The sequence below is a fragment of the Pan paniscus genome, chromosome 9, assembly GCF_029289425.2.
Source record: "Pan paniscus chromosome 9, NHGRI_mPanPan1-v2.0_pri, whole genome shotgun sequence".
Classification (NCBI taxonomy): Eukaryota; Metazoa; Chordata; class Mammalia; order Primates; family Hominidae; genus Pan; species Pan paniscus.
This window is the reverse complement of record NC_073258.2, coordinates 77228354-77357934: the sequence shown is the minus strand read 5'-3', so window position 1 is coordinate 77357934 and position 129581 is coordinate 77228354. Positions and strand designations below refer to the sequence as shown.

The window sequence follows — 129581 nt, the reverse complement described above, 5'->3', positions numbered from 1 at the left end:
AAATTGTTGGGTCAACTTTTCTCCTAAAGTTAAATATTCATGTGTTCAACTTTAGGAGAAAATGCCAGGCCATTTTCAAATGTTAGATATAATATTTGATACTGTGAGAATTAGAATAAGAGTGTAAAAGTGGAAGCATGGAGATCAGTCTTTGGGATGCTTCCACTGCACTCTGCTCTTTGTCCAAGAGACTTGGCCAAATTCCCTCTTTTTTAGAAGCCTCACCTCCTCCCACACCAGGCACAATCAGTTTTCCTCCTGTAGGTTCCCAAGGCACCTGTTTCATGCCATACTTTAGGTAACTATCAGACTGTATTGAGATAATAATTCCTTCTAGCAGGTAGGAAGCTTCTAGAAGGCATAGGCCAAGATTCTTTGTATTCTCCATGCCCAGGACCTAGATGAGCACAATAAATATTTCAGTAAATGAACGTTCTTCCTCAAATCTATACCCCCACTTTCCCAGTATCAGATAATGAACGAAATTTATTCTTTCTTTAATAATATAGAATATAATTGCTTGTTTCCATGGTAGTTGCCAATGCCAAAGCTCCTTGAAGGAAGGAACTACACCCCTTTTTTATTATATCCAGCCTTTAATATAGTGCTTGGCAAATTGTAGATTCTTGAAAAGTGTATTGAATATGTTTAATAAATTGAAACTTGCAGCATTTTAAGAGTGTTTATTCACAGCCTGGGCAACATAGTGAGACTCCATCTCTACAAAAACATTTTTTAAAAATTAGCCAGGTGTGGTGGCATGTATCCATAGTCCTAGCTACTTGGGACTGAGGCAGGAGGATTGCTTCAGCTAAGGAATTTGAGGTTACAGTGAGCCATGATCATGCCACTGCACTCCAGCCTAGGTGAAAAAGTGAAACCCTGTCTCAAAGAAAAAAAAAAAGTGTTTATTCTGAATGTCAGTTACCATGGTCCAATGCTGGAGATAAAATGTAGAAGATTTAGCTACTTATAAATATGCCATGATGACCGTAGAACATATCCATGCATGTGGCTTAAAAAACAAAAATAAAACAATTCTTGGATATCAAAGGGTGAGATTTCATTTATATTATATAAAGTTCAAAAGCAGTTGAAAATAATCTATAGTGATAGAGTTCTGAATAGTAAATACCTTTAGGGAGCGACCTATAGAACATGTGGGAGCCTACTAGGATGCTATCAATCTTCTATATTTTGATCTGAGTAGGGGCTATATGTATAGATATTGCATATGTAAAAGTTTATTAGGCTGTACGTAAATGATTTATGTGCTTTATATAGATTGTATCTCAATAAAAGTAAAAAGCACTATAATGGTGGATTCGTGGCATTATACATTTGTCATAACCCATAGAATGGACAACACCAAGAGTGAACCCTGGTGTAAATGATGGGCTTTCAGTGACTGATGCTATGTCAGTGTAAGTTTATTGATTGTAGCAAGCACACCGCTTTGGTGCAGGATGTTGATAGTGAGGGAGGTTGTGCATGTATGGGGATGGGATATACACAATATCCTCAATTTTGCTATTAACTTAAAATTTCTCTAAAAAATAAAGTTGATTAATTTTTTAAAAAGTGAAAATTAAAACAGGGCAGGCATGGTGGCTCATGTCTGTAATCCCAGCAGTTTGGGAGGCTGAGGCAGGAGGATCACCTGAGCCCAGGAATCCGAGACCAGCTTGGGCAACATGACAAAACCCTGTCTCTACTATATATATATATATATATATATATATATATATATATATATATATATATACACACACACACACACATACATACATATATATATATATATGTATATATATAAAATTATCCAAGTTTGATGGCATGCACCCATGGTCCCAGCTACTTAGGAAGCTGAAGCAGAAGGATCACTTGAGCCCAGGAGGTGGAGGCTGAAATGAGACATCCTTGTTTATGCCACTGCACTCCAGCCTCAAAAAAAAAAAAAAGAGAGAGAAAAGAAAACAAAAAGCCCACCTATACCAATTAGGCTTTGTTTTTCTTTTGGTGACAAACATGAACAAATGAATGAAATGGCTTAAGAAACAATGGATTAGTTGGACATGGTGATGCGCACCTCTAGTCCTAGATACTCAGGAGGCTACAGCAGGAGGATGGCTTGAGCCCAGGAATTTGAGCTTACAGTGAGCTATGTTGTGTTTGGATGACAGAGTGAGACCCTGTCTCTTAAAAAAAAAAAAAAAAAAAAAAAAAGAATGTTTGTTGTTCACTAACTGAAAAGTTCTGGGTTCTGGGGTAGTTTTGGCTTCAGGCATTACTGATCTAGGGATTCAAACAGAGCCAGTCTTAGTATCTCCTCATCTCTGAGCTCTGCTATCTGTGTTCGCTTCATACTCAGGTTCCATCTGTTGGTTCCCAGCAGCCCCAGGTTTACATCATCCACCCTGCTTACAGCCTCAGCAGAAAAGAGCACCTGCCATCTCATGAACAGTCTTACCAAAATCTCCTTGCTCTGTTGCTATGGGCTCTATCTGGGTCACATGCCCATCCCTGAACTGTAGACAGGGGCATGTAATGCCCTGATTTGCCAGGTCTGAACCACATGTTACTCTGGGGAGAGAGGAAGCGATGTGGGTAAAGTCAGTTATTCCCGAAAAACATGGAGTGAGTGCGAAGGCGGGCTTGGTTTCCCTCAGGAAAATTGGGGTACTGCTGTCAGAGGAAGGTGAAAGAATGCTGCAGAGCAAAATCACAGTCGCTCACTGAAATACACCATGGAAATGTGTAATAAGAGTCACTCAAATGTTCATACCCTTCTATGGGGCTCAAAATACACTACCCCAAAATATGGCATCTTGGCATATTGAATATTTAAGCTAAAGGAGTTTGAGAAAATGACTGATGCAGGAAGATCTCTCTGACCTCCTCCCGCCCTTCTCCCCGAAGCAGGTCTTAGGAACCTCTTAGCACTTGTGAGAGGTGCTATCCCTAACATCCTTTTCTCCAAGATAGAGGGGCACCAAGAAGAATCTGAGCAAACAGGCCTTGCTAAGTTTCCCCCAGCTTATTAACCTTAGCTTATACCCACTTTGTCCTATCATATTTTTCCACAACTTTCCACTCTTCATCAAACCTCGCATGTAAGTGCTTAGGTTTAGCAATTTATTTGGGTCTTTATTTCCTTATGATGGTTCCTATATCACGTAAAATTTACATTAAATAGATTTGAATGCTTTTCTTTTGTTAATCTGTCTTTTGTTACCAGGACTTCAGAACTTAGAAGGGTAGAAGGAAAAGATGTTTTTCCTCTGCTGTACCTTTGATATAGGATTCCTATTTGTGGGAATAATCCAAAAGATGGAAAGAATTATATTTACAGGGATTTGAATTTCAATGCTATCAAAAACTTGAAGACAACCTAATTATCTTGCAATAGAAGAGTATTTACCTATCCCAAGCATCTACTCACTATGGAGTCATTTTAAATGAACGTTACAAATAATTGACATCAAGAAAAATGCTTATAATAAGTGGAAAAGCATATGCATGTGAATATAAAAACAAAATGGAAGAGGCCGGGTGCAGTGGCTCACACCTGTAATCCCAACACTTTGGGAGGCCGAGGCGGGTGATCACGAGGTCAGGAGTTCGAGACCAGCCTGACCAACATGGTGAAACCCTGTCTCTACTAAAAATACAAAAATTAGGTGGGCGTGGTGGCATGTGCCTGTAATCCCAGCTACTCAGGAGGCTGAGGCAGAAGAATCGCTTGAACTGGGGAGGCAGAGGTTACAGTGAGCCGAGATCATGCCACTGCACTCCAGCCTTGGCAACAGAGCAAGACTCTGTCTCAAAAAAAAAAAAAAAAAAAAAAAGGAAGAAAACATGTCCAAACATTAACATATTAGGGTAGTGGAGCTATGGATGATTCTTTTTTCTTTTCTCTATTTCCAACTTTCCTTTTAGGTATTTATATTATCATTATAATGTCATAATATATTTTGTAAAACTCTATCTTATTAAGAATATTTCATTCCCCTAAATATGGAGTAGAGCCAAAATAAAGAAACTGTGACATCAGTCAACTAATGATTCTGGCTAAGGATATAGAACTTCAGAGCTAGAAAAAACCTCAGAGATATTCCACTTTAACTGCCCCATCTTATATAAGAGAAGTCTGAGACCTAGAAAGGTGAAGCAATTTGTTCTAAGTCATACAGGAACCAGGAAGCAGGTCTCCTGATTTTCAGGCTAATATTTTCTTCCACTGATTGAGGCAGTCAATTAAGTTTTAGAATTTTGTGAGACTGCTTTCCTGAAAACGCATCCTGAAGTTCAAGTTGATATCCATTCTTTCATTACTAATTCAGATTAAACCAGCTATTATTGCTTTTGTTAGGAAAGTGATGTTTTACAAATAATATTTAAAACTAATATCATGGCCATTTAGGTCCTTCTCCTTCACATCCTTGCACATCTTTCTTTATAAGCAATTTACTGAATAAATGCAGAAGTCCAGATCTGGCTAAATTAAGTGAACCAATGTAAAGTCTCTTCACTTTTCAGCTTCCTCATTTATTCAAAGAATGAGCACCAGGCCCCATTCCATGCCAGGCCCTGGAGATATGAAGATGAATAAGGAACAAACTTTAGGCCAGGCAAGGTGGCTCACACCTGTAATCCCAACACTTTGGCTGACTGAGACAGGAGGATTCCTTGAGCTCAAGGGTTCCAAGACCAGCCTGGGCAACATAGTGAGACCCTGTCTCTACAAAAAAATCAAAAATCGAGGCTGGGCGCAGTGGCTCACACCTGTAATCCCAGCACTTTGGGAGGCCAAGGCGGGTGGATCACCTGAGGTCAGGAGTTTGAGACCAGCCTGGCCAACATGGTGAAACCCCATCTAATAATAAAAAAAATTAGCTGGGCATGGGGCCATGTGCCTGTAGTCCCAGCTGCTCGGGAGGCTGAGGCAGGAGAATCACTGGAACCTGGGAAGTGGAGGTTGCAATGAGCTGAGATCATGCCACTGCACTCCAGCCTGGGCAACAAAGCGAGACTCCATCTCAAAAAATATACATATGTATCAAAAATTATCTGGGCATGGTGGTACACACATGCAGTCCTAGCTACTCAGGAGGCTGAGGCAGGTGGATCACTTGAGCCTGGAAGGTCAAGGGTGCAGTGAGCTGTGATTGTACCACTGCACTCCAGCCTGGGTGCCAGAGCAAGACCCTGTCTCTAAAAAAGACTAAAAAGGTACAACCTTTATTCTTCTGGAGCTCGTAGTTGAGTGGGGAAGATGGCATGGGAAGATAGACATACAGATAGCTGTATACATTATAGAAGAAGGTAATAACACAGGATGTTCCTAAAGGTACTGTGCTATGAGAGTAGGGGAAGAAAAAAAAGAAGGATTCTTTCCATCACAGAAGGCTTCATAGCAGAGGTGGCATTTGGGCTAGACCTCATAAAGTGAACAGCATTTCACCAGGCAGAGTAGTGAGGAGACAGTATCAAAGATAGCAAGGCAGAGAAACTAGGAAAAGCAAAGGCAGGCATGAAGACATAAAAAAAAGTACTCATAGAATGGCAACCTCGAAAAGCAAGATGAGGGATGTTAGACTCTTAGTGGTCCTCAACTGGGAGTACTTGTCAGAATAACTTGCAGAGCTCTATTAAATTTTGGAAGATTGTGACGTACATCCTTGAATAAAAACCTTAGATGGCTACTGAGATCTTGTCTATGCCCTAAAACTTTTTGCATCTATGTTTACCATAGTACCACCAGACTTAGTAACACAAGTTATTACCATTTAATCCATATTGGAACCCAAGTGGCAAAAACACTGCCTGTACTCTGGATGGTGAATTGACACTGATGAATGGCTTGATCATTAGAAAACCAAAGGGGATTGCAAATGAAAATAGAAATAAAGACATAGTCTCACACACTGAGTTTTCCCCAGTTCATTTTTGGGAAAAAAAAGCCCCTTTTTTAAATGTTCACCCAAGTGCTAAGATGCCTCGGGTGAGGAGCTGATGATAATCAGTAATTATCCAAGGTGAAATTCAAGATACTTTATAAAGATGGAAATAATAACCCTGTCAGAAATGGAAATCAGCTATCATGGGGTAGGGGGCTATAAATCCAAGCATAATATCCAACTTGTCTTCACCTCAGAGAGTTTCCAGCTGTTGATGGTGTTCTGCTGTGATTTGCCAGAGATGAAGTGCATTTTTAAAACTCTGCTCCAGCCAGCTAAATGGAAAGGCTTGGAGCCATACTCTCTTTCAAGAAGTGTTGAGCACTGGTGAAGTCTGCAGAGAAATGGTAGAAGGTGTCCACTTTCTTGTCAGTTCCAATTAAGATCTTTTCTTTGCAACCCCAGAGTTGAGCAGTATTTTCTAAGTGAGCTAATGGAAGATCACGTTAGGTCTTTGTCGAGTTGAAAGGACACTTGTTGAGTTGCTATGGGCTTTAAACTTACCGCTGCAAGGCCAGTAGTTCAAATTCAAGCCTTGCTGAAGGCAGAGGTAATAAAGGAACACACGCTTATGGAGAGCCCAGGGAGTATATGTGTCAAGAAATAATTATGGGAAGGAAATGGTCCAAATAATGCTTGAATGAGTATTTGCATGCACACACACACACACACACACACACACACACACACACATTCTGTGCTGAAACATACAAGGCAATCAGTAGTAATGGCAGTTATCTCACCAGATCATAATTAGATTGGAGACTCCTTGGGAGCAAGGACTGAGGCTTTTTGAGCTCTGAATCCCCTAGCAGTGTTGAATTGATGATTGGCCTGCTGAATTTGAGAAGACAGTGGTATGGGCATGTGGCAATGTCTTCCCGCAGTCCCACTAGATTGCCTACAGTGCCTCAAACAGGCCTTGCACCTTCACACCCTGCCCTGTGGCTGTACCCCTCTGATTACTCCTCTGCCTAGAATGCCATCCCTTCTTGCACCTCTGTGCCTTTCAAAATCTGTCAAAATCCTTTTTGCTCTTCATAATCCATCTCACTGTCTTTTGAAAATAATTCTCCAAGCACAAGGGGGAGCAGAGAATGTTCTTGGAAGTCAGAGAAATCTAGATTTGAATCCCAATTCTACCTCTTTGAAGCTCTTAAACAAATTACCTCTTTGTGCCTCAGTTTCTTCCAGGTGGGTTATGGGGAAAATTTATTTATTTATTTATTTATTTATTTATTTATTTATTTAGGAGATGGGGTTCTGCTGTATTGCCCCGGCTGGTCTCAAGTGCCTGAGCTCAAGCAATCCGCCCACCTCGGCCTCCCAAAGGGCTGGGATTACAGATGTCAGTCACTGCACCTGGCCGGTTTTAGGGAAGATTTAATGTGATAAAATATGTAAACTACCTGGCTCAGTGACTGGCACAGGATAGATTATCAATGCATGATTGTTAGGCTTATTCATCTTCCTCTGTGAAATCTCAGTGCTTAATAACTGTTAATTTCCTCTGCCTATACATCCTTTAACATCCCTCTTAGGTTCCTTCACCTACTCCACCACCCCCTTATCAGCTATTGCCCTCTTCTCTGTTCCATAATGCCTTGTTTATGCCTCTTTTCTAGCACTATATGCTGACTTGTGCTGTAACTCATTGTGTTACCCTCCCCCATAAGCTGAAAACACCTCAAGGCACTATCTCCAACAACTAGCAGAGGGACTAGTTTAGGAGAGACATTCCGTAAATGGTTTTCTAATTGAAATGTAACATCTAATCCAGCTTTCCAGAAGATAAAGTGAGCATGTAACATGTCTTCTCCCAGCAAGTGCTGAATGGTCTAAGTAGCAAAGAGAAAATTTCCCTGCAATTAAGTGTTTCAGAGTTGATTGCTGTCCATTCAGCCCAAGTAAGCAGAGCCTCAATTTCCAGATGTTTTTGTTTCTCCCACTTCCAGCCTAGCCAGGCCAGAGAAGCATTCCCATAAGTGTAACCCAATATGTGCTTTTTGATGATCTGATTAGAGTGTAAAATATTTTCTTTGGAGTAAATGCACAAGAGTGAGGTTTTTCTCTGCTTTTGCAAGGGACAGAAGGTGAGGGAGTGAGAAAAATCGAAGCCAGAGGAAAATCTATCATACTCCAAGAGATGAAGAGCACATAAAGCCAACACAACAGATATTGTCCTGGGTCAAATCTTCAAAGCCTGGGCCATAAATGACTATACACTCTTGAACTGACCATAGGAAAAGAAACAGAAGCAAAAGCAAAACAAAAGTTTCCTAGAAGCTGTTCTTTGCAGTGATATCTGTACCATTAAAGAACCTAAAGCAACCTAAACATCAATCCAACTGAACAAACATTTTCTGAACTACTAAATGCAGGGTACTGGAGTTATGGGTATGTTGGTGAAGCTGGACTTCTAACCTTAGTCCATTGTTCTATCTATTTGATTACCTTCTTTCTTGTTTTCTTTCTTTTTCTTTCTCCCTTTCCTTTCCTTTTCTCTCTTTCTTTCCTTTTTCTCTCCTTTCTTTCTTTCTTTCCTTTCTTTCTTTCTTCCTTCCTTCCCTCCTTCCTCCCCTTCCTTCCCTTCCCTTCTCTTCCCTTCCTTTCCCTTCCCTTCCCCTCTCTCCCTCCCTCCCTCCCTCCATCCCTCCCTTCCTTCCTTCCTTCCTTCTTTCCTTTTCTTTCTTTCTTTCTTGACAGGGTCTTGCTCTGTCACCCAGTCTAGAGTGCAGTGGTACCATCTCAGCTCACTGCAACCTTCACCTCCTAGGCCAAGCAATCCTCCCACCTTAGCGTCCCCAGTAACAGGATTACAGGTGCACACCACCACGCCTGGCTAATTTTTGTATTTTTTGTAGAGGCAGGATTTCATCATGTTGCCCAGGCTGGTCTCGAACTTCTGTATTCAAGCGATCCGCCCACCTCGACCTCCCAAAGTGTTGGGATTACAGGTGTGGGCCACCACATCCAGGCTTCAATTACTTGTGAACTCAGTGTTCACCTAAGAAAACAGAACTACTATGAATTAATGCATAAGGAATTTATTATAGGAATTCAAACTAATAGAGTTGTGGGTGCAGCTGGGGAAGTGCCACTAGGAACTTGGAGGGAGGCAGGGATCGATGGAGTCACTGAAGAAGTCAATCCTAGCAGCCAAGCACACTCAGAGGTTGTAAAGGGGCTGCAGAGGAGGAGCTGATGGAGACGTCTACAGAAGGCTGTGGGTCCACTGCAACTGTCTGGTGCTAGGTTTGGAGCTACTGTTAGTCAACAGGGTCAGCAGTCAGGAAGAGCTGGATACGGAGTGGAGAAGAGTGAACCTGCTGGTGCCTCCTCGCCTATTGCTGTAACAAACCCCCATGATCTTCAGAGAGCGATGGCTGCCAATTCACTTCTGCCTCCAGATCTCAAGCAACTATCACTCTTTTTTTTTTTTAGACGGAGTCTTGCTCTGTTGCCCAGGCTGGAGTGCAATGGCATGATCTTGGCTCACTGCAACCTCCGCCTCCCGGGTTCAAGCAATTCTTCCGCCTCAGCCTCCCAAGTAGCTGGGATTATAGGCACGTGTCATCACATCTGGCTAATTTTTGTATTTTTACTAGAGACGGGGTTTCACCATGTTGGCCAGGCTGGTCTTGAACTCCTGACCTTGTGATCCCGCCCACCTCGGCCTCCTAAAGTGCTGGGATTACAGGCATGAGCCACCACGCCTGGCTGCAACTGTCACTCTTAACCGACTTTAACCTAGAACCATACAGTTGCAGTTTAATCAAGCTGACACACATAAATTTTCTCCATAACCATAAAGTGATTTCTGTCTTCTCCCAGTTTCCTACAGTGGAAAAAAAATTGGACTTAGAAGTCTAACAGTGCTGGGCTCTAATTCTGGGTCTGCACCTCTGCAGCTGTCTGACCTCAGGGAAATGACCATTTCTGTGCCTTAATGAATCTGGAGCCCTTCCTCTGTGCTATCATAGTCCCCATGTGCTGCTTTCTGTTGTGTATATATTTCATTTTATTCTCATTATCTATTTATGTGTCCATTTCCTCCATTAGACCTTAAGCTCAAGCACATGGGTCATATCTGATTCCTCTCTATATTTATGATGCCTAACAATGTCTGGCACAGAGTAGACGCCCAGTAGATGTTTGCTGAGAAAATTAGTCCTTGAAACAGAGAAGCTCATCAGACTATCAAGCTGGTAGTAGAACCCAGTACTAACATATTAAGGCAGTGAGACCCATCTCTGTGTCTGTCACACTCTCGGCACCCTGCAAAATCAGGCCCCAGACACCCTCACCTCATCCACAGCTTATATCTTAAACCATTCACCACATTTCACTTTCGAACCTGTTTTAATTATCCTGATTCCTGAATCCTGAGCTTGACCTCTGTTTATGACCTGCTATCACCTCTTAGACCATCAAATGTTCAGGCTTCTGGCTATCTTATTTGAATTTTCATTTTTCCCATCTGATTAAATACTTTCTCTTTCTTGGCATATTTCTTACCCCATACCCTAGGTTCTCAGGTCAGAGACTATGAAAGTCCCTGCCCTCGGGGAGTACTCAAACTGGTGAACAACAGACAAGGCGACCAGCAATTCCAGGATGGTGTGGTAAGAGATCTGGTTGAAATAAGTTTAGGGTACTATGGAAGTATAGAAAGAATGAAGAGCACCTAAACTTAGAAAGAGAAGGGTAATTGTCAAAAGGAAGTGTGAATTGATCTGAGTAATGAGAAACTGCATAGGGGATTCCCAGGCAGAGAAAGGGAGAATATGCATTGTAGACAGAGACCAGCAATGCAGAGGTATGAAGACAGGAGAGATCAGGGTGTGGCACCGCAGGTGGGTTGGTGTGGTGAGAAGAGTGTGAACGTGCCGTTGAGAAGTGGGGGGAAATGAACAAATGTCAGGTGGTGGATGGCTTGAGTTCCAAGCTAATGAACTTAGACCTGACACTGTAGGACAGAGGTGGTAAATTATCAGGATTTGGCCCAGAGATGTGCTTTGTTTGCCCCACATAATTTTTTTACATTTGCTTTGCCAGTGTTTTAAAACTGGGAGGTTTTACATAAAATTCTGGATTTCCAGCTTCTGTGGAAAAATCAGGTGATCTGGCCACACTAGGCTGTCATTCGTTGCTTGTCCTTCTTAAGTGCCGTATGTGTTTTGTAACTCGCTAGTCTCCACCGCACCTCTTTGTCCTCATACCCCTGCACTCTTGTTTTTCTTTAGGGGGAGAAACATTTCTCACTACCAGTATCTCTGTGAAAAGTAAAGAGTTGAAGGTTAGAGCCAGGCATTTCAGAAAATGGGGAACAGCATGTTTCTTTGTGGAAATAAAGAAACAAAGTATATCCATTAAAACACTGCAACTTTCTCTTAAACCAGTTCTCTTCACTTGTTTATGTTACCTACAGGATTTACTATATAAAGAATAATAACTTCACCGGGCCACCTTACTTTCATAAAACTTGTGATGCTCACAGACTGTCAAGCAGGAATGTGCTGGGTGTTCTAGTCTTAAAGAAGGTGTAAGAGACATGTACGTCTCTGGCCAGAGATTGTCAGAGGCAAACACTGATTCTCAGAGCCTCAAATAAGTGATGAATCAAGTAGAAAGAAATTGGGAGGGCACAAAAAAGAGCTTGTTGGGGGCCACAGGCAGCTAATGCAGCCAGTGACAGCAGAGAGGAAATGCAGCATAACCTCCAACTCCAGGATCTAGAGCCTAAAGGCCAGAGCCACTCCCTGTAATCATGCAGAACTGGCCCAGCTTCTCAGTAAGAGGGTTGCTGGGTCCTTCAGACTCGCCCCTGCTTCCCTCTGCCCCACCCTCACATCCTGGGACTGCACCGCACTTCCACTAATCTGAACCCTCCTGCCCTCTCAGAGTCTCGAACTGCTGCTTCTGAGCTCCATGTAGCTGGTGAAAGGAGGCTGCCTTGGGCTCTGTGGGGGCCTCCTGTCTTCATTGATGATTCTCTGCAGCTCAGCTCCTCTCCCCATGTAACTGATCCCAGTCCTCTGGTTCTGTCAGTGCCTCTGCTGTGTACATTATGACATGTGTGAGCTCCCAGCTAGGTGGGAACCCTGAGTGAGGTGTGAGCTTCCTCCCAAGCCACTGAAGTTGGCTTTCTGCAGTAAGCCAGACACTTGGGCGCTGCTGGTCTTAGAAACAGTGCTTTCACTACATGGTCAGGGAGAAGGGATCCCCTAAGTCTTCAAATTGATCTCTCTGCTCCTCCATCTTTTCCCACCTCAATTCTGCTTGTACCCGTGGAATTACTATACATTAGAACATAATGCTAAATATGTCATGCTTCTGATCAAAAGCCTTGGGCAGCTCCTCATTTCCTACCAAATTCAAACCAAATTATCTGCCCTGGCATGTTGGACCTGTCCCAGGCTGACCCCAAAATGCTATTTTCTAGGCTTATCTCCCACTATAAATAACAAATGCTGCCAGGCACGGTGGCTCATGCCTGTAATCCCAGTATTTTGGGAGGTCGAGGCAGGTGGACCACCTGAGGTCAGGAGTTCAAGACCAGCCTGGTCAACATGGTGAAACCCCATCTCTACTAAAAATACAAAAATCAGCTGGGTGTGGTGGCGCGGGCCTGTAATCCCAGCTACTCGGGAGGCTGAGGCAGGAGAATCACTTGAACCCAAGAGGCGGAAGTTGCAGTGAGCCGAGATTGCGCCACTGCATTCCAACCTGGGCAACAGAGTGAGGCTCCGTCTAAACAAACAACAACAACAACAACAAAATGCTCCAGCCAAAATTTCATTTGGCCTTCTCCGCAAGCAAGAAGGTTTCTTGCCTTGGTTCCTTTCTTCCTTCATGCCCATTTCCAGCTGTCCAAAGCCTATCCATTCTACAAACTTCATCTCGAGCCACCTCTCAAAACTCCTAATGGTTCTAGTCACATGTCACTCTTGCTTGAGGTACCTGCCATACATTGTTCTCCTTGTTTAACCCTGGGTATAGTCTATTTCTTTTTTTAATTATGGCCACACACCTTAGCCTTTTTGCAAGGCTGAGCTTAGACAAAAGGGGTTATGTATTTGCCTGTGTCACCATGCTTGGACAGGGCCTGGTGAATGCAAGATGCTCAGAAATATTTCCTTGAATTGTGTTCATTCTTCCTGCCATATTTTTTGGTGGATTAAAAAAAAAATCTGCCTTCCTGGTACCTCTCATGTAATCCTCAACTCTTCACAAAGGAATGGCTCTTAACTGTCATTTTGTCCAGTCTTGCATTTGATGATAGGCAGCTCTTCCTGACATCCCTGCCAAGGAAGGATGCCAAGTAATTTCCCCCTAGAGCAGATAAGACCCATCCAGGTGAGACTAAATACCTGGGCAAGACAGAAAGTTCACACACAAAGGCATCAGAGTTAGTCTAATTGTGTCTCACTGGGGGCCAGGCTGTCCCTTTTTTTTTTTTTTTTTTTTTTTTGAGACAAAGACTGGCTCTGTCACCCAGGCTGGAGTGCAATGGCACCATCTCGGTTCACTGCAACCTCTGCCTCCTGGATTCAAGCGATCCTCCTGCCTCAGCCTTCCAAGTAGCTGGGATTACAGGTGCCCGCCACCATGCCTGGCTAACTTTTGTATTTTTAGTAGAGACAGAGTTTCGCCATGTTTACCAGGCTGGTCTTGAACTCCTGGCCTCAAGTGATCCACCCACCTTGGCCTCCCGAAGTGCTGGGATTACAGGCATAAGCCACCGTGCCTAGCCCAGGCTATCCTTTTTGCCAGATGTTCTCAAGCCACAGTAGTAAGAAAGGCCCAGTCCACTGGTAACAGGGAACCAAGACCAAGCCAACTCAGGCGTCCTTTGCAATCATCCTCCCCTGCATTGTGTAGCTAGCCTACCTCATCCCCATGGGGAGTGAAGGGACGGGAGGAGACATCATATTTTAAGTACCATACATCATAGATTCAAGTTTCTTGGAATTTCATCCCATAAATTAGGAGGCAATAAAACATGAAGGAAAGAGCATGGCCTTTGGAGCCAGCCAGAACAGGTTTAATTTTCATTGTTTTGCTTAGTATGATGTGGTTAAGAACTCTGGAATTAAGCAGAACCAGGTTCAAGTGCTATTATGCCATTTCTTATCTCTATGACTTTGGGAAAATTACCCACCTTCTCTGAGCCTTCATTTTCTAATATGTAAAATAGGGATAATAACACTATCCTCATGGATTTTTGGTGAAAATTAAATGAGAAAATACATGTGTGTCAGCTACGATGTCTTTAGCTCCAAAACTCGAAACCAAAACTCGAAATGGCTGAAACATGGCAGAATACACAAGGAAAATGTATCATCTCATATAACAGGAAGTCTAGAAGTAAGGAAGTTTCAGGATTGGTTAATTCATCAAAAACTCTTCTTTTCATCTTAATGCTTTTCCAACCTTGGTATATAGACTTTCCTAGGCTGGCTTCCCTCATGGTCATAAGATGGGTGCCACAGTTCCCAACATTATATCCAGATACTACAATATACAAAGCAGAAAAGCGTCATCTCTTTCTTTTGTGTCTTTCTAAAAATAAGAAAACCTTTCCCAGAAACATCTCACTGATACTCTCCCCCACATCTTTGGCCAGAGCTGGGTAATAAGCCTGCCTTTAATCCAATTGCTGACAAAGGGGGAATGGGATCACTATGATTGGCTTGGCCAGTTATACTGGAGATAGAGCCTCTTTTCCTGCTGGATGGATTGCTGGGTAAAATTAGAATTCTGTTAGCAGCGAAGGGGCAGGATGGCTACTGGGTAGGCAAGCAACACAGTCTGTTACAGCATGGAATCTGGCACATGGTAAGCATTTAAGCATTTAACTCTTGTTATTAACTCTTACTAGCTGTATGAACTTATTCAAGTCACAAATCTCATAGATCCCCAATTTCCTAATCTGAAAATAGGAGTAGGATTATCAGCTTTGTTGGATAGTTATAAAGTTAAACAAGATGACATGTGTAAAGTCGTTGGAGCTTAGTAAACGATAGCTACTTATAGTTGTATGTAATTACTGCTAGAGTACTTGGGCAGCAGGCCGACATCTCCAGCAAAGATTCCTGGAGTTGGCACGAGCCTGAAAAGCTCAAAAGCATGAGAACTAGAAACTGTTCATACTCAATTTTCTATAATTGTGATTCTGTGTGTTAATTTGCCAGACCTTAATCCAGTTGCCCATGCCCAATAGTTCTCCCTTCATGTAAGGAGATCCCGTAAGAAAATGATTTCTGCTAGGTGGTCCCCTGCCCTTGCCCCTAGAGGGCACTAAAGGCAATCCTGCCTCTCCTACTGTATTTGATGGCCCAACACCAACATCAATCAATCCAAGATCCCTCTTCTTGGGCTTTGAGTCCTCAACTCAGGATGGGAGCTTGATTCTCCACAGCACCCTGGGCTATAGCTGTGTCAGACCCTGATTCCCATCCCAGCTCTGCCACTTATGAGCAGTGTGACCTTAGGCAAAGGACTTAACCTCTGTTTGTTTGTTTGTTTGTTTGACAGAGTCTTGCTCTGTTGCCCAGGCTGGAGTGCAGTGGCCCAATCTCGGTGCACTGCAACCTCCACCTCCCAGGTTCAAGCGATTCTCCCACCTCGGCTTCCCGGGTAGCTGGGATTACAAGCATGCACCACAATGCCCGGCTAATTTTTGTATTTTTAGTAGAGACTGGGTTTCGCCATGTTGGCCAGGCTTCTCTTGTATTCCTGACCCCAAGTGATTCTCCCACCTCGGCCTCCTAAAGTGCTAGGATTACAGGGGTGAGCCGTCATACCCCGCCGCTTTACCTCTCTTTGAATATCATCTGCCAGACCTGTAAAATGAGGCTCAGCCTCATGTTTTGCTACCTTTCCCTCAAACTCAGTCCTCTGGTCACTTGGAATGACCTGATGTTCCTGAACAGACCACAATATCTTCCCCTCCAAGCCTTTATAGGTTACTTTCCCTTCCAGAATCAATGCCAACCCCATTTCATCCTCACCAATCAGGATGGGGTTCAGGAAAGCATTTCCTCTTTCTCCACCTCCTGCCCACAGCTCAAATGATCCTAAAGCACCTTGGACTTACTTCTTTTGTTCTTTTAACAGTTTATCAGTATTGTTTTTAAATTTTTTTATTGATACATAATAGATGTATATATTTTGGGGGTACATGTGATAATTTAATACATTCATATAATTTGTAAAGATTGAATCAGTATAATTGGGATATCTGTCACATTAAATATTTGTCTTTTCTTTATGCTACAAATATTCAAATTATTTTCTTCTGTTTTGAAATATATAATACATTATTGTAATGTATTACATATTTATCTAACACTAGGTTTTATTTCTTCCATCAAACTGCGTATTTGTACCCATTAATCAAGCTCTCTTTATCTCCCTTCCCTCCTACTCTTCCTGTCCTCTGGTAACCACCAATCTGCTCTCTATCTTCATGAGATCCAGTTTTTAAGCTCCCACATATGATATTTGTCTTTCTGTGCTTGGCTTATTTCACTTAACATAATGACCTCCAGTTCCTTACATTTTGCTGCAAATGACAGGATTTGATTCTTTTGTACGGCTGAATAATATTCCATTGTGTATACGTACCACACATTCTTCATCCATTCATCTGTTAATGGACACTTAAATAGATTCTGTATTTTGACTACTGTGAATAGTGTTGCAATAAACATAGGAATGCAGGTACCTCTTTGATATATTGGTTTCTTTTCTTTTGGATAAATACCCAGTCCTGGAATTGCTGGAGCATATGGTGGTTCTATTTTTAGTTTTTTGAGGAAGCTCCATAAAGTTTTCCATAGTGGCTGTACTAATTTATATTTTCACCAACAGTGTATAAGGGTTACCCTTTGTCCACATTCTTTCCAACATCCATTATTCTCTGTCTTTTTGATAAAGACCTTTTTTTTTTTTTTTTTTTTTGAGACAAGAATCTCACTCTGTCGCCCATGCTAGAGTGCAGTGGCACAATCATGGTTCACTGAAGCCTCGACTTCCCAGGCTCAAGCAATCCTCCTATCTCAGAGTCCTGAGTAGCTGGGACTATAGGCATCTGCCACCATGCCCTGATAAGTTTTTGTGTGTATTTTGTAGAGACGGAGTTTCACAATGTTGCCCATGCTGGTCTCAAACTTCTGAGCTCAAGTGATCCACCTGCCTTGGCTTCCCAGAGTTCTCGGACTATAGGCAGGAGACACCACACCTGGCCTATAAAAGCCATTTTAACTGGGATACCTTGCATGTATTGCTATAATTGCATTGCTGTCCCAGGATGGGAACTTTTACTTGTCTTTCTTAACCACTAAGTTGTGAGACCACAAATTAAGAGGAAGGTCCCTGGACTTACTAATTGCTTTATCCTCAGAAAAATATAGAGTGTTGAAATGTCATCACTGCAAAGAAGTGTTGTCAGTGAAGGGGAGCTCCAGTTCCAGTGAAGTTCTATGGGTGTTGCCTGGAGCCCCAGTAGCACCATGGAATCATGCACCTCTCATCCGTGGAATCTCAACTACAACAAATAGCAAGATGATTTCCTTCCTTGGGAGCCTATCCTAGCAAGTGGAGCATTTCAATAAACAAATAATAAGTGTGGAACAAATGGAAGAGGGAAATGTGGGACCCCAAGAGGAGGATTGAAATGAGACTTGGCAAGAGGCTGTGAATACATCCAAAGCTGATAGATTTATTATTGAGAAGTTTGTTTTTCCTCATGGATCTTCCCTGCCTCCAGTATAATAGCACACAGGGCGGGACATAAAGCCAAAGTGATTTGGAGGAAGCAGGACACCTAAATTCATTTGACTTGGAAAGAGCTTTAAATTTTTACATTCTGTCTTCAAACGTAGAGTTTCCCAATGGTCTTAGGGGGATGCGTGTGCATTTATGCACATGTGCATCCTAGATTTTTGTTTCTTTCTCACAACATGCACACACATACATGCACACGCACTTTGATAGGCAGAGATTGATTTTTTAAAAAAGATCACATTCCCATTCTTCTCCAATAAATTAGATAGAAAAGAGGCCCTTAAATTTCTTTTTTTATTTTTTCTGGAGTGCAGGAGGATTTAGGCATTCCAGATTCTCATATTTCTCCAAGGTGAACCAAATGTTTCCATTCCATATTTCAGGATCCCATTTCTTCCCATTTAACGCTCTGACTTTCCTGTAAGAAACCTGGGGCACCTGTGATTTCTACGAACATTGTAATTCTGCACCCACAGGATTAAAATTTGGGTCTGACTTTCAATTATCTTAGTCCCATAGCTATAATAGGTTATATATTAATATAATTAACATTAATATATAAATATAGTTTTGTATACTAGTTATAAATACATATATATTTTAAAGCTACAATGGAAGCTCTTTGGTTTTCTGAACATGCCTAACTGAGAGTTTAGAATCCTGAGCTTGAATTTTTTTTTTAAATAAGAACTTCAGCACCGTCAGAAGCAACTAATCCATCTTAAAATCCTTGGTCACAACTCTCGCCTTAGTAGCGCATTTCAGCAGCCATTTGGTCTTCCAAAGACTTGCCTTTGAAGGCATTTCATCCCAGTTATTCACAAGATGCTAGTTTAAGTAACTTTTGCTATTGCATGCCATGGACTACGGTGGACAGTTTTGGGAGATGCAGTTCGCCGACCTCCAAATGTCTTTGTATATTCTTGTTTGTCCCAAACTGCAAGGACTAACCATTTTCTGACCCTGAATCGTTTATATAATTAGTCACAAAAGCAGTTAGGTAGGTAGGGGTAGGTCAAGGTGACCACAACGTCCAGCAATTCACTCTCCAGGGGAAGGGGACTGGCTTGTTAACTGCTTGCTATAAAAGGTTCTGCCCTTAGCCCAGGGTTCCTTGGTGACATCACAGGCCCAAGGCACGCATAGCTGCCATCTGGGCCATTGTATTGACTCGTGGGATTTGAGGGCAAGGAAACTTGCTCTACCATGCTCTTGGCCCTTTTGTTTGCTATGCTGTCTTTTTCTGATCCACTGGGTCTTGCCTACTTTCAGCACCCATAGAGTTGTGGCAAGTCAATTTGGAGTCCTGTTACTCCTTGCCATCTTCCATGAGGTTGGAACTCTTCCCTGACACAGTATCCCATTTTCCACTGGCAATGAAGTCATCGTTGAATTCAGGCCCACTCAGGTCATATTACAATCCCAGATTCGTATCATGGAGGGTCAGTTTCCCATGACCGCTTTCATGTCAAGTATTATATCAGCAGTGTCCTGTCAGGAAAACACATCATTCTAGATCTGTGCTGTCCAACACAGTAGCCATTAACCACATGTGGCTATTAACATTTAAGTATTAAAATTAAACAAAGTTATATAGTATTAATTATATATCTTGAACAGGGTTCTGGGGCCCCTGGCTATATGCCAGGTACTGTCTTTTTAGTAGCTGAATCTGATGGATCCTGGGAAGTTCCAGGGAATTCTAAGAGGCAGGGAGAGGGGGTGGGTGGGATGGCTAGTACAGTGGCAACAGGGTACCCAGGGAGCTTGAGGGTGGCTACTATTTACTAGCCAGTATAGAAATATTTCAACACTTTAATAACCAATACAGTCGAACGTACCTAATGCAGTCCTGTTGGCCGGGGTTATGACTATGTAAATGTTATTCATAGTTAAGCCATGTAGGGGTCTGTGAGTATATTTCCATTCTTGTTAAGATTTCAGGTTCTCCTATGTTAATAATTGCCTTTTTGTTTTCTTTCGCTTAGTTTCTGTATCTCTATCACTAAGTCTTCTCTCAAACTCTTTGAAAGAACAGTATGATGACCAAATCTGTCAGATCCAGCTATATGCCAGGCACTGTGATGGCTTAACTATGGCTATCCATCAGATCCAGCTACTAAAAAGACAGTACCTGACATATAGCCAGGGGCCCCGAACCCTGTTCAACAAGCCAGCATTTGTTCAGATCACTCAGTTTCTGTGCCAGTCAGCAGCCTCCAGTCCCTCCTGGGCACTGCCTTTGGCTCCCCCAAAAGGCTGACCTGAACCTTGCTTGCTATAGCTACCTGGCCCAGGGAGCCCTGCATGAGAACCATCCTGAGACTGGTGCCACCTGGCTGCCAGCCAATAGCCAGCCAGCCCCATCTCCCGCATATCAGCCCCTGTCCCTGAGTGCTCCACCTGCCCCCAGGAGGCTCAAACCTCACCAGGAGAGATAGCAGCCCCAGAAAAGATGTTGATATCTCAGAAGATAAATATTTTTTAATGGCTTCTCTGGTCATAATGTGTAAATACTGCAAAATGATTAACCAAAAATTGTTAAATAATTGTAGATACAATTATATTAGAGAACGGAGGAGAGAAGCGCTATTAGAGAAATATTCCATTGTTCAAAGTCAGTAGATAATGTCTGAAACTTGGTGTTTCAGGAATACCCTTAAAAGAAAAAAAAAAGGACTAGGTCTGTAATAAAACTAATAAACAAAATTAAAAAAAAATTTAAAAAGATAATCCCTGAACTTAAAATCAAGAAACTGCAGTATAGGTATCTTATTTGGCAAATGGAAGTAAATACCAAAAGAAATAGCTGAAAGTGGCTAGTTGTCTCTGAGGAGTAAGGCTTGGGGTAGGCGGGATTAGGGCAGGAATCTACTGTTTCTTATAATAAGCCTTGGAGACTATTTTGGCTTTTGAACCATGTACATATTACTCTTTTTTTTTTTGTGGGGACCATTGCAGGAATCCTGATGAGAGGTGATAGCTCTGGCAATGACCATGAGGCAAAGATAAGTGGATCTAAGAATATTTAGGACATGAGTTGGGAAAACCTGGTGAGATTGCCTGGTGCAAAGAGTGAGAGAGGAGAAGAGAAGAGAGAATCACGAAAGCTGGGGCCTGTAGCTGAGGTTAGGGGATGGCTGACTCTTGGTGAACACTTGGATGCCAAGGGTTCCTCCAGGTACCACTTATAACAAAAGTGACGAACTCTGCTTGGGGGGATTGGAACTGGTTCACAGAGAGAGGGGTGTTTGAACTGGGTCTTGAAGAGAGTATAGAAGTTCCCAGTTCCACAAAGGTTGAGCTCTAAGGTGAGAGGGTATCTTAAAGGAAGAATATTCTCGGGCAAGGGTGGTGAAGACTAATAGGAAGTACAAAGGCACAAAAGTATGGGAGCATCATTTTGGGGACAAACAATGAATTGTCCCATAGAGTGAGAAGTTCAGGAGCCATGTTAAGAGAAGACAATGGTAGAAATAAAGCAGAGACAGAAGTTTGTGACCAGGGCCCAGCAGCCTCCAATGTAGCCCAAGTGGTTCCCTCCCTCAAATTGGTGGCAGCATAACAGGTGCAAATCCGAAAAGCAATTTGGAAATACACATCAGAAACCTTGAAAATGTTTCTATCCTCTATCTCAGTGATCCTACTCCTGGGGATTGTTTCTGAGAAAATACAATTTTTAAAGCATAGGGTGAGCAGCACACACTGGTATTTTTTTTTTTTTTTGCATCATTATTGGAAATAGTGAAAAATTGGACAAAAACAAAAGTTTCCTCAGAGGAAAATACTTAAGTAAAAGATAGCAAATTCACCCAGTGAATAATAAATATGCAGACTGGTATGCCTGTCATAATTTAGGTGGGCTCACCCAGGGGGCCTGCTGGGTCCAGGGGAGGGGAGGTGGCCAAATGTGGGCAAGAGAGGAAAAAGCAGAGTGGTTTCTAGGTCAGCCCCTCAAGGGTTGGGAAGGAGAGCTGCTCTTTATTGAGCATTCCCCTTTTGGTATCTCACTTAATTCTCACTGTGATCCCATTAGTATCATAAGATGGTACTAATGCCATCCCCATCTTATAGATGAGGACCTGTGGCTCAAAGAGATGGAATGATCTGCCCAGGGCCATCTAGCTTCGAAGTAGAGGAGCTGAGATTCCAACCCAAGTCAACATGAGGGCAGAGCAGTCGATGCTTTTCCTCTGCCACATGATGCCAGTTGTCAATGGCGATCATGTTATCTGCGGAAAGTCCCTTTACATGACCCCTGGCATATTTCTTCAGTCTTGGGAGAACAATGCCAAGCCAGTGTGGACACGAGAGGCTGGCAATAAGTAGCCTTGTATGATACAAGGCTAAGCAATAAAAACAGAATACGTAGTTGTATCAGTAATAAAAGCGGCCAAAAAATTATGCTCATGGACAACAGCAGGAAAGGGCAAGGAGAAATGGAAACAGATGACATGTGAGTGGATGCTCTCTTTCCTCTTTCTCTTCTTGAAGTTTCCGTTCTTAACACTGTATTATTTGCACAATAAAAAAAATTCACAATGAAAGATAGAAAGACTGAGAAAATACAAGTCCCTGGGGTGGCCCATGGCCATGCCTTGAGTCCAGCTGCAGCTCTAGGCTTTCCAAAGCCATTCTGACAGCAGCACTCATAAAGAAGAAGCTAGCTTCTTTTGGATGAAGTGGGGAAGGAGAAAAATGTAGCCTGTGACCCATGCCAAGAGGCTTAAGTTAAGTTCCTTGCCATCGCGCTACAGGGTTGGTGTCATTGCCACATGTGATCAAGCTCTTACCCTGGCTGGGGAGGTATGGCTGTGACCTGGCCTTCCCAGCTCAAGAATTTTTGCATCTAATGGTATTGTTGATCCCTGTTCATTTGTTTTTGCTTCTGCTGGCTGGGGCTTGGGTTTGGCTTTGCTGGAGGAAGGGCCAGTGTGGGATTTTCTCTGACTGAGGGAGACAGGCCAAGGTGACCTCAGCCAGCAAAGAGAACAGTGAAACAGCAACATTTATGCCTGAGTTTCAGAGTTGGGGTGCAGTGATTTTTCTTTGATTCATGCTCACTCCCAATACCTTACTTGATTTTATTCTATCCTTTAGATCACCATTCCTTTCCAGATTTCATATATTTGCCTATGCTGGTCTCTCTGTCTGGAATGCCCTGCCTCGTTCTTCCTGACAGAGCTAAGCCCTGCCCATCCTTCAGTACCACTTCGTTGATGAACCTTTTTCCAGTCTCCTTTTGGGGAATGAATCACTCCATCCTCTGGCTCCCAAAACACTTGATTTGTATCTTTACTATGGCAATTGCATTTGTCTGCAGTACATTATAGTTATTTAGGCCCAGCTCTGTTTCTCCTACTAAATGGTGAGCTTCTCAAGGTGGCCAAGAAACATGTCTTATCCAACTCCGATCCCTCACACAATGTCTGGCATGTGGTAAGTGCTCAATCAATGTATGGAATGACATTAATTTACAACGGTTGAGTTCTTCCTCTTTCTATGCATGGGCTCTCTGGGAAAGCTGTTGAGATTTTAGGCAGATGACCAATTGGTTTTTAGGTCCATTTGAAAGAGGCAGGAAGAGGAAGAGAGTTAAAGCTATCTGTGGATCCATATTCCAGAGATTTCAGCCAGTGCTCCTTAGGGGGATGAAAGCTGGAATAATAACTAACACGTGCAGAGGCTCTTACTTACACTTTCACACCCATTAACTCAGTTGAGTCACAGAAGGGCTCATGGAAGTAGGCTGGCTGGGCAGTATATGGCCTATTCCAGTGTTACAGCTGAGGAAACCAAGGCTCAGAAAAATGAAGTGATTTGCAAGATTACATCAACTCAAAGTAGGGCTGGGACTCAAACACAGATCTGTTGACTCCAAATTCCATGCTCTTGGAATTGCTGAGGTGACAAGGGCACAAGCAACCCTTCCCCTTGATAAAGGTTTGCAGAAGGAAGAAAGGAAGCCTATGGTTAACCCTTGATGAAGTATACTTGCACCAGGCCCCAGTTGTTACCCTCATACATATTTACCTCTCATCTAGGGCAGAGACCATGCTTTCTCCATCATTTCTCTCTCCAAAGTTCAGGTCTTTGGCAAGCCTCACGCTTTTGCTGGGTCTTGATTTTCAGGTCTAAAATGAGGAGGCTGAGCTAGAAGTTTAAATTGGGTCACATTCACACTGGCGCCCAACACAGAGCCTGGCCCACAGTTTCCATCACCCTCTCCATGGATGACTCCCAGCTCCAACGCTAGAGGCCTCCAGGACTCCAGCTGACATGATGCAGTGTGTACCCTGCACGTTGCAGCCTCTTCTCAGGCTGGCTGTGGAAACTGAGCCTCCTCCAGACAGCAGGGCTGCTCCGCTCACGCGGATCAAGTCCGGAGCCTCATTAGTCATGTCAGATGACATAGTTAACACTTGGGGCCAGTACAGCCAGTTCATCAAAAGCTCCTATGTGCCTGGCTCCATCACCGCAGCTGAGGAACTACTGTATGTGGAGCAGGCAGTACATCAGAGGAGCAGCGCCAGAGTGCTTCCAAATTGGTTTTGATTAATTGCATAGACATGTCTTTAATTGGTGCCAGTGTAGCAGCCAGAGAACTTATGGGAAAGCAGGATGTTATGCTTTCATTCCCTGAAGTCCCATAAAGCAATGAAAGATGAGGAACAGAATCACTGCTCGTTGAAAATTCATCGACCATGCAGACCTAGAAAACACAAATAAGTATCTGAATTGAAACCTAACCTCATTTTCCCAACTCATTGGAAGCCATGCATGTTCCCCTCTGCCCTGCCTGCCTGCCGAGATGTGCAGCTGAGCAAAAGGTGTGATTTCTAAGAAACAAGTGCTTTAGCACAGAGACAGCATCCTCAGCTCTCTCCAGGCCCTCCTGGAATTGACACCTGGAGGTATTTGGGAAGGCGCCTCCCCTCAGAAACGCCTCTCTCCAGCCCATCACCATCCTATGAACTGTTATCAGAGACTGATTCACTTTGGGTGAAGCATTCATTCACACATTCATTCTTTCTTTTCTACCTCTTGGAGATTTAAGACATATGTATTGACTGTGTACTAAATACAAAGCACTGTTCTGGTGTCATAAGGAATAGAGTAGAATGAAGTAAAAAACAAAACAAAACAGACCCTTTTCCCAGGAAAAGATTATATAGGAGAAAAGAGAGGACAGATGAACTAATGCATCATGAGTCACATCACATAGAAGAGGAACCATTGGGATTTGACATCAAGAGGACTTGGGTTCAAATCTTAGTTCTGTTTCTTCTTACTGAGCCACCTCAGATAATCACTTTAATTCTCTAAGTTTCTCCGTCTTTGGGAGGCTGGAGTGCAGTGGTGTAATCACAGCTTACTGCAGCCTCCATTTCCTGGGCTCAAGTGATCCTCCCATCTCAGCCTCCCAACTAGCTAGGGCTACAGGTGTGCACTACCATACCCAGTTTTTCTTATGTTTTTGTAGAGATGGGGTCTTACTCTGTTGCCCAGGCTGGTCTTGAACTCCTGGGTTCAAGTGATCCTCCTGCCTCAGCCTCCCAAAGTGCTGGAATTACAGGCATGAGCCACTGAGTCTGGCCTGAGTTTTAATTATAGAATAAAATAGTGATACTTACTGGACATGTTGACTGTGAGACTTATAAGAATGAGCAGGGTGGAAAGTACCCAGCACAGGGCCTGGCACTGATCAATAAATTGTTTTCAATTCCAAATAAGCATCACTAGTGAGGCTCTGATAGGGTGCTGGGTGACAGTTCAGTATTCCAGGAACAAACCATTACTGATCACAGACTCTGTGCCAGGTTCTATCCTGAACATTAGGGATTTAGTTAGGAAGCTCAGTCCTGCCCTTGAATGAGACTGAGGTCCACTAGGGAGTCACAATGATTTAATGTGGTAAGAATGGCAAAGTGTCACAGGTGTGCTCACAGAAGTCTACTCAGGGGCGGTGAGGAGGAAAGGAGATAGTGGTCACTTCTACCTGAGAAATCAGGATAGATTTTCCTAAAGAGGCAATGCTTGAACTACATCCTGACACATAAGAATATTTTCATTTACAGATAAAGAAGAAAGCATTTTCCATGCACAAGGCCACAGTTTCCTTCCTTTTGTTCCTAGAGCAAACAGGAGTTACCCCCATAGGATCTTGGAACTAGCTGTTCTCTTTGTATAGAAAGTTCTTCCCCTAAATTTTCCAAAGCTGGCTCCTTCTTGACATTTATAACCCAATATTTTATTTTTTCATTTGTTTATTTTATATCTCTCCTACTAGAATGACAGGTCCATGAGAGCCTGAGATCCTGGCTGTATTTTCCTCCACTCTGTTACAACATCTAGAACATTACCTGGCATATAATAGGCATTTGGTGTACATTCGTTGCATAAATAAATAAATAAACAACAGGAGGCACAGGAGGGCATACTGCAATTGAGGACCTATTCTAAGCACAGTGCCTGGCATGCAGCGGACACTGAATTTTCTTTCGTAAAATTAAATAATGGGAAATGCCTGAAGCATAGGCCAGAGGAACTGAAGTGGAAGGTAATAGAAGAGATGGCCTCTGAGCTGCACCCGGGAAGAATGACAATGTGATAGAGATGCTAGGAAGGGGATTGGGAGGATTAAATCACAGAACTTTTAAGTCCCTTCCAATCTTGAGCTTCTAAGAATTTCTCCCGTACAAATCATCTCTTGTCACCCTTCCTGATCCCCTCACTCACACCCCTCCTTTCCACTCCACCCTGTCTGGAGGCTGTAAGGACATCTGACACACCATTTCCTGCCAATGTAAATCATAGACTGCTGTGTGATGCTCGTTCGCAGGTTTTACCATCCCCCAGATGGAGATGGCCCCAAATCTCAGGGTGGAGGCCTCAAGCAAAGCCAGCCTTACCACAGGGTGGCAAATAAGGGGGAACTGTTTACCCACCAGCACCTTCCTGGCCCTGCTCCCAGATAATTTTATTTCCTCTGGTCCTGGATCTGCTCCTTAGTTGGATGCACCTCAGTTCACTTGCTGGAGCACTGATGTGTGACTGTTTAACTGCTGCTGCTTCCTGTCCCAGGGATCCTGGGCTTCAGGGAGCATGGGAAAGAGACAAGAAAGAGAGCTTTATATGAGGTAAGCCTTGACAGTAATCATAAAAGTCAAAGACTAACTTACACTTAGATAGTGCTTCACAGTTTACAAAGCCCTAGAGGACCCCTATTCATCCTTCAAGGCCCGAACAAATGTTACCTCTTTTCACTAACCTTCACCTCTCCCAGGCAGAGCTAATCCTTTCCTCCACACTTGATAAAACCTCCATGATAGCCCTTACTGCCTTGTAATAAACGTATCTGTGTACGTGTCTCATTTCCTCCACTAAACCATCAGAACCCTGGGGGCAGATCTCTTTTCTCCCAGTAAAACACATTTCTTTCTTTCTTAACAAGTAATTTTAATGTTCATTATACATATTTTCTAACTACAAAAGTAATATTTATAGTTATAATAAAAAATTATATATGTAAAAGCATAATGAAGCAAGTTTAAAATCACTTATAATTTCATCACCCAGATCAAACCACTGGTAATGTTTTTGATCTATCTTGAGGGGTTTTTTTTAGCATACAGAAAGTAAAAATGGGACTATATAATGCATGTGGTTTTATAGTCTGTTTTATCACCTATCTTATTGTGAACATCTTCAAACATCATTGACAGTTCTTTAAAAACATCATCTTAAATACCTGCATTATTTCACTTAATGAGTATGCTGTAATTTTCTTAACAATTTCTCCATTGTGGGACATTTGGGTTATTTCCTTCTTTTTACTATTTTTACAAATAAGTCTGCAATGAATAGCTGTTACATAAATCTTTGTCTGCATCTCTGACTGTTTTCCTAAGAAAGATTCCTAAGAAATCGTCCTAGAAGATTCCTAGGTCAACTGGCTTAAATTCTTTTTTTTTTTTTTTTTTTTGAGAGGGAGTCTTGCTCTGCCACCCAGGCTGGAGTGCAGTGGTGCGATCTCAGCTCACTGCAACCTCCACCTCCCGGGTTCAAGCGATGCTCCTGCCTCAGCCTCCCAAGTAGCTGGGATTACAGGCGTGCACCACCACACCCAGCTAATTTTTGTATTTTTAGTAGAGACAGGGTTTCACCATGTTGACCAGGCTGGTCTCGAGCTCCTGACTTGTGATCTGCCCACCTCGGCCTCCCAAAGTATTGGGATTACAGGCGTGAACCACTGCAACCGGCGTGGTTTAAACTCTTTAAAGCTTCGTGATGCTCATTGTGAAATTGCTCTGAGAAAACAATATCAATTTATAATTTCACCAATGCAACATGTCTCACCTGACCAACATTATAAGCCCATTTGTATCTTTACCAAGTCCAGCATCCTTTTCACAATGTCTCACAAGTTAAGTAATTTTTCTTAAACACAGCAGAAATTATACAACCAAACTTAGAGTTATCCTCTTCCAAGATGTCAACCTGAGAGGGCATATTTATTTATTTATTTATTTATTTATTTTATTTTATTTATTTTTTGAGACAGAGTCTCACTCTGTAGCCCAGGCTGGAGTGCAGTGGTGTGACCTTGGCTCACTGCAAGCTCCGCCTCCCAGGTTCTCGCCATTCTCCTGCCTCAGCCTCCCAAATAGCTGGGACTACAGGCGCCCGCCACCACGCCCAGCTAATTTTTTGTATTTTTGGTAGAGACGGGGTTTCACTGTGTTAGCCAGGTTGGTCTCGATCTCCTGACTTCGTGATCCACCCGCCCTGGCCTCCTAAAGTGCTGGGATTACAGGCGTGAGCCACCACGCCTGGCCCGGCATATTTATTTAAACAGTGCTTCCACTGCTTTAAACATTTCTTTTTTATTTGAAAATTGGCTGCAAAGCAGACAACACATTCTTTTGCATCTAAACTGCAATATATTCTGTTTTCAGGGAATGATTTTTGATTTTTGGCAATAGTCAAAAGTCACTTGAAATTCATGAGATGAGAAGCTGCAGCTGGGTTTGGGGTCAGAAATGAGGTGCAATATTACAGTAATGAGATTGAGGTATTTTGCAACTTGTAAAGAGTCCCAGAGGAGTTCTGGGCAGTAGTGGCATCATCAGAATAAAGGCTGAACCTTCTAGCCTGACCATTCCAAAGTGGCTGCACTCAGGCGGAGGTATGACTCTAGCACACAGTTATTGAACCTCCTCTCATGACTTCATCGTTACTCTGTGGATAGCCCCAGGGACAGGTGTCAACTTATTTCAGAACTGAGCTCCAGGCCAGGTGCAGTGGCTCACACCTATAGTCCCGGCATTTGGGGAGGCCTAGGTGGGCGGATTGCTTGAGCCCAGGAGTTTGAGACCAGAGTGGGCAACAGGGTGAAACCCTGACTCTACAAAAAATGCAAAAATTAGCTGGGCATGGTGATACATGCCTGTAGTCCCAGCTACTCAGGAGGCTGAGGTGGGAGGATCACTTGAGCCCAGGAGATAGAGGCTACAGTGAGCTGCGATTGAACCACTGCACTGTAGCCTCGGTGACATAGGGAGAGCCTGTCTCAAAAAAAAGTAAAAAAGAACTGATCTCCAGGCCAGGCATGGTGGCTAATGCCTGTAATTCTAGCACTTTGGGAGGCTGAAGGGGGAGGATCACTGGAGCCCAGGAGTTCAAGACCAGCCTGGGCAACATAGTGAGACCCTGTCTCTACCAAAAAAAAATTCTTTTAATTAATTAGCCATGCATGGTAGCACGCACCTGTTGTCCTAGCTACTTGGAAGGCTGAGGCAGGAGGATCACTTGAGCCATGGAGTTGGAGGCTGCAGTGAGCTACAATCAACTGTGCTCCAGCCTGGACAACAGTACTGATCTGATCTCCTTCCCTCTTCTTTCTTCATCAAGCCCACTTGGACCTGATGTGACTCCAAGACAAGACTTTAGAGGGGCAGTTGAAGGGGAGGGCGGAACATAGCATGGCAATGGAAAGAGCCCTCAGACTTCAGTCAGAAAGAAATGAGTCTGATGTGTGGCTCTACCTGTGCCTTTTGCCAGCTGTGTGTTAGGTCCCATTAGTAAAGGAGGATGCTACTTCCAAGGACTGTTCGGGAAAATGGAGAATATACATATAACCACACGCAGACACACAAACACACACAGGCACGCCAAATAGCTAATGCTTATTGAGTACCGACTCCATGCCAAATACATACTGTGCTTTCTATGCACATGGCAGACCCTGTTGACTGGCTACCCAAAAGCCATTTGCTCCTTGTTACCTACCACTGCAGCTCCCTTGGGCCAATGAGATTTAGTAGAACTCTGCTGGGAGTTACTGGGAGAGCTTTTGCTTTCCTGATGAAACAGGACTGCTGAGTCTGAACTGTCCGCACCTCCCAAACCCTGCCTGCCTTGAACTTGGAGGTGAGGGCAGGGTGTCACAGCCATCTTGTAACCAAGATGGAAAGACCAAAGGAGCACCTTTGGAATTCTTATTATGCCAGAAAATAACTACCTATTTAAGTCACTGTTAGTTATCATTACTTACAGCTAAAAATATTCCAATATACATGCATAAAAAGTGTCCACACATAAACAATGCTCAATAAAGGGTAGCTATTTACACTCATTAAAGTCCCCAACCTATAGAGACTTGAAATGCCTTCTTTTTCTTCAGTTAGACTCAGTCACCCCCATTGATCCCCTGCACCTTTGCAGGGCACCTACTCAGGACCAGGCTTTGTGCAAGATGCACAGGGCAAGAGGCGCCCCCAGTCTAAGGAAGGAAGTGAAAAGCCTGAGAGTATGCCAGTCTCTGCTGAGACATTGCCCAAACCCAGCAGGACTCAACAGGTAAGTCCTGCCATGGCCTGGGCTTCCTCCTTCTACCTGATGTGCAGGACGCTTGGTATTCCCCTTCACTGCCCACCTCCTGCCTGAGCTTGGAGATGCTTCTGGGTGGTGGAGGAAATGCTTATTGACTTCCACATCTTTCCAGCCAAATGCTCCTACGGGGGGGTCCCAGGCTCAAGAGAGCCCGGCTTCACCTGCTTGCCGTCTACTCCCATAGGAAACAGGAGGAATCTTTTTCAGAATATTTGCTCCAGCAAAAATTGTCCATCAAGGCTAACAATGGAGAGAAGGCAGAGATACTGAGCCACCTTTTAGAAGCCTGGATGTCCTGTATGGGATTTTATAGAGAAGCAGATTGAACACAAAACCTATTTCCGCACTGAAAGTTCTATGGCTTTGGCAGTTTAGACAACCTTTCTGAGCTTCAGTTTTCTTATTTATAAAATGGAGATGGCTGGTCCAAAGGTAGTGAGTTATCTCAATCAATTGTTCACAGTCAGTCACAGATTGAACTCCTCGTTCTATTCCTTCCCTCTTTCTCACTACTGAACTTAACTAGTCTAAAATAAATAAGTAAATAAATAAACAAAATGGAGATGTGACAGCCAATTTTATATGTTCACTTGACTGGATCATGGGGTACTGAGATAGATGGGAAAACATTATTTCTGGGTGTGTCTGTGGGGATGTTTCCAGAAGAGATTAGCATTTGAATTGGTAGACCGAGTAATGAAGAGGCACCCCTCCCTAATGTGCATGGACATCATCCAATTCATTGAGGACCTGAATAGAACAAAAAGATAGAAGGGCAAATTTGTTCTCGCTTCTTGAGCTGTGACATCCATCTTCTCCTGCCCTTGTACATCAGCACTCCTCGCTCTTCGGCCTGTGGACTCGGACTGGAATTTACACCATTGAACTCCTGGTTTTGGCTTGGCATGGTGGCTCATGCTGATAATCCCAGAGCTTTGGGAGGCCAAGGTGGGAGGATCCCTTGAGACAAGGAGTTCGAGACCAGCCTGGGCAACATAGTGAGGTTCCGTCTCTACAAAAAATAAAAATAAAAAATTATTTGGGCATGGTGGCACATGCTTGTAGTTCCACCTACTCAGGAGGCTGAGGCGGGAGGACTGCTTGAGCCCAGGAATGCAAGCCTGCAGTGAGCTAAAATCGTGCCACTATACTCCAGCGTGGGTGCCAGAACAATATCCTGTTTCTAAACAAACAAACAACAAAACCCACTAAACTCTAGTTCTCAGGTCTTCATCTTCGGGCTTGGACTAGAATGACACCATTGGCTTTCCTGGGCTCCAGCTTGCAAATGGCAGTTCTTAGGACTTCTCAGCCTCCATAATCACAATAAATTATATGAAAGAATAAATCTATTTACATATATCTCCTATTGGTCCTGTTTCTCTGGAGAACCTTGACTAATACAGGAGATAATGTCTACCTCCAAGGCCGGGAGTGGTGGCTCACGCCTGTAATCCCAGCACTTTGGGAGGCTGAGGCAGGTGGATCATGAGGTCAGGAGTTCCAGACCAGCTTGTCCAACATGGTGAAACCCTGTCTCTACTAAAAATACAAAAATCAGCCGCGTGTGGTGGCGTGCACCTGTAATCCCAGCTACTCAGGAGGCTGAGGCAGGAGAATCGCTTGAACCCGGGAGGTAGAGGTTGCAATGAGCCGAGATTGCACCACTGCACTCCAGCCTGGGTGACAGAGTAAGACTCTGTCTCAAAAATAAATAAATAAATAAACAAACAAATTAATAAATGTCTACCTCCAGCCTAGGCAGCATGACAAAATTCTATCTCTACAAAAAAATACAAAAATTAGTCGGGTGTGGTGGTGTGTGCCTGTAGTCCCAACTACTGGGGAGGTTCTGAGGCTGGAGGATCAGTTGAGCCTGGGTGATTGCACCACTGCACTCCAGCCTGGGCGACAGAGCGAGACTCCGTCTCAAAAAAAAAAAAAAAAAAAAAAAAAAAAAGAAAAATAAGTGTCTACTTGACAGAATTATTGTTCCTCATCTGGCAACTTCCAGAAACATGATCAGCTACACTAATGAAGATGGGTCTCACATCACACTCCTTGCTACAGACACATGGAGGTGCTGGATGAATTATAATGCAAATCTTTTTTTTTTTTTTTTTTTGAGACAGAGTCTCACTCTGTCATCCAGGGTGGAGTGCAGGGGCACAATCAGGACTCACTGCAACCTCTGCCTCCTGGGTTCAAATGATTCTCCTGGCTCAGCCTCCTGAGTAGCTAGGATTACAGGCATGCACCACCACACCCAGCTAATTTTTGTATTTTTAGTGGAGACAGGGCTTCACCATGTTGTCCAGGCTGGTCTCAAACTCCTAACCACACGTGATCCACCCACCTCAGCCTCCCAAAGTGCTGGGATTACAGGCATTAGCCACCATGCCCAGCCTAAAAATGTTATTTTTTATCGCTGAATTTGAAAAATATAAAGAGAAATTTCTAGACATCAGAAATGAAAAGGGAGCTCAAAGGCAGGACAGGGTACAGCCAGTGCCTAGGCAACACACAGGGACCTCAGACTTAGATATAGATCCTGAGGGCTGTGGGCTAGGGTTTCACTGCACACTAAGGAGTAGGAGATAGGGCTTAAGTTTCTGCCAGGTAAGCAAGTTGGAACTGAGATAAAGCCCTGAGATTGGAAGCTGGGCTTCTTCCATGAAAAGGAGACTGGAAAAGCTGTACCCTGGCATTAGAGAAGTTGCAAGAAAGATTGATCTTTGAAGAGGCTGTGGGTGGGGTAATAAATAGCATTCACAAGAAATAGAAACCCCAGTCTCTGCCACATGCAAGATGGGGAGTTTGAATTTACTTTACCTTTAGATGCAGGCACCCATTGAGATAAATTCTTTCTTTTCTTTTCTTTCTTTCTTTTTTTTTTTTTTTTTTTTGAGACAGAGTTTCGCTCTTGTCACCCAGGCTGGAGTGCAATGGTGCAATCTCAGCTCACTGCAACCTCCACCTCCCAGGTTCAAGTGGTTCTCCTGCCTCAGCCTCATGAGCAGCTGGGATTACAGGCATGCGCCACCATGCCTGGCTAATTTTTATATTTTTAGTAGAGACGAGGTTTCACCATTTGGCCAGGCTGGTCTCAAACTCCTGACCTCAGGTGATCCGCCCACCTCAGACTCCCAAAGTGCTGGGATTACAGGCGTGAGCCACCATGCCCGGCAAGATAAATTAACACAAAAATTGGTCCAGATCATTAAAATTCACAGGTTAGGCTGGAGCAAGACCCATTAAAACTCTTAGGTTTAGGCTGAAGCAAATCAAAATACCTCGATAGGGATGCTTGACAAATTTATTAGAAAAAAAAAATATCCTGAGGAAAATACTCTCAGAAAGTAACAAATCACATGAGGAAAAAAAAGATCAAAATAGAGAGTCAACAAACAAAACAAACTAGAGATATGAAGGGTAAAAATGGAACCACCTGAAAGAGACTATGAAGTAAGGATGATTAAAATAGAGAGATAAGAAAGTGTAGAAGCCTGGTCAGGCGCAGTGGCTCATGCCTGTAATTATAGCACTTTGGGAGGCTGAGGTGGGCAGATTGCTTGAGCCCAGGAGTTCAAGAGCAGCTTGGGCAACATAGTGAAACCCTGTCTCAAAAAAGAGAAAAAATATATATATATATATAAAAATAGAAGCCATAATAAAGGAACAGAATAGTATGGAGGAGAAAGAGTTGGGAAATTTGAAAAAGAACCATATAGAACTTCCAGAAATAACATAGTTACTAAAATTAAAGACTCAACGATGAGTTAACCTACATATTCGAGCTAGCTGAAGAGGGAATCTGAAGAAACATTTTGAGGACATGCCCCAAATGGAGTAAAGAGAGATAAAGAGAGAAAACCCGAACAAGAATTTAAGAGAAATGAAGAATAAAAAGAGAGAGCCAAACAGATGTCTCATAGGAGCTCCAGAAAGATTTAACAGAGGGGCCGGGCGCAGTGGCTTATGCCTGTAATCCCAGCACTTTGGGAGGCTGAGGTGGGCGGATCACCTGAGGTCAGGAGTTCGAGACCAGTCTGGCCAAATGGTGAAACTCCGGCTCTACTAAAAATACAAAAATTAGCCAGGCGTGGTGGTGTGAGCCTGTAATCCCAGCTACTCGGGAAGCTGAGGCAAGAGAATCGCTCGAACCCAGGAGGCAGAGGTTGCAGTGAACTGAGATTGTGCCATTGCACTCCAGCCTGGGCCACAAAAGTGAGACTCCATCTCAAAAAAACAAACAAACAAAAAAAGGGCCAGGCAGAGTGACTCACACCTGTAATCCCAGCACTTTGGGAGGCTGAGGCAGGTGGATTACCTGAGGTCAGGAGTTCAGGACCAGCCTGGCCAACATGGTGAAACCCTGTCTCTACTAAAAAATACAAAAATTAGCTGGGTGTGGTGGCAGGCGCCCATAATCCCAGCTACTTGGGAGGCTGAGACAGGAGAATTGCTTGAACCTGGGAGGCGGAGGTGGCAGTGAGTAGAGATCGTGCCAATGCACTCCAGCCTGGGTGACAAGAGGGAACCTCCATCTCGAAAAAGAAAAAAAAAAAAAAAAAGAAAGATTTAACATAGGGAATGGTGGAAAATCATTATTTAAAATATTTTGGGGTTCTTTAGAGAAACAGGAAACAGAAGCAACAAGATCCATGTGTGTGTGTGTGTGTGTGTGTGTACAGAGAGAGAGAGATTTATTATAAGGAATTGGCTCATGCAATTACAGAGGCAATTACGGAGGCTGAGAAGTTCCAAGATCTGTACCTGGCAAGCTGTAGACCCAGGAGAGCCAACAGTGACTTTCCAGCCTGAGTCCAGAGGTCTGAGGAAAAGGAGAGCCAGTGGTGTAAGTTCCAGTTCAAAATCCTGCAATCTTGAGACCCAAAAAAAGAGCTGATGTTTCAGTTTGAGTCTGGAGGCAGGAAAAGACTGATGTCCCAGCAGCCAGGCAGGAGGAGTTTCCTCTTACTTGCGGGAGAGTCAGCCTTTTTGTTCCATCCAAGCCTTCAACAACTGAATGAGGCCTGCTCGCATTATTAGAAAGGGCAGTCTGCTTTACTCAGTCTATTGATTCAAATGTTAACGCATCCAGAAACACCCTCCCAGACACACCCAGAATAATTGTGTGACCAAACATGTGGGCACCCCGTGGTCCAGTCAAATTGACAAATAAAATTAACCATCATGAATTATTGATAATTTCCCAAAACTGGAGAAACATACGAAGACAGTAAATAAACAGTTCAGGCATGGTGGCTCACGCCTGTAATCCCAGCACTTTGGGAGGCCGAGGTGGGTGGATCATTTGAGGTCAGGAGTTGGAGATCAGCCTGGCCAACATGGTGAAACCCCATCTCTACTAAAAATACAAAAATTAGCCAGGCATTGGGTGGTGCACGCCTGTAATCCCAGTTACTCGGGAGGCTGAGGCAGAAGAATCGCTTGAACCTGGGAGGTAGAGGTTGCAGTGAGCTGAGATCGTGCCACTGCACTACAGCCTGGGCAACAGAGTGAGACCGTGTCTCAAGTAAATAAAATAAAATAAAATAAAATAAAATAAAATAAAATACAATTACATGACTAGTCGCATACTGATTAAACTGCAAAACCACAAGGCAAATATAAAAGTCTGCAGTGAAAAGGGACAGATTATCAAAAGGAATGTTAACTACAATGAAATCAGCTTTCTCATCAGCAACAATGAGAACCAGGAGACAGTAGGATAATATCTTCAAAGTGTGCACAAAAAATAAATCTCAAACCAGAATCCTATACACAAATTAGTAAGCGACAGCCAAACTTTCAGACATTTTCTGATGAACAAAGACAGTTAGTTTACCTCACAGAAACCTGCTGAAAGTATTTTAACACATTAATAGATATACTTCTATAAGAAAATTGAATTCAGGCTGGGCATGGTGGCTCACACCTATAATCCTAGCACTTCAGGAGGCTGAGGTGGGAGGATCGCTTGAGGCCAGGTGTTGAAGACCAACCTGGCCAACATAGCAAGACCAACTCCATAAAAAAACAATTGTTTTTTAAAGAAAATTGAGGCCAGGCACAGTGGCTCACACCTGTAATCCCAGCACTTTGGGAGGCCGTGGCAGGCGGATCACCTGAGCTCAGGAGTTCGAGATCACCCTGGGCAACATGGTAAAACCCCATCTCTACTAAAAATACAAAAAATTAGCTGGGCGTGGTGGCGTGCACCTGTAGTCCCAGATACTCAGGAGGCTGAGGCATGAGAATCACTTAAGCCCTGGAGGCAGAGGTTGCAGTGAGCTGAGATTGCGCCACTGCACTCTAGCTTGGCAGCTTGGGCTATAAAGTGAGACTGTCTCAAAAGAAGAAAAAAAAAGAAAATTGAATCCAGAAAGAAGTAACATGTAAGGTGTGGGATACAAGTGAGGCACTGAAGCTAGCTCTGATCAGCCCAGATAGCAGACTGCTAAAACTTCCAGGAATTTTGAGAATTGGTTGTTACACATAGTCATTTTCTTTCTTTCTTTTTTTTTTTTTTTTTTGAGACAGAGTCTCAGTCTATTACCCAGGCTAGAGTGCAGTGGTGCCATCTTGGCTCACTACAACTTCTGCCTCCTGAGTTCAAGGGATTCTCGTACCTCAGCCTCCCGAGTAGCTGAGACTACAGGCACAGGCCACCACACCAGGCTACTTTTCATACTTTTGTAGAGATGGGATTTCACCATGTTGGCCAGGCTGGTCTCAAAACTCCTGACCTCAGATGATCCACCCGCCTCAGCCTCCCAAAGTGCTGGAATTACAGGCATAAGCCACTGCAACCAGCCTATTTTCAAACATTAAATTATGTAAACTTACAATTAAATGAATCACTTTAAATATAAAGGTCAAAAATCCTCACAATGCACGCCTTCTTAATTATTTTACCACATTATGCTATCAACCATGCAACTTTTATTTGTATCTCCTGTGTTTATACAGTAGACATACTATAGAATGGTGTACTACTCTGCATCTGTTCCCAATTCTACATTCAATGATGCCACATTGGTAATTTGAATATTTACACTCTAGAAATTAACAAATGTTACAAATCAGAGATCCCCAACCCTACCAAGTGAAAACTGGTGTTAAATATTTACCAGCATACCAGTGAATACAAGAAATAATGAATTACTTATGAATACCACTCCTAGGTGTATACCCAAGGGAATTAAAAACGTATGTTCACAAAAACCTTGTACATGAGCATTCATAGCAGTATTCTGCATAATAGCCAAAAGCTGAAAACAACCTAAATGTCCATCAACTGATAAATAAATAGAATGTGGTAGATTCACACAATGGAATGTTATTCAGCCATAAAAAGGAATGAAGGGGCTGAGTGTGGTGGCTCATGCCTGTAATCCCAGCACTTTGGGAGGCCGAGGTGGGCAGATCATGAGGTCAAGAGATTGAGACCATCCTGGCCAACATGGTGAAATCCCGTCTCTACTAAAAATACAAAAATTAGCTGGGCGTGGTGGTGCGCACCTGTAGTCCCAGCTACTCGGGAGGCTAAGGCAGGAGAATCACTTGAACCCTGGAGGTGGAGGTTGTGGTGAGCTGAGATCACCATTGCACTCTAGCATGGGCAACAAAAGCGAAACTCCATCTCAAAAAAAAAAAAAAAAAAAAAGGAATAAAGGACTGACCCATGCTCCAACATGGATGAACCTTAAAAACATTAGGCTAAGTCAAAGAAGCCAGACATAAAAGGCTACATATTATGATTCCATTTATCTGAAATCTCCAAAATAGGCAATTCCATAGAAACAGAAAGTATATGAGTGGTTGCCAGGGGATTAAAGAAAATGAGGAAACTGCTAATGGGTAGGGGGTTTCCTTGTGGAATGCTGTAACTGTTCTAAAATTAGTGGTGATGGTTCTACAATTTTGTAAATATACTAACGATTTTATTGGATATGAATTATATTTCAGTAAAAAGAGAGAAAGATAGGCAATGAAGCCGGTATGCAGGTTTATAAATCTAAATAAACACTGGCTGTTAAAACATCTAATTTGAGCCCAGGCATGGTGGCTCATGCCTGTAATCTCAGCACTTTAGGAGGCCAAGGTGGGATGACTGCTTGGCCCCAGGAGTTCGAGACCAGCCTGGGCAACGTGATGAAACTCTATCCCTACAAAAAAATACAAAATTAGCTGGGTGTGGTGGCAGGCACCTGCAGTCCCAGCTACTTCGGGGGCTGTGGTGGGAGGATCCCTTGAGCCCAGGAAGCGTAGTTTGCAGTGAGCTGAGATTGTGCCACTGTACTCCAGCCTGGGCAACAGGAGTGAGACCCTGTCTCAAAAAATAATAATAATAATAAAATAATAATAATAATAATAGCAGCACAGAAACGTTAAAAGGATGGGAAAATATACTAGGCAAATGCTAAGCAAAATAATGCAATATTGACAGATTTTAAGCCAAAAATAATTACTAGGGATAAAGAATCATATGATAATGATAATGATAAAAGGAAAAGTTCACCAGGAAGATATATCCCAGAACCTCTGAGTACCACCTGGCAACATTGCTTCCAAATATACAAAGCCCCCTCAAGTCTTCAGCATGCATGTAAGGAAACTACCAGAGGCCAGAGAAAGAACTGCCTAAAAGGATTAGAAGGAACCATTTTTGGAGATCACACAGGTCCACTTCCTATTCCTAACATCTAGAGTGGCAAGACATATTTCATAAGGTTTCGGGTGCCCTCCACACTGGGGCAAAATTAGCCCTAGACTAATATTACTCTGGTCTCATCTAACAAAGCTTAAAAGTAATAGCCAAAAGGTATTTCCAAAAATCAGTCAAATGAAACCGAGGGAGATAGGTAAAATTGATAGATAAGGTCATTAAAACTATTATCACTGTATTCCATGTGATCAATAACCTAAAGAAAAAATTGAGCTTGTTAAGTAGAGACATGGAAGATATCAAAAAGACCCAAATTCCAGTAGCAATACACTCACTGCCCATATCTTGCTTTCTGAACACCATTCTCCAATAAAAGGAACCAGGGCTAGACAGAAATCGAGAATAGAGAAATGGCTGGTCACAGGTGTGGAGAGGCAAAAAACAAGATAATCTTGGAGCATATTGTAGTACCAGAAGGTAAGGATCTGCTAAGAAAAAACAAAAGGTTGGAAGCACATCAAAGAGACACAGAAGCCAACCTGAAAAAACATCCAATGGCCAAAGCTGGAACAACTTGAGCAACAAAATAAGTAACACAGTATGGGATTATTACACAAAATATAAAACAAACATACAGGAGTCCAAACATATCCATAGAGATAGAAAGTTGATTCATGGGTGCTGGGGCCAAGGATGAGAGAGAATGGAGAATGACTGCTTAATGAGTATAGGGTTTCCTTTTAGTGTGATGAAGATGTTCTGAACTAGATAGTGGTGATGGTTGCACAGCATTGTGAATGTACTAAATGCAACTGAGATGCACACTTTAAAGTGGTTAAAATGGTGAATTCTGTCATGTGAATTTTACCACAATAAAAAATTACCATAAAATCCCTTCTTTCATTCGTCTATCAAACATTTATTGAGCAGTTCCAGGCAAGGTTTATTCTGGATGCAGGGAACATGGAACAATCAGATGTGGGTTTGGCTTTTAGGAGGTCCTGGGCTAGTAGAGAAGAAAAACATCCTGCAAACAACAAAGTTCAGTTAAGTGTTACAGTTTTCTTGACGTCAGAATGTGCATTGCTACAATGAGATATCATCTCACCCCAGTTAAAATGGCTTTTATCCAAAAGACAGGCAATAACAAATGTTGGCAAGGATGCGGAGAGAAGGGAATCCTCATACACTGTTGATGGGAATGTAAATTAGTACATCCACTACAGAGAACAGTTTGAAGGTTCTGCAAAAAATGAAAAATAGAGCTACCATATAATCTAGCAATCTCATTGTTAGGTATATACCCAAAAGAAAGCAAATCAGTGTATCAAAGAGATACCTGCACTCCCATGTTTTTTGCAGCACCATTCACAATAGCCAAGATTTGGAAGCAACCCAAGTGTCTGTCAACAGACGAACAGATAAAGAAAATGTGGCAGATATACACAATGGAGTGCTATTCAGTCATAAAAAAGAATGAGATCCTGTCATTTGCAACATCATGGATAGAACTGAAGGTCATTATGTTAAGTGAAATAAGCCAAGCACAGAAAGACAAACCTCTCGTGTTCTCACTTATTAGTGGGAGCTACAATTAAAATAAATGAACTTATGGAGATAGAGAGTAGAATGATGGTTACCAGAGGCTGGGAAGGAGAGTGGAGGGTGGGGTGGGGGGAAAAGGGGATGGTTAATGGGTACCAAAAAATAGTTAGAAAGAATGGACAAGATCTAATATTTGATAGCACAGCAGGGTGACTATAGTCATAATAATGTAATTGTACATTTAAAAATAACTAAAGGAAGGCTGGGCGTGGTGGCTCACGCCTATAATCACACTTTGGGAGGCCAAGGCAGGCAGATCACCTGAGGTCACAAGTTCAAAACCAGCCTGGTCAACATGGTGAAACCTTGTCTCTACTAAAAACACAAAAATTGGCCAGGTGTGGTGGTGTGCACCTGTAATGCCAGCTACTCGGGAGGCTGAAGCACGAAAATCGCTTGAACCCAGGAGGTGGAGGCTGCAGTGAGCCAAGATGGTGCCACTGCACTCCAGCCTGGGTGACAGAGCAAGACTCCTCTCAAAAAAAAATAATAATAATAACTAAGAGTATAACTGGATTGTTTGTAACACAAAGGATGAATGCTTGAGGTGATGGATACCCCATTTACCCTGATGTGATTACTATACATTGTATGCCTGTATTAAAATATTCAATATACTCCATAAATATATATATATACCTGCTATGTATCCACAAAAGCTAAAGCTAAAAAAAAATTAAAGAATGTGTATTTTACATGGTGGTAGGGGAGGGTGGCTGCTTCACTGAGTGGGTTGGTGGGTGGTGGGGGAGAACAGCAATGGTGAGGCTGAGGCTTGAGTCCAAAAGGGGAGTTTCCCAGGTGGATGGCAGCAGAGAGGGATTCCAGGCACAAAGTGGGGCATGATTGAGCAAGCTCAAAAAGTTGGTGTCCAAAAGTCTCCAGTTTTCAGCAAACTCCAAGCCAAATAGCACAGGAGCAGTGTAGGGGATGGTCTTCAGACAGTGAGGTGAGAGGTGGGTGACCACCCCTGTCCAGTTGCAGTAGGCGACAGTAAGAGATGTTAGGGAAATCATATGGACCTGCCAGGATGTCAGGGTCAAAGAAAACATGATTCCAAGATTGGGCCACTGGGTGGGTGGTAGATACTGCCCATCCCTAAGGTGAGCCTACAGGAACATTCTGTTCAGGAGAGGTCAAAGTAGAATAAAATACACAGTCCCCTAATTGTATCCCCTTATACTACACCCATCACCTCATTTTATGTATTCTACAATTTTTAATTTTTTTATTTATGCATTGGAAACCAACTTCCCTTTTCCTTGGGCTTCTTGTTTTCATGTTTGAAATATATGTTACTATGGAAATGTCATGGTACAGTATAGTGGCATTTATAAGTGAAGTGTAAAGAATTTTCAGAACATCTAGAAACATAAGACTGGGGTTTAGGGATATAAGTCCTAATTATGTGATAGCATTCATGACTTCAGACACTGTGTCATGAATATAAGCATACTCAGAAATTTGAGACAGCACAGAGGAGATAGTTGAGAGTTTTATTAGGATTTATGTGCCCAGATTTTTAAAAACGTGTATGAGAAATATTAAAAACACAAAACATAACACACTACTTGGGAAGAACATCTGGAAAAAACGGATGACAGAATGCCAACATTTACTTATGAATACACACCTCTGGAAGGACCAGGGGACCTGGACACCCCAGAGAAATGTGGTAAAACCCTCTGCACCACTTTCTATGCTATAAATATGTTCCTTAAAAATTGTATGTAAATCAACTGTTAGTAAATCATTTGTTAAATACAAGGGTGAGCATGATTTTAAAGATATCATAAGAATGTACATTTTAGTAAAGGAAATAATTACCGATGGAGTAATAGAAAAAAACTCACGGACTGAGCGAAGTTCAAGGTCCTTCATTATTATCCTGGCTCTGCCACCAACTAAATGTGTGATTCAAGAAAATCACTCAACCTCCCTGGGCCAATTCCCTCATCGAGTTTGGGTTGTAATTCTGAATTTTCACTTATTAGGTTCTTAATGCAAGGTACAGGGGTACTGGCCCACAGCCTCAAGTCCGGTTTCTTCTGAGAGGTAATGTTACACACTAAATCCTTGTGGACAGAGCTCCAGGCTCTCTTACATAAGAAGAGCTACAGTTACCATCATTCTGTGTTTTGCTTTACAGTCCACTGTCTCTTTTTCACAATCACCCTCAGTTGATGATTACAACTTTTTGTTCCAATTCTTTACAAAAGTTTGTTCCTTAGCTCTGTCCTCTGGGAAAAATTGACAGTCTAAGGTAGGAACCCTTTCTTGGTGCTCCTCTCCACCTCTGGCCCTTTCCCTAACCCACAAAGCTGGGGACTGCCCAAGGACAAGGGCTGTACTCTGTGCCTAGTGCAAGCCCAGGCTCGAAGAAGGAATTCAGTAAATGACCGTTCACTGATTTTTTTTGTTTGTTTTTTTGAGACAGAGTCTCACTCTGTCGCCCGGGCTGGAGTGCAATGGCACGATCTCAGCTCACTGCAACCTCCACCTCCCAGGTCCAAGTGATTCTCCTGCCTCAGCCTCCTGAGTAGCTGGGATTACAGGCGTGCACCACCACACCCGGCTAATTTTTGTATTTTTAGTAGAGACGGGGTTTTACCATGTTGGCCAGGTTGGTCTCGAACTCCTTACCTCACGTGATCTGCCCGCCTCAGCCTCCCAAAGTGCTGAGATTACAGGTATGAGCCACCGCACCCAGCCTGGCTGGATGTTTTTGAAGGAGGAAGCTGAGGCAAGGAGATGGGTCTGATGAAAGACCCGAACTCTAGGAGTGGACTTCTGGCTGCTTCTTTAAACATTTCTAAACTTTCCAAATTTTCTACAATGGACAAAAATATCAAAACCGCAAACCATTAAACTCTCCTTTTCCTGGCTTTCTGTCAATGCCCTGGTCTCCCATAAATAATGCAGTAGGCAGTTTCCTTCTAATACTGCAAACTTTGCTCAGTGCTCCAGCATTTGGCCCAGGACATAGGGCACACATCTTTTCTTTAAGAGAAACAGCCGTTTCGGTCTTCTGGTCTGTTTTGCTTAAATAGCAATGACACTATGCATTTGTCTTTGTGGACTTAACACCTGCCATCCCGCCCCAGGCAAGGACTCCTGCCAACTGGCTCCAGAAAAGGTCATTTATCAACAGTGTTTAGGCACCACCTTGATTAATCTGCCATATAGGAAGTACAAAACACCACTGTAAGAATTCTTTTGTCTTCTTAAGCAGAAACAGGTTTAGGCCTTAACTGGCAAGAGATAGAAAGCAACCAGTCAGGCTTCTTGCCGACTACCACCACGTTGTAGGGTAATTCCGGAGCTGTTAGGAAGCCTCAAGAAACAGAAGAAATTATTCTCTATTGGGCACGTACTCCATGCCAGGTGTTGTGCTGTGTGCCTCATATACACTGTTTAATGTAAGCCTCACATCTAATAATCACTATCTAACATAGATACTTTTACTAATTTATATATATATATATATATATATATTTTTTTTTTTAAGACGGAGTCTTGCTCTGTCACCCAGGCTGGAGTGCAGTGGCGCGATCTCGGCTCACTGCAAGCTCCGCCTCCCGGGTTCACGCCATTCTCCTGCCTCAGCCTCCTGAGTAGCTGGGACTACAGGCGCCCGTCACCGCGCCCAGCTAATTTTTTTCGTATTTTTTTAGTAGAGACGGGGTTTCACCGTGGTCTCGATCTCCTGACCTCGTGATCCACCCGCCTCGGCCTCCCAAAGTGCTGGGATTACAGGCGTGAGCCACCGTGCCCAGCCTACTAATTTATCTTATTTCTTGTCTGTCTCCCTCACTGAAATGTGTGCTCACGAGGAGGAACATTTCATGGGGTCTTGTTTATTGTGTCTAGAACAGCATCATACACAGATAAGCACTCAATAAATATTGTTGAAATGAACAAAATGAACAACTCAATGAGATAGATGGCATTACTTCCCTTTTACAGATGAATTAACTGACAACCTTAGAGGGTACAAATGAACTGCCCAAAGTCACATAGCTAGTTAAGAAGCCAGAACTGAAACCCAAGCCTCACTCATTCATTCTATAGACCAGAGGACTTATACTTAGATCTTAAAGAACTCTTTCAGCTTGGCAATTATATGAGCTATAGGCCTATAAAATATGTATTTACCTTGTGTATTCATTTGGAGGTTTAAAGTTTCACTGAGGAGACATTTAACATTTTTATAATAATCATTTTACTAAAGCAAAGATTAAGTACACATTTTCCCAACATAACAATTTCATCTATGGATAGGCATTATCTACATGATTTTTCATTTTAAAACCCCACAATGATTATTTTTCAGACATAAATAAAAAATACACTGATTCTAGATGCCAACAAAATCACATTTGCAAACCTTAAGAGTTTGGTAAGTTACAACATTAAGATGACTAATGATATGTGTGCAGTATTCTCAGTATAGAATACCCAAAATTCCCGTGTACATCTGTGTTGCTTGAGTGTCCCAGTATGGGAGGAGGTAGACTTGGCACATCGAAAGCCACTGCTATACTAAAGAATCATACAAAGTCTCAGGGATTCTTCAGAGAATCAGCTATTATAAAATCCATCTTGATAATTCATTTTGTGCGAGAATGTGAGAATGAAATGCAAAGGAGGTTAATTTTACCCAGGAGAGCGTTCATATCCTTTTCCACTTGTCAGAATATACTTGATTCATAAGTGGTCTTTTACCGACCTACGACTACATCACAAGAGCATGCCACCCACGGTGTCTTCCCTTAACACTTTGTGTTTTTTTGTAGGGATTATGGTCACATAGTCACACGGTCCCTTCTCCTCCTGGGCAGGTCCTTTTCCCTTCTGTCCCAGCCTTGCTGCCAACACAAGATCATATAGCCTCTGTGTCCACCCAGCCAGTTAATTGTTCATGGACCAAACTAGTGATCTGGCCTCAATCTCTCCACTGCCAGCTCTAGACGCTATTGATTTTTACTGATAATGTAAGTAATAATATACTGGAAACATTTTTTAAAGCATAAAACCAGGAAAACCCATAATCCAACTACCCAGAGTTTGCATATCCTTTCCATCTTTTTAAGTCATTTTTTGGATTTATACATACAATTTTATATATCACTCTTTTCACTTAACACTATAAGCACTTTGCCATGCTGTCAAATACTCTTCAGAAACATAAATTATAATGATGGCACAACAGTCTACTGGATAGTCATACTGTAATTTACTTAACCAATTTTCTACTGTTGGACTTTAAGATTGTCAAGCATTGATTTTGCCCACATTTTAGACTATTTCTTTAGGACAGATTCCCAGAAGTGGAATTGGAGGATCAGAGGATCTAAATATTTTTAAAACTCCTGATAGATATTGCCAAATTGCTTTTCAGAAAACCATTGCTAGTCTACACTTCCAACATTGCCAGTGTGTTTTTCTACCAATATAGATCTGTCTAAAGGATAATAAAATTTAAATGAAACATGCAGTCCTCAAATTATTAATGCAGCTGGAGAGGCATCAAGACCAGAGTACAAAGGCATGTGGCAACGGTCATACCTATTTCCAGGTATGCAGTTAACAATGGGTTAGTGTGCACACATGGAACAGAAATTTTGCAAGAGTGAAGAGTAATATAATTATATTTCAGACCATCTAATCCAAGGCCTGTGTCTATTTTGTCCACTGCTGTATCTCGGCACACAAGATAGCATCTGGCACATACAGCCACTCAATAAAAAATTGTTGAGTGAATTAACACAGAATCTTCTTTCAGATGCAATCTTTCAGCAGCTGTAGGGTTTAGTTACTCCTGAACTCATAGGAAACATGACTGGCTGGATCAGACACTGTTGTAATGGTCTGTTCAATGCTGAGATTCTACTACAACTTTGGCAAATCAGTTTAAATAAAGGTGACACAATAAAGAGCTCTCTAGGGGAAAAGACAAATACACTTACCTAAAAGGACATATCTCAGCACCAGTTGCAAGGTGCAAATACACATATGTATCTGTAATACATATATATATTTGCAAGCATGCAAAAAATACATTTCAGTGAGTTTTGTCATCTCCATAGTACACACTTTAATAGGTGATAACATAAGCTTATTCAAATGCTACCCATGGTCAAATCATTTTTGGGACTACCTTCAGTTCATTCTATTATTGTTGGTTGCAGCTTGGCATCAGTTTCAGTGTTGCCAACACTGGTTTTGATATTTTACATGGGAATAATATAGGTGGTTTTATAATATCATTTTTAGTCAAAAACAGCACAAAATTTATTTTGTAAACCAGAATATTTCAAGGTAAAATAGCCAATGATTCAGCTTTAGTTTACTCTCCTGGCTCCACAGATTCCCTCCAATATTCCACAATTTCTTTTTTTTGTTTGAGACAGGGTCTCACTCTGTCGCCTAGGCTGTAGTGCAGTAGCACGATCATGGCTCACTGCAGCCTGGACCTCCTGGGCTCAAGTGATCCCCCTGCCTCAACCCTGCAAGTAGCTGGGACTACAGCCACGTGCCACCATGCCAGGCTAATTTTTGTATTTTTTTGTAGAGATGGGGTTTCACCATGTTGGCCCAGGTTGGTCTCTAACTTCTGGCCTCAAGCAATCTGCCCGCCTCAGCCTCCAAAAGTGCTAGAATTACAGACATGAGCCATTGTGCCTGGCCCACAATTTCTACAAATAAATTGTCAGACACTGCCAGATCAATGTGGCATTAATAATGTTATTGATGGAAAATAATCATCTGTCATTTTTATATACACACTTTATATACACTAGACTGGGGGTTATATCAAACTATAGCCCATGGGCCAAATCTGTCCTGCCATCTGTTTTTCTATGGCCTAAAAGCTAAGAATGTCTAACTTTTTTTTTTTTTTTTTTGAGATGGAGTCTCGCTCTGTTGCCCAGGCTAGAGTAGTGGCGAGATCTTGGATCACTGCAGCCTCCCGGGTTCAAGTGATTCTCCTGCCTCAGCCTCTCGGGTAGCTGGTACAGACATACACCACCACGCCCGGCTAATTTTTATATTTTTAGTAGAGATGAGGTTTTACCATGTTAGCCAAGCTAGTCTCGAACTCCTGACCTCAGGTGATCCACCCGCCTCGGCCTCCCAAAGTGCTGGGATTACAGGTCTGAGCCACCGTGCCCGGCCTCTTTTTAACATTTTTCAATGGTTTAAAAAAATCAAAATAGTATTTTGTAAAAACTATATAAAATTCAAATTCTAGTATCCATTTATAAAGTTTTATTGGAACACAGCTGTGCTCATCTGTTTCTATATTAACTATGTCTACTTTTGCACTAAAATGTTTAGTGGCAAAAGAGACCATATGGCCCATAAAGACTCCTTTACGGAAGTCTGTTGACCACTGGACTATGCCCAAGTGAGTCCTTGGAGGGGACCCACTGGAGCTCCCCACTATAGATTTTTTGTTTCCGGATATTAATACTGGGAAAGGGGTGATTCAACTAGGACAGTATTTGCAAGGATCTGATAAGGGAGACACTGTAGAACATAAATACATGATGGTTACCTCAGAAAAGATATAAATGCCTGGTAAAATCTGGGTGGGCTGACTGAAGAAGAAGCAATTGGAGAATGCAGGGTAACATACACAATTTAGCAGCAAAGGTGGGCTCTTATTGAGTCACATGGGACCTTGCTGAGGCCCAATCCCAATGAGCCTAGTGAAACTCTCTGGTGATGATGTCTGCAAATAGCAGGGAGACTGAGCAGCATTTGTAATGCAATGACAGACAATTCCCCAATAGTACCCCATTCCTTTATTAGGTGTCCTGAAGTCATTTAGCATCCAGATTTATCCAGGCATTTCCAAAGGCAAGTCTAGACGTTGACTAAAAAATTGATCTGAAAAAAAGGTTCTGGGAAGGAAGCCCCAGGTAAACATTCTTCCCCAAATGATAACATTTCAATGAGGACTCAGTGAGGATCAGAATTCAGAAGATGGCAGAACCCTCCACATGTTTTTCTAAGTCACAGATTTGGTGAACATTTTATTCTTTCTCTTTTTGATCATCACTAGTGGGGCAAATGAGGCAAGGTAGGGTGGGGTGATGGAAGGGGAGAATTGCATAAAGTCAGTGTTAGGATGATCTGCCCCGGAAGGTATGTATTCCTCTTAGACGCTCAGCTGTGGCATAAAACATTCCATGTGGACTTTGAATTAGAAGGAGCTTGGGGGCGGGGACAAAGATCAACCTGAAAGCCAAACGGAGTCATTGACCGATGGTGTTAAGCTTGAGAAAGTTTGCAGATGGCCAGCTCTCCTACTGACATCCCACAGAAAGCCAGGCTTGATCTATTGTGGTTAGGTGGAGCTTCTCCTGCCAGGGAAAATACAGTTGCTAGGAGAATGGGCTTTGGATGTTATAGCTCTGAAGAAGTTTCATGACTCTTGCTACTAGAGGTAACCATATTGCCTCCTTGAGAAACTGGTGACACTGGGTGCCTCTGGGGAGTGCAACTGAGGGTGGCTAAGGTGCCCATGTCCCTTAGAAAAAACAAAATCAACACATAATTCCCCCATGTCACCCCACCCTGCTTCTTTAAGATAGGAAGGCAACCTGGGGCTAGGGCTGGAGCAGACAATTTCCTTACTCAGCAGCTGAAGTGGGGAGCTGAAAGAAGGATCCAAAAAATCAGAGAGAAGAGTTGTAAGTTAAGTGGAAAACCATGACCCAAAGGTCAATACAAGGATCAGCACACCAAAGTGACCAAAAGCAGCTACTGAAGATGTGACCCAGGACCAGAAAACAAAGCAACAAGGAAAGAAAGGAGTAAGAGCAAACTGTGGAGAATAAACTGAGAGGTGACTGAAAATAGTCAAGGACAAGAGCCTGGGGTGTGACGGACACATAGCTGGATGTGTGAGACTACGGGACCAGGAGCTCAAGAGGCCTAGGCAGCAAGGTGCAGGCCAGAGCAAAACGTGCATCAGCAATAAAATAGATTTGGTGGGTGGGCACATTAGGAGTACTCATATAAGACCTTTCCTATTTGGAGATGCCTAGATCATGCTCTACCCTTGGGTTTAGAAATTCTGAGCAGCCAAATGTGAATGGTTTGCTCTGGATAAGTCCTTTTCATTATAGCCAATTGGAACCATTTGAATTCGCACTCCTAATTACCTGGTTCTGGTTGCTGTGTCTAAACCATGTCTGCACCAACATAGCTTCTGGTACTCTACACTCCACCATGGGTCTTGGTCCAGCATCACTGGCAGGGACACACCAGCCCTGTTCATAGGACTGGAATAAAATCCAGAAGTAAGTTGTCTCAGGACCTCTGTTTTATAACAGGTTAGAAACAACTCCTGTAGGTATGGTTGTGGGATCCTGGCCTGGGACCAGGAGCATATAAATCTGCAACAATTACCACTGGGTAGGCCTTAGCAAGGATTACTATGAGGTTCAGCAACAAAGCTGCAAGAACTAGTGGTGGGGACTTTGTTCCTAAAGTGCAGTGTCCCTGGTGCCAAGTGCTTGTGGGCAACCTAGAGCCGCATCTGATGTAGGAAGACTTCATTGTCCTGAAATGGAATGTCTAGAAACTGTTAAGGAGCTGGAGGTCTATAAGCTGTTGCTTGGTTTAAGAGTTTTCTTACACAGTATCTTCTCTTTGTGGGACAAGGTCTAGCTTTCAAGGTGCCTCAAAACTAACAGGTGTTGACCTGGCGTGGTGGCTCACGCCTGTAATCCCAGCACTTTGGGACACTGAGGTGGGTGGATCACCTGAGGTCAGAAGTTCAAGACCAGCCTGGCCAACATGGTGAAACCCCGCCTCTACTAAAAATACAAAAAATAGCTGGGTGTAGCAGCATGCACCTGTAATCCCAGCTACTCAGGAGGCTGAGGCAGGAGAAACACTTGAACCTGGGAGGCGGAGGTTGTAGTGAGCCGAGATCGTGCCACTGCACTCCAGCCTGGGCAGCAGAGCAAGACTCCGTCTCAAAAAACAAAACAAAACAAAAACAGGTGTTAATGAGGAACTTGTAATTTTTGGAGGTGAGTAGAGAAAGTGAAAGAACAGCACTAAAAGTAACTGTGATGAATGAGTGTTGTGCCTCTACTATCAAGCAATATTGTTTAAGAGGAGCTGTCATATCTAAAAATCCTTGAGTAAAACAAAGACTGGCCAATTCTGTGAAATGCTATTACCAAACCCCTGCCCCCTGAATGTTTCCAGTCTATGTGGTATTACTTGGAACCCACTTGGGAAAAGTTCCATTCCATAAATCCTGGCAGATGCAGGAAGAGAAGAGACAGAGCTTGAACTTGCAGAAACTGCTTGTTGGGGTCCAAATGGAAAATCAGATATCAAATTGGTTGTTACAAACCTATTCACAAACTCAGGGGAAGCAATTTAACAACAAGTGGCATAGAGTTGGAGGCTTAGGAGAGAAAGCAAATTATCCCAAATTGTTCATCTGCTGCAACACCATTATCTTCCTCTTTAAACTTTGTTATTTTAGCCAATAGTGTCATCATTTTCTAATTCCTTTTTTTTTTTTTTTTTTGAGACAGAGTCTAGCTCTGTCGCCAGGTTGGAGTGCAGTGGCGCAATCTCCACTCACTGCAACCTCTGCCTTCCGGGTTCAACAGATTCTCCTGCCTCAGCCTCCTGAGTAGTTGGGACTACAGGCGTGCACCACCACGCCCAGCTAATTTTTGTATTTTTAGTAGAGACGGGGTTTCACCATGTTGGCCAGGATGGTCTCGATCTCTTGACCTTGTGATCCACCCACCTCAGTCTCCCAAAGTGCTGGGATTACAGGCGTGATTCACCACACCTGGCCAGTGTCATTTTCTACTGATGCAGGTTGGAAGCCTCATGCTGTTCCACCTGCCCCGGAAGCTTTCCCTAATTTCACAGCCCTGTCTCACCCATCCTCATGGATCCAGTTCAAGAACCATCTCATCCATGAAGCCCATCAGCCCTTGGAGATCTTGTTCATAACTTCCACATTGTCAATGCCCAGCAGTGTTCTAAAAACAGCAAGTTCTCAAAACTATAGGCATTAGTTACTAAAAACAGGCTGCTGTGTGGGAATCCGCACATAGGCAGCAGGCTCCCTTAATTCAGGGACTAGAGAGCCACCTGGTCTTCCTCCCCACACAACACAGCCTAGGCCTGGGTCCCTGGGTTTATATTTTCTAGCACCAGATCCTCCTCTTCGAACAGGGGTGATACCCAAATGAGTGGAGGTCCAAAGCATAGGACTAGAATGAAACAAACCCAGCTCTTCTGTGAGGTGTAGGCCTGTGAGAAGATCAGTATTGGTGGCCAACCCCTGATTCCTAAGGGTGCCTACTGAGTCATCTGGGCCAGATCAGCCCCTAGGCCCAGCACTGTTCAGTAGTACCAGCATGCTACTACCTTCTGTACCATACCTCAGGCCCTGACTGTGAAGCAGGCTGAAACTGTAAGCCTTCTTTTGGGGTCCTCCCAGAAAAGCATGCTTCCCTGGGCACAGAGATACAGATTCCAGGAGATCCTGTTCCTCTCTTCTCACTGGCATGATCCTCTGAGGCAGAATGTTGAGAACAAAGGAACAGGACAGCCACAATAAGCTAAGATCTGGGCAGAGAAGAAATCCAAACTTGTTGAGCAAAAGAAATCAAGAACAAGCAAATACCAGAAGGGAACAGCCAAAAGTTTTTCAAAGTTATGGAGAACAGCAAGGAAAATGGTCCAAGAGTCCAGCAAAGAGTAATGAGGAGGGCCATGGCACATAGGGAGGAGTGGTGAAGACTGAAAAATAGGTGAGCAGCCAAAGAAGGTGCCTAACAGTGAGGCAGCATCCTAGTTCTGGTTCAGCTAACTCACATTCCTCTCACCATGGGGTGAACCAATTCTCAGCTACCCTGGGGGGAAGGCTTGTTGAAGATGACGCCTGCAGAAGCTGACTGGCAGAGTAGTGGACTCTGGGATGGGATACCGGCAGGGGCATTTCCCCACCAGCTTCACCCTGGAGATAACTCCATGTTTCAGAACCTGTTACCTTTTTCCTCAAACATGAGCTATTTTTCCTAGTTTCCTTTGAAAGATCGGACCGAAAGTCAAGTTTTCGTGGTTTAGGCTCACCCTTCAAAACACCCGAAATAACTTTTGCAGAAATCTTCCTCATGTTCAAGTTTTCTTTCAAAATGAGCCTAACAGTTTCTTTGTCTAAATTTAACTCTTCAGCCATCATCCTCACGGTTAACTGCCTGTTTGAACAAACCAAGTCCTTGACCTTCTGGATATTGTCATCTGTTCGGTGGGTGACTGGACGCCCACTTCGGGCATCATCTCGAACATCTTCCCGTCCTTCTTTAAACCTTTTGTGCCAGTCAAAAACTCTGGCCCTTGACATGACTTCATCCCCATAAGCTTCTTTTAAAAGATGGTGGGTCTCACTTGCAGACTTGTTCAATTTCACGCAAAATTTGATACTAATCCTTTGTTCTAAATAGCGGTCACTCATTCTGGCACTGAACAACACAGGAACGTTTAACAGGCCACGACTGTAAGGGAAAGACGGACAGATCAATCTTTATAGGGCTGCAGGTGTAATCATATCGCTCTTCTTGCTCTTCTAGAAGCCTCGCCGGGAAAGAGTAATTGCTTTTATGAATTTTTGTCCCTCAGCTTCCAGTCGAGGCTGGGGAGATCCGTTCTGGGAAGCCAACAGTCGCTGCAAAGCTGGGAAAAATTAAATCGCCTACAACCACGTCTGCATCAAACCAGTGCACGCACATCTGCCGAGAGTTTGCCAGTCACCAAAGTCGCTCCGATTCCGCGGCCCTTAAGGAGTATATGGCGAATTCTGCAAGAAAGGCCTAAGTGGTGGCAAATTAAGCAAGCAAGAAGAGATACATCGGTGATGTAACGTGCAAGCTCGCCCTAGATCTGCAGAAACCCGCGCACGCCAAACCTACCGGAGCAGCCCGGGAATCGCCTGCTCTAGCGTCCCGGGAGACAGGCGCGCATGCGCAATTCTCTCTCCCCGCGGATTAGACTGTGCGCAGTCGCACTGCGGCAGCGCGCGCCAGGTCCCGCCTCCGCCTCGCCACACCCCGGCAGGCGCGCTTCCTTGCGCGTGCCCGCCTGCTGAGAAAGCGGAAAGGAGGGGCGGGGGAGGAAGGCTGAGGGAAGAGAGGGCACCCCCGGGCGTCAGGGTGCATTGTGGGAAGGAGGCGGCAGCGTCTCGGGCGGGCGGGAGGTGCACCAGCGGCGGCGGCGGCGGTAAATCCTCCCGGCCGCTCACAGCACTGTGGAGCCGCGTCCCCAGCCCGGCCTCGGACCGCGGCACCCCTCCTGGCCCTCGCGGCTTCTAGCCCGCCCGCCCCTCCCCCGCGCGTCGGCCCTGCCGAGCCGGCCGGTCGGCCTGGCTCCCCTCCCCGGCCCCGACGGGCGGGCGGACTGCCCTGAGGAGGCGGGGAGGGGAGGGCTGGGCCGGCCGGCGGGCGGGCGACGATGCCGAACTTCTGCGCTGCCCCCAACTGCACGCGGAAGAGCACGCAGTCCGACTTGGCCTTCTTCAGGTTCCCGCGGGACCCTGCCAGGTAAGGGGCGGGCGCAGAGCGGGCGGCCCGGGCCCACCTTCGCGGTGAGCGCTGCCAGCCGCCGGCCCCTGGCGGGCTCCCGGGCTGGCTGAGAGGGGCGCAGGAGGCGGGCGCCGCGCACTGCCGTCGACCCCAGCGTTGGACCGAGATGGGGAGCCGGCCCCGAGCCGTGGGCGGGCGGGCGTCCGGGGACCTCGGAGCACGTGCGCTGGTGGGGGCTTTGCGCGGAGGACACCACCCCAAACGCGAGGGAGCTGGGGCGGCGCGCGGACGCGGGATGCTGTGGGTTCTCGCCGTGGCTCACTTGCTGTGTGACCTCGGGGGAGTCGCTTTCCTCTCTGGGCGTTAGTTTCCTTAGCTGTCAAAAGAGAGCAGGACTCTATGGTTGTGGCCACTGGGGCCTTTCCCTCTCCTTGCCACCACCCCCGGGACAGTGTTTCTGTTTTGAGTCCCGCTACCTTCTTTCATCTCATCGCAACTGCTTTCTCCTTCGGACTTGTCATTGCACGGTTCAGGATTCATTTTCTGGCTGTCACCGTTACTCATTTTCTCGCTTGGGTATTGTAGGGATAACAGAGGGTGTACGCGTGAGGGTGTGGGAATTGGTATTGGAACCTCTTCCTTCGGATAACCCCCACACACTGACATATTTAGGGAATGATAGCATAGGGACTGTGTTTGAAAGGCTGAGATGTTTCATAGGCCTGTCTTGTTGGTTCATTCATTTAAAATCAATGCCTACTATGTGCCGAGCGCAAATGTTAGGTGCTGGGAGTTCATGGGTGAATAAGGGTGTCACTGCTTGCAGAAAGCTCTCAGTCCATTAAGGGAACAGGTGCAGCAACGGGCGACTATAATTTATGTTATTAATTAGTTCAATTAATTATTGAAGGTCTACTTGTGTTGGCATTGTTGTGAGCAGTGGGGGTTACAGATGAACAAATCGAAGTCCTTGCTCTCATGAAGATTACATTCTAATGGGGGGGAATAAACAAGTAAAATACGTAGTGTGTCGGATGATGATAAATACTGTGGAGAAAAATAAACAAAGGTTAGAGGGTAGGGGAATAAGTAGTATCAAGGGACGCACAATTGCTATTTTAAATACAGTGATTAGAGAAGGCCTCACTAAGAAGGTGAATTTGAGCAAAGACCAGGTGAAGGGGCCAGCCATGGAGATACCTTGGGCAGCAGCATTCCAAAGAAGGCAAAGACAGGGCAACCAGGAGTCCAGGGAGAGGGACTGGGAGAGAGGTGAGATGAGACCAGAAAGGTGTGTGTATGGTAGGGGCAAATTCTTTAGGTAGGACCTTGTAGGTCTTGGAAGGCACTATGGTTTTTATTATGAGTGAAATAGGAAGTCATTGAAGGGTTTAGAGCAGAGACTTAAATTTTAACAGGATCAGTGGCTGCTCATTAGATTGTGGGGAGGCAAAGGTGAAAGCCGGAAGACCAGTTAAAAGGCTGTTGTAATAATCCAGATTAATAGAGGAGGAGATGGTAAATTTGAGATATGGTTTGAAGGTGAAGCCAACATCATTTGCTAATGGTTTGGAGGTAGATTGTAAAAGAAAAAGAGAACTCAAGGACGACTTCAAGATTTTAAAAATCTATGTTGGCCAGGTTGGTCTTGAACTCCTGGCTTCAAGCAATCCTCCTGTCTCGGTCTCCCAAAGTGCTAGAACAGGCTCTGAGCCACCGCGCCCAGCCGACTTCAAGATTTTTAACGTGAGCATTTGCTGAGATAGGGAAGACTGGGAAGAGCAGGTTTGGTAGAGGAATACTAGAAGTTTGGGTTTGAGAGGCCTGATAGACATTCAAGAATAGATGTCTAGGCCGGGCATGGTGGCTCACATCTGTAATCCCAGCACTTTGGGAGGCCTACGCAGGCGGAACACTTGAGGTCAGGAGTTCGAGACCAGCCTGGCCAACATAGGGAAACCCTGTCTCTATTAAAAAATACAAAAATTAGCAGAGCGCAGTGGTGCGTGCCTGTCCAGCTACTCAGGAGGCCAAGACATGAGAATCGCTTGAACCCAGGAGGCAGAGGTTGCAGTGAGCCGAGATCGTGCCACTGCACTCCAGTCTGGGTGACAGAGCAAGACTCCGTCTCAAGAAAAAAAGAATAGATGAAAAAAAAAAAAAGAATAGATGTCTTTCTTCATACCATATACAGAAATGAACTCCAAATGGCCTATACTTTTATTGAGATCAAAGGCCTAAATATAAGAGCTATATCATTAAACTTTTAGGAAAAAAATACAGATAAATCTTCATGACTTTAGATTTGGCAGCACATTCTTGTTTGTTTTTTGTTTTTTTTGAGACAGAGTCTCACTCTGTTGCCCAGGCTGGAGTGCAGTGGCACAGTCTCAGCTCACTGCAACCTCTGTCACCGATGTTCACAAACTATTCTACTCACTCAGCCTCCTAGGTAGCTGGGATTGCAGGCACCCGCCACCATGCCTGGCTAATTTTTGTATTTTTTTTTAGTCGAGACGGGGTTTCGCCATGTTGGCCAGGCTGGTCTCGAACTCCTGATCTCAGGCGATCTGCCCGCCTTGGCCTCCCAAAGTGCTGGGATTACAGGTGTAAGCCACCGTGCCTGGCTGGCACCACATTCTTAGATATGACACCAAAATACATGCAGTAAAAAGAAAAGTAGACTAATTGGACTTCATCAAAATTAAACTTTTGTGTATCAAAGAACATTACCAAGAAAGTGAAAAGAATGGAAGAAGGTACTTGCAAATAATACATTTGATCAGGGTCTAGTATCCAGAATATATAAAGAACTCTTACAATTCAGCAACAAAAAGACAACCCAATTTTAAAATAGGCAAAGGACTTCTTTCTTTAAACAAAAGATATAAATGGCTAAAAAGCACATGAAAAGATGCTGAGCATCACTCGTTATTAGAGAAGTTCAAATCAAAACCACAAGTGGCAGTTAGATGTAGAATTACCGTGTGTCCCAGCAATTCCATTCCTAGGCGTATATCCAAAGAATTGCAAACTGATATTCAAAAAAACCAAATGTACACACATTCATAGCAGCACTATTCGCAATAGTCAAAAGGTAGAAACAAGCCACGTTTATCAGTGTGTGAATGGATAAACAAAATGTATATCAATACAATGAAATATTAGCCATGAAAAGGAATGAAGTGCCAGTACATACTACAGTATGGGTGAACCTCAGAAACATTATGCTAAGTGAAAGAAGTCAGATACAAAAGCTTATATGTTGTATGATTCTATTATATTAAATATCCAGAATAAGTAAATCCATAGAGATAGAAAGCATATCAGTGGTTGCCTGGGGCTGGGCCAAAGGGAGAGTGGGGAGCAACTGATTAATGGTTACAGGGTTTCCTTTTGAGGTGATGAAAATGTTTTAGAATTAGGTAGTGGTGATGGTTGCAGAACATGATGAATGTGTTAATTGCCATTAGTTTTTTACTTTAAAACGGTTAGTTTTATGTTATGAGAATTTCACCTCAAAGAAAATAGATGTCTTGAAGAGAGAATAGGATATACAAGTCTGAAATTCAGAGACTTTCAGACTGGAAATTGTAAATATGGGTGTTCTCAGTTTATAGAGGGTATTTAAAACCGTGGTACGGGTTAAGGTTATCTAAGGAGTGAGCAAAGAACAGATCTGAGGATTGAGTCCTGGGGCATTCCCAGTGTTTTAAGTTCCGAGACATGGGAAAGAACTCGCTCAGTACAGTGAGGAGTAGCAGTTGGGAACAGAGGAGAGGAGCATCTTAGTCTGACTTGGCCTTGCCCCATTATGCGTTATCTTCCTTTTACCCAAATTTTAGCCCAAAGACATTCTTACAGGTTTATTTCACTTCCATAATGAGGGCACCCCTAGTCAGTTCTGGACCACAGGTCATTTGTATTAATATGTAGTGAATCCTGTTTTGACTACACTCCTTAAGGGGAGTATAGTCTATAGGGGTTTACAATTTCAGATTTGAAAGAAGTGTTTAGATCTAGTGAAATCTCACTTGAAATACTGGAATTTTCTCAATAATAGTGACTTTTATCATTTTTATGGTTATTATCCCTTTTGAGAATCTAGCATAAGGACTCTTACCTGAAAAAAAAAAAACATAGACACAATTTAGCATTCGAAGACAAATATGTTTATGGGCCTTTACAGGCCCTGTGCATTCCTGACAGATGGGAATCTTTGCCCTTGCTAAAACACCTCTAATGATAGTCCTCCCCTTTGTGAGAAGACACGTGATGATTCTGGATGCTTTGACTGTTGTTTCTTCCTTGTATTGAGTGGACATCTGCCTCCTGTAATTGAGGCCTTGGAGGTCCTAGTTTTGTCCCCAGGATCACACTAAGTCTCTGCCCTTTTCAGCGTTAGACTCCTTTGAATGCTTCAAGACCAAATCATGAATTTCTTTTTAAAAAGATGTTTATTGAGATGCAATTCACACATAATTCACCCATGTAAAGTGTACGATTTGGGGTATATACATTAATTTTTAAAATTTTGGTAAAATACAACAAAATTTGCTAATTTAACCTTTAAGTGTGCAATTCAGTGGCGTTAATTATATTCACAGTGTTGTGCAACCTTCTCCACTATTTTCAAAACTTTTTCATTTATCCCAAACAAAAACTGTAACCATTAGGCAATAACCTCCCATTCCCCTGCCCTTCCAGCCTTTGGTAACCTCGAATCCACTTTCGGTCTTTATAAATTTGCCTGTTCTAGGTTCCTCATATTGGTGGAATCATACGATATTTCTCCTTTTATGTCTGGCTTGTTTAACTTAATATGTTCAAGGTCTTTTTATCCAAATCAAACCTCCTCGTACTACATGATTTTAAGTTCTACTGTATTTGATAGTTTCCTTTTCACTGTGCCCAGTGTTATTTATAACAAAGAAGTAGTTTCCAGAGGTGTTATTGAATTAATAACAGTATTTTTAGGGTTATTAGTTCTAACCCACCCCCCCCACCTTTTCTTCTATAAACAGGTTGTAGGGAAGGTTGATAAAAGGTGACATTGCCAGTCTAGTCTTCAAATGCTAACATTGTTAACAAACAATAAAGATGAATATATTTAATGCTATTAAAACAGTACATTTCCCAGTCATCAGTTATACATTCCATGCATGCTTTTAGAAACAGCTATTTAGAAATAATTTAAACTTCAAGAGTGTAATTAATAAAGTGTATGGTGTGGAATCACATACCATAATAGTTCTTATTGTTTTAGAAAACGTGGCATTAATATGCTTCTTTTTTAAAAAAGTGAAATAATCAACCCAGCTTAGGTCAGTGACACGGTTTAAGTAAAAAAAAAAAAAAAAAAAAAAAAAAAAGCCTAAGTCTTGATTGCCCCAGGGTGGCTTGCCTAATGCCAAGGCTTGCCACTGTGAGGCAGCTCGCAGTGGAGCTCTTCCTAAACCAGGAGAAGGTACAGGTAGAGCTAATGAATTGCTCTGATTAGAGTGAGATGGGCGTTGAAGCTCTCTTCTTCCTCCTCAGGCAGCTAGTACTAACTCACTCAAGATGGGTGAGGGCTTCCAAGGTTCTTCTGGCAATTTAATGAAGGCTGATTGAGAGCTGGTGTGCTCTACTTTGTGAAATGTAAAACAGTGGTTTTCTGGGGACTCGTGAGGGTGCCTGTTTGGGCTGTTATAACAAAATACCTTAGACTAGGTGATTTTTAAACAACAGAAATTTATTTCTCATAGTTCTGGAAGCTGGGAAGTCCAAGATGAAGTCACCAGCAGATTTGGCATCTGGTGAGGGCTCACTCTTGGCTTCTTAGATGGTGCCTTCTTGTTCTGTTCTCACATGGCGGAAGGGGCAAATAAGGCTTCCCCGTCATGACCTAAGTCATCTCCCAGATGCCCCACCTCCCAACACCACTGCACTGGGGATTGTTTCAATATGAATTTTGAGGGGATGCAGACATTCAGACCATAGCAATCCCCAGGACCCTTTCAGGGAGTCCACAATGTCAGAACTATTTTCATAATAACACTGATATTATTTGCATTTTTCATATTTGGTCTCTCAGGAGTGGACAGTGGAATTTTTGGGTTGCTACATAACATGATGGCATCATTGCTTTGATACATTTTGTGTTGTGTTTTCTAGAATTTTCTAAATATGATTATTCAGATCTGAGTGTTCGGTAGACATTTTCTCAGAAATAAACAAGCCTGCCACTTCAAGGAGAACAACTGATAATTTGAGCATTCAAGTTGAAAATTAGAATTTTGGAAAATTTATGTGCCACTGTGAGCTTGACAGCTCTCTAATACTTAAAGACTTTTCTGGTGAGATCACTGATGATACTGATGTTTTTTTTTTTTTTTTTTGTATAATGAATTGCATTAACATTTATATGGTATGTATAACTCACTGAACTAATATTTTCCAAATGACCAATTTATGGTTTTACAGAGACATACATGGATAAAAGTGCAAGATAGACTATGGGATTTTTTATGTACTAGGGCATGAAAAAGCTCATTGGTCTGGTCTCAGATTTCACATTTCAACTAATCTTGAAGAAACTACCACTTGTGGAGAATTCACAATTATATGGAAAAAAGAGGAGTATTGTAATAACCTTTTTAACTGCATATCGTTATGAGGCTAGATTTTCTTCATATATTTCAACCAAAACAACATATAGCAATAGATTAAATACAGAAGCAGATATGAGAATCTAGCTGTCTTCTGTTAAGCTGGACGTTAAAGAGATTTGCAAAAATGAAGAAGTGTCATTTTTCTCGCTAAATATTTTTGTTTTGGAAAATGCAATTTTTTTATTAAAACGTTATTTGTGTTAACATAAGGTTGGTATTTTAATGAATTAATAAATATTTTTAAAATTTTTCTGATAAATGTTGTTAGGTAAAATCCACATAAACAAAAGATCTTTGGAGTCCTCAATAATGTAATAGTGCAAAGGAATCCTGGGACTATGAAGTTTGAGAATTGCTGCTCTAAAATGTGAGCAGCAAATTTCAAACTTTTTTTTTTTTTTGAGGGGTCTTACTCTGTCACTCAGGCTGGAGTGCAGTGTGGCAGGAGCATGGCTCACTGCAGCCCCAACCTCCTGGGCTCAAGCGATCTTCCAGCCTTAGCCACCCAAGTACCTGGGACTATAGGTGCCCATCACAACCCCCGGCTAATTTTTGAAAAAAATTTTTTTTAGAGACAGGGTCTCACCATGTTGCCCAGGCTGGTCTCGGACTCCTGAGCTGAAGCATTCCCCCCTTGTTCAGCCTCCCAAAGTCGTAGGATTGCAGATGTGAGACACCACGCCCAGCCTGAAGTACTTTCATATCAACTCATTTAATCTTCCAAACAATGGGGTGAGTTGTAATAATAGTACTTCTTTTTCCTTTTTTTTTTTTTTGAGACAGTGTCTCACTGTCACCCAGGCTAAAGTGCAATGACACGATCTCCAGTCATTGCAACCTCTGCCTCCTGCGCTCAAGTAATTCTCCTGCCTTATCCTCCCAAGTAGCTGGGACTGCAGGTACATACCACCATGCCTGGCTAATTTTTGTATTTTTTGTAGAGACAGGGTTTCGCCATGTTGCCCAGGCTGGAACAGTACTTACGTAGTGTATTCTTTGTGACAGGCACTGCTCTGTTATATACTTCTCTGTTATATATACATTATTCCATGTTACCCTTGCAGTAAATTTTGAGGTAGTCCTTGCTTTACAGATGACCAAAGTAGGTACAGAGAGGTTAGCTAACTTCTTTAAAGGCCCTGCAGAAATGTCTAAAACCTTAAGAGCAGGTAGGACAGGATAAAATAGGTATTACCCGAACTTTTTTGACCATGGAACCCTGTTTTTTTTTGGAGACAGGTTCTTATTCTGTCACCCAGGCTGGAGTGCAGGGGCACAATCATTGCTCACTGCAGTCTCCATCTCCCAGGCTCAAACAATCCTCCCATCTCTGCCTCCCAAGTAGCTGGGGACCATAGGCACACGCCACCACACTTGACTAATTTTTTAATTTTTTATAGAGACAAGGTCTCCCTATATTGTCCAGGCTGGTCTTGAACTCCTAGCCTCAAGTGATCCTCTTGCCTTGGCCTCTCAAAGTGCTGGTATTACGAGCCACCATGCCCGGTCCCTTTTTTTTTTTTTTTTTTTTAAATGTAACAGTTCTGACTGGGCATAGTCACTCAGGCCTGTAATCCCAGCACTTTGAGAGGCCGAGGCAGGAGGATGGCTTAAACCTCGGAGTTTGAACTTAGAATGAGCTATGATTGCACCAGTGTGCTACAGCCTGGGCGACAGATTGAGGCCCTGTCTCTCTCTCTCTTTTTTTTTTTTTAGGAGCAATTCTTTGAACAGGATTCCTTGGAATACACTTTTAGAAATGCTGCATTAGTAAGAAACCAATGAGGGAAAAACATCAAAAACAAAACAAAGAAGTAATCAGTGATGGTTGACTAGTGCTGAAGGTGTTTAAGGTGTGTACAGAAAGTGGCTGCACGCAGTGGCTCACGCCTGTAATCCCAGCACTTTGTGAGGTCGAGGCGGGAGGATCGCTTGAGCCCGGGAGTTTGAGACCCACCTGGGCAACATGACACCTCTTCTCATTACTTTAAAAATGAAATAAAAGATAGGCCAGGCACGATGGCTCACGCCTGTAATCCCAGCACTTTGGGAGGCCGAGGCGGGTGGATCACCTGGTCAGGGGTTCGAGACCAGCCTGGCCAACATGGCGAAACCCCATCTCTACTAAAAGTACAAAAATCAGCCGGGCATGGTGGGGGGTGCCTGTAATCCCAGCTACTCAGGAGGCTGAGGCAGGAGAGTAGCTTGAACCCAGGAGGCAGAGGTTGCAGGGAGCCAAGAGTGTGCCACTGCACTCCAGCCTGAGCGACAAGAGCAAGACTCCACCAAAAAAAAAAAGAAAAGTTAAAAATGAAATAAAATCTGTACAGGAAAGTGACCGTTGGATTTGGCAGGATAGGGTCGTTAGTAATTTTCTTGAGCAGTTTCAGTGGAAAAGGGATAGAGTAGGAGCCTCCTTGGCATTGATTAAGGAGACAGTACAACAAGATAAGTGGATGCAGTCCAAATGGATGCTTTAACAAGTTTTGCTATAAAGAGGATCAGGATTAAGAGAGTTTTAAAGATGGGAGACATTAGGGCATGTTTACACTGTGGGAATAATATAGTAAGATAAATGTAGGGAGTTCAGATATTACACATGGAGAGGTGGAAAGTCTTAAATACCTGGAGTTTTCTGTGTGCATACATATTCATACACATACACCCACATATATGTACACATGTGAGTCAGGAAAACTTTCCCTCAAGAAATGACATTTGAGCTAAGATCTGAAGGCTGAGTCATAGTTAACTGTGCATAGGAAGTGTATAAAAAGCAGCAAGAAGAGTGTAGTAGGCTGAGTAAACAGCGCAGGGAAGGCCTCAGGATAGAAGTGAACACAGTTGTTTATCCTGAGAGTAATGAGAAGCCACTAAAAGCTTAAGCATGGGAGAGACATTCTCAAATTGGCTTTAAAAAATGCTCTGCAGCATGGAGAAGGGGTTAGAGAAGGGCAGATGACCAGTTTGGAAGAGATACTAGTAGACCAGGTAAAAAATTATGGTAGCTTGGACCAGGGTGTTATTGATGGAGAGAAGCAGATGGATTTGGGGAGTCATTCCACTGTGCTAAGGGAAAAGTCTACAAAATCTGGAGTACAGGGAACAGAACAATGACAGGGAGAGCTGGGAAAGGGGAGGCATTGGTAAAAATTTGAGACGAGTATGTAAGTGGGTATGTATGTATATAAATATATATACATGTTCATAATACACATATGAATACACATGTGAAAACACTTATTGTGGTCATATATATATATATATATATATATATTTTTTTTTTTTTCTTTTTTTTGAGACGGAGTCTTGCTCTCTTGCCAGGCTGGAGTGCAGTGGTGCGATCTTGGCCTACTGCAACCTCCACCTCCCGGATTCAAGTGATTCTTCTACCTCAGCCTCCCGGTCGTATATAATTTTTATAATTTTATTCATGTAAAAACGTATACATAGAAGAGCTACATGCGGTGGCTTATGCCTGTAATCCTAGCATCTTGGGAGGCCGAGGCAGGACGATCACTTCACCCAGGCGTTTCAGACTAACCTGGGCAACATGGTGAAACCCCGTCTCTACAAAAAATACAAAAAGTTAGCCAGGCATGGTGGCGTGTGCCTGTAGTCCCAGCTACATGGGAGACTGAGGTGGGAGAATCGCTTGAACCCAGGAGATGGAGGCTGCAGTGAGCCGAGATTGCACCACTGCACTCCAGCCTGTGCAACAGAGTGAGATCCTCTCTCTCAAAAAAAAAACCCCAAAAAACATATGCACAGAAGATCACAAATGATAACTGTACATCATGTTGGATTTTCAGAGTAACATATCCATGAAAATTTCACCGGGATTTTTAAAAAATAGAGTATCACTAGCGTCCCAAACTTCTCTGCTTCATGGTTCTCCCAGCCATTATCCCATTCTCCCCAGTGGTAGCCACTGTGACTTCACATACCTTGGATTAGTTAGGTTTTGGGGGGAAGAGGGAGAATGAATGGAAGCTTTATTATTGTTTGAGATATAGAACATTAGCAGCACCTCAGTAGCCTCTTTTGTGCCCACTCCCAGTTGTTACCCTCCCCAAATGTATCTGCTATTCCATCACTGTGTTGAGGCAGAGCCAGACCACCCCATATTTAAAGATTCACTAGAAGGGCTTGCAGGACTCAGTATATGGTTGTACTCACAGTGAAGATTTATTGCATTGTAGTAAGGATACACATCTGGATCATGAGGGAAAAAGACACAGGCACAGTCTGAAGGAATCCATGTATAGGCTTCTCTATGCTCCCTCTTTCCCATGAGGGGGTCACCCAGAGCCCGTTTTTCCCCAGTGGAAATGTGGCAACACGTGCCGTGTTTCTGTGGAGAGAAGACCGTTAGAGACATAGTGTCCAAGGTTTTTACTGGGTCCTGATCACATAGGCAGCCTCTGCCTGGCATATAATAAAATTCCAAATTCCCAGAAGGGATGGCAGGTGTTCAGCATAAATCATGTTGTTTGCACAAACAGTCTAGGCACATTGAGCTGCATTATCAGTTAGGAAAAATTTTATTTCTGTGTATGGAACTGTTTACCAACCAAGTTCCCGGATACCAGCCCAAGGTCCTTAACAAACAGGCCTTTCTAAGGACAGCAGCCTGAGGTCTGCTGTGTTAACTCTTTTTCTGAACAATCACTATGAATGAGTTTTGCCTGTTCTAGAATTTCATATCAAAGGAATCATGTAGTATGTACTCCTGGCTTCTTCTGCTTAACATTACATTTGTGAGATTGTAGATAGTTTGTTCATTTCATAGCCAAGTAGTATTCCATTGAATGAATATACCACAATTTATCCATCCTGCTGTTGATGGGCAAAGTTACTTCACCTTCTCCCCAATATTTGGTATTACCTCTTTTACATTGTAGTCATTCTTGTGGGTATGTAGTAATTTGTTTTGGCTTTAATTAGCATTTCCCTGATGGCAAATGAGATCGAGCATTTTTTTTTCATCTATGTATTGCCATTTTTATAACCTTTTTATTATAAAGTGCCTGTTCAAGGCCCCTTGCCTATTTTTATGTTGGGTTATTTATTTGTAGGAGTTCTTCATATATATTTTGAATGTGAGTCCATTGTTAGATATATGTATTGCAAATATCTGATATTTTGTGGTCTGCCATTTCACTCTTAAATGGCTTCTTTTAATGAAGAAAAGTTATTAACTTTAAAGTAGCCTAATTTATATATCTTTTCCTCTAGCATTTGTGCTGTTGCCTTAAGAGATCTTTATTCCAAGGTCATGAAGATAATCTCCTGTGTTATCTTTTAGTGGCTTTATTGTTTTACCTTTCATATTTAGATCTCCAATCACTTGGAACTTATTTTTGTGTATGGTGTACAAATAGGAGTTAAGATTTATTTTTTTCATGTAGATATTCAGCTGACTCGGCCCTATTTATTGGAAAAGAAAAATCCATATTTGCTGCTGTTCAAAGCTACCTTTAAGTATCTGCAGTGCTCTATTTTGTTTCACTGTTCTGTCCTTCTGCCAGTACCTGTCTTAATAAGCTTTACAGTAAGTCTTAATATCTGGTAGTGTAATTCTTTCAACCTCCTTTTTCCTCTCTCTCTCTCTCAAGATTATCTTGGTTATCCCTGGTTCTTTAATTTTGTGTATAAAAAGTTTTAGAATAATTTGTCATTTCTTTCTCTTGCTCTCTTTCACAAACTTACTGGGCTTGTGATTATATTGAATTAGTAAATGGGTTTGGGGAGAATTGACATCTTTGGAATTTAGTGTGCCAGTTCATAAACTTGTGTATTTATTTAAGTTTGCTTTAAAAAGATTATTAGAGGTCTTGCACTTCTTTCACTAGATTTATTCTTAAGTAGTTCATATAGAAAGACAGGTGTATTTAATTAGGTTCTCTGCCTGATGCCCATTCTGTTCTTGATTGTCTGAATAAGAGTTGCTGTTGATATCAGAAAGCTGTTTCAACTTAGTTCAGAGGTAATATGTACAGTATTGCTCTGTGTGGAAGGTCTCCAGAGATTTAAGAATTTAAAAAACAAACAACTGTAGCAGTATGGCAAATTATTTTATAGTGAGATCGTTTTTATACTTAATATTTGGATTTTGAAACATGAAATGCTTATAATCATAATGTACAACTGTGTAAAAGTGTGATTAAATTGTGAACATCTTAGGCATCATTACTGTGAGCAGTAATACTTGTTGGTCAAATGAAATGCTGTACAATTTAGGTGTAGTTTTTTAAAAATCATAGCATTTTACCTTGATTTTACATTTTTAGAGTAGAGAGAATTAAGTGTCAGGGGCATGTATGTTGGGGGGAGGTGGACAATAGTGTTAAAACATAAAAAAAAAAAACTGTGATTTAATTATAAAGGAATATGTTGGGCCGGGCGCAGTGGCTCGCGCCTGTTATCCTAGCACTTTGGGAGGCCAAGGTGGGCAGATCACCTGCGATCCGGAGTTCGAGACCAAGCTAGCCAACGTGCTGAAACCCCATCTGTACTATAAATACAAAAATTAGCTGAGTGTGGTGGTGCATGCCTGTAATCTCAGCTCCTCGGGTGGCTGAGGCAGGAGAATTGCTTGAACCTGGGAGGCAGAGGTTGCAGTGAGCTGAGATCACACCACTGCACTCCACCCTGGGCTAAAGAGCAAGACACCATCTCAAAAAAATAATTTGTGATACTGTTTATCCACGGCAGAACTTTTATTCTTAGAAATTTGAGGAATGGGCCGGGCGCGGTGGCTCACGCCTGTAATCCCAGCACTTTGGGAGGCCGAGGCGGGCAGATCACCTGAGGTCGGGAGTTCGAGACCAGCCTGACCAACATGGAGAAACCCAGTCTCTACTAAAAATACAAAATTAGCCAGGTGTGGTAACGCATGCCTGTAATCCCAGCTACTTGGGAGGCTGAGACAGGAGAATCGCTTGAACCCGGGAAGCAGAGGTTGCAGTGAGCCAAGATCATGGCATTGCACTCCAACCTGGGCAACAAGAGCAAAACTCTGTCTCAAAAAAAAAAAAGAAAAGAAAAGAAAAGAAATTTGAGGAAAGATCTAGTTGTGACTTTAGCAAGTTACTTAATATTTCTGTGCCTTCATCTGCACAAGGGGGATATTAATAGTACCCATCTTTGGAAAGGACTTAGAACGTGTCTGGCTCATAATAAGTGCTTATTATTAGCTTTTCTGAAAATATTTAAGCACCGAGAGGGCATGGACTTTGTCTTGTTCTCCGTCTTCAACACTTTTTGTGTACTAGATTGTGTAGTCACAGTCCCTGCATTCATGGAGCTTGCAATCTAGTCAGCACGTATTACCGTAGATAATAATTTGTGTTCATAGGAAGATAAACGAATACAGCCTTTATGCTTCCCTTAGAAACTAGTTATTTAAAGAACATCTAGTTGCTGAATTTTTTTTTTTTTTTTTTCCGAGACGGAGTCTGGCTCTGTCACCCAGGCTGGAGTGCAGTGGCGCAATCTCGGCTCACTGCAAGCTCCGCCTCCCGGGTTCACGCCATTCTCCTACCTCAGCCTCCCGAGTAGCTGGGACTACAGGCGCTCGCCGCTTCGCCCAGCTAATTTTTTGTATTTTTAGTAGAGACGGGGTTTCACCGGGTTAGCCAGGATGGTCTCGATCTCCTGACCTCCTGATCCGCCTGCCTCGGCCTCCCAAAGTGCTGGGATTACAGGCGTGACACCACGCCCGGCCTAATTGCTGATTTTCTACAGTGACAGTGTTGTTTTGTATGCTTGTTGAAGTTGAAATCCTGAAGGGAATGTTAAGCTGTTAGCCTTGTGGCTGTGCATGCAGCTTTCTGCTTGTTCTGCTGATGGTTGAATCTTCTCTGATGTTTTGGGAGTTGGAAGATGCAGGTTTCAGTTCTAGTTCTGCTGATGATTTTGTACTTCCCTCCAAACAAGTTACTTCTTAACCTTGTCTGTAATTGAAATGTTGGTACTAAATGACTTCTAAGGTTTTTTCCAACTGTTATTTTGTTATTAATCAAATTCTCCAAATTATGTTCTCAGGGAGGGGAGCAGGAATCCGTTGTTATTAATGTATGTTTGCCTTAAAACTGAAGGCTGAAATTTAAATGCTGAGCTCATTTTCATAATTGTATTTTGGTTTTATTTATAGATGCCAGAAGTGGGTGGAGAACTGTAGGAGAGCAGACTTAGAAGATAAAACACCTGATCAGCTAAATAAACATTATCGATTATGTGCCAAACATTTTGAGACCTCTATGATCTGTAGAACTGTGAGTAATAGAAGAGCTTGGTGTCTCTCTGTTTGACTTGATTTCTCTCTCTCACTGTGTCTGGTTGGAAATGTAAGTATTTACCAATGTTGGAAGGTATTCCTATATCCTGCCACTTTAAGATGAAGACAGATTTGGAGCTGAATAGTATCTGTTTTGTTCTTAAAATCCTGATTTTGCCAGGCGCCTATAATCCCAGCACTTTGGGAGGCCGAGGCAGGAAGACCACTTGAGCTCAGGAGTTTGAGACCAGCCTGGGCAACATGGCCAGATGCCGTCGCTACAGAAAATACCAAAAAAACTAGCGAGGTGTGGTGATGTATGCCTGTAGTCCCAGCTACTTGGGAAGCTGAGATGGGAGGATACTTGAGCCCATGACGTCGGGGCTGCAGAGAGTTGTGTTCATGCCACTACACTCCACTCTGGGCGACAGAGTGAGAGCTTGTCTGGAAAAAAAACTCAAAATGATTAAAAAAAAAAAAACAAAACTCTTCTGTTCCTGGTGCCGCATTTCTACTCACCCAAGGTAACTACTTTTTTTTTTTTTTTTTTTTTTTAAAGACAGTCTTGCTCTGTCACCCACGCTGGAGTGCAGTGGCGCTATCTTAGCTCACTGCAACCTCTGCCACCTCCCCCACCTCCTGGGCTCAAGCGATTCTCTCTCCTCAGCCTCCCAAGTAGCTGAGATTACAGGCATTGTGCCACCACGCCCAGCTAATTTTTGTACTTTTAGTAGAGGTGGGATTTCTCCATGTTGGCCAGGCTAGTCTCAAACTCCTGACCTCAAGTGACCCGCCCACCTCGGCCTCCCACAGTGCTGGGATTACATGTATGAGCCTCCACACCCGGCTGAGGTAACCACTTTTAAATATTATTTAGTCTTCAGGAAAATTTTAGATGATTATAAAAGTATATGTTTATTTAAGGTAAAGTTGGTGTTTTTATTTAGAGCTGTTTATCTAGAGCTTTTTTATGAGTAAAATTTTCATCTCGGAATGGAGCTCTTGTTTTCATGTTTTTGTATGTACTATTAGAACCAACTTTTAATTTTTATGTGGTAGATATAACAGTAAACAAATTATCCAGGTAATGTGGAAAAACATTTTCATCAATAATATGTAATTTCATATCAGGACCTACTGTTAACTGTGTGAGCTTGGCCAAGTCACTTCCCCTCTTTGGGCCCCAGTTCCTAATAAGGAGATTAGGCCAGGAATTCCTGAGTTCTAAGATTTTTAACCCTCTGTGATTCTCTTGCTGTGATTTATAAAAGGCACAAATAAGGCAAATTTGATTGAAATGAAGCAGACTTGTTTCAGTGTAACTAATGTAACACCTCAGATATTGGGATAGACATAAACTTGATTCAAAGGTACACTATATGTTGTTATGCAGCAATTTATTTTGATATTTTTTTCAGATACATTTTGCAGAGGCATCAGAAAACTAAAGAATGATTGGGTTATTTTATTTCTCAAAATTAATTGAAGCAGATACTTGTGAAGTCATTGGGAGGTGAGCCAATTCCGGTTCAACAGTTTAATCACAAATATTTGAGGAATATTTTTGCCTTGATTTGTTAAAAGGGTAATAATGATCAACCAAAATAAAAGGTTTCATATGTTTAAAAGGCAAACTACTTTTATGTTCTTGACATGAAGTAAAAATATCCCAAATTATTTTAAATACATTTGCCATATGCATTTTTGCATTTTTATTTTAGTAATAAATATGGTCTCTTAATTAGATAATTCTAACCAGATTGTGAGAAATTTAAAGGATAGTTCATTCTTACATTCTTTAGTTAGAGAATAGAACAGAAAGATGAGCCAGGTATGCTTTTTTAATTTCTAAATGATTCTTCAGTCTTGAATAAATGAATCCAAATGTGAGAAAATGTTCTTTCTATACGTCTAGGAGATGTTGTTATTAAAAACTGAATTTCTGGGCTGGGTATGGTAGCTCACACCTGTAATCCCAGCACTTTGGGAGGCTGAGGCGGGCAGATCATTTGCGGTCAGGAGTTTGAGACCAGCCTGGCCAACGGGGAAACCCCTTCTCTACTAAAAATACCAAACAAAACAAAACAAAAAAAATTTTGGTGGGCATGGCGGTGCACACGTGTAATCCCAGCTGCTCAGGAGGCTGAAACAGGAGAATCGCTTGAACCAAGGAGGCCGAGGTTGCAGTGAGCCAAGATTGTGCCACTGCACTTCAGCCTTGGTGACAGAGTGAGACTGTGTCTCAAAAACAAACAAACAAAAACCCCTGGATTTTCTGATATCTGTATCTAAATGTTTAAGAGTTTTGGCTTTATTAGTTTGGCATTGAAGATCTCATCAGTAGTAAGGCACAGTGGCACGTGTCTGTAGTCCCAGCTACTCAGGAGTCCAAGGCTGAAGGATTGCTTGAGCCTAGGAATTCAGAGCCAGCCTGGGCAACATGGTGGTGAGACCCTGTCTTTAAACAAACAGACAAAAAAAAAGATTTCATCAGTAAACATTCATGACTACTGAATTTGGCCGGAGCCAAATATTTTATTATTTTGATGCTAGAGTAAGATTATTCTTTTATGCTCAAACCTTAATTCAGCAGTTAAAGATTAAATCTTGATACTGAGATACTTGGTATCATACGTAGTAATTGAATATTGTCTTTTTTGGCATGTGTCCTTATAGATATTTATATTTTTATTATTATTATTATTTTTTGAGATAGGGTCTCACTCTGTTGCCTAAGCTGGGGTGCAGTGGCGCAGCCATGGCTCACTGCAGCCCCGACCTCCCAGGCTCAAGCAATCCTCCCCGCTGAGCCTCCCAAGTAGCTGGAACTACAGGCACGTGCCACCATACCTCGCTAATTTTTGTATTTTTTGTAGAGATGGAGTTTTGCCGTGTTACCTAAGCTGGTCTTGAACTCCTGGGGTCAAGCCGTCTACCTGGCCAAGGCCTCCCAAAGTGTTGGAATTACAGGTGTGAGCCAACATTCCTGGCCAAAATAAATATTTATAAAATGTCATTTTTTTCATTCATTCATTCTGTTTTCTGATCTATAATATCTTTGCTTTATTTGCAAATAGAAAATCAATTTGATTTGACTTTTAAAACTTTGTTAAAATGTTTTATTCCTCCCCTCGTTTAATATTTAGTTAGATATCAAGAATTGACTGTGTATGTGCTTTTGCTTATTTTGGGGACATTTGCTCGGTGTGAAAAATGAGGGAGCTTTGAATATAATAACTTGTACTCCCTTCAGTGATTGTGTCCCTAACCAATTCCTCATTCAGCCTCCCTAGTAGACTCAGGATCACGAGCCCAGCACTAGAAGTTGAGTGTTACTAGGAAGTCAGAGAATCATCTTTGTGTTTTCTATTATGGCATGGAATTGAACTAGAAAATATTGACTCTGAATAGAAATTCATCCCAAATGTGTTTAACAACTCTTTGGGTACAACCCAAGATAGTGTGTTCCATTTAGATACATGTTTTCCCTTCATGTCTTCCCGACCTCCCTTCCTTGGGTGAACAAATTTAGAAGTTGTTATTTTTGTTTGGCATGTTCTTTGAGCATGCTTAGATATTTTGAAATAATCACTGCTTCAAAGAAAGCTTGTTTAAATGAAGTATGTCTTATCTTTATCATTCCAAATTCAGGAAGAAATTAAAGGCACTATTCTTTGGACTGTCTGAGGGGAGTGTAATAGCAGTTATTTATTACTGTCCCTCTTAATAAGCTTCTTGTCTTTTACTCAGCCTCCTCAGGGCTGGCAGTAGGACCGTTACCATCTAAGTATGCATCCAGCTTCTAGCCAAGTTGGATGAAATTAACAGGAAGTAGGGTAGAGTATGATCATTCTTTCATAAGATGATTAGGACTTGAAAGAGATACAGAAATACCTAGATTAGCATTTGCAAAAATGTGATTATGTATATCAGTATCACTTGTGGCGTGAGAGTTGGTTTCATGTGGCAGATGAATCAATTTTTATTTTAGAAGTTTTGTAGTATGTGTTAAAAACATAAAATGTTTAAAAACTTTTTTAAAAACATAAGATAACATCAGATCATTCTTCCTACAGTTTTATTACTTAAGACAGTGTTAACTAAAAAATGAGTAGATTGTGTAAAAATACAGATGGTAATATAACTGAAATGGCAAGCATTGTGATCATTAGTATGTGAATAATTTCATTTTAGGAAATGTTGATCTAGTTCAATACCAGAATTTTATTCAGAAAAAGAAACTGGGGCCGAAAAAGGGAAAGTAATTTAGCCAGGGTGTCTTAGTGAGTCACTCACTGGTAGAGTTTGGACTAGTTCCTAGGTCTCCTGGGTCCCAGTCCAATATTTTCAGTGTGCCTTGATGCTTCTCAGTAATATTAGCAAAAGTGGAACATTAGGTAAAATAGGGATGCATTATTATGGAACATACAAGAGTGCAGATTATTTTGGGAGACTTGTACCTCCTGTAGATTTGGCGGGCTCATGGAAGGACAGTACAGATAAAGTAGCTGGGATGCTGAATTAGAAACAGATATGCAAAATGCAAGTACATTTTATATTTTATGCCTACCTTCAATTCAGTTTCTTAATTTATAATAGATTGCCAGAAGGGCAAATGCAGGCACAGTTGGAAATAGTAGACTGACCTGAACTGACATCAAATTCTGTAAGTCTCTATACTTTAGAGCTGGAGTTGAAGGAATATTGTGGAGGTCATTAACATAGAATTTTATTGATGTGTAATATATTTATAAGGACCATCTCTGAATTAACACAATTTTCTTTTTCAGAGTCCTTATAGGACAGTTCTTCGAGATAATGCAATACCAACAATATTTGATCTTACCAGTCATTTGAACAACCCACATAGTAGACACAGAAAACGAATAAAAGAACTGGTATGTCTGTGTACTTTCAGCTTTCCCACCTTCCCCCATAATACTATGAAATCAAATACAGATGCATTTATGTTAAAATTAATCCAAATTACTCTCTATTTCAGAGGTAATGTAACGGGAAATAAATGTTATGGTTGTTAAGTAGCCTAGATGTGAGATGATGAGTTTTAGTATTTAAATTGGAAAATCTCCCTCAGAGTTAGCCAGTTGATACTTGTTGACTTGGTCCAGAGTGTGCTGTTAATTACAGGCCACTAGCTCATTCCCTTCTGGAGAAGAAGGAAAAAGCTACCTTTTCTTTCATAGTAAGGAAAATAGAGCTGAGGTGTTTCCAGAGTTCAGCACAAAGGAATAAAGAAAGGGAAAGTGTAAAAGTGGAGACATGGAATGTTTTAAAGATAAGGTTTCTATCACTATTAAATATGTACAGGGTTTAGAAAAAAACACTGAAATCTCTGTATATGGCATAATTTACACATATTCTTATATTCCTTGGATATCCTTCAGTTCTGAGGATTGACACCTATCTGTATTTTGTTGACCTTAGGTCAACAGAAGTACAGTAACTGCTTAGTCCATGGCTTTTTGTCATCATTGCCACTAGCAAGGCCCTTATTTTGCTTTATTATTTTTCCTTCTTCACCCACTATTACCATTACCATTCCTTTCCCTACCAGTTGGTGTCCATGCTAGTGTATTTAATGTATGTCCTATCAGTCCACCTACTGTGTGCTTTTTAAAGATAGCATTTATCTAATTTTCCTCATTCTATGCTTACCTTTCTATTTAGATATTTTATCCATTTGGAGTTATTATGTATGATGTACAGTAGGGATCTATAATAACTTTTTCTCCTTATAGAGAAACTGTTTTCCCAACATGGTCTGTTAGTTCTTCCTTTCGTCCACTGGTATAAAATGCCACCTCTGTTATATAACAAGTTTACATAAGGCTGTTTGGGGGAGTTCTGTTCCATTTCACTGTATTATTTGTTTGCAACTATACCACACTGTTTTATTACCATGGCATTGTAATATATCTTACTTTCAAATAAGGTGATTGTTTAACTCTTCTTTTTCTTAACTATTTGTGGACCTTTATTCTTCCCTATGGATTTTTTTTTTCCCCCCTGAGACAGAGTCTCACTCTCACCCAGGCTGGAGTGCAGTGGCATGATCTTGGCTCACTGCAACCTCCACCTCCCGGTTTCCAGCAATTCTCCTGCCTCAGCCTCCCAAGTAGCTGAGACTACAGGCGCTCACCACCACGCCTGACTAATTTTGTATTTTTAGTAGAGACGCGGTTTTGCCATGTCAGCCAGGCTGGTCTCGAACTCCTGACCTCAAGTGATCCGCCCACCTCGGCCTCCCAAAGTGCTGGGATTATAGACGTGAGCCACCGGCCTCCTCCATATGAATTTGAAAGTCCTTTTGTCAAGTTCTCCTAGAACTTCTTTTGGGATTTTCATTATAATTGCTTTGAATTGACATCTTTACAATATTAGCTATTGTAAATTTATTACTAGTTTAGTATTACTGTTAGTAAACGAATATTACTAGTTTACTGTTACAGTATAAACTATTGTAAAGTATTAACTAGTTCTATCCATGAATAGAAAAAAATATCCCATAAAATACCTATCAAATAACAGCAATTATTGACAAAACTAAATACTAGTTTTTTGAAAAGAATATTAGAATACTTTTAGGAGTACAGAAAATGAAAAATTTTGAGAGCTTTTGTTACAGTTGTTTAAATGAGAATGTATACATTCTTAGATCACTTCTTAAATACATTATGGTTCTTATTGGTATAGATGATATATTCTGGTTGAAATTGTTTCCAGCACTTTTGAAGAACTTCTTTTTAAGTTAATCCTAGTAAGTCTTCTGAGTTTTTCCTCTGTTACTGATTGTATCATCTGCAAATAAGGAGAAATTTGTCTCTTTCAGTTCTTATTATTTTAATTTTTTCTGTTGCCTGTCTTGTTTAGTCAAGATCCCTGGTACTATGTTGAACAATTCTAGTAATGTCATACTTGCCTTGCCCCATTAAGTATAATGTTTGCTGTTGGTATTGTTAGATAGTTTTTATCAAGTTAAGTAAATTCCCTTCTACTCCCATATTCAGAGTTTTGTTGTTTTTTTTTAAGATGGGGTCTCACTCTGTCACCCAAGCCAGAGTGCAGTGGGGCAGACACTGCTCACTGCAGCCTCCACCTCCTGGGCTGAAGCAATCCTCTTACCTCAGCCTCCCAAGTAGCTGGGACCACAGGTGTGTGCCACCATGCCTGGCTTATTTTTTTGTATTTTTTTTTTATAGATGGGGTCATGCCATGTTGCCCAGTTTGGTCTCAAACTCCTGGGCTCAAGCAGTCCTCTTACCTCAGCTCCCCAAAGTGCTGGGATTATAATAGTGAGCCACCACACCTGACCTATATTCTGTTTTTATATTTAACTTATCACATGCTTTCATTGCATGTATTTAATAGACAAGTTCATTTTGTTCATTCTTTAATGCAATAAGTAATACTAATGGATTTTCTGTGAACCATCTGCATTTCTGTAATGAACTCTAGTTGATTGCAATATGTCTATTTGCTTTTATATACCATTGGATTCAATTGGTCAATATTTTATTTAGGATTTTACATTTGTGAATCTTGGCCTGTAACCTTCTTTTCATGTACTCTTATTACCCAGTTATAATATCAAGGTTCTATTGGCCTCATAAAATCAGTTGGGTATCTTCTTTTTTTTTTCTCCTAGAAAAATTTGTGTAGGTAGATGTTATCTGCTCTTGAAAGTAAGGTAGAACTTGGTAAAACCATTAGATGGCTTGCAGTGGATGAGGGAAAGTTTTGATTGCCATTCTGCTATCTTTATTGGTTTTCTTTCTTTCTTGTGTTTTGTTAATGTTTCTAAAAGTTTATGAAACTTTAATAATCTTTTCAAAGAACCAGTAGTTTTGTCAGTGATTGTTGTACTTATGAACTATTTTATTGTTTTTTCTTTGATTAGGGTGATTTATTTTTTGACTCTTTTTCTAGCTTCTTGAATGTTTAGCTCATATTTATGTGTATTCAAAGCTATAAAAGTCTCTCTTAGGTCCATTTTAGCTATACCCCACAACTTTAGACATATAGTGTTGTCATGTCTGGCTGTAGGTATTTTGTAATTTCTCTATTTTGTTAACATAGGATTGTTTTTCTTAGTTTCCAGATGTGGAATTATTTTTAATTGCTATATGATATTTTAAATTTTAAATGTTATTAAGAGATACGTAGAGGATACATATAGTCTATGTGATGTTGATTCTTTCTGATTTTTTTGCATCCATTATTGCTATTCAAGTCTGTGCCAGCCTGATTCTTGTTCCTTTTTAGGTAATCTTCTTTTCTCCCTCAAAGCTTTTTAGAAGGTTTCTTTATATTTGACATTTTAAAATTTGCTAACCTATATCTAGATGTGAGTTTTTTTCTTATGTACCTTAATTTGTCATCTTACAACTGAGGACTTACACCTTAAATTCTGAGAAATCCTTAGTTTTTATTTTTCTTTATGCATTTTCCCCTCTATTTGTTTATTTCTATTTTCCTGGGACTTAGATGAATACTGACACTTACATTACAGTCCTCCATATCAGCTTTCTTCTTGGTGTCCATGGAGGACTGATTCCAGGACCTTCCCTCAGAGAGCAAAATCCACAGATACTTGATTCCCTTATATACAGTGGTGTAGTATTTGCATATAACTTACACACATCCTCCCGTGACTTTAAATCATTTATAATACCTAATACAATGTAGTGCTATGTAAATAGTTGTTCTGTTACATTGTTTAGAGAATAATGACAAGAACAAAAATCTGTGTGTTCAGTATAGACACAACCATCCTTTTCTTTTTTTTTTTTTTTTGAGACAGAGTCTCGCTCTTGTTGCCCAGGCTGGAGTGCAAGGGTGCGATCTCAGCTCACCGCAACCTCCGCCTCCCGGGTTCAAGCAATTCTCCTGCCTCAGCCTCCCGAGTAGCTGGGATCACAGGCATGTGCCACCACGCCCGGCTCTTTTTGTATTTTTAGTAGAGACGAGGGTTCTCCATGTTGGTCAGGCTGGTCTCGAACTCCCGACCTCAGGTGATCCTCCCGCCTCAGCTTCCCAAAGTGCTGGGATTACAGACGTGAGCCACCATGCCCGGCACAACCATCCATTTTCAAATAATACCTAGATTATTTATGATACTTAATACATTTATGTGTTTGTAACACCTACTACAATGTAAATGCTATGTAAATAGTTATGCTACGTTATGTAGGGGAATAATGAGAAAAAAAGTCTGTACATGTTCAAGATAGATACAACCATCCATTTTTTCCCCAGCATTTTCAATGCATGGTTGGTTAAATCCATAGATATGAAGTGTAATATGTATCAGGATGAGGAGCTCAATCACTTGCTGTCCTGTAGCTATCATTTCCCTGTAGTCTGTCCCTCAGAGAGCCTCACATATCTCACAGCAGGCATACTCTTCCTGACCCACCATCCTTATAAACGTGCAGTCCGTAGGATAAGGAGGGGATGTCCAGGTTGACCAGCCTGCTGATGTTTCTTGTTATCAGCGCCATGTCCAGTGCTGCCCAACAGGCATCCTGCTGTCTTCAGCTGTCACTGGCATTGCTGCTTTTCTGCCACAGAAAGTAACAGAGTGGCTCATGATTTAAGCATTGTAGAGGGTTGGAAGGAAAGTAAAGGATGCAGCTGGAAAGTTCTTCCTTTGTCTAACCCTATTGGTGCCACTTGGCCTACTATGCTCTGTGTATGCTCTGTGTATCTCTTCCGTGCTGGTACTCTTTCACCTTCCGCTTCTCAGGGATTTCTCATCACTTTTGTGTTGAGTCCTGAGATTCAGCAACCTCCTTCTTATGGGACATCTCCAGGGTTAAATTGGGAAGTAAGATGATTTGTGTCCTCTTGAATTTAACTCCAAGTGCCATGGTGTATTTTTGTGCCTTTCATTAGCCAGTAAACACTTATAACCCAAAGTTACGATGATTTGGGTAGAAAATAAGCAAAATGATGTATTCTTTTTTCCCTAAGACTCTGTTATAACCTTGGAGTCATTAACAGCTTATTCTGGTTTTCTCATTGTCTGTTTGTTTGAAGAATGTGTACTATATAAAGAATTTATGCTCTTGAAAGAATTAAATTGACTCAGAATAGGCATTTGTATTTGTGAGTCTAAGATGATACACTAGAGGTCAGTTTTTTAAAGATGATTTGTTTTTTTCTTTTTTTTTTCTTGACATTTAGAGTGAAGATGAAATCAGGACACTGAAACAGAAAAAAAGTAAGTGATAGTGTTAATGACTCAACTTCTGAATGCCTTTTAAAAAGGCCTTGACCTGGTAAGGACAAATAAATATGTTCTGTGTTGAAAACCTACCTTGAGAATGAATGTAGGAGTGTGCTCAATTTTGTCCTGTGTTTTGGAATTATCTATGAGACTAAAGTCTAATTTTAGTTTGTCTTTATTGAGTGCTGCAATGCCACACGCTATGCTATATGCAGGCCTCATGGAGGTGACGCCTCCTCTCTCAGTGTGGTAGGGGTGGCAGGCACACAGTGCTCCATTGTAGGGAAGGAAGGGCAACAGTAGAGGCATGCACTGAATCTCTTTTCTGTCCACCCAGTTGTGGTATGTAATAAATTCTTTGTAAATGTTTAAGGACTAAATGCTGTGGGGGCACATAGTGCCATTGTGAGTAGTGGTCACAACAGCCTTTCTGGAGGTGCTGATGTCCAAATTATGTCACCAAAGGACGAGGGCTAGAAGCTGTTTTTCTTCTTGTCAGTTATTAGTTACTCCTCCTCCTCTGTTTCTTCCTCCTATTGCTGTTATTATTAACATAGCATTTTATTGAGTGCTTACTGATGCCGAGTCATTGTTCTAAGTGCTTTACTTGTATTAATTAATTTAATTCTCACAATAGCCGTGAGATAAGTACTGTTATTTCCCTCTTTATGGATGAGGAGATATGGACGTGGGCAAAGAGAGGGAAAGGTATTCTGTGCACGAAACAGGGTGCTGTTTTGGGGAACTACTCTCATTTTAGTGTTGTTAAAGTTTGTGATAACCCATTATGGTTAGAAAATAGCCTAGAGAGGACCCCAGAGGCCAGAACTTGCAGACTTGTGGGCTATTAGCAATAGGAACCACTGAGGGGTTTATAAGTAGGTGATAACAGGGACCTGATCTCCATGGTACATAGAGTACTCTGTTGGATTAGAAAAGGTAACACTGGAGGCATGGAGGCTAGTTGGACTGTCAACTGACCAAATAAAAGTTGAAAGGCCTTGAATTAAGGCAATGGTAGAGAGAGTAAAGGGAATAGATTCAAGGAACTTAAGAAATTTGTATACCTATGACACCTAGAAAAGATGTCCAAAAGAAGAGGGACTTGACTTTTCAGTTTGTACTCTTTGCTCTTTAATGAACTTCTTTTTGAAAAAAATAAAAGCAAGAGAATTAGTACTTATTAATTGGAAGTGGAGAAATAATGGAGGAGAGAGGGAGGGAGCCAGACAGGCAGGCGTCCAGGATAACCTCTTGCTTTCTGGCTTGGGAAGCCTCCCTAGTATAGAACCACTGCTGTGTCACATATAATGAATAGCAGTGTCATCTGATTTGAGGAGGGGTGAAGGAAGGATGCTCCCTGCATTTTTCTGAACCCTTATGAAGCTCTGAAGCATGGCTCACACAGGCTCCGGTCAGACTAGATTTCCCTTTGTACTTGGGCAGCCTGCTTCCCTCTTCTACCTTAGTGCTTGTGCTAGAATAATTCTCACCAACTGAAATGCCCTCCTTGTTCATGTCCCCCTTATTTATCCTTGTCATCAAATGCAACTTCTGAATTTTTGTTTCTCCCCACCGCCCTCCATAGTCTTTTTTCTTTTTGAGACGGAGTCTCACTCTGTTGCCCAGGCTGGAGTGCAGTGGCACGATCTCGGCTAACTATAACCTCTGCCTCCTGGGTTCAGGCAATTGTCCTGCCTCAGCCTCCCGAGTAGCTGGGACTACAGGCATGTGCCACCATGCCCAGCTAATTTTTGTATTTTTAGTAGAGATGGGGTTTCACCATATTGGCCAGGCTGGTCTCAAACTCCTGACCTCGTGATCCACCCACCTCAGCCTCCCAAAGTGCTGGGATTACAGGCGTAAGCCACTGCATCCGGCCCTAGTCTTATGTTCTAAGAACTAGGTTTTAACTGTGCCTCCTCAGATTTGGATTCTTTTCCTGCAGACACCACTGACCTGTATGACTATGGGCAGGGCATTTAGCCTGTAGGGCCTCAGTTTTCCTATCCCCTGTGAAGAGATTAGGCTAAGATGTGTGATATTCTAATACTAGCCCTAAGAGTTACATTAATCTCCTTTATATTATACTGGTTTGTACAGTTGTCCCATCTCCCATATAAATGTGTGGCATAATGGTTTGATAAAAACAGCATCGGCATGGATCTTGGAGCCAGACGCACTTGGATTTCAACTTTACTTCCATTCTTCTAACTGTATTTGTGATCTTGGGCAAGTTACTTAGTGTCCTTGTTTGTCAAGTGGGGCCAATACCACCTGCCTGAACAGAGAGTAATGTGATGCATATAAAATACTAAGCACAGTACCTTAGTAATTAGTTCTGTCCCACTTTGTTTTTCTGAGGGCATGGACTGTCATTCATTACATATGTGGAAAGTCTTGTTAAGTGTATTTTAAAAATTAGGCCGGATGTGGTATCTCACACCTTTAATCCTTGTACTTTGGAGCTGAGGTGGGAGGATCACTTGAGGCCAGGAGTTCAAGACCAGCCTGGGCAACATAGTGAGACTCCCCCCTCTACTTCTTAAAAAAAAAAAATTATTCCTATCTTGTAACAGCATTTACATCTAGGATTAAAATATATCTCTTTACACTGTTTGTCTCTCCCACTAGGATGTGTCTTATCTTAGTGTCTTATTTTAATCTCTGTCCTAGTCTGTGGTCTAGTAAATGCCCTATGAATATTGAATGAATGAGTTTGTGGATTTTAAATATTTAACCAAAGATGTAATATTTTTTGTTGTGTATGGTTTTTCATGAGCCTGTTTGTAAAATTAATTCTTTGTTTTCCAGTTGATGAAACTTCTGAGCAGGAACAAAAACATAAAGAAACCAACAATAGCAATGCTCAGAACCCCAGCGAAGAAGAGGGTGAAGGGCAAGATGAGGACATTTTACCTCTAACCCTTGAAGAGAAGGAAAACAAAGAATACCTAAAATCTCTATTTGAAATCTTGATTCTGATGGGAAAGCAAAACATACCTCTGGATGGACATGAGGCTGATGAAATCCCAGAAGGTCTCTTTACTCCAGATAACTTTCAGGCACTGCTGGAGTGTCGGATAAATTCTGGTGAAGAGGTTCTGAGAAAGCGGTTTGAGACAACAGCAGTTAACACGTTGTTTTGTTCAAAAACACAGCAGAGGCAGATGCTAGAGATCTGTGAGAGCTGTATTCGAGAAGAAACTCTCAGGGAAGTGAGAGACTCACACTTCTTTTCCATTATCACTGACGATGTAGTGGACATAGCAGGGGAAGAGCACCTACCTGTGTTGGTGAGGTTTGTTGATGAATCTCATAACCTAAGAGAGGAATTTATAGGCTTCCTGCCTTATGAAGCCGATGCAGAAATTTTGGCTGTGAAATTTCACACTATGATAACTGAGAAGTGGGGATTAAATATGGAGTATTGTCGTGGCCAGGCTTACATTGTCTCTAGTGGATTTTCTTCCAAAATGAAAGTTGTTGCTTCTAGACTTTTAGAGAAATATCCCCAAGCTATCTACACACTCTGCTCTTCCTGTGCCTTAAATATGTGGTTGGCAAAATCAGTACCTGTTATGGGAGTATCTGTTGCATTAGGAACAATTGAGGAAGTTTGTTCTTTTTTCCATCGATCACCACAACTGCTTTTAGAACTTGACAACGTAATTTCTGTTCTTTTTCAGAACAGTAAAGAAAGGGGTAAAGAACTGAAGGAAATCTGCCATTCTCAGTGGACAGGCAGGCATGATGCTTTTGAAATTTTAGTGGAACTCCTGCAAGCACTTGTTTTATGTTTAGATGGTATAAATAGTGACACAAATATTAGATGGAATAACTATATAGCTGGCCGAGCATTTGTACTCTGCAGTGCAGTGTCAGATTTTGATTTCATTGTTACTATTGTTGTTCTTAAAAATGTCCTATCTTTTACAAGAGCCTTTGGGAAAAACCTCCAGGGGCAAACCTCTGATGTCTTCTTTGCAGCCGGTAGCTTGACTGCAGTACTGCATTCACTCAACGAAGTGATGGAAAATATTGAAGTTTATCATGAATTTTGGTTTGAGGAAGCCACAAATTTGGCAACCAAACTTGATATTCAAATGAAACTCCCTGGGAAATTCCGCAGAGCTCACCAGGGTAACTTGGAATCTCAGCTAACCTCTGAGAGTTACTATAAAGAAACCCTAAGTGTCCCAACAGTGGAGCACATTATTCAGGAACTTAAAGATATATTCTCAGAACAGCACCTCAAAGCTCTTAAATGCTTATCTCTGGTACCCTCAGTCATGGGACAACTCAAATTCAATACGTCGGAGGAACACCATGCTGACATGTATAGAAGTGACTTACCCAATCCTGACACGCTGTCAGCTGAGCTTCATTGTTGGAGAATCAAATGGAAACACAGGGGGAAAGATATAGAGCTTCCGTCCACCATCTATGAAGCCCTCCACCTGCCTGACATCAAGTTTTTTCCTAATGTGTATGCATTGCTGAAGGTCCTGTGTATTCTTCCTGTGATGAAGGTTGAGAATGAGCGGTATGAAAATGGACGAAAGCGTCTTAAAGCATATTTGAGGAACACTTTGACAGACCAAAGGTCAAGTAACTTGGCTTTGCTTAACATAAATTTTGATATAAAACACGACCTGGATTTAATGGTGGACACATATATTAAACTCTATACAAGTAAGTCAGAGCTTCCTACAGATAATTCCGAAACTGTGGAAAATACCTAAGAGACTTTTAAAAATAGGCTTTCTTATATTTGATATTTGGAAGAAAAAGCCGTAAGGTGTATGTAGGCCACTTAATCACTAAATATCTTTGCCTATAGGACTCCATTGAATACATTAGCCATTGATAATCTGCCTGTTTAAATGGCCCCTGTTTGAACTCTCAAGCTTTGAAGACCTACCTGTTCTTCCAGAAGAGAACGTTGAAAGTGCCATGTTTCCTTTTGCGTGATCTCTGTTGATGGCACTCTGGAATTGTTTCAGTTAAGTCATTTTAGACATAGCATTTATTATCACTGTGGATCTCTACTTGTTGGGTGTTATGAATTCTTTGAAGAAATATATTTTGAAGAGGTGTGGGAGGAAGGAATACATTTTATAAAATGTTATAGTGAAGCCCACAATTGACCTTTGACTAATAGGAGTTTTAAGTATGTTAAAAATCTATACTGGACAGTTACAAGAAATTACCGGAGAAAAGCTTGTGAGCTCACCAAACAAGGATTTCAGTGTAGATTTTGTCTTTCTTGAACTTAAAGAAACAAATGACAAAGTTTGAATGGAAAAGCCTGCTGTTGTTCCACATCTCGTTGCTGTTTACATTCCTTTGTGGAGCCTACATCTTCCTAAGCTTTTTAGCAGGTATATGTTGAACACTTCTGTTTCATGGTTGAGACAGAATCAGAGGCCATGGATACTGACAACTGATTTGTCTGTTGTTTTTCTCTGTCTTTTTCCATGACTCTTATATACTGCCTCATCTTGATTTATAAGCAAAACCTGGAAAACCTACAAAATAAGTGTTGTGGTTTATCTAGAAAAATATGGAAAATATTGCTGTTATTTTTGGTGAAGAAAATCAATTTTGTATAGTTTATTTCAATCTAAATAAAATGTGAATTTTGTTTAAAGCTTAGGCACATTTTTTGTGGGGTCAAAACATTCTTGTGTAAATTCTCTTAAACATTTGATAAACAGCTTCACAATTCAAGGTGAGTCTTTTGTATGTGGTTTACTACTTGGGTTACAGAAAAAAAACAATTAAGAAAGTGTTAAATGTAAGGTTCACCCAACTAGGTTTTTTTTTTTTTTTTAAATGTACTGTGTGGGCCCTGATGTAAATTGTCAGAGTTTGTCTTATTGTTGCTGGCTAAAATGAATGCAGAGGTGTTAATGAATTATTTTATGTTGGGAGTAAGTGTTACTTGAGCTTCAGAAACCAGAGTGGTGTGTATTTGCTGGACTGCTGAGAATGATAGCCCACAGTCCATTTCTCTGTCCTAGGAAAGCCCACAGATGTGTCAAATCAGGACACATTATGCATGCGGCTTATCAAAAAGATAACAAGAGTTTATCTTACAGCCAGGGCTCTAAGAGATGCCTCTGTCCTTGGCAGAAAGAACTGATCAAGTTCATGATGGCAGGATGACAATGAAGGAAACACAAAGCTGGTGTTTCAATACATTCATCCTGTTCTTAGGGCCCTTAAGAGTGGTGTGGGGCGGAAAAAAAGAGTGGTGTGACCTTGACAGATTACTTAACCTGGGTCAGTTTCCTCAGCTGTACAACCTACCTTAAGGTTGTGCTATGAGGGTTAATTAATTTATCATCGGTGACCTATTGCTGCTTAACATTACCCCCAAATTTAATGGTTTAAAGAAATACTTTACCATTTCTCACAGTTCTGTGGGTTGGTTGAGTGGTTCTTCTGCTAGTCTCATCTGGGCTGTCTGCATTCAGCTGGGAGGGTGGCTGGGGACTGAATATGATGACTGGGCCTCTCCATGTGGTCTTTTATCTTGTGCTATGTAATGGTGGTCTCAAGAGTACCAGGAAAGCAAAGGCAGTGGCTTCAAAGCCTGGACTCAGTAATTCAGAGCATCACTTTCACCACATTCTTTTAGTCAAAGCAAGTCACTTGGCCAGTCTAGATTCGAAGGAGGAGGAAATAGACTCCTTTTGTTGGGAGGAGCTACAAAATAATGGCCCCCTTTTCAGTCTGCCACAATAATGTATCCAAAAACATTCATGCAACAAGCATTAGTTAAAGATGCCCATCATTTGTTTTTATAATGTATGTATATTCTCTAATTTGGGAGTCTACTGAAAGCTTAAAAACCTAATTTATTAAAAGATGTTTTCAACAAACTGATCTTTGATGGTAGGTTGAATCAGTGCACTGATGAAACAGGTTGTCTTTTGCAAGATGAGATAATTTAGAAAGTGGTAGGTGTCATGACCATTCCACAAATATAAGTTGAATGCTTACTGTGTGCCAGGCTCCTTGGCTAAGTGCTGGCAATACCCAGTGCATTTTCTGACTCACCAAGCTTACAGCCTAGAGTTGGCCCACAGTTGGCCCATAAGTACATACAATTGTACGTACTTATAACTATAACTACACACACACAAACTTCATAGACTTCAGTAAATCCGATTTATTGAAATTAAAGGAAAGGAAAATAACATATAGAGTATCCACAAAAGCCTTGTACAGTTTTTTAAAAATAAGGTCTGTATCATATCTAAATAGTTTGCAAATGTACTAGGAAAGACATTCAAGATTTAGCATATCTAATCAGAGGAATTTTTGCTTTTGACATATCTCTTTTTTTTGGAAAAAAAAAGTTACACAGTTGAAGCCTGATGTAGGATGTGTGACCTGTGAGGTAAGTGGGAACAAACGCTTTATTAATAATTCTATGTAATTTTCAGTTAATTCTTAGAATAATTCCTGCGAAGTAAGTAGTAGTTGGTTGGGTTGAAAGAGCCTTCCTTCTGAGACCAGTTCCTCTGCAGTAACTTAGTTGGATCAGGTTTATTTCTGTTTGATAGGGGCAGCCACTTTTAAGTGCTATTTTAAGTAAGTCATAAAACAGGAAAATTGTACTTGCAGTGTTACTTTAGAGCTTACAAAGCACTTTGATCTCATTCAAGTTCTCAGAAAAATTCAGACAGGTATTAACCTCCTTTTATCAGTTGAGAAATCATGTTCACAGCGATGAATTAATTGCCTCAAATTAAATGGCAAGTAAGTGCCAGAGGCAGGTACTTCAGTCCAGTGCTTCGATATTAAAATTGATTGTGAAAGCCACTTCATTCTTAAGGTTTGTAAAAGGAATATTTGCTTTAGGAATAGTTTCCTTTTATGTTCTTGCTTTATCCATTGCCAGCTTTCAGCACAGCATCTCTAAAATGCACTCATTATAGTCGACATGGGTTTCTTGCAAAGAAAAAAAAAATGGAGCCTGAAACTTCTGAGACTTTACAAACTGGGTGTAGAAATGCTGCCACCTTTGTTTGGCTGCCAAGACATTACCACAGAGGACTAGATCCAGGTCCATTTATTTCATGAGAGTGGATGCAGCTGTCTTGCCATAATCAAATGCTTCTCTGTAGCCAGCTTTTTGTGGCCAGAAAAAGTAAAGTAATTTTTAGTACAGATTAGCATAAAAATATCCACAAGATCAGTTTCAGGAAACAATTCCTAGCTTAGAAGTAACAATAAGTGTGATCTATAGGTTGGCCAAATGGCAGTTAATTTCCAGACCTTTTTAAAATGCCCCTTATTTCTCACCATGAATACTATGTAAATAGAATACACTACCTGCCACTGTATTTAGTTTCATAAATTATTTGGACAGGGTGAACAACAGACTTCAAAACTATGTAGAGGTAGTAAATCTCCTTTTTAATGAGTTTGAATTTACAGTAGTAGTTTAAACATCTGGAAGTTTAAAGTCTTAATTCATTCCAAATGTTCAACAAGGATATACTTTAAAGAGGATATTGTAATTGAGGGATCAAGAAAACTGTTGACTCAATCTGAGGCCTTTCTACTTTTCTCTGTATACATTAATCACATACAACTTGAGAGGTTGACCGTTCAAAAAGAGAAGAGATGGACCCAAATATCCAAGTTGGCATTCTTATATGAGTAAATTTTAAGAGTATAGTTATAACAAAGGTGAAGTTTAAATGTTGGTACACATCTAAGGATGCAGCCAGATAGTGCTGCTGTGTTCTATGCTTCTTATGGATATGAGGAGGTTTTTTTGAATTGTTATGAAAGCTGGACTTAGAGGAGTCAAAACTTTTGACTTCTAAATTGTAATTTTGATTAATGCATCTCGTAACCCAAGATTCTGATGTGAAGCCAGCACCTAGCATGAGACCAAGCATTCCTTTAGTGCACACTTACTGAGTTTCTACTGGATGCTTGTTAGGTGTCAGTTTTCTCACACCAAAACAGGGTTGTGGCAGCAGCAGTCGTCATTGTCCACAGCGGCAGCTGCTGTTAACGGTGCTCAGTATATGCCATCTATGTGCAAAACACTTTTACCTATAGTGTCTCATTTAAACTTCTCTACTTTATGAAGAAGGTACTATTATCCCCATTTTACAGGTGAAAATCTCAGAATCAGAAGGTCGCACAGCTAGTGAAAGGTAAATCCAGAATCCCAACATGATATAATGATTTGCAGATCTAATTTGTTGTTAATTGTATTTGCTTCTCATTCTAATTTTGAATATCATATTGAAAACCTATGTTGCTCAGTCTGTTTGGCATCAGGCACAAGGCTGTCATGGATACAAATGTGAATGACATACAGCCCATGCCATGGATACACAGGAGAATAAGATTGACCCCCGGCCCCCAGTAAGCTGAGTCACATGGGAGAGCCAAACAAGCAAGCTGGAGTCTGCCAGGATCAGGTCTAAAGGTAGGGTAACCCTATAATTGATGGTCTTAACCAAAGCACTTTCGAGCATGTAAGGGGGCACTATTAATAGTTATGCCAGACAACAGATAAAACAGACTGTCTACAGCGCGCCACAAATTTTGTTCACCATAGTTAGAGGTAAACTCGGTGTGAGGGGAGTACAGTGGAGAGTACCCTGACTGACCAGAGACAATGCCCTGGATCAACAGAGTGCAGCATGTGTAGTGTGTTGTCACCCTCACAGGCCTTAGTCTAGATGCCAGTTCCCCTAAGGGCTTCCTCAGCCCTGAAATCTGGGTCGGGGGGTCCTTACATGTGCTTCCAGGTTTGCCCGGCTCTGCCACTGGATGAAAGCTGTGTGAGAACCTGTGTGGCTGTGAGGTGTCTCCCAGTTTGCAGCTCAGAGTAGTAGACAGCATTGAATATAGGAGGTCAAAGAGGTAGGCAACAGCCTTTGCAGAAAGACAGCATTGAATATAGGAGGTCAAAGAGGTAGGTAACAGCCTTTGCAGAAACCTATAAAAACAGCAATATTTGTTTCCCCACATATTACCTCATTAAGTTAATGAGTGATGATGGTGTATAAAACTAAGCCAAATTCACCACCATCATTGCCAATATAGGTCCAGTTGAAACATGTTTGAAGCCACTGAGAAACTGGCATTTGCTAACAGTAGTTGGACCTTTGAAAATGGTGTGTACTGTGCAACTTTATGACCCCAAGTATTAGGTTAGTCTCTCACTTCCTTCTCAGTGAAAATGTAGCTTTTTATCTTAGTATTACAAGTATACCCATATAATGTGTGATTCATCCTCCGTCCCCCCCACCACACACACACAAAAAACAACTGTGATATTCAGCATGCTATTTCAGGTTGTTAAGGTACCTGATACGTAAGTAATACATCTTCCTCACACCAGTATTACACACATTGAACTGTAAATTCTTCATAGTGGTAGAGTTTTAGAGCTGGAAGGAGTTGTGGAAACTGTAGACAACTCATTTGACAGAGTACCGGAGAGGACGGCTTGCTCAGAATCACACTGCTTGGTGATGGCAGAGGCTGGGGGTGAGCAGAAGTGTCCTCCCTCACTCAGTGCTGTGCTCTGTCACACCACACAGACGCAACTCAAGATGGAAAACCTGAAAGAATCATTTCTTGGCAGGTGAGCAGTGTCTGCCCTTTAAATTGTTATTAGTGTAAATGGTAATCCCGTAAGTATGTCATCTTTATAGGAGAGAGATTTATTAAACAGGCCAGGGTCTGGGGTTTTTGGCACCATTTCTGTTTTGTGTTACAGTAAAATTTGGTTTTAAAAATATTTGGTATTGCTTATATCTTTTTTGGCAAATTCCTATTCTTGGTATGATTGTTTTTCTTTAGAAGAGTACATGTGATTAGATTGTAGATTTGCAAAGCCTTTATTTCCTAAAAGAGATGTTGAAAGCTTTCTTTATAATTGGGTTTGTGGAATTTGGACTTCCTTTTATTAATAGCAGCTGCTATATATTGAGCACTTACTATGTACCAAGCATCGTTTTAGGTACTTTGTATCAGTCATTTAGGTCACAATAATCAGATATTACTATCGCCATTTTGGGGATAGACAAGAGAGCAAATGGCTTGTCCAAAACCACTCAGTGGTAGAGTGGGATTCAGACCCTAACCAACTTGATTCTGGTAGACTAGGCTGCTCCTCAAAGAGGAAATACCCACCTTTTTACAAATGAGTATGGAAAGACTAGGGGGAAAGTACACCAAAATACCAGTTTGTCTCCAGGCGGTGGGACTATGAGGAATTATAACTTCCCGTCTTTGACATTTCAATTTTTCAAATTTTCTATTATATATATAGCCATCTTGAAAAAGATTAAATAGCATTCTGAAATAGAAAATTCAAGATTACTTCATGAAAACATTTTTCTTCCAGAATATTTGTTACTACTTTTCCAGTTCCATTTAACACACGTCATGCCAGGTATTATGCTAGGTGTTCTGGCTGCAAAGATGAGACGTTGACCCTGTTGGCAAACTTAGACTGCTAATTCTTCAGGACCCAGCTCAAGTGTCCTATAACCAGTGTACCCTTATGTCTGGCCCTCAGTTCTCACCCCCTCTCCTGTTCCCTGCCTAGTCCAAACCATCATCATCTCTCACTTTATCGTTCCCTACAAGGTTATTTTCCACCCAACAGGCAGAGTGATCGCGTGGACCTCCTTTTCTCAGACCCCCACACTTAGACCAGAATCCAAGCTCCTGACCATGACTCTTAAGGCCCTATGTGAGCTGGTCTATGCCAACTTCTGGACCTTCTTCATTCTGCCCAGCTATTAATGGTGGTCTTTTGGTTTCATCTACTTGCCAAGCTCATTGAGAGAAGCTTGTTCAAGGCCTTTACACTTGATGTGCCTTGAAAGCTGTTGACCCAGTTAGCTTCTAGCTCATTTTTTATACCATTCAGGTCTTTGCTGAAATATTCTCCACGGAGAAGTTTTCTCAGACTACCCTTTCAAAACTAGCCTACCTTTCCTGGAAATAATGGGTCTTCCCACACTAGTATATAAGTTCTACAAAGGCTGGGACTTTGTCCTATTTACTGGTTGTATTCCAAATGTGTAAAACAGGACCTGGCATATAATAGTTGCTCCATACTTGTTGAACAAATGGTGGGTTCTAGGGCCAATGGGAAATTCAGAGTGGCTAGAGGATTGGAGGGGAGGAAAGCAACCAAAGTGAGGATAGAAAGGGATTTAGGGGCCAATCCATGAAAACCTAGGAAGCCCTGCTGAGGAGTTGGCCCTGCTCATGTGACCTGGTCATAGAAACAGTGCCCTTCGCAGGTGAGATGCATATGGCAGAGTACAGCCTGTAGTTTCTGAGCGTGTTTAGCAAGTGAGAGAAGAGACCAGGTGCAGTGGCTCACGCCTGTGATCCCAGCACTTTGGGAGGCTGAGGCAGGCAGATCACCTGAGGTCAGGAGTTTGAGACCAACCTGGCCAACATGGTGAAACCTCGTCTCTACTAGAAATACAAAAATTAGCCGGGCATGGTAGGTAGGCACCTGTAATCCCAGCTACTCAGGAGGCTGAGGCAGGAGAATCGCTTGAATCCGGGAGGCAATGGTTGGAGTGAGCCGAGATCATGCCACTGCACTCCAGCCTGGGCAACAAGAGCGAAACTGTCAAAAAAAAAAAAAAGTGAGACAACACAATCAAAAAGCAAACCTCACATTGGCCACTGTTAATCATAATTAATAACGTCTGTGATATGTATAGTCTTTCTTCCAATGTGTTCCAAGTCTCGAGACGTGATCCCTTTGGCCCCCAGGCCCCTGCCACAATAACAACCTTGGCATGCGACTCACCACCCTCTGCTGCCATATAATACCCTCCTATTTATCACCCGTCTTACCCCTTCCTTTCCAAGTGAAATAATTTATGCCTTATTTTTTCTTCTCTTCCTTCCCTGCTCAAACCACAACCCATATAATTTTCATTGCCCTCTTTAGAACCTGCTTGTGTCTCAGCTCCTGCCTTTTTATACAGAAGGGGAGCCAACCTGAAACAGTATGGATGAAGAGATGCGCATTTTTAAATCACCCTCCATACATAGTGGCATCTTCTTCTGGACTGCATTCTTTTCCAGCGTACAGTCTCCTTGAAAGATAGATGACTAAATCCTTGTGCCTTAAAATTATTAGCAGTCTTAGTGCTCATTTGAGGTTAAATTCCCTACCCATAGCATGAGATTTATCCATGTGCTTAAATAATAGAATTAAAGGATTGATTCTGCTGTGCTTCATATAATGATGCTTACACTTAGGAAGGAATATAATATTTATTGTGTGCCTCCTGTATGCCAGGCACTGTGGACCCACAATTTGATGAGGCTGATATATTATTCCCATGGGAGAACTGAATTTCAGGATCATTTGCCTGAGGTCCGTGTCTGCCCAAAGCCAGAGGCAGTGCTCTTTGCACTGCACCACACAGCCAGCCTCAATCCCACAGCACTCGAAGGTGCACCAAGAGTTTGCACAGATGTCTTGTCATTTCAGTCCTCGTAACAGCCTATAAGATGGCAGTGTCATCCCCAGGTGGCTTGCCAAAATGCAGCACTGCTGGGATGGACTTTATGTCTCTTTTCCTCCAGCTCTGTGGCTTGCTTTCTTTCTTCCTTGTTTGTTTTTTGTTTTTGAGACAGAGTCTCACTCTGTCACCCAGACTGGAGTGCAGTGATGTGATCACGGCTCACTGCAGCTTCTGCCTTCTGGGCTCAAACGATCCTCTCACCCAGCCTCTCTAGTTGCTGGGACAAAAGATGTAAGCCATCACTCCCTGCTAATTTTTGTATTTTTTGTAGAGAGAAGGTTTTGCCATGTTGCCCAGGCTGGTCTTGAACTCCTGAACTCAAAGGATCCACCTGCCTCAGCCTCCTTAAGTGCTGGGATTACAGGCGTGAGACACTGCGCCTGGCCAGCTCTGTAGCTTTCTGATTTGGAGTCTGGTGCATAGGGTCCTGGTGCATGTCACTGTGGTGGGTGGAGGGATTTGAATCTGGCTCTTCAAGAGAGCATTGGTGGGAGATGCTGGAGGAGCCACAGCCCGTGTGACATCAATAAGAGCAGAGACATGGGCCTAGAAGAGGCTGTTGTCCCTTTCCTGCTGAAGGAAGTGTAGAGAAGTGTGGCCGGGACCTGGAAGCATCAGAGTGAGAAAAGGGTCAGGGTTGGACAAAACAGCAGCAAGGAACCAGAGAAAGCAACAAGGAGGGTATCGGGACACCCCATCTAAATGCTGTCACTTTGAAGTGGTGGGGCCTTGGGTAAACCACTTCACCTCTCTGAGCTCATGTATTACAGTTTTTATTGTGGAGTCTGTGGGCAAACCTCATCACATCCTGGAATGCCACTTTCTCCAAGGAAAGGTCTGGCTAACCTGACTGCTCACCAGCTGATTGTGGTTAACTATCCCACAACAAGCATGAAATATTGGTGTGAAGAACCCAGAGACTCACTTATTTTCCCCACCCTTCCACTGACCTTGAGAGAGATGTTGGGCAGATTGCCACCCCTCTCTGGGCCTGTCTCCTCATCTGTAAAGCAAGGATGCTAACATATCTCATGATGAAGGAGAAAGCATTTAATCAGCTATATACAATATTGTTACTAAAATGCTCTGACAGAAAAAAGGCTTCTAGACGAAATTAGAACAGGGTGAGATATGTGCCAAGGGGACCTAGAAAGGCTTCTTGGAGGAGTGTGGTGTGAACTAGGTCACAAAGACTGGATAGGTCAGCAGGTAAGGATGCAGAACTGGTGTGGATGGCTAGGGCAGAGGACCGGTGTCCTATCAGAACAGGAGGGCTACTGCTGTGTCTCTTTCCTTCCATCTGACTCCATCAGCATCCTCCACTCTCACAGCTCAAGCCTGTGAGTCTCAATTCTAAGAGGCTATTGGTGGAGACACATTTTCAATTACATAATAGCTTTTAGGGGAATAAAAAATATTTCAACTATAAACATACACTAGTTTTATGTTGCATCTCAATTTCAAAACCATTAAACTGTGGGGATAAAATGTATCTTAGAATTGAAAAAATACAGTTATCTCACATCAGAATGAATACTACCAAAAAAAGTCATGTGGACTTTGGAACCAATGTTCAAGTTTCTGTTCTGTCACATACTAGCTTTGTTATTCTGGGCAAGTCACTTGATTTATCTAGGCATCAGTGCATTTTTAAATGGTCTATAAACTGGGCATAGGAGGTGAGCAGTTAAGGTTGTTTGAGTCTGAATATTGGTTCATTTTGGGAAGAGGTCTCCAGGAACATATTTTGTCAAATTATGGGTTGCCATTGAATAACTATATGTTGTCATTTTTAGAATAGCATAACACAGACCAACGGTTCTCAACTGGGGGTGATTTTGCCCCACCCCCACCCCCCAGTGACATTCGGCAATATCTGGAGGCATTTTTGATTGTCACAACCGTGGTGCAAGGAAGTGGTACTGGCTTCTAGTGAGTAGAGGCCAGGGATGCTGCCGAGCATCCCACAGCCCCACAACAAGCATCATCTGGCCCAAAATTCCCATAAAGGTTAGGAAACCCTGACATTGAGATGAAGAACATAGATTGTGGAGCCTAACTGCCTTGATTTGAACCCTAGTTCTGCCATCTCTAGCTGTGTATCCTTGAGTCAGTTGCTTCACTTCTGTCCTTCAGCATCTTCATCTGGGAAAGGAATAATAACTGTCTTCCACGTTACAGTGGCTGTGTGGATTACTAGGACCTACTGCAGGTGGAGCATTTCAAGCAGAGGCTGGCATCCAGGAGGCACTCAGTGTCAACTCTTATTTCAAGTACTCAGTGAGCACTAGACTTGGTGAAACTACCTGGTGATCAGAACCAAGACTTCAGATAAGATACTTATCTCCGTGAGCCAAAGTTTCTCCAGCTGTAAAAAAAAAACAAAAACAAAACAACAAAAAAACACGTTTCAGGGATCAAATGAAATCAAGAATATGATAGCACTAGGGAAACAGTGGAAAATCTTACAGATACACTTGTATCATTATTATTGCCTCAAACTATCCAGTAAGAGAATGTTCTGGGGTGAAGCAATAAACTCTCCCGGGCCAGGCTGTAACTCAGCAGAAGGGACAGCCAGAGAGAGGAGGTGCTCAGAGCAGCACGTTGCAGGCCCAGTCCTTAAGTGCATCCTCAGCTGTGAGTCCAGGAAGTCGCCTTTATTGCTCTGTTATGTGCAAACTGCGCCCCAGCTTCACATACCACTTTCCCCAAAGGAGCGCTTGGCAAACCAGCATACACGCCTGCTCTGCAGACTCTAAACTCAGGGAAAAACAACAGCATAGATGGAAAGAGAGTGCTCTATAAGCCTTTGGCCAGGGATCTCTTCCTGCTCCACCTCTGTCTTCTCTGGCCCCAGTTTTCTGAGCTCTTGAATGAAGGAACTAGATTGCTGGCCTGAACTCCAAGGCCTACTGGAGCCCTCGTTCTAACCACACAGAACTGAGTGAGGATTTTTATTATCTTTAATAGGGAACAATTATATAGCAGGGACTGTGTCTATCAGTTTACATAAATAAAGTTGTGTTGGCGGGGTGTGGTGGCTCATGCCTGTAATCCCAGCACTTTGGGAGGCTGAGGTGGGAGGATTGTTTGAGGCCAGGAGTTCGAGACCAGCCTGGCCAACAAAGCGAGACCTTGTCACTAAAAAAAAAAATTTTTTTAAGTTATGTCTCAGAAGCACCTCGTGAAACATTGGGTATTATGGCCATATTGTTGATACCACTGAGGCTCAGAGACGCTGAGCCCAGAATGCATAGAGCAAGATCCACATCACTCACCCAACACACTGCAGTACCCCAAGCCAGAACATGCAAAGATTTTGGCAAACACTAGGCACTTAATACTGTTAATTGAGTTTAATGAATGAATACAAGGGGAAATCACAAAGTAGTTTGTTCCTCATTGAGCTCTGTCCACCCCATCTCTCACCACATCATCTCCTCTCCTTGTCTCAGCTCCCAGTGCCCACTAACTCTTGGAAGAGCTCTGCACCCTCTCAGCAGCAAGTAAAACTGTTTTTTGGGGGGTGGGGGCTGGAGTCTCGCTTTGTCGCCAGGCTGGAGTGCAGTGGCACGATCTCGGCTCACTGCAACCTCTGCCTCCCGGGTTCAAGCGATTCTCCTGCCTTAGCCTGCTGAGTAGCTGGGACTACAGACACCCGCCACCATGCCCAGCTAATTTTTGTACTTTTAGTAGAGACGGGGTTTTGCCATGTTGGTCAGGCTGGTTTTGAACTCCTGACCTCAGGTGATCCGCCCACCTTGGACTCCCAAAGTGCTAGGATTACAGGTGTGAGCCACTGTTCCCAGCCAGTAAAACTGTTCTTAGGGACCTTCAGTGACAACTATAGAGAACTGTCCTTCTCACTATTCTATTTGGTGAGGCTGCTCTGTGCCAAGCCCTGAGTGGGCTTGAGGACACAGACCTGAGTCATCCCTGACACTTGATTTGAGGGAAGTTCATATCTGTGGGAGGTGGGTGGGAGTGAGTGGGAGACTGATGAGAAAACCGGCTAGTTACAAGATGGCACAATAAAAGCAATCCTTGAAGGGGAAAGGCTCAGGAAAGCCTTCCCTGGAGTGGGAGGAGGGGGGCAGGCGGAGGTGCAGTGAGGCTTTTAAAATTTGCACACCTGTATTTGACATGGACTGGGCCACAGCTGCCCCCTCCCATCATCCCAACTTATCCTACATTCAGTGTCCTGACACCACATGATGGAAAACTAAAAAACAGTCTCTGTCTAGCAGCTCAGAATCAGGACTGGGGAAAAGGAGGAAAGTAACTGCTGCTAGGGACCTACTATAGGCCAGGCACTTTAATCTGCTTTAACTTAAAACTAGCCTGTGAGATAGATAGACCCATTGTAGAGTTAGGAGGAAATGAGGTTCAAAGAGGTTAGACAATTTGCTGACGTGACGGTTCCAGAGGAAATTGCTTATAAGGATAAGTAGGTCAGGCCACGTGCTGTGGCTCATGCCTGTAATCCCAGTACTTTGGGAGGTTGAGGTAGGCTGATCACTTGAGCCCAGCAGTTTGAGACCAGCCTGGGCAACATGGTGAGACCTTGTCTCCATTAATTTTTTTTTTTAATTACCTAGGCATGGTGGTGCACTTGTGTGGTCCCAGCTACTAGGGAGGCTGAGGTGGGAGGATCACCTGAGCCCAGGAGGTCCAGGTTGTGGTGAGCCATGATTGTGCCACTGCTCTCCAGCCTGGGTGACAGTGAGACCCTGTCTCAAAAAAATAAAAATAAATAAAAAATAAATGAGGATAAGCAGGTCAATAGGCCTCCCCATTTTGGGTCCTTTTGGAGGTCCACCCTCCTATGGCCCCTGAGAGGGGCAGTATAGGGGTGTCCAGTGAGCTGCAGAATCTGGGTGGGAAGTGAGTACAGCCCAGTTTCCACAGAGCCCTACCAGTTTCTCTGGTCAAACTAATTCAGGTGCCCTCTCCTCTGGAGTGCCCATGGGGATGGTCTAAAGGACAAGAACAGGCAATGCAGCAAGACACTCCTAGATCACTGTCCAGTGGTGGCAGAGACTTGGTGGCAGTGTTCTCATTCTCAGAAAAGAATGAGAGACCAAGGGGAAGGCTGAGGAGAGGGACCTTTCACCTGTTTCTGGGGGCTGCCCAAGAGCCACCAACAGGCTACTGTGGGAACCTCAGTCCAACCTGTAGAGCTCAAGCTCCTGCCTAAACCACCCACAATGAGTAGAATTGTGGACAGGAATAGCAAACTACTGCATGCCACCACTCATTAACCCGGTCACAATCACTCCCAATGATCTAATTCTCCACTTCCCCATCCACCTATCACTTCCTCCTCCCTCCTTTCAGTCATTCCCCTATTGCACTCAGTAATTTATTTCTTTCAATGAGTGGGGACACCCGTCAGGCACCTCAAGCACTTTGTTAGGATCCAAGAAGCCTTCATCATGGTGCAAAAAGCATGAGATTCAACCCTTGACAGATGACATAGAACTTTGGCAGAGAGAAACGAGTTAAAACAAAAGCAGTCCCGATGGAAAGAATGGTGGGAACTAAGGCAGAGAAGTATTAAAGTCTAGGAGAAATGTTGGTGATCATTTGTCATTTACTTTGTCATTTACTTTGACAGAGCAGTGTTTCCCAGGAATGTTTGACCATGGAGAATCTCAGATCAGTGGCCTGAGGAATGCACTTCAGGAAAAGCTGGGAGGTGTGTGTGTGTGTGTGTGTGTGTGTGTGTGAATAGGAAGGTGAGGGCATTTGTACTTGCTTCTGGAGGTGGTGATCTCCAACATCTAATACACAGAATACTAGTCCTCAGGGATGCTGTATTAGTCTATTCTTGCATTGCTGTAAAGAACTACCTGAGACTGGGTAATTTATAAAGAAAAGTGGTTTAATCAGCTCATGGTTCCACATGCTGTACAGGAAGCATGGCTGGGAGGCCTTAGGAAACTTACAATCATAGTGGAAGGCAAAGAGGAAGTAGGCACATCTTACATGGCTGTAGCAGGAGGAAGAGAGAGAGGAAAGGGGGAGGTGCTATGCACTTTCAAAAAACCAGATCTCATGACAACTCTGTCACAAGACAGCACTGGAGTCATGTGCCTAAATCATTAGAAACCACCCCCATGATTCAGTCAACTCCCACAAGCCTTCCCCTCCAACACTGGATTATAATTCAACATGAGATCTGGGTGGAGACACAGAGCCAAACTATCATTCTGCCCCTGGCCCCTCCCAAATCTCATGTCCTCACACTTCAAAACACAATAATTCCTTCTCAATAGTTCCCTAAGTTTTAACTCAAAAGTCCACAATCCAAATTCTCATCTGAGACAAGGCAAATCCCTTTCACCTATGAGCCTATAAAATCAGAGGCAAGTTAGTTACTTCTAAGATACAGTGTGGGTATAGGCATTGGGTAAATGCTGCCATTCCAAAAGGGAGAAATTGGCCAAAACAAAGAGGCTACAGGCCCATGCAAGTCCAAAATCCAGCAGGGCAGTCATTAAATCTCAAAGTTCCAAAATAATCTCTTAAGACTCCATATCTCATATTCAGGCCACATTGATGCAAGGGGTGGGCTCCCAAAGTCCTGGGCAGCTCCACCCCTGTGGCTCTGCAGGATATAGACCCCTTGGCTGCTTTCATGGTCTAGCGTTGAGTGCCTGTGGCTTTTCCAGCTACAGGGTGCAAGCTGTTGATGGATCTACCATTCTGCCATCTGGAGGATGGTGGCCGTCTTCCCACAGCTCCACTAGGCAGTGCCCCAGTGGAGACTGTGTGGGGGCTCCAGCCCCACATTTCTCCCCTACAGTGCCCTAGTACAGGTTCTCCATGAGGGCTCCACCCCTGCAGCAGACTTCTGCCTGGACATCCAGGTGTTTTCATACATCCTCTGAAATCTAGGTGGAGGCTCCCAAGCCTCAGCTCTTGCTCTCTGTGCACCCACAGGAAGCTGCCAAGACTTGCTTGCACTTTTTGAACAGTAGCCTGAGATACAGCTTGGCCCCTGTTAGGCATGGCTGGGACGCAGGGAGCAGTGTCCCAAGGTTGCGCAGGACAGCAGGGCCCTGGGCCCAGCCAGTGAAACCATTCTTCCCTCCTAGGCCTCCAGGCCTGTGATGGGAAGGGCTGCCGCAAAGATCTCTGCAATGCCATGGAGGCATTTTCCCCATTGCCTTGGCTATTAACATGCTTTAATGTAATTAAGTATTTAATAAGTAAAGCTCCTCTTATGCAAATTTCTGAAGCCAGCTTGAATTCCTTCCCCGAAAATGTGTTTTCCTTTTCTACCACATGGCCAGGCTGCAAATTGTCCACATCTTTGTGCTTTACTTCCCTTTTAAATATAAGTTCCAATTTCAAGTCATTTCTTTGTTTATGCAGGTGAGTGTAGGCTTTTAGAAGCAGTGAGGCCACATCATGAATGCTTTGCTGCTTAGAAATTTCTTCCACCAGATACCCTAAATCATCTCTCTCAAGTTCAAAGTTCAAGAAATCCCTAGAGCACAGGGGCATAATGCTGCCAGTCTCTTTGCTAAAGCATAGCAAGAGTGACGTTTACACCAGTTCCCAATAAGTTTCTCATCTCCATCTGAGACCTCTTTAGCCTGGACTTCATTGTCCATATCACTATCAGCATTTTGTTCACAACCACCACCCCTGTGATTCAATCACCTCCCACTAGGCCCCTCCTCCAGCACTGGGGATTACAATTCAGCATGAGATTTGGGTGGGGACACAGAGCCAAACCACATCAGTTGGACTGGAAAAATGGTCCCAGCAGCAAGCGTAGAGAGCACCAGGCCTCAGATGGGTTCACCAGACCCAGCAGCATGTTAAAGGCCACCCCACCCCAAACCTATGCAGCAAAGACACTTGAACATCACTTAACCCTGCATGTACCAAACTTATTTCACCAAAAATCCTTTTGTGTCATGGAACGTCTTTATTTGAGGGAGTGGGGAATTGACTGTTTGTTTGAGACAGAGCCTTACCCTGTTGCCTAGGCTGGAGTGCAGTAGCACGATCTCGGCTCACTGCAACCTTTACCTCCCAGGTTCAGCCAATTCCCCTGCCTCAGCCTCCCGAGTAGCGTGCCGCCACACCTGGCTAATTTTTGTATTTTTAGTAGAGACGGGATTTGGCCATGTTGGCCAGGCTGGTCTTGAACTCCTGACCTCAGGTGATCTGCCCGCCTCGGCTTCCCAAAGTGCTGGGATTACAGGTGTGAGCCACCGTGCCCAGCTGATTGACTGTTTTTTGAAAAAGCTACCATGGGCTTATGGTATTAATATATTCCAAACAGTGCAGTAGGGTACACTTTGAAGCATTTTCCTCCCACCCTTGGCTCCTTCAGTCTCCAGTTTCCTTCTCCAAAGGTGGTCATTTGTCTCCCTTCTGTATCCTCCCAAGTTCCAGGCTACACAAGGATGTATGGGTGTGTTTTCTTTTCAAAATGCAGGTGGAGGCAGCTGATAAACACATCTCTACTGCAGGTATTTTAAGGGCTTAGGTGCAAGGCAGTGTTCAGCAATGGTGTCATGGGGACACCTCCTTTGGCTGGACCTGAGGAATGAGGAGGAACTATCCAGGGGTCCTAAGGATATATCATAGTGCATTTAGCCATTCTTCCAGTGAGGGGCATTGAGATAGTTTCTAGTCTTCTGTTAATCTAAACCAGGGTTGGCAATCTATGGATTCCTGACCAGATCTAGCTCAGCTCTTGTTTTTTATGTACCTTAAGCTATGAATTTTTTATGTTTATAAATGGGTTTTTTTGTTTGTTTGTTTATTTGTTTGAGACAATTTGGCTCTGTTGCCCAGGCTAGAATACAGTGGCACAATCTCAGCTCACTGCAACCTCCACTTCCCAGGTTCAAGTGATTATCATGCCTCAGCCTCCCGAGTAGCTGGGACTACAGGCATGTGCCATCAAACCCAGTTAAGTTTTGTATTTTTGGTATAGACGGGGTTCCACCATGTTGGCCAGGCTGGTCTCAAACTCCTGGCCTCAAGTGATCCTCCTGCCTCAGCATCCCAAAGTGCTGGGATTATAGGCATGAGCCACCACAACCAGCCTGTAAATGATTTTGAAAAAATAATATTTTGTGACACATGAAAAGTATACGAAATTTAAGTTTCAACATTTGTAAATAAGATTTTATTGGAACACAGGCATACCCATCCGTTTACGTTTGTTTATGATTGCGTTTGAGCTGCAGCAGCATTGTGGATTAGCTACAATGAGACCATATAGTCTGGGTATGGTGGCTCACGCCTGTAATTTCGGAACTTTGGGAGGCTGAGGCAGGTAGATCACTTGAGCCCAGGAGTTCAAGAGACTGTATAGTCCTCAAGCCTAAAATAGTTACTGTCTATCCTTTACAGAAAAAGGTTGCTGACCTCTGCTTTAAACAATGCTGCAACAAATATCTTTCCCCATTACTGCAAACATGTAAGTAGATCTCTCATAAATAGCCCATTTGGTCTAAGCCAATCTGAGAGACATAGCTCAAAAAGCACATTTCACTGATTTTAGTTAATTTTTCTTTTATTATAAGTGAAGTTAAGTAAGCATCTTTTTAAACACATAAAAGTGTTGGGCCATGTGTGGTGGCTCACACTTGTAATCCCAGCAATTTAGGAGGCTGAGACAGGAGGATAATTTGAGCCCAGGAGTTCAAGACCAGCTGGGTAACATGGTGAGACTGCCATCTCTACTAAAACTACTACCCAGGCGGGGTGTGGTGGCTCACGCCTGTAATCCCAGCATTTTGGGAGGCGGAGGCAGGAAGATCACTTGAGGTCAGGAGTTCAAGACCAGCCTGGCCAACATGGCAAAACTCCGTCCCTACTAAAAATACAAAAATTAGCCAGATGTAGTGGCGGGCACCTGTAATCCCAGCAACTCAGGAGGCTGAGGCAGGAGAATCGCTTGAACCCAGGAGGTGGAGGTTTCAGTGAGCCGAGATTGTGTCACTGCACTCTAGCCTGAGTGACAAGAGCGAAACTCCATCTCAAAAATAAAATAAAATAAAATAACTACCTGGTGTGGTAGCACATGCCTGTAGTCCCAGCTACTAGGGAGGCTGAGGCAGGAGGATCGCTTGAATCTGGAAAGTCAAAGCTTCAATTAGTCATGATTGTTCCACTGCACTCCAGCCTGGGTGACAAAGTGAGACCCTGTCTCAAAAAAAAAATTATATACATATATTTATATGTGTGTGTATATATATATATCATGTGTGTGTTTCCTCTTTTCGTAAAATTTTTTTTTTCAATTTGATAAAGAATATGGGCCAGGTGTGGCGGCTCACGCCTGTAAACCCAGCACTTTGGGAGGCCACGGTGGGTGGATCACTTGAGCCCAGAAGTTCGAGATAAGCCTGGGCAACATAGCGAGATCCTATCTCTACAAAAAGTTTAAAAATTAGCCAGGCATGGCTGGGTGCGGTGGCTCACACCTGTAATCTCAGCACTTTGGGAGGCCGAGGTGGGTGGATCACAACAAGGCCAGGAGATCGAGACCATCCTGGCTAACACGGTGAAACCCCGTCTCTACTAAAAATACAAAAAATTAGCGGGGCATGGTGGCGGGAGCCTGTAGTCCCAGCTACTTGGGAGGCTGAGGCAGGAGAATGGTGTGAACCCAGGAGGCGGAGCTTGCAGTGAGCCGAGATCGCAACACTGCACTCCAGCCTGGGTGACAGAGCAAGACTCTGTCTCAAAAAAAAAAAAAAAAAAATTAGGTGTGGTGGTGCGTGCCTGTAGTCCTGGCTACTCAGGAGGCTGAGGTGGGAGGATCACCTGAGCCTGGGAGGTTGAAGCTGCAATGAACTGTGATCATGCCACTTCACTCCAGCCTGAGCAACAGAGTGAGACCCTGTCTCCAAAAAAACAAAAAATATGAGCAAAAGTATTTTTCTTATTGCTTTACAAAAACAAGGGGGAATTAGCATTTTGTGTCTCGCATCCAAATGTTTTCTCCATTTGTTACTTGACTGACTTTTTTTTTTTTTTTTCATGTAATAATGCTCACCTTGTCAGTGAAGGGAAGGTGGGTCCAGGTGCTGACAGCGAAGGGGATGGGGGACCTTGGCCAGGCAGGCAATACTTGTTTCTGGATCCCCTACCTTGTTCCCAGCCCTGTCCCAGGCACTGGGGTCCAGCGGTGAGTGAGGCGGGCGGAGGCTCTGCCATCATGGCAGTGATGGGTGAGCAGGGCAGTACTAAGCGCAGGTGTTACAGGGACACCTCCCCAGCTGGACCTGAAGAATGAAGAGGGACTACCCAGGGGTCCGGGCTGCAGCGGGAGGATTCTGAGCAGTAACTCGTACAAGGTTAGATCTTGGAGAGACAGAGGTTTCAGAGTGCAGATTCTTGGAGCCTAAGCTCTACTGAGTGGTGATGAAGCACCTGGTATGGCCATGCATGAAAGGCAAGGACAGGAGTCCCAGGAGTCTCGTCAAGTCTCTGAGGTGCACAGAAAGCTGCCCTGTGAGGGTCTAGAGAGTTTCACCTCTTTGTATGGAGGAGCAAAGTACCTCTCAGGGCTGCAGCTACCCTGCCAACAGACTTAAACTCGGGTCTGAGGGTTTAGAATTGGCCAGGGCGGAGGTGAAGCATTGCTCCGCACCAGGAACAGCAAAGGGCGTGAGGACAAGTCTGGCCTCTCTTGCAACGAAGACCTCTCCCTGCCCTTCCACAGCCCTAGCCTCCACTTCAGTTCTACCTCTCCAGAGTATCAAAGGGAGAGACAACTATGCCTGCAAAGACCAAGCGGCAGCCTGGGAGGGGAGGAGGTGGCTGGAGGGAGATGTGGCTAGAGGGTGAGACCAGCCCCTCAGGCCTTTAACATCAGGCTAAGCCAGCAGCCTACGAGCTGCTCCCCTGCCCAAAGCACCACCCCCAGAGCTCCCTGCAGGCGATAACAAGGCTGAAGTGGGGAGGCAGGGGGAGAGTCAAGAGCTCACAAAGGTTCTGCTGTGCTTGGCCAGGGCCTCCGCCAGAGCCAGATTGTTTGCTTGCTTGGAGGGAAGGATCTGATTTAAAAAGGTGGTGGCCCTGGGGTTCAGGGCCAGGCCTGCTGGCTGCCATCCTACACAGCAGCCCCACTCCAAACTCTCCATCCTGGGGCCTCCTCATTCCTCTTTACTTTGGTGTTCCCAGTTAGACCCAAGTAGGACTCCACAGCTTTGGGCAGAGGACTTACAAAGCAGCAGGGGCCAGTGCTCACACTTGGGACTCTAGGTCACTGGGGGACCTGCAGGACCAGCCTGCTGGGGACTTCATGGAGAAGGAGGTGCGTGGAAGTGGCCCTTCACTGAGCACCTGCTGTATGCTGGGCATTGGGCAGGGCACTTCATTTATGGGGTTCCCTTTTCATCCTTTAAGCAACAGTAGGTATTACTGTCTCCATTTTACAGACAAGAAAAGAGAGTCCTAGAAAGGCTAAGGGGACTCGCCCAGGTTTACACAGTGAGTCAGTGGTAGGGCTAGAATTCTAACTCAGGTTGGCCCCACCTGTGAATCTAATCTGTGCTTAACCCCTACACTGCTTTGTGCAGGACATAACCCTGTCTTGCACATGTCTGGCACAGAGTGAAGGTCCCATCATGTTGACTTTATCATGCACTTTCTCAGCTGGAGCTGTGGGCCTCACAGCAACCCTTCGGGGTCAGTAATGCTTCTCTCGCTTTCATGATGTGGAGGCTCAAGCTTGCAGAAGTTGAGCAACTTGCCCAAGGTCACACAGCTAGTCGCAGAGGGTCAGGGAAGTCGGGGAAGTTCAAAGAAATGTGGGGTAGAGTGGGTTTGCCCAAGGAATGACAGGAATGTTCAAGGAACTGAAAGCTGGAAGTGTCTGCGGAAGCTGCAGATCTGCCGGCAAGCAGTGGGGCTACTTATGGAGTAGTGAGCCCAGGCCCTGGAGCGGGGTGCTGGGGGACTCTCACCCAGCAGAAGAGCAGCCATCAGACACCTGGGCTTGGGACGCCTGCCTGGTCCCTTGTGTTACTTGGAAATGTCAGCAAGAAGGGCCCTTCACCGGGCATGTTTCTCTTCTGTCAGATGAGGGCTGTTAAATGAGGTCTTTGATTTTACTGTTCAGCAGTGGCATCTTTCTTTAAAATAGTCTTGGCCAGGCATGGTGGCTCACACCTGTAATCCCAGCACTTTGGGAGGCTGAGGCAGGTGGATCACCTGAGGTCAGGAGTTCGAGACCAGCCTGGCCAACATGGTGAAACCCCCGTCTCTACCAAAAATACAAAAATTAGCAGGGCATGGTGGCATGTGCCTATAGTCCCAGCTACTCTGGAGGTTGAGGCAGGAGAATCGCTTAAACCCAGGAGGTGGAGGTTGCAGCGAGCTGAGATCGCGCCACTGCACTCCAGTCTGGGTGACAGAGTGAGACTCTGTCTCAAAAAAAAAAAAAAAAAAAGTCAAGCTGAACTTTATTCATTCGCCCATTCAACAAATATTGAGACTTTCAAGGCACCTGAAACATATGGTTGACCAGACTTCTTCCTGCTTTGAGTGTCTCTGACTTGTGTTACAGAAATTAAGGGTCCCTACCCCTCCACTCAGGGTAGGAATGGGGCCACCTGGGCTGCTATGGGCCCATGCCCTCATTTGGGAGCTCCTTAACCATGGTGCTCCTCTGAAAGGTTCCCTGTCAGAGCTGAGTATATTCATATACTCACAATTGGCCATTTCACAGATTGGGTGGGAAGGCCCAAAGAGTGGGCCAAACCCTGGGTCCCCTGAAGCAGCCTCTTTATGGCATCATTCATCAAAGAGGCTTTGTGCAATCGGAGGAAACTGGGCGTGTCCATGAGGAGAGAGAAGCAGCGAGGAGGCAAGAGTGAGCAAAGCCCGCCAGGCGGGAAAGAGGCCCATTTTGCAGAAGCCAACCCCCTCCCTCCGCCTGGCAGAGCCTTCCTAACAACCTTACCTCCTCCACCCACACCTGCCAGCCTCTGCCCAGAGCCAGGGTGTCAGCTTGGGTTTGGTGACAGCAGCCCTGAAGGAGGTGTTGGATGGTTGAAGCCCTCCATTGTAGCAGCTCTGGCATCTTCTATGAGCCCAGCCTCGCCAAGTTGTCCTCTTGCCAACTGGAGAGAGGCTGGCTCCTGAGGGATCCTCTCCAACTAGGTAACTCGATTCCCTGCAGCCCAGCACCAGCCCAGCTGTGGCCACCAGAGCCGGAGCTCTGAAGAGTTTACCTCCAACATGGCAGTGAGCAGTTTTCAAGGTCAAGGAGGGTGGCCACCAGGAGCTCCTGAGCCAGGGTGCATGGGGAGAACACAGGGCTGGCAGGCCAGGTTCTAGCTCCAGCTCTTCCTCCTCACTCCGGACCTCAGTTCTCATAAAAGGGAGACTGACAGAAGATCCCTAAGTGCTTACAGATGGACTGGCCAGGGTCGTCTTGGTCTGCAGCATCCCTTTCAAATAAAGATCTGACTATTCTGTGCCTGGTGATCAGGGTGCCCAATGGCTGTGAGTCCCCCTCACCTGGCCTCTGGCCTTTCCAGTGGTAGGGAGAGCAGGGGCTGGCAGCTGCTGTCTTTGTTCTCGGCCTCTCTCAGAAGTCAGAGAACATTAGAAATTCAGTGGAACTACACTGGGTGTGGCTTCCACTTCCCTTAAGATAACCTAGTGAAACTGGATTTTTCTCAACAACTATGATAAAGCTTAAGAACAAGCTAGATATAGGATTCCACTTCACATCTGAATCCCTCAATTGACAAAAACCAATGTGTGAGTGATATTGTGAAATGACACTTTTGGCTTTCTCCCCTAGAATGTTACTATCATACATGTAAAGCATACTATTGTAATTTCACCTACCATTCACTGTTCACTGCCTTTTCGTAAGGACAAACTGGACTCTATTGAGATTATGCTTTTCCCATTTTGGGCATCAAAAATTTATTTTAGATGAAGTATTGGTGCAATAGTACACGACAGTTTTTCTTTTTTTAAAATTTTTTGAGACGGAGGATGGAGTCTTGCTGTCTCCCAGGCTGGAGTGCAGTGGTGCGATCTCGGCTCACTGCAACTTCTGCCTCCTGGGCTCAAGCAATTCTCTGGCCTGAGCCTCCTGAGTAGCTGGGATTACAGGCACCTACCATCATGCCTGGCTAATTTTTGTAGTTTTAGTAAAGATGGCCAGGCTGGTCTCAAACTCCTGACCTTGAACTTCTGGCTGATCTGCCCACCTTGGCCTCCCAAAGTGCTGGGATTACAGGGGTAAGCCACCACGCCCAGCCTAGTACATGATATTTTTCAAGTAAACTTTTCACAAAATCTAATATGTATTCAGAATAATCAGACTTCTAAATGTACAGCTTGATGCCTTGCCACTAAGTGAACACACCATGGAACCACAGAACATCATGATAGTTCTTTTTCTAATGTTTTTTGTTTGTTTGTTTGTTTTGTTTTGTTTGTTTTGGTTTTTTTAGCAAACTAAAAAAGCTGGTAACTTTACGCTGGTCACCTCCTCTTCATTTAAATTTTACCAGTTGGTAAAATCTAGAATTTGGAGATGTTCTGGGCTAGCTGATCTAATAATGTTCCATGCAGTGCTGCTGGAGCCCTTGGAGCCATTATCTTCTGTGACACACCAACCAGAGGGAAGCAGACGTGGGCCAGGGACCCACTTCACCCCATCTCAGGAGATAGGAAGAATCCGGCCAAAACATCCCCTCCAGATTCAGCAGAGTTGGCTGCTTGATGCCAGAGCCAAGGGGCAGTGAGGAGGAGTGGCTTTGGATGGGAGATGCTGGAGGATGAATCATTCCTCCCATTCAGGCCTCTCTCGCAGCCTCTTTTCATCAGCCATTACTTTTCCCTTCCACCCACCCACCCCAGGGGCAGGTCTTCCGGACACCTAGGAATCCTCAGGTGCACGTTGTGCATCACCATTGCCATCCCCTCTCCCCCCACTCAATTCTCAAGTCACAGCTCTGAGACCCAGGAAGCATCCTCTGACCCTTTTTTTCCCTATTGATAATGGAGAAACCCTGGCACCTTTGTGAAAGACTATGAAAGTTGTTCAAAATCACACAACAGGCTGGGAATCCAGGAGGCCACATCCGCTCAACCAAGGCAATGCACATTTGTCAAGGACTTGCTTTGTACCCAAACACAGATCAAGGTGATTCTAAGGAAGAAGACCCTTTCTGTTCAGTAAGTCTTAAGTACTATTATGCTCAATAAATATGTGCCTGGCCCTCACTAGGTGTTGACCATTCATGCATTCAGCAAATATTTTATTGAGCAGTCTCTCTGTGTCACTGCTTTTGACTCTAAATTATTTGCTTATACTACTACTTCTTGATTTTTCAGTTTCTTTCTCTTTCTCTCTCTCTTTCCCCTTACTTTCTCCACACTCACATGTACATTTTGTGTCTCCCTACTTCCTCCTAGTATCACAGGTTTGATTGGAACAGTATTCATGTTTTCATTATTAGGCTATGTAAATGCTATTGACAACTGGGCCGTGTAGTATTCTATAATTATTTTTCCTTCCCTGCATAACAATTGTGGTTATGCATATCTCCTTTCAATATGTTTAAATGCATTGGCTAGTCTACCGATTTCATCTTCCTGAAGAAGTCCCTCCCAGAGTCTTCCACCATGTCCCATTAGGATGAATTGTCTTCTATTGCACAATAGAATAGAATGGCCTGGGGATTCCTTTGCCCCTATCCTTTGTTACATTTTCTTTTCCTTGGATGCCATGTTTTCCTCTTTCTTGGTTAACTCCCTCACTTCTGTTGAAGCACATCCTCCAGAAGCTTCCTCAGGAAACATGCAAAGATAATTCACATGACTAGAAATGTATTCTCTCTTCACCCTTGATCATCAGTTGGCTGGGTGGAAATATAACTTTCTGGGATGGAAATATAACTTTCTTCAGAATTTTGGAGACATTTCCCCATTTTGCAGCAATATCTTATTTCTTAGGATGTTAATTATAGTTTTAAGTTTTCAGCTTTTTGCATAGTTGCCATCTTCTAAGTTCCTTTGTTGTTTCCCCCTATTCATTTGACTTCTTTTTTAATTAGAGGCTTTTCTCAAATGCTTACTCATCCTTTGCTGTCTGCTCATATTTAAGAATGAGACACTAAAACAGATTTGATACCCTCTGAACATGATTGGGGCTGTGCACATGATTGGGCCATTCCATGTCTTTTATTTTGTGCTAGTCAAAAGAAAAGCTCCTCCAATCTCCTGCCTGAAGCATTCTATGTATCCTGTCTGGAGTATTAGTATTTTGCCAGGAGAGAGAGTATCTGGAAGTCTGATTGTTTTCCAAGCAATCTTTCTGTTTTTAACCTCCACCCCGCCCACCTCCGACCCACCCACTTTCCAGAAGTACGTGGTACAACCAACTCCTGAACCATTTGGGGGTTCAACAGTGTAAATTGGGCTGATTTTCAACTTTCTTTATTGCCTTTTAGGATTTAATCAATTACCATTCTTTGTTGGCTGTGTCTGGTTTCCAATATTATGGTAAATCCCTTTAGTGTTGTTTTAGTTGGTTTCAGGGAAGACCACAGTGCGAGTTCCACTTGCTATCTTTATTCTAGTTCAATTTTTAAATGGGCAGTAACAACACATTTCAGAGCAGGAAGTCTCTGTTTAAAGTTATAAACATTAACAGAGACTGTAACCAGAATATGGAAAAGGGCCTAGAGGGGCCCTTCCCCACCAGTTCTTTACCTATTAAGACTCCTGGCTCTAAAAGCCCAGGTCAAAAGCCACTCCTTGCGATGCCTTCCTCAGACTGCCCAGCTTGTATTTGTTTTATTCAAGTTAGGCCAACTGAGTGATAGACATTACAGTACTTTATAGACATTATTCCATTTAAACCTTTACACTCTAAAGTGATAGACTTTTGGAGAGGTGGATGCACTGATCAAGATCCCACAGCCTTCCTGACCACTTCACAGGTGGAAAACTGAGGTGGTCCCATGGCCAGAGCTAAGAAAGGCAGTGCTGATTCCTGGGCCCCCGCTGCTCACGGCGCCCTTTGGCATCACAGTAGGCCGAGGGCAGCTCACTCTTTGGTGGCCCCAAGAATAATGGGGGCAGTTTACTGAGAGATCTCAGTAAACTGACAGTTTACATTTACTGAGATTGTAACAGTCCAAGGGGTTCACCTTGCCCGCTGCCTGGACAGAGCCGATTCTTCAAGACAGGGGAATTGCAATAGAGAAAGAGTAATTCATGCAGAGCTGGCTGTGCGGGAGACCAGAGTTTTATTATTACTCAAATCAGTCTCCCCAGGCATTGGGGAGCAGAGTTTTGAAGGATAACTTGGTGGGTGGGGGGAAGACAGTGTGCCAGGAGTGCTGATTGGTCAGAGATGAAATCACAGGGAGTGGAAGCTGTCTTCTTGCGCTGAGTCAGTTCCTGGGTGGGGGCCACAAGATCAGATGAGCCAGTTTATTGATCTGGGTGGTGCCAGCTGATCCATCAAGTGCAGGGCCTGTGAAACATCTCAAGCACTGATCTTAGAGCAGGTTAGAGAGGGTCAGAATCTTGTATCCTCCAGCTGCATATAATTCCTTATCTTGTGGCTAATGTTAGTCCTGCCAAAGCAATCTAGTCCCCAGGCAAGAAGGAGGTCTGCTTTGGGAAAGGTCTGTTACCATCTTTGTTTAAACAATAAACTATAAACTAAATTTCTCCCAAAGATAGTTCAATCTATGCTTAGGAATGAACAAGGACAGCTTGGAGGTTAGAAGCAAAATGGAGTCAGTTAAGTTAGATCTCTTTCACTGTCTCAGTCATAATTTTGCAAAGGCAGTTTCAAGATCTCTCAGTAAATGACAGACCTGAGACTTAAACTCAGGTCTCTACCATGCAGCCCTTCTGACATAATTGCTGACTTTGAGGAGCCCCAAAGGTAGAGCTCATATTTTGGTGAAAAAATGGCACATGGTACTGCAGTCAGTCCTGGGCACGTACAAGGAGCACCAAATGGGGGTGAAGGAGTGGTGTGCAGTTCAGAGGAAAGAGGGCTTCCTCCCAAATGAGCAGGGCTGCCTTTGCAGAGGTGGTAGCATCTGAGCTCATCACCCCACAGGTTCAGGATGGCTTCTTTCCTTGCCTAGGGGATGGGCGGTGACAGTGAATAATAATGATGGTGGTGGTGAAGTTAGTAAAGCACTTTTACTCACATCTCTTTGATTTTACAGAACCTTTTGGGTTGAATGTTATCTCCACTTTAGGCAAGATAAAATCAAGACACAGAGAAGTTAGTCACCCAGCAGGAAAGCCTGGGCTTCAGGGTCCAAGTCCCTCCCTTCCGAGTCCTCGCTCTCTGCTCTCTGCTGTAACTAGGCCGAGGGGGAAGCTTCCTATTCCAAAGCATCTCTTCACCAGTGCTTCACAACATGTGGACTATTTCCTTGTTTTAAAGAGCTGATTTCTGGGTCCCATCTCAGACCTACTGCGTCTCTGGGAGATGGGGCCCTGAAATCTGCATTTTAACAACTGTCCCCGTGATTCTTGTGGTCACCTAAGAGTGAGATGCCCTTGGCCTACTGGGATGCTGAAGGACGCCGTGAGCAGCGGGGGCCCAGGAATCAGCGCTGCCTTTCTTAGCTCTGGCCATGGGACCACCTCAGTTTTCTGCCTGAGAAGTGGGCAGAGTCGAGACTCCGAGGGTGCCGCGCCCCGGCTGCCACCCAGCCAGCACAGGCGAGCGCCACACCTGCGTCTCTCCCAGGCTCCCTCCCTTCTCCGTCCCGCCCGCCCGGGTGGAAGGAAACAGCTGGGGGCTCTTCTTTTCCAGGCTGCGGTCGCCTCCTCTTCGGTTGCGGACGGGCCGAGGTTGGGGGCTCGGGGCCGCTTTCCGCACGCGCCGACCCCCGCCGGGGACCGCAGGGGACCCGAGTGCGCGGGACTTCCCGCCCGCCGGGCAGCCTCCCCCACCCCGCCTGCCCCGCCGGCAGCCCACAAATATTCCCGAGGCCCGGAGGGGGCAGAAAACGCCTTTCCAGCGCGTCTTCTGGCCCCGGCCCACCTTTCTGCGCGCGGAACCCTTCGAGGAGAGGCCTGGACACCCGTCAGTACCGCGCCCCCAAACCCTCGCCCTGCGCAGCCCGAGGGCGCAAGCGTGGGCCTTGTGGGGCGGGCATGGGCAGGGCAGGCAGACACAGACCCAGGGTGGGAGCTGGGGGAGGGCATCCCACTCAATCCGGGGCTCAGGGAAGGCGTCCTGGAGGCATTTCAGCTAAGCTCTGAAAGATGAACGGATATGATGGACAGAGGGAACAGAATATGCAAAGACCAACAGGGGGGCAGTTGGAGAAATTCCAAATACTGTGTGTTGTTGAAACGCTGAATTCAAGGTGTAGTGGCTCAAGATGGGGCTGGAGAGAGTGGGGAGAGCCAGTCCCGAGCAGGTCCTTGGCAAACCATGCTGGAGGATGGGCGACTCTGAGGGATTGTAAGCAGGACCCTGACTGGCCAGTCATTTGCTTTCCGGGAAGGCCACTCTGGCTGGTGTCGGGGGGGAGGGGGGACTGGGGGAGTGGCAGGGGATGGGTGAGGAGGCTGTAGGCAGAAGTCACAGTGCCTGCACCCAAGTGACGGGAGTGGGAATGTCTCCCTCCTGCCAACCCTCCTCCTTCCTCATTAATCCAGCTTGGACCCCCTTCCAAGGCCTCTCTCAGTGCCCCACTCACCACCTCCAGGAAGTCTTCCCTGCTCCCTCAGGGTCTCAGAACGCCAAAGCCTGTATCTGGTTATTTGCTGCCTTGTCTTTGGAATTAATTTGTGTGCATCAGCCTTCAAGGGAGCCGAGCATGGTGATCAAGGCCACCCGAGAACCCCAGTTCTACTGCAGACATGTGACCTGGGAAAGTCTTTCATTCACTCTGAGCCTCACTTTCTTCCTCTGTAAAATGGGGAGAATGATCCCTCCACTGAAGGATTTTATATGCCTGGCATTTGATGTATGCTTAGTGAGTGAGCTTTTTCTCCATTAGAGTTGGTCAGCCTGGAAACCAGACAAGGGCCCTTTGAGTGTCTCCCGAAACTTCTCTAGGGCTTTTAGATAGAAGTAACGGGATAGCAGTGATCTTAAGGCCGAGGATTGGAATACCGGAGTCCCTGTGTGACTTCAGGCAAGTCAGGGCCCCACTCTGGATAACAAAGGGGCAGGCAGGAGGACCCCTACAGTCCCCACTGCTGCTCTTTTAGGCATTCCCTTTCTGGCGGAGTTCCTTGGGTTTCCTTGGGAGGCAGAGGCACCTGGAAGACCAACCCAGAGCTGAAGATCTAAAATGACAGATTGGCAGGGTCCTGGCTTGGAGCAGCTGCAGCAGGTATCCAGGCATGGGAGCAGGCATCTTGGGCACAACAGGATCAGATGAGTGTGAGCAAAGCCATGGGATTTGGGTAGGTCCCAGATGAAGGAGCCATGAGTAGTGTCAGCACACCCTTCTCTTTGCCCAGATGAAAGTCCAGTGAGCCACCCATGGTTATGTGGCAAGCTCATGGGAAGGCATTTTGGCTGACAGGAAGAGCAGGAACAAAGTGGTCAAGACTCCCATGTTCAACACAGGTGACTTAAGTCTATAATGAGGTAAAGCACGGGAAAACATCTAGTCTAATGGCACATAGTAGATGCTTAATAAATGCAAATGTATTGAACACTAGACCTTATGCTGAGAAGCAATAGGTCACACACAGTCTCTTCCCTTGAGCTCAGAGCCTGGGGAGGGCAAGAGATGGGTACAGAAACATTCCTGGCCTATGCAGGGATAAAGGACAGCACAGGAACTATGGGGACCCAGAGGAAGATGGGATTGAACTTTTATCGAGAGCAGGCTCTGTGCTCAGTAGTGAACTTGGGGAGAAAGGTATATTGAGGAAGGCACCTCATGGAGGAGGTGACTTTGCACTGGCACTTTTTGTTTTGTTTGAGATGGAGTCTTGCTCTGTTGCCCAGGGTGGAGTGCAGTGGCACCATATTGGCTCACTGCAATCTCCACCTCCCAGTTTACGCGATTCTTTTGCTCAACCTCAGAGCAGCTGGGACTACAGGCATGTGCCACCACGCCTGGCTAATTTTTGTTGTTTTAGTAGAGACAGGGTTTCACCATGTTGACCAGGCTGGTCTCGAACTCCTGGCCTCAAGTGATCCACCCGCCTCGGCCTCCCGAAGTGCTGGAATTACAGGTGTGAGCCACCACGCCTGGCCTGCACTGGTTTTTAAGCCAAGAAGGCAGAGAAAGTTATTTCAAGCAGAGGCAAGAATATATATCGGGGGCCAGGCGCAGTGGCTCACGCCTGTTACCCCAGCACTTTGGGAGGCCGAGGTGGGTGGATCACGAGGTTAGGAGTTCGAGACCAACCTGACCAACATGGTGAAACCTCGTCTCTACTAAAAATACAAAAATTAGCTGGGCGTGGTGAGGTGTGCCTGTAATCCCAGCTACTCGGGAGGCTGAGGCAGGAGAATTGCTTGAACCTGGGAGGTGGAGGTTGCAGTGAGCTGAGATCACATCATTGCACTCCAGCCTGGGCGACAGAGCAAGACTCTGTTTCAAAACAAAACAAAAAAGAATATATATTGGTCGGAGCAAAAGTAATTGCGGTTTTTGCTGTTGACTGTAAAGGCAAAAATCGCAATTTTGCACCAACCTAATACAAAGCCACAAGACTGGGGAAAGTATGGAACATTTAAGGAGCTGGTGAGTATTTTGCTGTATAGGAAATGGGGCATCAGAGGTCAGCAGAGGCCCGGATGGGAAGAGCCTTGAATGCCAACTAAGGAGCAAGCATGGACTCCAAGGGCAGTGAGGAACCATGAAAGGTTTCTGAGCAAGAGAATGATGTGGTCAGAATCCATTACAGAAGGAAGCATCTTGCATTCATCGAGCCATCTGGAGAGACCTAGGGGTGGCGGGGAGGGAACTGGGCCAGTGGGCCCAGGTAGGAACTCTTAGCTGTGCTTCAGTCCACTGGGATTTATTTAGGTCAGAGCCGGGCTCCTGGGACTGGTGGCCTCTTCCCACATGGACAGTAGGTGGCGCTGCAGCTCTGTGTATGCAGCCTCCAGGGCGCTGCTACCTGCCCTCACCTAAGTGGGTCAGACCCCTTGTCCCACTTGGCCCTGGGGCTTGGGCCCCATCTCCAGGGATGAGGCTTGGAGGGGTAGGGTGGGGATGGGCTTTGCTCCTCCTCCTCCAGAAGCAGGGAAGGCCACTTGCTTTACAGAGCCACAGGATGTGTGAGTAGAGAGGGCCTCCAGGGATTTTCTGGCCCATGTCCTATTTCACATGTAGGTAAACTGAGGCCCCCAAGGGGGAGGGGCTTGCCTGAGTCACTGAATGGGTTAGTAGCTCAGGGGTGGTTCCAGTGCCTGATGTGGGAGTTCATCCCATCCCTTCCCCCTCCTAAATCCCTCCCGTTTGCCTCCTCTTGCCCTCCCCATTGCCCCCTCTCCTCTCGGTTCCCACCATCTACCTGGCCTGGACCACTGTCCCAGCCTCCTCACAGATGGCTGTGTTGTCTCTTCCATGCCTGCCCATACCTTTCCCCACCCCATCCATCCCCCACCCAGCCCAGGGATTTTCCCTCACACACAGATCCAGCGACCACCACCCCTACTCCGTTAAACCCTTCCCTGCCCCCCATCATCCCTAAATGCTGCTTAGCCGATGCAGATCTGCTCTGCGCTCCCAGGCCCCTGCTCACCCTGGCCGTCATGACTTATCCATGCCGATCCTAATGTCGCACTCTTACTCACCTTCCATGACTCAGTGGGGTCCTCCAAGGTATGGGGGCTTAGGTGCCCCTTCTGGGCTGCCACAGCTGTGACCACACTGTGTGACTGAGGGTCCCTGCACCCATCTTCTCTGCTGAATCACCCAGAGCGCCTTCAGGGTGGGGACTCTGGCACCTGATTCACATTGCTTCCCGTGGCACGGGGCTTGGCCCCCATGGGAGCTTTGTGCTGTCCTTTTGGATGAATGACTGAATGACAGGTGCACTCTGAGAGGATCCTTACCAGATCACGGTACACCGCAATGGGCCAGGCACTGTGCTGGTACTTCCATGCACAGCCTCGAAATCCTAACAACAGCTTGGTGGGGTCACACTGGAATTACTAACTCTGTTTTGTAAAAGAGAGTGAAGCACAGACAGGAGAGGTGACTTGCCTAAAGTCACACAGCAAGTGAGTGATAGAAACCAGGCTCATCAGGCTGCCTGGCATAGCAAGGCCACAGGCAGCTAAAGGGATGGGCTCAGCATGGTGAGACTGCTCCCAGGAGCTACAGGGCAGCAGCGGCCAAATCTCCTAGGGTCTGAGCAAAGCTAATGTGGAGCTATCAGGAGGCCACTCAGGTGCCTGCGCCCTCAAGAAGTCAGGTTCCCTCCCTGTTTTAGAGCATGGGAAGTCTCCAGTTGTTCCAAGTCAGGCAGGGACCTGGGCAGACTTGAGTACCAGAAGCACTTCTGTGGCTGCTCTGAGGTAGAGACCAGCAGCTGGAGGCCAGCCAAGAGGCTGACCCAGTGATCCAGGGAGAGGCAAGGCCCAGTGGGGCAAGCAGCACATGGTCTGGGATCAGGCCCGGCCAAAATGTTAATACCAAGGCCTTTCAAGGGGCCCTGTGGTCAGTAGGCTGGGTGCCTGGAAGCAAGAAGTAAGCAGTGATGGGCTGCCCATGAAGATAGGTGGGCAGAATGTGGTAACGAGCTGGGTGCAGTGGCTCATGCCTATAATCCCAGCACTTTGGGAGGCTGGTGGGCGGATCGCTTAAGCCCAGGAGTTGGAGACCAGCCTGGCCAACATGGCAAAACCCCATCTCTACTAAAAATGCAAAATTTACCTGGGAGCAGTGGCATGCACCTGTAGTCCCAGCTACTGAGGTGGGAGGATTGCTTGAGCCTGGCGGGTCGAGGCTGCAGTGAGCCAAGATTGCACCACTACACTCCACCTTGGGTGACAGAGTAAGACTCTGCCTCAGAAAAAAACAGAACAAAACAAAAAACCATGGTAACAAACTGCAAATATTTGTTGCAGAAAAACCCAGAAGCATGGAAGGGCAAACGCAGAGGCCAGCAGAGTGGACTCAGGATTCTAGGTCACTGTACCAATGATGGGAGTGTCCTCAACTTGCTGCATGACCTTGATCTTACCCCTGTTCCTCTCTAGGCATCAATAAGGGAAATTTTAGCCTGAAGTCCCCCAAGGGGCCTCTGTATTTGGGTGCCCAGTTTTGATGCTACATAGAAGTCAAAGGTAGAAGGGCCCTTGGTGTCTCAGGCTCAGAAAGGGTTGGGCCTGCCCACATCCCACAACGAACACAGGCCCAGAACCAAGAACTCCTGAAAAGTCTGACTTGGTTACGGCACAAAGCACACTCCCTCCTGTTCTTCCAAGGCAAGTGTTCAGATCCTTTAGGGAGCCCTTTGGTGGTCATTTGGTGCAGCCTCTTTGGCTGGGCAGCTGCAGCTTCTTCTTCTTTTTTTTTTTTTTTTGAAACAGAGTCTCGCTCTGTCGCCCAGACTGGAGTGCAGTGGTGCGATCTCGGCTCACTGCAATCTCCGCCTCCCAGGTTCAAGCAGTTCTCCGCCTCAGCCTCCCAAGCAGCTGTGATTACAGGCACCTGCCACCACGCCTGGCTAATTTTTGTATTTTTAGTAGAGATGGGGTTTCACCATCTTGGCCAGGCTGGTCTTCAACTCCTAACCTCGTGATCCACCCGCCTCAGCCTCCCAAAGTGCTGGGATTACAGGCCTGAGCCACTGCGCCTGGCCCATCTTTTTTTTCTTTTGAGACAGAGTCTTGCTCTATCACCAGACTGGAGTGCAGTGGCGCTATCTTGGCTCACTGCAACTTTTGCCTCCTGGGTTCAAGTGATTCTCCTGCCTCAGCCTTCTGGGTGGCTGGGATTACAGGCACCCACCATCACACTCAACTAATTTTTGTATTTTTAGTAGAGACTGGGTTTCGCCACGTTCACCAGGCTGGTCTTAAACTCCTGACCTCAAGTGATCCACCCGCCTCGGCCTCCCAAAGTGCTGGGATTATAGGCGTGAGCCACCATGCCCGGCCTGCAGCTTCATCTTTATTCCCAGGAGGGAGCACTCAGGTTGCCTTCCGGGTGAGCATGCTAAAGAACTTCCTTTAGTCTACCCTGTGGCCTAGCTGCAGCCATCCTTCTTGGGGGTGTGTTTGGGGCAGGACAGTGTGGGGAGTTGCTGGGGAGTGTCTGCTTGGTGGTGATGCCCAGTGCAGTCTGATGCCCACCTTCCTATTACCACCCCTGCCAGCATCACACCACTTGGTGAGGTCAGCCTCTTGCTGGGAGGCTACCTCTTACGGGTCCCTTGGGGTTGTGGTCGGGGCTTCTCCTTGACTCAGCCAAGGGGTCCAGCCACTTCTGGAGGGTAAACCTTTCCCCTGGGTCTTCAGTCTCAGGGCAGGGTGACTCTTCCAAGCACCACCCAGTTCTGAACAGCAGGGCCTCTGGCACTGGTCCTTAGCTGTGGGCTGCAGTGAGAGTCCCTGCTGGTTTCCTAGTGGGAAAAGTCAGATTGGCCCCTGGGATGGTACCGCCAACTCACGCCAGGGGACACGAGGGGTAAAGCATCATCCCAGCTTGAGTGGGGAAGTCAGGCAAGTATTAGCATGCCCCAGAGCCTCTCCTGCTGCCTCTGGTCCTGCCTCATCCCTGAAACTCCCACTCCCTGCCCGGGGAGGTGTGGGGAGGGTGCTGCTCATGAGAGGAGATACACTTTTACTGAGCCCCTGCCTGATGTAAAGCCCTCCTCCACCAGAGTCCTCATAGCCACTCTGTGAGGTGTTACCATCCCCATCAACCAGCTGAGATCCTGAATTGCCAAGCCACTAAAAGTGGAATCAGCACTTGAATGTCTTTCAGAATCCAGTTTCTCACCTTTTCCTAAGCTGTCCTTATTCATGCATAGGGAAGCAATATTCATTCATTTTTTTTTTCTTAAAGTGACTCTAACTGGTAGGAATAACTAACACATAGTAGTGACTCAGTCAATACTTGTTGTGAGCAAATGAACTAGTTCTTAGGACTGGGAGCTGCTGAGATGACCTGCCCTTCTTGGCATTCAGCACTGGCCCTGTTGGAAACCACACTGTGTGGAGAGAGCTGCTGATGTGAGGGGAGGCTCCGCTCGGGTACCTGTGGGCAGAGCATGCTTGTTCCCACCACCTTTGAGATGTAGGCGAAGCAAATCTGAGAAGCGGGAAGACAACTGGGGATTAGGGTGGGGCCTGAATTAGTTAGCGGAGGGTGTCCCCTCTGCGAGTTCCTGTCATCTGTCTGTACTCCCTGCCCTGCTGGGATGTAGCCCTGGAGCCCCTCTTCTCCTACAGACTCAGCCTCCTTCAGGAAGCTTCCTTGCACTGGAGCCTGGATTGGGCCCTGCTCTGGGCTCCCCAGCCCTTGTGAATTGTTGTGACACAAGTTCCATGTTGTCATCGACTAGTTATGTGGTTGTTTCCCCACCAGACCAGGAGTTCCTGAAGGCAGGGGGTTGTTTGATTCCTCTCTGAGTCTGCAGCTCCCATGACAGGGCCAGAAGGAAAGGTTGTTGAATGAATGAATGAATGAATGAATGAATGAATGAATAAGTAAAACAAGCAGTGCAAATATCCCTAGCCTGCAAGCCTTGGACTTCAGTTCTGCCACCAGCTGGCAAAGCCCCATACCACTCTGGTTTCACATGCCCGGTCTGTGCTCTGTGGCCATGGGACCCTTCAGCTGCCCCTGAGAAACAGGTAACGAGGGAGGGGCTAAGCGCCACTGGCAGATGCTCAGCTTGAAGCTGCCTCCCTGTGCTTGTCCCCTCAGCCTGAGCCCCGCCTACCGAGGGTGGAGGAAGGGCCCGTCAAATTGCATTCCCTTCACACTGCGTCGCATTGCCTCATCTCAGAAATGCTCCATCTTAGCTCTCATCTCTCTGCCCCAAGCAAGCTAGCTTGGCCAGCAGACCTGCTGACATCAGCCAGGACTTGCTGGGGGCCAGAGTTGGGGGCCGAGCCCTGCAATCCGCCCACAGGACCAAAAAGCCTCTACAATGCTCTGCAGGTTTCCAAGCCTGTGCCACACCCAGCCCAGCCACCCCACACCCCAGAGGGCTGGCCTCCCCATCATTACTCTGTTACTGAGGAAAGTGAGACCCATGGAGGGAGGGGCTGGAACGGCCCCGAGTGCCCAGTGACTGGTGCCCCAGCTGGGAATCTGGACTCAAGTCTTAAACTCCAAACTGGTTTATTTTAATCCCTAGTGCTATCTCGAGGTATGAATTTGGGCAAGTGGGTGATTTCCTCTGGGCCTCAGTTTCTTTATCTGTTTCAGGGGGATAGCTATTGCCTGGTACTCCTGAAGGTGCCTGGAGAGGTGGAGGTGCTGCTGGGCACTATGGAAAAGGCACCAGCTGGGAGCCGGGCCCTGGCTCCGCTTCTCTCTGGCCTCAGCTCTCTGTCTGTAGAGTGAGGGGCCTGGCTGTCCCTTGTTCCTCCCCACCTCCTCTTCACTCTTGCTCCATCACCCTCACAGTGAAAGTGGTAGCAAGAGGAGCATTCTGTGCACTGGTTATTTTTCAGGCCTGGGTTGCGCTGTGGGCATCAAGACAGGGCCCAGTCTCCACCCTTAGGGAACCCATGGATGTACAGGGGAGGACACATCTATTTGTCAGTTCATCCATCCACCATCAGTCATCTATCCATCCATCCGTCTATCCATCCCCACATCCCTCCAACCCCCCATCCATCCCCCCATTCTTCCATCCATCCCCCACCATCCATTCATTCGTCCATCCACACACCTATCCAGCCAGCAAACATTTACCCAGCATGGTCTCTGTCCCAGGCCTAGGCTATGTGGGACTGCTGAGCAGACTCCCATGGGGCCCTCCCTTCAAAGACTCACAATCCACCTCCAAGCTGCCCTCACATCTCAGTCCTCAACCTGGGCACTTCTTCCCAGGTCCAGACCTTATATCTCACAGACGCCCTGACTTTGCCCTTTGGGTGTCCCATAGGTTTCTCCAACTAGAACACTTGATCTGTCCCCCACCCTACCCCCTACTTGCTTCTCTCTCAGGTTTCCCCAGGTCAGTAAATGACCCCATGATCCATCCAGGGCTTAAAATCTACACATCTTCCTAGATTCCTCTCTCCTCTCACTCAACCTTGACACCCAAACAAGCAAGCAGTAAAAATCTGAGGATACTGCCTCCAAATAAGCTGTTGTTGCCAATTCTCCCGTCTCCACCATCGTCACAGTCATGGAAGCACAGTCACACTGGACCGTGACAGTCTCCTCTCACCCCTCCTCCACAGTGGCAACAAGATCTTTCCAAACGCAGACCAAACCCTGTCTCTCTCTGCTGAAAACTCTCAGGCTCCCATTGCCTCGAGGCTTAGGCCATGTTCCATGGGGCAGTGTCCAGCTGTGCCCACCTCTCCGGCCTCATCTCGTGACCCCCCTGGGCTTTACACCCAGCCTTCTTTCAGCTCCTCAAACTCCTGCTTCAGAGCCTTTGCCTGTGCCTGGAAGAATATGTCCTTTTGCCCCTCCGTCCGCTCCTCACGGCGGCCACCGCTGGCCAGTGTCTTCCCTCCCATCAGCTCTCAGTTTGAACAGTACTATCCTGGGGTTATTCTCACCTGAACCTGAGTCTAGTAGGTTCTCCTGTGTCCCTTCTGACTGCCTTCCTTCCTCCCTTAAGACCATCCTTGGCCAGGCGCAGTTGCTCACGCCTGTAATCCCAGCACTTTGGGAGGCCGAGGCAGGTGGATCATGAGGTCAGGAGTTCAAGACCAGCCTGGCAAACATGGTGAAACCCCATCTCTACTAAAAATACAAAAATTAGCCGGGCGTGGTGGTGGGCACCTGTGATCTCAGCTACTCGGTGGTGGTGGGCGCCTGCGATCTCAGCTATTTGGGAGGCTGAGGCAGGAGAATCACTTTAACCTGGGAGGCAGAGGTTGCAGTGAGCCGAGATCGCACCACTGCACTCCAGCCTGGGCGACAGAGCAAGACCCCGACTCGAAAAGAAAAAAAAAATCATCCTAAGATCTCCATTTCCTGCCTGTTTTCTTTCTGTCCACATTTGTTAAGTGCCTACCATCTACCTGGCATGAAAATACAGTGATGAACAAAAATAAGCAGGGTCCTGGCCCTCAGGGAGCCTGGATCCCAATGAGGGAGGCTTATGTTGGCAGAGAAATGCCCAGAAAATAGAGACAAACTGGGACAAGTATTTGCCACTTCTCACATGGCACTGATCACAGATTGGCTTCCCTGAGAGGCAGCCCCTGGTTGGCTGATGAGGGGTGTCCCTGGAATCATCCCTACTAAAGGGAGGGGAGGAAGCAGGAGGCTGTGATAGTCGTACGAAGGCCTCAGCTGACCCCTGCGGGAGCTCTGGACCTGAGACAAGACTCAGAGTTGCCCCAGTTTGAGATGAGGGGCTGGGTCTCCCCTCCCTGCAAGCTGGTCAGTCATTGGTGGAGGCTGCCCCTAGAAGAGGGAGTGATCGTGGCCAAGGCAGCTTTCTTCAGCAGAGCTGATCTTGCCGAAGTGCTGACAGCTGGGGGCTGTCTTCCTGCACTCCCAGCACTTCATTTCTGAAGAGGGACCCGGAAGGCCTAGCATCGCACATGGGAGGCATGTGTCATCACCCATGCGTGGCATGTGGGGAAACTGAGGCTCACAGGAGTCACAGGCTTTCCTGTCATCATACAGCTCACCCATCAGCCTTATAATTATCTCTCTGCTTCCAAACTTCTCCTCCTTTGGCACCTGCTTTCCCTGTGGGGAGCCGTGGAGGCAGCTGAGCACTGGAGAGGCTGAGGGGTACTCCAGAGAATTCAATAATCCAGCACCGTGGGGGTGCATTGGAGGAGCAGTGAGGGCTGGTTCCTCTGCCAGGTCTGGTACTTGGCCTCACCTGGTACATGGAGGGGCACTGCAAATGCTGCCTCTGGGGGCCATACCATTGTGTATAGAGTGTGGGGGCTCTCAGGCCTCCCCGAATCAGAGCTGTCCTCATGATTCGGCCCCTGGTGGCATCCCTGGCCCCCATGCCCTTCAGAGGCACAGCCTGGGTACTGGCCAAGAGCCGGCAGGTGATGTAAGTGATATGATTGAGGGGGAAGACAAGTGAGCAGAGCTGGGCCTGCCATTCCCAGGACTGTGGGTTAGACAGGCTAAACAACAAAACAAAACAAAACCCCCAGCTCCCCAGCCCTCTGTTACTGTTTGCCAAGCACTTCCTCAGGTGCTTTACTTATACTGCAGGTCGTTCTCACAACTCTGTGAGGAGAGACAATTTTTTTTTTTTGTTTTTTGAGATAGAGTCTCACTCTATTGCCCAGGCTAGAGTGTGCAGTGGCGTGATCTTGGCTCACTGCAACCTCCACCTCCCAGGTTCAAGCAATTCTCGTGCCTCAATCTCCCGAGTAGCTGGGATCACAGGCATCCGCCACCACGCCCGGCTAATTTTTGTACTTTTAATAGAGATGGGGCTTTGACATGTTGGCCAGGCTGGTCTCGAACTCCTGACCTCAGGTGATCCACCCGTGTTGGCCTCCCAAGGTGCTGGGATTACAGGTGTAAGCCACTGTGCCTGGCAGGAGGGATAGTTTCTTAGCCCATTTTAAAGATGAGGACATAGAGGCTTGAAAAGCTCTAGTGACTTGCACGGTGATATCCAGCTGATAAGTGTTGATGGGAGGATCCCAGGAGGGAGAGAATTCAAGGTGGAGAATGGGAGTGAGGTTGGGGGAGAGTCCCTGACTTGAGATGTGAGCTGCCACCACTTTTCTAGGGTGCTGGCAGCCCTCAGGGAGGGTGTAGAGGATGCCTCTCAGCCCTGTTTCAGCCAGGCCATCTCTGGTCTGCACTTGGGGGTGTTTTGGAGATGGAGCGGGTTACAGCTGCTTCTGCCACAGCGCCCTGGGTGAATCTTGCCTGACCTGCTCCGCCTGGATTTTGCTGAGCCCTGGGTGTTGAGGGAGGAGAGGGGAAGGAGGAGCAGAGCCACCCTCCACCTCCCAGCCACTGGGTTACAAATAATTGCACCATTGGCTACAGAACAAGGAAGGTTTCACCTCGGGTAGTGAAGCTGGGATGCTCACTTCACAGTGCACTGGGCAACTTGCGTTCTACCCTGTCTGGCAACATGTGGGGAGTCTCCTTATAGGTGACAGGCGACATGCAGAAGGCAATGGTTTCTGACCAAGAAGCCTCTTCTTCCAGAGGTTGGGGTGTGTCAGGAGCCACTTGAGTATTCTCCTGGTTTAGTGTTTCTGGGGCTGAATTCAGATGCTATTTTGTCTTGTGGGCACCTAGTGGGTGCCAAGCCCCGCATAGGGGTGTTGTAAGTCCCTGAGCCCATCCAATTTGCACAGCGGCCCAGTGGGAAAGAGATTATCACTCCCATGGCTCTGACGGGGAGATTGAAGCCAGAGAGGTGAAAGGACTCACTCAGATTTACCAACTCCCAGCCCAGGATTCCTTTGCTGTTTCCCAGCCATTTCCACAAATGATAGGACGCGTATCCTATGATCTCTGAACTGGGGAGTAAATAACAGTGGGGAGAAGCCTTTGGTTTCACTTTTGTGCTTATTAGGGAGAAATTTTGGTTGGACCAACCAACCCTCACTTTCCCCATCCATTAAATGGGGATTAATTTTATATTTATATTTATTTTGTATTTGTTCATTTCTAAAAGAAAGGGTCTCGCTCTGTCACCCAGGCTGGAATGCAGTGACATGATCATGGCTCACTGCAGCCTCAAACTCCTGGGCTCAAGTGATCCTCTTGCCTCAGCCTCCTGAGTAGCTGGGACTACAGGCATGCAGCATTTTGCCTAATTTTTTTTTTTTTTTAGACGGAGTCTTGCCCAGACTGGAGTGCAGTGGCACGATCTTGGCTCACTGCAAGCTCCGCCTCCTGAGTTCAAGCGATTCTCCTGCCTCAGCTTCCTGAGTAGCTGGGACTATAGGCACATGCCACCATGCCCGGCTAATTTTTTGTATTTTTAGTAGAGACAGAGTTTCACCGTGTTAGCCAGGATGGTCTCCATCTCCTGATCTCGTGATCCGCCCGCCTCAGCCTCCCAAAGTGCTGGGATTACAGGCATGAGCCACTGCACCCAGCCTCGTGCCTAATTTTTAAAAAGTTTTTGTAGAGATGGGGGTCTCACTGTGTTGCCCATTAACCTCCCCGGAGACTGGCCTGGGCGCTAAAGCCATTAAATGGGTGTTAATACTAGGAGTAGTGCTAATCGATGCTGTCTTTCATGATGCTGCATGGCTCAGATGGCAGGGGTTAACACAGGCCCAGGCTCTGGAGCACAAAAGCCCTGCAAAAGTCAGCTGGTATTTCAGGAGGGGTAAAGGAATGGGCAGGCAGACCAGTAAATCCTCAGCCTCCCTAATTGTTTTAGGGCCTATGGCCCTTACCTGTTCCTGATGAGACCCGGGCAGTGCCTGGGCCCCCTGTGGGTATGTGGTATGCACACTTGCATTCATGCATGACTGTCCTCTTCTGCCCCCAGAGCAGGGCCCCCTAGAGCCCCCAAGCCATGTCTCCCCTTCAGATTGGGCCTCAACCAGTGGGTTCATGGTGCCTGACTGCTTAATGAGCTTGGCATCAGGGTACAAATAATTGCACCATAAGTTATGCAAATCTAATCATAACAACACTGTGCTGGGCAACTTGCATTCTCTCAGCTCTCAGGGGCCCTAATCCTGGGACAGAACTTCCGTGGGAACCACACCGTCCCACACCCTCCTACTTCTCTGAAATTATAATGACAATGTGTACCTTGGCCTCAGCAATCACAGTTGCACAGAGGGCTCTCTGCTCCCATCCCACCCACATCTCACAATAGGAATGAGCAAACATTTATGCAGTGCTTACTGTATGCCAGGCATAGTTCAGATCACCTTATGCATATTAATGTATTCAGCCCTTCCAGTAGCATTATAAGATGGTCATTATTGGATTCTGTGTTTCATAGATGAGGAAACTGAGTCTTATAACCTGCATAAGGTCACATAGCTACTAAAGGGAGAAGCCAGAAAATTTTGCAAGAAGGGAAATTGAGGCAGAGAAAGGCGAAAAAATACTTGTCCAAAATTTTAGAGTATTTGGGGGTTCACCCAGGTCTCATTGGACCTCTTCAGCCATCTTCTAGGTCCGTGAGGGTCCGACCGTCACCCTGACATGTGGCTGTGTGTGTGTTGGGAGGTGGGGTGTGGGCTAGAGCTTCCTTCTGGGAAAGTCAGGGGATGTAGCCAAGGCAAAGAGCTATTTTAACGCCTCCCCCGCCCACCCTGCTCCCCACACAGCCCCTCTGCTGAGCTAGGCTGCAGTGGCCCAGGGCCTGGGCCAAGCGTGGAGAGGTTTGTTCCGTGAGCAGAGGGAAGTCTTGGCTCCAGGACACTTCACACCCAATGAATTACTTCAACGCTAGATTAGGCTTGCAGGCTTGGAGCAAAGTGATAATAGGGCCCAATTAAATTAATTTATATGGACTCTATGCTCCAGACCCCTCCTTGGCCATGGGGGGCCGGCCTGACCCACCCACCCTGGCCCCCAGGCCCAGGCTCAGTCCTTGGGGAGGTTAATGTGGAGGCTGCGCCCTACTGGTGGGAAAGCCAGTCCCCAGCAGCAGAGGGAAAGGCCTAGGCTGTTGTTTTGTTTTCAGTCTGATGTGCAGGTTGGGAGAAAATTACCTTAATTAAATAAAGACTTGAGGAAGCTGATTCCTGGTTCGAGGTGAGGTCTGGCAGGCCTGGCTAAGAACAAGTTTCCCAAGGTTCCAGGGAGGAAACTTGACAAGGTCATTTGGGGTGGCCTTGGCTCATGGCCAGACCTCAGTGCCTCACTTTCCCCAGTAAGGGGACCCATGGGTCTTTCTGCTGAGTGGGCAGGTGCAGGGGAGAGCTGGGCACCTGGGCCACAGGTGACTCTGCTGCAGCTGGCTGTGAGGACATCCTCGAACCCTTCCCAGGCTCAGGATAAAGCCCACCTGCTTAATGTGGCTCACAAAGCCTCACTCACCTGGCTCTCCTGCTTCATCTCCTGGTTATCTTCCTTCCACCTGACTCCCACCCTATATTCTAGAGAGACCGAATCCACCTGCAGCTCCCCAGCTGGGCACGGCCTTTGCCCATGCTGTTCCCCTGCCTAGGACCTCCTCTTCCTCACTTTCCCTAGACAGCACTCGATCCTCTCCCCACCCCTGCACTTAGCACTCAGAATGTGGTGGTCTGTCTTGCCAGGAAATGACTAGGAGGGCAGAGGCAGATACCATCAGCACCAGGCCCCAGGGCCAGGCCAGACCTGGCATGAAGGCGGCATCAGGGGAGGTGAGATAATTTGAGAGTTGCCGGCAGCTCTCCTGCTGTGACTCTGCCCCAGTCCCTAGCCTGGGTTGGGTCATCACTCACCTGCACAGGCCGCACTAGATGAAGAACCAGGTGCCTTGCTCGTGACTCAGCTGCTGGCCTGGGACAAGTTATTTCCTTTCTCTCAACCTCAGTTGCCCATTCTGCAAAAGGCAAGACATGGTGTCAGGGACCCCGGGCCCCTCCTGCATCTGATGCTCAGGGATTCTGCAGTTTCTGGTGCGGAAGTCTTGCCCTACCGAGCAGAGGCCAGTGTGGATACTGGCTTCTGAGGGCCATGAAGGTGAGGAAGACAGAGGAGGGTGTCAGGGGTGGTCCCAGGCTGAGCACGGCAGCGGGGCTGGGCCCCAACCCGCAACCATCCATCAATCTGACTGTGCTGCCCACTTCTGCTGCTGCCCGGACACTCCACTTTGGGATCCTGGCTGCCATCTGTGGATTGGCAGCTTCTGCCAGGCTCACATGGCTCTGGGCCCAGAGAGGCCCCCCAGGGGTTGGAGGTAAGAAGTTAACCTCTCTCCTCCACCCCACCCACCCCTGGTTTTTGATTCTTGATCCAGGGCTTGAACTTCATCCTATGGGGTGTGGGAGCTTGCGCTAAGCAGGAAATGGCCTGATTAGATGGGGGCAGGCTATAAGCCTGTCCGGAGATGCCCCCAAGTGAGGGCCCTCGGGCAGACCCTTTACACCCAGGTCAGGCCCACCACTTCCCTCAGCATGGATGGACCACTTTGTCTCACTCAGACTTTCCAACAAGTCATTGACTCTGTAAAGCAGTGGGGCCAGCCATGGAAAAACCTGCCTTCGCCACCTCTCCCCCTCCCTGAAGGATGCAGGGCCGTTTGGGGGTTGTAAATTTATGGTGGAAGCTAAGGGCCGGCGCCTGCTACAGGCAG

At 44.4% G+C, this 129581-nt stretch overlaps 2 protein-coding genes across 5 annotated transcripts; one reads left to right on the top strand and one right to left on the bottom strand.

The window, feature by feature from the left end:
* Positions 1-12072: 12072 nt before the first annotated feature.
* Positions 12073-53999, bottom strand: GVQW3 (GVQW motif containing 3). 4 transcript variants are annotated; one of them, XM_024930906.4, is made up of 2 exons: positions 52976-53999; positions 12073-24465 (listed from the first exon to the last, which is right to left on the bottom strand). In XM_024930906.4, exons 1-2 carry the CDS (start codon positions 53438-53440, stop codon positions 24226-24228), a joined length of 705 nt encoding a protein of 234 aa, XP_024786674.1. In that variant the 5' UTR covers positions 53441-53999; the 3' UTR covers positions 12073-24225. The 4 variants fall into 4 exon arrangements, 3 of the variants coding, with proteins under 3 accessions (XP_024786674.1, XP_057155188.1, XP_008958507.1); XM_057299205.2 differs by lacking the exon at positions 12073-24465 and adding an exon at positions 25787-31659; XM_008960259.4 differs by lacking the exon at positions 12073-24465 and adding an exon at positions 25787-31659 and having other exon boundaries at positions 53059-53999.
* Positions 54000-54135: 136 nt separating this feature from the next.
* THAP12 (THAP domain containing 12) lies at positions 54136-85339 on the top strand. The gene is made up of 5 exons (XM_034933397.4): positions 54136-54521; positions 69315-69435; positions 74228-74335; positions 79644-79680; positions 82501-85339. Exons 1-5 carry the CDS (start codon positions 54433-54435, stop codon positions 84429-84431), a joined length of 2286 nt encoding a protein of 761 aa, XP_034789288.1. The 5' UTR covers positions 54136-54432; the 3' UTR covers positions 84432-85339.
* The last annotated feature ends 44242 nt before the right edge of the window (positions 85340-129581 follow it).

Excerpts from the sequence above, each read along its gene's own strand:
- GVQW3 (XM_008960259.4), bottom strand. The coding sequence starts at position 53,440 with ATGAGTGACCGCTATTTAGAACAAAGGATTAGTATCAAATTTTGCGTG. Across the intron at positions 31,660-53,058 it reads TATTTCGGGTGTTTTGAAGG|AGACGGAACCTCACTATGTT; the intron begins GTGAGCCTAAAC and ends TATTTTTTGTAG.
- THAP12 (XM_034933397.4), top strand. The coding sequence starts at position 54,433 with ATGCCGAACTTCTGCGCTGCCCCCAACTGCACGCGGAAGAGCACGCAG. Across the intron at positions 54,522-69,314 it reads TTCCCGCGGGACCCTGCCAG|ATGCCAGAAGTGGGTGGAGA; the intron begins GTAAGGGGCGGG and ends TTTTATTTATAG. Across the intron at positions 69,436-74,227 it reads CCTCTATGATCTGTAGAACT|AGTCCTTATAGGACAGTTCT; the intron begins GTGAGTAATAGA and ends TTTCTTTTTCAG.